Source organism: Aptenodytes patagonicus, chromosome 5 (genome assembly GCF_965638725.1).
Source record: "Aptenodytes patagonicus chromosome 5, bAptPat1.pri.cur, whole genome shotgun sequence".
Lineage (NCBI taxonomy): Eukaryota > Metazoa > Chordata > Aves > Sphenisciformes > Spheniscidae > Aptenodytes > Aptenodytes patagonicus.
Genome location: NC_134953.1, coordinates 21225346 through 21368732, shown reverse-complemented (window position 1 = coordinate 21368732; position 143387 = coordinate 21225346). Strand labels below are relative to the sequence as shown.

At 42.5% G+C, this 143387-nt stretch overlaps 1 protein-coding gene across 6 annotated transcripts; it reads right to left on the bottom strand.

Annotated features, from left to right (window-relative positions):
* Positions 1–24559: 24559 nt before the first annotated feature.
* ADD3 (adducin 3) lies at positions 24560–141510 on the bottom strand. Of its 6 annotated transcripts, XM_076338977.1 has the most exons (17): positions 141446–141510; positions 140972–141048; positions 93846–93890; positions 55816–56039; positions 39291–39429; positions 37638–37789; positions 37434–37514; positions 36209–36358; positions 35151–35294; positions 34964–35062; positions 33749–33931; positions 32674–32931; positions 31446–31565; positions 30045–30134; positions 28679–28802; positions 27648–27743; positions 24560–26936 (listed from the first exon to the last, which is right to left on the bottom strand). In XM_076338977.1, exons 4-17 carry the CDS (start codon positions 56008–56010, stop codon positions 26638–26640), a joined length of 2130 nt encoding a protein of 709 aa, XP_076195092.1. In that variant the 5' UTR covers positions 56011–56039; positions 93846–93890; positions 140972–141048; positions 141446–141510; the 3' UTR covers positions 24560–26637. The 6 variants fall into 6 exon arrangements, with proteins under 6 accessions (XP_076195092.1, XP_076195093.1, XP_076195091.1 ...); XM_076338978.1 differs by lacking the exons at positions 140972–141048; positions 141446–141510 and adding an exon at positions 130042–130182; XM_076338976.1 differs by lacking the exons at positions 140972–141048; positions 141446–141510 and adding an exon at positions 129657–129743.
* Positions 141511–143387: the final 1877 nt, after the last annotated feature.

Here is a 143387-nt window from a genome sequence, read left to right as displayed (position 1 = left end):
CGTCCCCGGGGATGGCGGCACCGCGCCGCCGGGGACAGTGGCACGGCGCTGGTGGTGCCAGTGTGGCGGTGGGGGCCCCGCTGCACCCAGGACGCAGAGGGACAGCCAGGCCCGCGGTGCCCCTTGTCACCCCGTGTCACCTCCCGTTGCTGCCCGAGGATCTTTTCCTGCTCGGGACCCAGGGTGACAGGCGGGCTGGGGGACCTCTGTTAGGCCCAGCCCTGGGGGCGATGGGGGCCAGCACTGCAGGCACAGCCCCTAACTCCAACGGACCCCCTCGGCACGAAGCACCAGCGGTTTAATATCAAATTACCCCTCCTATTTTGAGCAGTCCCCCCCAGAAAGCCCTCTCCGGGTTCAGACTCCAAAAGCAATTAATAAATGATTTTTTTCTAAAGCAAATCAAAGCTGGAGAGCAGGCAGGGGATGCACCAGCCTCCCCCACCTCCCCGTGTCCGTCCCTGCAACCCGGGGTCAGGGCCGGGCACACCATGGCTGGGGCGTATCCTTATTTTCCTCTTGTTTTGCAGCCAGGCAGGTGGAGAAAGAGTGCCTGTGCCCCGGGGAGGGAGCGCAGGACCTGACCCGGACTGAGGAGGAGGAGGTGGAGGAGGGTGTCTTTGCACTTCCCATCTCGGGTCCATGAGTTTTGAGGGGGCAGCAGGAGAGGACCACGCTGGCACTGGGCTGGCAGCAGGTGCCCTCCAACACCCTCCCGGCTTCGCGTCCACCCACGGTGGCAATGCCTGAGCCGCAGTGCTATGTTGGCAGCGTGAAACCCCACTCCTGCCCGGCCGGTTGGGTTGGTCTGGATTTGCTGAGGAGCCCTGCGGGAGCGGCCAGGCTGAAGCATCACCCCAGAGATGTGCTGGGGTGCGGGGACCTGCAAATGCCCGGCTGCTGTGGGGCTCCGCGGGCCTCGCTGGGCTTACCAGCCTCGCAGGGGCCAGCACCGGCTGGAGGTAAGGAGAGAAGAGAGGTCGCGGTGGCATTTAAAAGATGCCATATTAGTAAGTGTTAATTGGTACCTGGAGCCCGCAGCGTCACAGGGACCTGAATCATCCGAGAGGGGACGATGCCCCAGACAGCAGCACATGCAATGAAGTCCCTCCGGCTCCCAGTTGCTGGGGGCTGGCAGGCTATTTTTGGGAAGCATGGCTGCAGGATTTCACCGGTCACACGCCTTTCCCAGGGCACGTGTCAGAGCCAGGCCAGCTCTCCGGGCGGCTCAGCCCAGCCTTTCCCGTGGCCGCATGGCACCTCTGCGGCGGCAGCACCACGTGGCCAACTCGTTCTTCCCAGGCTGCTGCCGCATCAAAGATGCCACGACTTGTCCCGTCACCACGTTTGGCAGAGTACCCCTACTACCACCCGAAATGGGCTGACGGATGGCACAGGATGGACCAGCAGTGTCCGGAGATGGGAAGTCCCTGGAAAATTAGCAAGCAGGAGGGCACGAAGCATCGGCTGGATTCAGATGTGGCCTGGAGAAGAGTGGGGAAGGCAGAGTTAAGAGCCCAGTGTGCCAGGAGCGGAGCGGGACGGCTGCTGCTGGGCTGGGGTGTGCTCAGCACCCGCAGGTGTCTGGCCATCTGCAAAAGCAGGATTTCAGCTGGAAGAGCAGGGGCTGACCAGAGTGAGGGGTGGAGGTGGGGGCCAGGCTGAGCCGTAAAGTACATCCAGGCAAGCAAAGGACTGAAAATGTACTTGACTTTTATTAACTGCACTAACTAGCTGAGATAAGACACGATTCCCGCTTTACAAGTGTAGACCGGCAAACACTCCCATTAAAATGTCAGGCAGAAAGTCTACGGCTTTCTAATTGCACAGAGACCAAGCCAGGGACGCGACTGCTTTAACCAGAAACCCAGGCACAAGAGGGTGCCCAGCTTAGCATAGCGCTGAGGGCATCTTTCTGCCTGCTTACCAACAGGGAGAAGGCTTTCCATGACTGTAGCTTAAAGTACGAGAAGTCGTTACTGAAAACACACTAAAGGCAGCAGAATCAGACAGATTGCTTAAAAATCACATGATTTAAAAATCTTGGCCCCTCTCCCAGAAGAAGATGAAGATGTGTATGGTCATCTGGAGTTCACACTGTAGATCCTCTGCCTAATGGCAGCATCCTCTGTTACCTACTGCATTTCTTGATCCTCCTCATGCACCTCTGCAACCCTTCTGGGATTTTTTGAATGCTTTGTATGAATCGGCGCTGATTCAGCCATCGGTAGCGGGTACTGCTTTTCCCAGTGTGACATCCCCAGGGTTTGAAGCCAGAATAATCAGGATTTTGATTCCCTTCCCTTCTAGCTTAATTCTGAGATTTTTTTTCTTTAAAGTTACTTCTACAGAAAAAAGTGATCTGAATTATAAGTCTCCCCAAACAGCTTGCCCTGGAAGGGCTCAAGCAGCTCTGCCGTGGCTGGCCAGGCTGCAGGGTGTCCCAGACACCCCCGAGAACCGTGGTGGGTCTGGCCCAGCTTTGAGCCCCAGCTAGCAGCCCCAGAGCTCCTGTCTGGGAGGGGACCGTGCCCCGGACCCTTTGATGCTCTGTTTCTTCTAACATTTTTTCTCTGGGCATCTATCCCTCTCCGCCAGTGGCAGGACACTGAATTGGCCTGGCTGTCCTTGTGCTTTGCTGTAGCAGCCCCAAATCACAGATCCCATCTGAATCCTGGCAGCCCGTGCACGGCTGGGTCCTTGGTGGAGAAGTGTTGGAGGCTGTGTCTGGACACCTCCCATGGGGAAGGTCCTTGTCCCATGAGGTTTGTACTCAGAGACAGCTCAGGGCAAGACACAGCTCAGGCTCTGGCCCGCCAGTGATACCAGGAGGTGCAAGAACACTTGCCTGTCCTGTCTGCTTGTGGACAGCAGAGGGTTACGGCGTTTGTTAAGGAATGGGGTAGGGAGATACCAGCATTTCCAAGGGAATGCTCCAAGGGCAGGATTTCCAAGGGAACTGGCTCAGGACAAATGGGGTTTCTAGGGGATATGGGCTGGGGGGTACATCGCAAAAAAAGGGGTGGGCAGGGGAAAGCACATGGACAGGTCGGGGAAGCAACAGTGATAAGGGAGGAGGTTTTGCAGTATCACCAGCTCCACAGATCCAGCAGCCGTGGTCCAGCACCCTCATCCACGACAGCCTTCTAAATACAGCCAGTTAAGGGCCTGCTCTCTTTATTTGCCTTCTTTTTTACTTTGTTTAACCTTTGAGCTCACCCTGAAGTCTTATTGTCGATTTTTTCTCTGCAAGGCGATGGTGGAGCTGCTTCTCAGACAAAAGTGGAGGGACCGAGTGCAGCCCCATGGGCCCATGGGAACAGGAGATGGGGTGAACCAGGGCAAGCCGCCGGCACAGCCCTGCTGCCCACGCCGTCAGCACGGCTGCCACTGCCCGGGCATGTCGCCAAAGCATTGCTCACCATGTGGGAGATCCCCGGACCTTTTATCAGCAGCCTGTGGCCGCATGCTGCCCTTGGTACAGCATGGCACGGCGAGGGGAGCGTGGCCCGGGCGTGCACAGGTCAGGTGCCTGTGGTGCTGCTGCCAAATTCACACTCGTGGAAGAGGGAAAAATATCCACCCCATCCTTTTGGGATTGGGCCAGCTAAGAGGTAAGATTGCCAGAGTGCTTTTGTTTTACAGTGCTCCATAACATAGCAAGGTGTGGGTTTAGGTGCAAAGCTGCCCAGTGGTGTGAGTTGCCACGAGAAACCCCTGGGTTAGAGAGTGAGCATCCCACTCCGCTCTGCGGCGGGTATCTCGTGTGTGTGTGTCGTGCCCTTGTTGGGCCGAACAGTGAAAAACACAGCCACCGCTCTGAGCATGAATGGTGAGTCCCCTTTGGTGGGTGTATTTTGACATTGTTCCAGTGGTATCACACACTCACAGCCACTATTTCCCCACATCGCAGGTGTTATCTGTTCAGTTTGTTCCAGTGGCAGCACCAGTGTAAATCACCCCCTGGACAGACCTGGAAGGGTTTGGAGAGGGTTTGAAAGGGTGGGGGCCAGGACAACTCTGGATTTCGGTCTGCAAAGGCTCCTGGAGGCACCTGCTCTCTCTCCTTTCCAGCTAATCCCATTGTAATCCTTTTATAAAATTTCACCTGCCTGTAGAAGTCTGCTGCTGCCCTTTTGGAAGGACGAACCTGTTTTCCAAGCGATAATTGCACTGCCCATCTGCCAAGGGCAGGCATTTCTCACTGCACAAGAGTGATATCAATATATTAAAAAACTGTTTGGAGGGCTATCACATTGCTGCTTTTTTTTTTTTTATGGACACAGTTGTTGTGGTGGTGATGGGCTAGAACTGTTCTGGAGCAGTTGTACCCTGGAGGGGGAGCAGATCTCTGATGGATCCTGGGTGACTCCTAAAGGCTCAACTTTACTGTTGGACCTGGGAAGCTTATGAGCTCAGGCCTGAGCCAAGAAGATGCTGCTGCTGCTGCTGCTGCTACCAGGATGGTTATTCCAGCAGCGCTAGTGGGCACCATTAGCCCTCGCAGCCCCTTTGGGTGCCCATGTGGGTTGCCCAGCAGTGCCCCAGCAACTGCTGTGTGCGGGTCAGGATCTTCCTGCACCACCAGCTTCACTAGGACACGCTGTGGGTTGCAGCAGGGAAGCAGAAAGCCTCCATCCCCACTAAGAAGCATGGCTACGAGGAAGAGCATTTTGTTTTTCAGCATTTCTTTTCCCGCTCTGATACCAGCCTTTTCACTTCCAGGCGCTCATTTTTTCATTTGCAACCTGGTTTGCAAAAAAATCAGCCCCTGGACTTGGCACGCAGTGGTGTGTCAGGCCGTAGGGGCTTGCTTTGCAGATGAGCTCCATCCCAGGAGATGTGTTACTAGCATCGCTATTTGTGGTCAGCCAAGTGGCCCCAGCCTGACGGCGAGCTCAGGTGGTGCCCGGCTCCTCACCCAGGCGCCCAGGGGCGATTTAATCGGGGTACAGAAATCTGCCAGCACAGAGCGATGCACAGAGGTCAGTGAAATCTTGTATTTCATCTTTTTGGTTTCCCATCTTTGTTGGAGACAATTCATGATTCTGCTAAGGCCACCACTGGAAGTCGTCTCCATCAACACAGGTCTAAAGCGTGGTCTCTATAGTGTAGCCAAAACCAGTGTTGGGGTCTGGCTGCCAACAGGTTTGGGCTTTAGGAGGTCAGGGAAGAAGTGGTTACCAGAATCGGGCTTCCCTGCCAGCCTCTGTCCCCTGTGTGCCCAGAACACATCCATACAACAGCTCCTGAGCCCCCGGGTGCAGGTGCAATGGTCCATCAAAGCACCAGCGTTTCTCCAGATGTTGGGGACCCAGCCAGCTCTCAGACACTTCCCAGCGCTCCCTCTTTCCTGATGACACTCATTCTGTCAGTAGGTTATTTCTGGGGAAGACTCCAGCGTTACTGATCAAATATTTCCCTTGTTCAAAGAAAAAAGGGAGAAGGCTCATGGCAAGAAAAAAAACTTGAGGAGAGGTTTAAAGAAGATGTATTTCTTCATGTTCCAATCAGACTATTTTTTTTACTTTTTCAAAGCACAGATAAACCTCCTGGGCCATCAAACACCTATCCTCATTTTGAAGAGGAAGGGCAGAATAGGAGGAATATTTTCCTATTTTCATTTCCTCTATTATATTCTTCTGATTTGTTTCAAACTTTTAGATGAAAGTTTCCAATTCAACCCATGGATTTGGGAAGGAATCAGCCGGGAAGTTTTGTGGGCAACGTTTCAATGGCCTGTGAGTATCTCTGCTCCTAAGCATCCTTCACTAGTCAGTAATTAATAAACCTAACTCTCCCCAGCACTGGCTACAGGTGGTCCCACCAGGCCCTTGGCTGCCACCTGCTATTGCCGCCTGTTGTCCACGGTCCTGAGGCGTGAGACAGGACCAGGATTTGCAGCAGGCCACATGTCCTTCTGTGAGGCAGGTAGATGTTTGCAGCCAAGGGTTGTGTCTCTCCTTAGAGATGCTGTCAGAGCCTGAGCCTCACTTGGCTAGGCCCGGAGTAGGGGGATGCATCCAGCCCCCTGTTATGAAGCCATCGTTACAATGACCTTTCGCTTCCCCAATTGCTCCCTAAATTTAACCAAGAGATCAGAATGACTTAGAGGTGCCCCAGGAGAATGACAGCTGTCAGTGTTTTGGGTGCCTGCTCCAGCAGCCCTTACACATGGGGTTGCTCCTTAGGCTCGTCAGCGGTCCTGATGGCTCTTTGCTGGGGCTCGGGGAAGCGCCGTGGTTTCGCTGGGTGGATCTCATGCTGCCCGATGCTGCAGCAGGCACAGCAGGCAGCAGGGAGGGTGCCTCGCCTTTGCGATCTGTTGTTTGACGCTCTTTTTTTTGTGTGTGGTAGAAATAACTAAGCTAGAAATGGTGTTGATGTTCCCTCTTGCCTGCTCCTGTCTTGCCCAGCTGTTTATCATCTCAGATCTATTTATGCTGCTATTATTTACAGTTTCATCCTTCTAGTACCTCTAAAGCTTCTACTTCATTTCCTTTGAAATCCCTCCTTACAAGCTACCTGTGTGGTGCCTCCCGATCTCCTCCGGCATTCATTAAGCAAACCTGAGCTATGATCTCTCCTTTTACAATAAGCATTTTTTTATCCCCCCCCCCAGCCTCCTAATTGCCCTCCCCGCTCTCCATCTTTGCAATTGTAAGTTTTCTGTCTCGGAGGCTGTGAGCTGGCACAAGCTCTTCTTGGCTCTTACTAGTTCTTTGCCGTTCGTGCTTGGCCTTTCACAGTAGTTGCTACGCAGTACTGATATAAAAATAACAAACAATTTTTTCTTGCCCACTCTTAAGGGAAAGCACACATATGGTCTAAAACTGCGTTGTGCCAGCAGAAAAAAGCACATCTCTTGGTGGGTGGATTCACTGCTGAATATTCCCAGCGGGTCTGGGTGGCTCCATAAGGGGTGGATGGGATCTGCCAAGGCAGGTGGGAGGATGGACGTGGCAAAAGGCCCAAGAGCGTGTCCCTGGTGAAACGGGCCAAGTGGAGGATCTAGTTCTCCAGCTGCTGAACTGAAAACTTTACACCACTCCTAGGAATATGCCGACTGATCCTCGAGTCTAGGCTGATGGACAAAGAGAAGGTTGTTTGACATTGCTCTGGGCAGGAAGAACTTGTAATATTTGCAATGTGCAATTTTGCATGCTCTGGCTTTGGGTTTTTATGTTAAACTCGATACCTGTGACATCCAACACATCGCTGAGATTTCTCCTTTCTGGTCTGGGGCCGAGGGGCCGTTAAGACAAGCCCTGCAGGATGCCCTGGGGGAAGAGCATGGAAAGAGGGACCCACACCTCCCAATGGATGGTAGTTTGAGCCGCTTATTGCTTTCGAATACCTTGTGTCCCTCCCCCCAGCTGGCCTTTTAACTGATTTCATAGCAAATAATCTCCTGATCCCCCTGTGTTTTGATGCGTTAGCTCAGGATTGGCTTCCCGAGGCGCTGACAGCTATGAAACCGTGCATCCCTGGGACAGTGCACAAATTTTAGCTGCTCAGGTGCCTCCTTTTTCCCTTTCACCCCTCTGGGTCTCATGTCTCGGTGAGCTGGCTGCAGAAAATAAAGCCTAGAAGAAGAGAAAGGCAGCGGCTTTATGAGGAGAAATGTCCTGAGAGGTTTCCAGCTGTTCTCCCACAAGACAATGGAGCGCGTGGAAATGATGCACAGGGGTTCGGAGGGATGGGGGCTTGGTTTTGCTCTCGCCAGGGCTGTCCCTTCAGCAATACCTTATTTCTGCTTTGCCAAAGCTTTCAGAGCTTGGACTCATCACACAGTCTGTACAAAGAGGAGATCCAAGCATATGCACAGACAAGTTAGTTCCCTCGGATTTCATTGGGCTTTGCAATAGCTGGGGCTGGCATTAAGGTGGGGAAATCCATCAGGGCACAGCCGACACTTGACTGCAGTAACGGTAGCAACAAAATAATAGTGAAAAACTATCTGCTGCCCTTCAAAGGGGCTGCCCCGTTATTCTGAATAAAAGGATGGTTAAAGGTTTAATTTTAAAAATTAATTAAATTTTAGAAAAAATGTCATGCTAAAGGGGTCATGCTGAGACCTGGTGTTATTGCTCGCCTGCAGCCAGGAGAAGGGGTCAGTGCACAGGGAAAGACTGCAGGAGCCTGATGGGCACAGGCTGCTGGGGTGGTTTTGGGGGCTGGGGGGACACAAGGACGCTGCTCTTAGCCCTACTGCCAGGCCACAGTGGGCAGGGGAAAGCACCCGGCCATGGTGCCAGCAATGACGGAGACCGGCTGGGGAAGGGAGCACGTGGCTCAGAGGTGACAGTGCTTTTGGGAGGAGCTCCACCAGCCACTGGCTCTGCCGGGTTAGTGTGGGAGCGATGCATCGAGAGACAACTCACAAGTCTCGCACTGTAATTACGGTTGCCTAATGATTTCCTTCATTTCTCACCAGCATCTCACTCCAACACCTCTGTGGCCTGTGGCATGGCTTGCTGTGCCTCTGTGGAGCACTGGCAGGCAGGGTTTGACCCCAGGAGCTGATGCAGGAGGGTTTCCTGGCACATCCCAAGAACAGAAAAAGCACAGCAGCATTTGGATGCAGTTTTGCTCATCTTCACTTGCTTGACATGATAATATTCAAATACAAATAGACTGGCCCTGCTGCTACTCAGAGCACCTGGTGTCGTAAAGGGAGGGCGAAACCGGAGGGGATCTGCTGGGTCATTTAGTCCAACTCCTCCTATTCTGAGCAGCCACGTCATATAATCCCCGCCACAAATTTCCCAGCCTCCTGGCAGCCCCCACCAGTTAATACCCATTTGTTTGTGTGCCAACGTTATCTGCGGTTTAAAAGCTATTCTCTCTCCCCAGTATTTCCCTGGGGCTTCCCCCTCTCACTGTAACTAAGGAGAAGAATTGTTCATCCTCCCAGGTTAATCCCGCCTGGCATCCCCGCCTTCGCCCCAGGTATGGCTGACCATTGCACCGGCACTGCTGGCAAGTCACGGCATCTCGGCTCCCGGTTTGCTGCGCACAGCCATGCCACGTGGATGGCTTCTGATTTCTTTACAATCAACTGAGATCCCTGTGTCTTACACCCACCATATCACAGCAAAACCCACAGCTGCTGGTCCCGACTCCCCTTTTGTGCGGGTCCCGGCTCCACCGAGCAGGGGGTGACGTCCCCAGCCCTTCCGCTCCCCTTGGCCAGCACGTTACCCACTTTGCAGCTCATTTACTAATCCTCACCTGCTCCGGTTCCACTAACAACTTCTCCCATGGCGCTGTCAGATATGTGTCTGAAGAAGAGATTTGATCTGTTGCATCGCTTGGCCTAGAAAAATCACTGGTTGTAAAGGAAAAAAGTCAGTGTGACCTGCTCATTGCACTTTTAACCCTTTCCCCGTCCTCCCCAGGTTTCTGACTGTTTCCCCCAGAAACCCAGATGCTGTAGGATCCCCCAAAGAGAGAACTGCTTGCAGAGTAAAACCAAATAAAATGCCTTGCAATGCTCCAGCTGCCCCCAACCTGACGTGCAGGACAGGAGTGAGTGATTGTGGGTCCCTGGCAGGGCCGGCCAGGCAGCACCTTCAGCAGGAACATGTTTGCTCCATATTATTGACTCACTGCCCTGCCTTGGGTATTTCCCTTCCCGGGCACTCCTACGGCCACCCTTCATTCAGGGCTCACAAAACACTCTACAAACCTGTGGGTGTTGACCCTCAGAAGGCTGGCGGCAGAGAGTAATACAAATCATCTGCTCTGTTTTTCGGACTGCTGAACTCAGTGGCAGATGACTCGGTCCACACCAGACAGTTTAAATCCATGGCTGCGATGAGACTCCGACATCAATTTTCCCGTCGCCTGCTCCAGCTGCCAGACCGCTTCGCCACGAGCATCACTTTGGTGGTGCTTAAAGATGCTGTTTGCAAAGGTACCCCTCTAAATCCACCCAGAAACACTCTCAGCACCTGCAGGAAGGCAACCTCAGAGATCCTCGTTCAAACCTACCTGCATTTATTTGTCTAACACTGAGAAAACATTCCATCCCACAGTGAGGTGGTCCCATCCCTCAGAGCGCTCACAGCCTCTGGGGAATGGAGAAAAGGGATGTATTGGGGTGCCTGGGATTAGCAACAGGATTTGTTGTCTTCAAAACACTTGGGGTGATTCAGTGATTCAGGAGGCTGAGGAAGGGAGACATGAACGTGCTGCGGGTTGTGGCGGGTGAAGCAGGATGGGGACAGCAAATCCTGCCTGGGGACGGCACAGGAGGCTGGCGGTGGGACGGCACCGGCACAAGCCCGGTGCCAGGAGTCGGGGCACACGGGCACTGAAGAAGACGCCATAGAAAACCAGGGCTGATTTGATGGGCAACCGAGCTGAAGCACTAAATCGTATGTGGGAGTACAGGACGCGGCCACCCGGCGCTGCTGCCAGCAGGAACAGCCCGCAGGGCTGCGACGGCTGGAAAGCAGCCGAAGAAAGGCAGAAATGGGGGCTGCAGGGCGAAAGCAAAGAGTCCCGTGGCCACCGGTGAGCTGACCCAGCACTGCACAGGATGGGCATCGCCGGCCATTTAGGCTGAAGCCAAACCAGTGAAAACTCACTGGATCCAGGCTTCATCCCTGCCCGCTCCCTGCCAAACCCTGCCCTGTGCAGGTTTCACCCAGCCGGGCAGCCAGACACGGCAGAGGTTAGAGCAAAGACATAAATAAAAAGGTTAATATTTTCCACCCGTGTCTCTCAGCTGCCATGCAGATTGCAGCCGTTTCTCCCCAGTCACGTTGGCAGCAATACTCGTTGGGTTGGTATTTAATTGCCTCTCCCTAACGACGCATTAGGCAGGGTGTAATTTGCCAGCACTGGTCAAACAATACAGATAAACCCGGTTTGCACACAAAGGCAGCAGAGCGGGGAAACTTTGCTGTCTGATTCTGCTCCCCTTTGGAGCTGGTGGCTCCAGACATGGGCGGGATGCGAAGCGATGGACGTCTTGGCCTTCGGGAGGAGAAAGGAAACTGTCAAATAGCAGGAGACACCCACTCGCGCTGTGACAAGCCAGGGTGAAGCTGTAAGTGCCCCCAGTGTCACCAGGGCTGGGCTGCCGTGTGCCAGCTCAGGGGCTGGCCACATGTTGTTACAGCTCAGCGCATCCCTTTTCTTGGACTGTCTTTTCTTTTTCCTGAATTTCAGGCGTAAAGATATTTTAAGATTTCTTTCTTTGCTTTTTTTTTAACCTTAGTGGTGTGAGCACATGTATGGGAGACGGCAACTTCGCTCTCATTTGGGAATTGCCCAGCTGGAGATTTAAAAGCCCAACAGGTCTTTAACTTAGGAGCCGTAACATTGACGTGGGCCCTTGGTGTTCTTTGGGACCTTGGCTTCAGCAGAAGCGGGTAAAAAAGGAACAAAAAAGGGAAAGCTTCATCCCGCAGCCACAGCTTCTCACCCCGGCTCTGCAGCACCGTGATGCTCGGAGCATTTCTGCCCTCCCCAGCTCCCCTCGCACCCCAGGCTCTGGCCGGGGGAGGGAGATTTCACCCAGATGCTATAAATAAATGAGAAGAAGAGAGTTAAAAATTAGCCTGCCCTCGCAATGCGAGCGCTGAAAAAGCAAAACACGCCCTTCCTTGTACTGGCCCACCTGCATTTATGACCATGTCTAATACAGCCACGTGTTATAAAAAAAGATAGAAATGGGCAAACCCCAATATTGATACAGAGAGAGGGGCAGTTACACAGATCATGGGTGGATTTTAGTGTTCCTTAAATATTTACACAATCTACGCTGTTAGTCAGAGTCGCTTTTAAAGGACTGCAAATTTCTAGCATGCAGTGAGCTTTAAAACACTCAGAAATGAAGTATCATCATTAAAATTAATTGGGGAATCACCTGGTTTTGGACACCCCGAGTATTTTTAGGATGGTGGGTGCATGATCCTGCCTGCGCAGCAGTGACTCCCGTGGGTCACCCACTTCATGTGTGGGTCTGCAGGAGCCCGATTGCTCTGCCTCACTCTGCAGAGGGAAGACTTGTTTGGGATGGCACCGGGCTCCCACATCCCATCCCTGGACTGCTCAGCATCCTCCTCCTGTCGCTAACACGCCACACGCATGCGATGAAACCGGCTGCTTCATCACCAAGTTGTGCATTAACGCCCACACCTACAACGCAGGGTAATTTATGGGAAACTGTCAGATAACCCCGTCCTGGCGCCCGGCATCCTGGCACCTGCTACCCGGCACCCGGGGTGCGCCTGGGCGCAGGGGCCACCACCGACGCCTGTTTGGACACAAGCTGGGAGGAAGCAAACAAACAACAACAAAAAAAAGGGGCCGTTTGTTTGAAGTGCTCTGGAACAGGAGGAAATCAAGGGTGCGTCAAAATGGAAAAACACAAAGCCAGCAGGGAAACAGGGTTTATTTATAAACTTCTAGAGGATGGCCGTGAACAATGGGGTGGGCGTTTTTTATCCCACCCAGAAATGGAAAAGGAGTCCGGGTCCATCTGCTGCCAGCACGGTGGGACAGGCTTGCTGGGGAGCCCCGGCCAAGCACTCAGCCCACGGCATCTGGGGGATCTCCAGGATGCAGCTCCACTGCCTGTCCAGAGCCGTACCCTCGGCAGGTGGGCACGGGACGCTTGCCGGCTTCCTCCAAAGTTCCACTGCACCAAAAGCTCTGTGTTGGTAATGGTAAAGAGCTGCACAGCACCCATGGTGCATGTTTCCTCCCTGGGGTGGAAGGGAGCACCCATCGGCAGGCAGGTTTGGGGGTAGGTCCCCGTTCTCGTGCAGCAGCGGCCCTGAGCACGTTTCAGAGCAGGCGATGCAACAGCAAACGTCGCCCCTGCTCATCTGGTGTCTGGGAGTTTGTAACATGCTGCACGTCCTCATTTCTAATGATTTTTCTCTTGTGTATAGGGAGTGTACAGGTGAGCCATGGCCGGTGGCAAGTCGCACCCTGGTTTTGTTTCCCAAGCACGGGAGCAGAGGCAGGAACGGGCAGAGCTTCAGCAGCGCTGCCGGGGCAGCTCTTGTTCGCTACGCTCCTGGCCAAGAGGCCCTTCGCCTCTGTGCACATCCTCTACACTATTTTAAAACAAGCCCAGGAAACGCAGCCAGCCACCCCAGGTCACAGCATGCTCTCCTGTGCAAAGTTTAAGCCGTGGTGGATGGTAAATTAAAGAGCATCCCATCAAGCCCCAATGAATGAATTTGATGATCATCTCGGTCCTGTCTTACCCTTCCCTCACTAGCCAGAAGGCATACCAGTATCTTTTTCAATCAAAACACTTTCAGAAAAGCACCCTCCCCAACTATTTAAGCTGGGGTTGTCCCTCCCCGTCCTCCTCGCTGCCGCTCAGCCCTCAGACAGGAGCCAAAGCAGGTGCCGAACCTGAGTCCTCTGCCCCGGCCCCCTGGGGACATGGGCTGGCGGCGCCAGGGTTGGACCTGGTCAAGGGTTCAAGTGCTCCCTGAAGGGTGGCAGACCGGGCTTTAAGGACAAGAGGGGCATGGCTGAAACCCGACAAATCAGTTAACCACGTGTTTAAGGCCACATGATAAAGCCCAGTGCACGGGTAAGAGCCCTGCAGAATGAGGCCCAAGCAAAGAAAGTTTGTGACTTCAGCTCCCTGCTGCCCAGGGCAATTTTATATGCATATAAAAATTAAATCTATGTAACAGGGAAAATCTACTACAGATGCTTCTTGCTTTAAAAATGTTCTTTTTTTAAAAAAAATGACATTTGCACAAACATTTTTTTCCCCAGCAGAGATGGCTGAGGAAGACAGCAGTCCCGGAAAAGACAAAATGAAAATGGAAACGACAAAGATGTTTCTGCAGAGAATTTTAGAAGCTCCAATGCATACATACAGGTATCCGCACATACATGTATACACCCACCCACCTTCATAAACCCACGCTCCCATTTTTCCTAGCCACGAGAAATGCTCTCTTTGATGACTGCAGCTGGATGAATTTGTGTAGCACGCAGAGTTAGTGAGATCAGCAAGGTAACTCTCAGAGACAGAAAATAGACATCGTGCCAATGGGAGAGCAATGGGATGAAAGGAGCCATCAGGAACTTGACGTTATCCCTGCTGCCCAGCAAGCGCAGCACCGGGCATCGCCGTACCCCGGCTCTGGACCCCGGCTCTCCAGTGAGGCAGCCGGCCGGCGGGGAGGAGCATCCTTCCCGGTCGCTAGAGCGCAGGAGTGGCCGTCCCAGCCCCTGGCTACAGTCCCAGCAGCGCTTCGGTTAACGTGGGAGCTAAGACGTGCTGTCATTCCTTTAGGACCTGGGGAGTTACAATGTCTAATCCTAAAATCAATTCATAATCACATCTATCAAATTAGAGGCAGCTGTCAAAAATGGCACATACGCATACACACGTGTGTGTGCTTCGAAGAACCCGGCTGGCTTCACACAGCAAAAGCTATTTAATCCATATGCTGGACACAGGCTGACACAGGGCTCTGCACATACCAGACCTTCTTCTTTCTCCTTATGTGAATACGCCCCATTTAATCTAAATTTTCCAGATATTAAGCCATCTGTGGGCTACAGAAACTCAGCCATTAGGGCAGGCAGAGCAGCCTTTGCAGTTTGTCTGGCGGGGGAAAAACTCGTTGCTGACCAACAGATCTGAAGAATTTACCCTTTTAAAACCCATCTAAAAATGGGTTAGTTCTGGCTGCCTCTGCCTGCCCGTGCCCTGGAGAAGCTTGGAGAGGAGGGCAGCACATCCAGTGCTCCTCCTGCAGCGGCTAAGCTTTGGCTTCAGAGTCCATATCAGCCAAGGGACAACGGTGATGGGACCTGGGCACAGCAGCTCCTGCTCTAACGCTTCTCCGTCCTCCCGCTGCAGCCCAGGGTGTCCGGGACAGCACCATGCTCACACAGTGCCCAGGTGGCAATTGCACGGTGTACGAGGCTCAGCCACCCCTGACAGCTCTGTTGCAGGTCTCAGACTTCTGTTCAAAGTTATTTAATTATGGTAAGAACCACTTTTCCTCTCTCAAAGATTGCCGGAGACGGGATCATCACGTAGGGATAATTTGCAGCTTCTCCTTCAAGCACCTACTTGGGCACGGAGAGGCTCCCGGAGAGGAGCATCAGTTCCCTGCCCAGCTGAGCAGGAGGAGGGCTCGGAGCTGCCTCTCACAGCATCCCCTCATTTCATTAGGAACGAAAGTCAAAGCACTAAAGATGCTCAAGATCACAAGTTCGTGTTAAAACATAACGGCATTTCATGATCTTGCCACTGCAAAGAGCCACCTAATTTATTGACCCATGGAGACAAGACTGTGCGAGCCTGTGTCCTCCACAGACTTGGCACGCCTTTGCATTGCATACGTATCATGCATTTCTTTAACACCTTCCGCTTGGTGTCTAGGGCTGTCAGAGGCAGGTGCTGCTTTGCGTGCGGGGCAGACGGCATTTATATGGACGCCGAGGGAGCGCAGCACCATGTTTCCATTCACCCAGACGCCACTTTGGTTCTTTCTTGGAATATTGATTTCTCTGAGTAAATGGTTTTTCTGAGTGTCCAGTAAATCAGTGGTATTGACAGCCTTGATGAGATCTAAATGAGAGCAGGTACCGTATTTTGGGGTCGCCCTGCTTTGGGCAGCAGCATTCCCCTGCTCTGGGGAGGCACCACCCGGGGTGCACTGGGATTAAAGGGCGAATCCTGATCTCGCAGGGGAGTAATGCAATGTGTATGGCTTGCCAAAATCCACCCCAAAAAGGCACTGGTGATGCATGATGAGTCTCAGCGAGCCGTGCAAGGTTGATGCCGTGCCAGCAAGGCTGGAGGTGCCGGCTGGGAGCCCGGCCCCCTCCAGGGGAGGCTTTGACCAGCTTGCATGAAGCCTCTGCGGGTCGAAGGTTCAGACGAGATTATTTTCATGTAGATAAAGGTGCTGATTCCCTGTGTAAAACACACTGATCTCTCTCCAGCCAAATTTGATGCCTTTTACTACCCTGTGCAGCACGTGATGGTGTGCACGTCGTGGAGTTCACACCAGCACCCACGCGGGTTAAATTGGAGGAAGAGGGTGAAAGGAAAAGCGAAGGCTTTTGCATGTGTACCTTGCTTTTAAGCCTAAAATGCCCAACATAAGAAAATCGTCAAGAATATTTCCCCTTGTCCCGCCCTGTTCCCACAAACAAAGCTCATTTTAAACGAGACGATGGGACACTCTTATTTCTTGGAGTGTTAGTAAAAGGCTCAGCAGCCCCCAGCGAGCGGCTGGTACGGCAGGCATCCTCGCCAGACCGGCAGGCACGAGGGTGCTGGCAGGACGGTCCAGCTAACACTGACATAGCGCCTCCATCCTTATCCCGAGAAGGCATTCAGGGCATCTCTAGTACCATAAAACAACTGGAGAGGTAGAAATCAAGCCAAATGGAGTAAGTCAGCCCAAAACATCTGGTTATAAGAAAAATCACTCCCCAGGTATTCTCCCATTACACAGACCATGGCAGAGCAAAGTCTGCCCAATGTGCCTCTCCCAGGTCATTTGTGAAGTTGGTCCCATTAAATAAATCCAGGAAGGACCAGCTGCTCCAGCTGAAGGTGAATGATAGCATTTAGGTGACGTGCCAGCCAGGAGATCAATGCTTAAATGGATGCGATTACTTGTTAGATGTAAACACAGTTGAATAAATCTAAATAAACTCTAATTATTTATACAGTGTATTCCTAATGCTGGTTGAATGTTAACTCTTTCCAACTTTAAAATAGAACTGAAGCCAGGCAGGGGAAATGATTTAATGCCTCTGTAGATGTAATTAGCATGTGTAATATGTATATACAAATATACATAATATATGTAATTATAGGTATTGGTGTTAGAGAGTTGTCTAGCCAGATGGAAAGAGTAAGTACTGACAACACTTTGCTACTACCCACTAGGGAGGGAAGGATGTTTAAAGTCACTGGAATAAGAACTTGGTAGTTGATATTTGGGGAAGGGAGTTACTGCCCCACGTTCCCTGTCTGCTGAGTGGATTTGACAGCCAGCTTCTCCATCTTGTCCATCCATCTAAAGAAGAATTTGGGCTAGAAGTGTCCAACATCCAAGGGCAAAGCACTGTGTGTAAACCGCAGCTGCTGTAGCATACTCACACCGTCTTCTGTAGGTCATTTTTGGCATCCAGTGAAAATGTAACTCAGGAAATGACGAGGCTTTGGTCCTCTGGAGCATCTCCGAGGTCCCAGCACATGTCCGCACACCCCACGCAGGTGATAAGGCAGAGTCCGGGCTGTGTTTATCCTCCCTGCTCTGGCGGGCTCTTGCTTGGCCCACAGATCCCTCTGCACAGGTCACTTGTACTGCAGATCCTGGAGACGCTGTCAGATAACCAAGCCTGAGAAAGGCTTACCTGCCACTACCGCCTTCCCTTCTCCATCCCAAACACCTGGCAGGCAGTGCACAAGGAGTGTCAAGGTAAATGTCCTCCATTTTGTGACCCATCTGCGCTTCAGGCTGGGGTTTTTTAGTGTGGGAAAGGCAAGAATTAATCCTTGCACCCAGTCTTGCTGAGGGGTAGACACCATGCAATTGCTTGTGCAGCTGATGCACGTGTAACTGCACATATTAAATGCATTTATTTTCCAGTTTTCTCAAGGCACTGGCTGCAATTTCTCTTTACCGAAGTTTGATGTTTGGACTTTGGTGTCCAAGGGAGCGGGGTTTCATGCCCAAGGAGCCTGCAGGCAGACAGCACCTCAGCATGGGGAGGGGCACAGTGACGGCCTCCGACACGCAGGCAACGGCTCAGCAGCAAGGCAAGTCCATCCCACTGCCTCAGGTTAGAGCTAGATTTCTTTATAAAAAGTATTTTAAAAGCAAGCTACATTCGCAGGCAGGCACAGCTTGGGACTGAGTTTATGAGAGTTTAATGAAGTTTTGAAAGTTTGCAGAACCTCTGTTATTCAGCTGTTATGACAGAGGGAAAAGGAAGGAGGTGATGTCCTACCAGCTGCTTTATAGCACCGCGTGGCTGTCGGCACGGGGACTCGAAGCGTCCCCAAGCCTTAGCACCATCGCACCAAGCACCAGCTTGTGAGACACGCGGGGGCAGGTGCCTGCACTGCCATTAACACTCAGAGACCCTCAACACGAAGGCACGTCCATTAATGGTCAATTAGCTGCTCTCAACACCCTGGAGACAGAAAACCAGCCATCTGCAGCAACCTCCCCTTCCCCATCCCTGTGGGGGCACGGAGGAGAGGGAAAGGGCTTGGCTGGTGGGACGTTCACTGGGAAACTCGATGCGCACAAGGTCCTCAAGCACGACAGCCAGTCACCACGCTGCTAGGTTTTGGGATCTGCTTTGCCCCCTGCAGCTCAGGGGTTATTTGGCTCTTGATGCATCAAGCCGAGGGCTGAACAAGCAACTTGCTCTTCTGTGGCTCTCCCAGCATCGGCGAGTGTACTCAGCCCTTTCAGAAAAATCGGGCCGTTAATTCAAGCACCTCATTTTAGGCAATGTTTGAACTTTCCGTACCTTTGGGGGGAGAGGGATGAGTGCCGTGCCTGATGAGGAGGTCAGAGAGCAGCCAGCAGCTGACGTGCCGAAGATCAAAACCAGCACCAGCCGGCAGTGCCTGCCGGGGAGCAGAAGGCTCCCGCTCAGAGCTGTGCCCGGGACAACGCTGCTGCCCTAGAGCATTTCAGTTATTCCTTACAGAGTTTAATTACTTGCTGTCCTGATAACCTGGAGCATAAGTTTTGTTTTTGCAAATAACATTGGCAAATTACAAATTTGCAAAAGCTACAGCAGCAGAGACGTGCAGTCATACCAAGCTATCGCTGCAAATGCAAAATGAAAGGCGCCTGGAAATTATGACACTGAAGTAGGCAAGATAGAAAGGTGAAGGATCCTTTGGCACTGGCGGATACTGAATATCTCCCCCTGGAGAGATGGGGAGCCCTGGGAAGGGCTTTCAGCAGCCCCTGACTCCTCTGGCCGGGGGAGGCAAGGGGTCAGGCAGCTCTGGCACAGCTGGGATGAAACCTCTCAAATCAGTCACTCCCCACATCCCTCCGGCATCCCACCTGGGACTGACATGAAACACTCCCTCCAAACGCGGGGAGACAAGGACACAAAGCCGGGAGGAGACGTCCCCTTCCCCGTGTGGCAATGGCAGCTGTGCGCCGGTTACAGCAAGTATTTGCAGGCAAGGCGCTCATCCCTGGCGCACGCAGCTGAAGCCAACACGTCTGCTTTCCCTGGTCCCAAAGCCCTCCAAAACAAAAGCTCCCCCGGGAGTTCAGCAAAACATCTCTCAGCGCAGACCATGGCCATTTCCACAGCAAAATTTAAATGCAAGAGTAGGTTGGAGCCCCTAAAAAATGAGACCGAAGAAAGAGCTTCACGTCCTGGTGAAGCCCGAGCTCAGTCCAGCTCTCAGCTCCGCGGTGCGAACACCCTGGCTCCGGTGGGCTGGCAGAGGATATTCAGGACCCGTCCCTGAGCGCCATCCCTTGACTGCAACGCCGGCATTTGAATCACAAAACCCCCCTCAGAAACTTCGGCAGCATCTTAATGATGAAAAAATGAAGCAGAGTCAGTCTGAAGAGACACTTGCGTGGGAAGTGCCGCGCTGCCGGCCCTGCGCAACTGCGGTGGGAAGCTTTTGTGTACACGCCAGCAGCCAATTCAGCCCCTAATTGATTTTTTCCCCCCTTTGGCATTGTTGATACGCAGCTGTTCTCACACAACTATAAAGGAAAAGGCGTTTTTCGCTTCTTTGGTTGGAGAAGACAGGAAGAAAGAAAAAAAAAAATCAAACAGCAGAGAGCAGCCCTGCAGCATCGGCGTTGGGAGGGCCCTGCAGCCAGCGCATGCCCCGCTGGCCCGGGAAGCAGGATTTGGCCCCTGTTTCTATTGCTCTGAACCGTGGGGATGCCGTCAGAGCTGACACGTGGCTCCTGGAGTCCGGGCAGCCCGGCACAGCTGGCAGAGCAGGATGGGCAGCATGCAGCAGGGTGGGCAGTGAACCTCAGCCCCACGCTTGCTGGCTGCCAAACTTTATTCTCTCCCACTTCACTTAATATGACTAACAAAATAAAACAATAGCTGGGAGCTGCTGGCAGCAAAGGGACACGCATGGCGAGGAGTGGCGGTGGCTTCAGACAGAGCTCAGCAGCGGCTGCCGAGGCCCCTTTGGGCACACGTGGGGCTCAGCTGCCCTCCGGGGTGGCCAAACAGATGCAATGCCAAGAGGGGCCTCCGCTCACCTGAGCTGGACCCCTGGAGCAACGCTCCCCTACGCTGGCCAGAGCTTCGGCAGGAGAGAGAGGAGGATATACGCACGTGGGGGCGAACGGCGCCTTTATCTCTGTGGTGCATGCGCCCGCCAATGCCGGTGAGCGTGCACCCCCTCTGGGTCACCCGTCTTTGCAGGCTGTGACAGTGACCCTGTGCGCTTACCCTGTTGCGTGGTTAGACCCTGTGTGAAATGCGACCTGGGGCTCTGCCAGGATACAACACCATGCATTTTCCCTGTTCGGCCCACAGCACTAGGTCTGTGGCATGGCACAGCTTGATTTAAAGCTTAAAGCTGAGGATCTGCACGATACAGACGCACTAATGTCACACCTAAGCATAAGATCCTAGAGGGGAAAACAGCTGCATCTCTCTCCTGAGCTCAAGCCTTTGATTTTCTCTTAGTTTGATCCACTGCAAACGCTGACCAGGGATAGGAAGGAGAAACTAGAAAAGTCAGGCAAGACAGACTGAAAAGGAAGTTCTGCTAAACACATGCTGCAAATGCTTCCAGCCATCATTCTTCCTTTACGTGCTTCATTTACGGGCAGATCCCAAGAAAGAAACACATGGACAACACCTTCCGCTTTTTCAAAGTCAAACGTGTCTTTTTTTCTCTTGGAGACAATTCAGAGCATCTGTCCCTTTGACCACCATATATGAGATATAGTATATAATATAATAATATATCTATTATGTATCTGTAGTATATATTTAAAAATATATAATAATATATCTCTGTCCTCTCCCCCCTTTCTCTGATTTTGCATGCGCAACAGTTAACAGCACAAACAGCTAAGTCTTTCCCTTCTCAAGTTTGACTAATCCAGAAAAACAACTGTAGCAAATCAGAACGAAGGTCCAGCCTGCCCAATATCCTGTTTCCCACAAAGACAAAGGGAAGACACTTGGAGAAAAGCATAAAAACAGGGTGAGCATGCAGCGATGCTCCCCAAGACCTTGCCCTCAGCCTCCAACAATGTGCAGTTCAGAGACTGAGACCGAGACCAAGATGCCAAGCGTGCCTTTGGCAGAATTTATCTGCTGAAGAGCAAGCAGACAGAAACGGGTTGGCAGTGGCAAAGCACACCGTTCCTTTTCAGAGTTACGAAAATTTAGTACAGCCCTCCAAACTGGCACAGTTGAACTTCCGAAGCAGCAGGTTTTTCTAATACTTTTAAGTATCTTTCTTCACTGTAGACCTTCCTAGAGACACAGCTGCCATGACTTCTGGCTCTCCATTCACACACCTGCAGCTCACCCAAGGGGGAGATCAGCAAGGCTCTGCCCTGACCCCGACATGTGAAGCTCTGTGGCTTCTCAGCCCTGGCCCCCCTGCACGCCTTCCACCGGGGACTCCTGTCACTTCTGCCCCAACCATCCAGAAATGCTGAGAGCCCTCTGGCCTGGGGGTAAGGTTGCTAGAGAGAAAATATTGAACATAAGGATATCCTTCTGCTCAGTGGAGTGAGTTTACAAGTGGGAAAAAAAAATATTCTTAGCTAGTTGTGAAAGCGTGAGAGGATTGAGGGGAGCAGAGGAGCCTTGCCTCCTGGACAAAAACCGCCCCATTGCTGGATTTTGAAATGAATCAATAAAGAAAATGAGTCCGACAGCCAGATGTCTGCTTTCATCTTGCTGCGCTGGAACTGGAATAAAGCCCACAAAAGCTCCACCAAAATACTTTCTTTGAAAGCTCTTTGTTAATGGCTTTCCGACTGCAGGGAACGATGGCAGCAAACGTGAAAGTCTGATGCCATCTAAAGGCCACTTTAATTTTCACCTTTCAAAGGCTGTGTTTGACTTTGGGACTCTCAAACACAATTTCAGAGTGTGAACTCTTGTTTGCCCTCCAGTTCTCATCATCAGGCTTTGTTTTGTTTGCTTACAAATTGATCAAACTTGACCGAAACTTTCCATGCTGAATGCTGGCCCAAGTGAAAACTGCTTGGGTGTGTTTGCATGTACTGCCAGCATGCGTAAAATGCAAAGCTAATGTAATCAAACACTTCCAAAGAACAAGGCTGTAGAAAAATACAAGTTTCTCCATGTTACATTCTGGCAATCTTTTCTCTTAGAAATCTAAATTGCTGCTGGCTTTGCAACTGAGATTAGAAATTGTGGCAAAGGGCTAAGCAAGCTCTATATTAGGGATGGGCTTTCTACTGTTCCTCTAAAAGTCTGTGCAAGTTTGGCCAACCTGCAAGTCTCTAAAAACGAGTTTATACAGGCTCTGTGACAGCTAAAATGTCAGAAGCGCCCATCTCTGCCGAACGCCCTCCCGGCCTTCCCCGCTGGGCTGCTCACGCCATTTCAGCCACGCACGTGGTAATGCCCACAGGCAGGCTGACTGCGCTCCAGCTGCCCGCACGCACGTTGCCAAGCAGTTTCTAATTAGTGCATTTCGATGAGTCCTCCACCTCATTTAACATACTGGATCTCTGAAAGAACAAACACCAACCCACGCAGCAACCCCGTGGGCGAGGGGATGCATTTCCCCACCAGTTTGTAGGAAGGGAGAGGAGGAACATCAGTGCTCACGTCAGAAGTTTCCATCAGACTCGCGCGCGCAGCCTGGGACACAGTGGCCCTTTCTCCCTGTCCTTGGCTACTTAGCAGTATTTGAGAAGTTTCCACAGGCTGAAACAGTGAAAATTCAACAGTTTTGCAAACTGGACATCCAGAAAACAGAAAATCCTCAACTACTGAGCATCAGAGAAAACAGCAATTTATGCTACGTGCTCAACAGCGTACAATAACTCAACTGGGAAGGCAGGAAAATACTGGTCAAAATGGCCTATTACAGCCTTCACCATGACATTGTTCTGTCTCCTCGCAGTATCTAAAGCCTGATCTAAAGTATACATCGTTCTGCAATTTTTGCAAATCAAGCAAAATCTGTGAGAGTCTGTAAAAGAAGTCGGTGGGTGATCACCCAGATCACAATACAAATTTCAGTATTGCCATATAGACAAAAGTGGGGTAGAAAGATGCACAACTTCAAAAATCCTTTGTTTTCCTTTATAAGGTTCTTAGGTGGTAGCTTGCACGTAATTCCTCACAGCATACACTGCTGCTTCTCTGTATTGCTCTTTCTTGGGTTAAGCATTATTACCATTCCTAATGGTAATAATTATTTCCTATCGTGTCAGTGATCCGTTTTGGAGCTTGTTTTTCCAAGGGCTCCTACCTCCCAAGATTTAAGCCTTAATGTATGTTACGCCTGTTATGAACATCTACTTTATTTCCACGCTTTGGCTCGCAGAATCTCAGATCCTTCTTGTAACACCGTGAAAGAGCAAGATCTAAGTGAAAATGAAGGGTCTGCTGTGGTTCGTAGACTCTCGGGAATAAAGAGAGTTCAAAGACGACAATTATAGATGCACTTAGCCTTACAGTGTAAGCTCCTCCGTGTTGACATGGTGTCTACTTTCATGTTAGTGCAGCACTAAGCAGACTGTAGATGCTCCTGGAGACAAACGACAGTAAGAAAATTACTTGAATCTTGCTTAAGATTTACTTAAAATGCTGAACCAAAATTATCCTCCCACATGGGGACTGAGTTCACGAAACTGTCACCGGACTTGGAGGGCTGGATTTTGACTTTCTTGTAAACAGAAACAAAAGGCTGATTTGTGGAAGGGTAACGAAAATAAACATTTGTTGAAGTCCTTAAAGACATCTCACAGAGTTGATATAGCTATAAAAACATAACACTGCAACTTCTGCAGGCTCACAGACTCCGAGGTATACCATATGCCGGCAGGGCATGACACAGATGTCTTCAAATAACTTTGCATTAAAAGCCTTCCCTAGCAAAACCCTTTGTTTTCATTAATAAAATGAAAAAAAAGGTAATTTCCACAAGCTATTTCCCTGCTCTGTACTTACACAGCACTTAAACCACCCGAGTCCTATGTCTCAGGCCGTCATATGTAAACCCATGCTGCAGAGCAGAAGAGGCAGACCAAGAAGGTGGGGAAGCATGCCCCGGGAGAGGAAAGCCTGCAGCACAAACCCAACCGAGGTTCAAAACAACTGCCTGACAACGCCGCGTATTTTACCACGGGCCTGTCCTCTTTCATCTCCAGGATCTGTGACAGAGAAAACAGCTGTCCTCTAATAAGATCAGACTATTTTCTTGCATAGCTTTCAGAAGAAGCACAAGCAAGAAGCCATCTTCAGAATAAATTCTTGAGAAGTTACGTGCGTAATCAAAACACCTTTTCTACAAGCGAGAGATGTAAGAGCACTGTGTAAACAAAAGGCTGCTATACAAAATCCATCTATTTAAAATACTGTTTATTTGTGATTTAACATTAATTAGCATTACATCTATGAGCAATTTCAGATAACATTTATATATTTTCCACAGGACACAAGAGTTGGCTGGCTCATTCTTTATGCCAAAGCAAGTAAATAGAGGCATTAGCAAAAGGTGCAAATAGTTCACGGTTGCATTTTAAAAAATATTTATGCACATTGCATTCATTTAGATATATTTTTAAAAAAGTTATGAAAAGCGTAGTTCACAGGTTACTGTTTCTACATATGTTGTAATACAACACAAATAATGTAGAACATAAAAAACAAAGTAAGCAACTGAAAGTTTCCACTATGATTAAAAACACTGATTCCAGTATTTAGTGATAGCTAGGAAATTGTTTCCAGGATCCATTCCAACATTGCATTATCACACTTACACGGTCAAAGCTAACCAGCCCCCAATCATGCTATAATCAACATTTTTGCATGCCAAACCACTCTCCAGCCATATTTAACAATTATATATTGTATAATATTTCAACCAGCAATTTGGGAATCACATGGATCTTTAAAATGTACTTCCTATTGCGATGACTGATTTACAGACAATTTGACACAGCGAAGAAAACCCTATGTTAATTTCTATGTTTAGTTTGTATTTACAATACAGTAAAAGTACTAAAATGACAATATCAGTAAAAATGAGTAAGTGGCAGTACCACCCTTACCCATGGCACTAGGCTCTGATTTGCTCTGGGTTCATCCAAAGGACAACACAGATTCATGAGACCCTTTTACAATTCAAATGAAAGTGAAGAAAAAACCCAAAGTGTTGCACTCTGTATGAATCCATACAAATTATTTAAAATGTCTAATATGGAAATGTCACTTTGCTGATTTAATAAAAATATCCCACAATCCATATCATATATTTAAAAAAAATAATCGCCAGACTTTTACTTTCTTTGTCTCCTCCTATTTTCTTACTATTTCACTTTCCCTTTTAACAGTTTTGTTTCCTTCATTTGGTTATGTTAAGAGATTATTTTTCTTCATTCACTAGCAATACCATGAGAGAAAAAAACCCCCACAAGTAATTTTTAAACATGAATCCAGTTCAATTTTATATGCTTTTATCTTTTGATTTCCAAGTCCCCGGATTCCTGAATTATATTTAAGTATACTTTAAACCAAGCATTCTTAAATACACTCTACTATTAAATGCTTGGTTCACATGCTTATAATACCTTTATACTGAATGGTATACAAACATTTGAACATATAAAATCTTCTTTTTGTTTTGCCAGTTAAACTAAATTATCAATGTTAAGTGTATAAAATCCCCCTTTTTGAAAAATAAGGGTTCCCCCCCCAACTGATAGAATAAAAAAAGAAGTCTTCAAAAATTATATTTCACTAAAATGAAATATTTGGCAAAAAAGTTATTGAAGAATGGAATTCTTTAGACATTTTGTATAATTCCAAATAAACTTTCTCTTACACAGTTTTTCCCCTAATATTATGTGCCAGTGTATAATATTTCTATATGATCTAATCTTAAAAAAAGATTTAAGGTGTGCTGTTAATATGCACCCGCTCAAACAGGGGTACAGAAACATAAAATATATGGTCAAAATCACAATACAAAAATGTATGATCTGGTTACCAAATAAGACAGCAGTTTTAGAAGTCGTATGCTCACTCAACAGCAACTTTAATAAAGACTTAAACTGTACTGAAAAGTTTAAGGTCTGCAAAATACTCCAAGCAGGACTTGCTGCTGCATACTGTGATGGTATTCGATCTTGCTACGACGGTAATTGAGCACCTGCCAGCATAGTTCTACATGAAACTAATGAATGTTTCCAACCCTCACAGCAATTTTGGACACAGTTTAAGTGAGAGATGAAATAATTTTCAATTAACATGAAAGGCTTTTTTTGTTTTTTGTTTGTTTGGTTTTTTTAAAGCAAAACCTCTTCCAGTTCCTTTTTGTTTAGGCTAAAAGTCCAGTTACTGCACACCCCTAACACTACGCTGTTAATGGTCAACTTAAACGTTTAAAATGTGCAATGTCTCCTCACAATAGAACTGCACTTACGCTTCCACCTTCTCCTTCTTTTTACTCTTTTTCAGAAAAGATGGGGTGCGGAATTTCTTCTTCTTCTTCGATGGGGATTTGGAAGGTGACCCTTCAGGGGACAGGGTCTCTTCTATCTTTTCAGAGCTTTTAATTGTAATCTCTACGCTCTCCACAGTACTAGTGGTTAACTGACTGACCCTCTTGGTGAGATCTTCTTCCACGTCATGTGCATCTTCCTTGCCGTTCACCACCACAACTGGCATCTCCACAGATATTAGGTTAGCATTCTGGGTATAGAGATCTTCATGATTTTCTGAAAGAACAGACAATTTTGCAATTATTTATGTATACTATCATGCAAAAAAACAGTACTGAAACAAAGTCTGCAAGCCTGGACTGTGATCCAAAGAATGAAATCCGAAGTGCTTAGATGTGGTTTTTCCCCCCTTTATCTACACTCTTCCTTGTTGTAAGCAGACAATACCATGAAAATGTCATTAAAGGAAAATGGGCTGAAAAAGCTAACCTTATCTCTGCCAGGTATATATACAGCTCAAGCTGTATACAGTATATACAACTACCGTCTACGCAGCATATACGTATACAGTCTCAAGCGCACTCAGAATTACGCTTTACTGCGGGACTCATTTATGAAAATGCAGCCATTCCATACAGAAGTCTTTGGAGAACAAGGCTTTCAAAATGCCTTCTTAGACTCTGCTGGAAAAGTCTTAAGCAAAAAAACCTAATCTTAACACTTTCAGTAAAATAAAAATACAATATCTACTTCCTCCACCTTATTAATATCTGAGTTTCAGTATGCCCTGCGTTGTTTTCTGTTTGTGAGAATTACGTATTAGAAAAAATTGGGATAAACAGTTTCTGGACAGAGTCCCACCCAGACTTGGTAGAAGAGGGCTCTTTTTGGCTCAGTCGACTTCATGCAAGTGTAAGAATGCAGCTGAAGAGTGGATGACTTCGGTTATCAGAGCCATTGGCATTGTACAGAAATTGCATGGAATACCTTCTAATTTTTCTGGGACATTTTGCGGGGATTGAGTTTGTGACTGAATTTGTGACACAGATGAACCGTCATCTGAGAATAATTCCTGTTCAGCATCTGCAGGACAAGATTTGAATTAGTAGCCATGCAAAAGTAAAAATCAAGCAAGAATGTCAGTGCTAGTACTACAAGATTACAGCTCTGCTAGCATTGTGTTGCTCATGCTGACAACATCAAGAAGTTGCAATACACAGTTTAAACTCTATAGAATTATGGATTTACATGTTTTATCTGCTAACAATCATTATATATTAGTTCTTTAATACAAAGCATTAAAAAGGGTGGCAGGGTTGCATTCCAAGTAGCACGCCCCATGGTTTTATCTAGCCGTAAGTCACACAATTTGCTGTTATAGTAAGCTATTATGCTATGTTCCGAATGTGATATACAGCAAAATTGCCTTATTACACAATATTAGTGAAGAAGAACGCATAGTAAGTGTTATTGTTAAAAAAAAAAAAATCAACCCTGCATTAGTAATTCCCTATGGAATAGTAGTACTGGAAGAAGATGTAAAAAGTGGAAGTAGATGAGTCTTGCACATTGGGAGAATAGAAGAAAAATTAAAGAAGCCAAGACCAAACATCTCAGTAAACTTTTGCTCAGCTGGGCACAGACCTGAGCAACTTGATCTAACTTTGATATCAACTTTGAGGAGGAGGTTGGACTAAGATGAGCTTCACAGGCTCTTCCAACCTAAGTTATTCTATGATTCTGACAAAAAAAGTCATTATGTTAAAGGTATTTTTGTCAACCCCATTTCTGTGCAAACCTTTAATTGCTTTAATTTTAGCACTCACCAAAGTAAAAAAGCAAAACAAAACATTTAACAAAAAATTCTACTGTCTCAAGGAATAATTAGTTCTAAAGTAGTTGCCAACAGTATATGCTAATAATTAACATGTATACACTTTTTACAGTAGGTATTTTCAAACTAAAAATGAACTCATTATTAAAATGTAAACCCCAACATTTAAAAACGCACCACTGACCTTCCAACCCTTGCTGCTTGCGCTCAATTGTTTTCTTGTACTCTTCCAGTTCCTTTTCTGTGAGATGGCTGAACGGGTTGGGTGGTGCCGGTGGTGCATGCTCATCATCTTCAAATTGCATTGGCTGGAAAAGAGAAAACCACAAAATTTAACAGTTAAAAAAAGAAGCAAGCAAGCAAGCAAGCAAGCAAGATGTACTGGTACATGGTTACTGTCTCTTTTTTGCCCAAAGTTTGGTGACACCAGATTGGCAGGGAATACAGAAGAAAAACACAGATACATCCAGATGAAAATCACCCCATTTAATAGGAATTCACATAGTAATGAACACTGACTACTGAGCTGTAAATCACCATCCTTTTGCAGCAGCACAATCATTATTTGAGGGGTTTTTTTGTATCAAGGGGGATAGCTTCAGAGTAGAGACCTGCCTCAACAGCTTACACTTCAGGGACTAATACACTCTTCAGAGAAGTGAAAGTCCTTTAACAACAGGGATTCAAAAATAAGGTTTCCCATATTTTCTGCAAACGCTGCAAGTTCTAGGAATTTTTTTGTGGGAAAGTAACTGTGCTCATGCTGCAGTTTAGGAATCTAACTGGAAGAGCTCTTCTAAGATGAATCTTACAATAACAAAATTAAAATTATTCTCACATTGAAAGAAAACTCATTTGGAAAATATACTTTTTGCCTGAAAATAAATAAGCAAACTCAGTGTTATCTCAAAACAATACTGAAAACCAAAATGAAGAAATAGATGTACTAACCCAAGGATGGTTGGAAACTCTTAGAACTATAGAATTCCAATTACAATTCATCACAGTTTGTTATATAACCGAATTAGGGATATCTATACTGTTTCGAAGTAAGTATATTCTATTCAAGAAAAGATTAGTGTGCACAGGTAAGAAACTGGAAACCCTCCCTCCTTCCCTCCCTCCCAATAAGAAGCCTGTTTCTAACGAAAGCTGTCTTCTACATGGTCCCATCTCACCTTTTAGACTCAGTTATTTCTGGGCCTCAATCATTTCCTTTAGCAGCGGTTTCACAGACTGATGAAAAGATTATTTTTGGCACTATGCATTGCAAAGTTCATCACTCTTTACCTTAAATGGTCTTAGACAGGGGTCCTACTTCATTAATTTTAATAGCAGGCAAACTTACCATTCATATCTCTATTTGAAACTAACATTTTAAACCTCTGAAATGAAACATGAATAAAATGTATCACACATCCAAAATTTGGCATTAAAATAATCAGTTCTAACAAAGCATTTAGAAAGAAAATGGCCCAAACTGATGTTTGAAAGACAGGCAGCCAAATAACCCAAAACATTTGTAAATCAATTAATTATGTCCTACTTACTGGACTCGGCTTTTTATCCACAACAATCCCAGCAAGCAGCTGAGACTGTGGTCCTGCTGTCTTTAGGTCATATCGGTTTTGCTCCCTTATCTATACAGAGAAAAAAAACTGCGTTAGAAACAGATATTTCTCTTTAACAAATCCTACGCCCACCAACTTTGCAAAGCCAGTAACACAGGCAGCAGTGAATGGCTGGTGGATGAAGCTGTATGCTGCTGGACCTAAAAATTAAGATCTCTCCTTCCACCTTTGAATGCACTGCATATGTTGTTTAACCCTTCAAGTACTTCGAATATCCACCCTAGTCCCAGCTCCTGCACTTCATGTGAGCCAGTATTTAGAAATAAGCTCCAAGGAATAGCCTGTCTCTGAACCTGTCCTCTCCACCCCATAAATGACCTATGTTAAGCTACTGGAGAGATCTTTGTGGTCACAAATGTTGGTAAAGTTTTTCCTTCTGTGAATAACTCACTATTTTCCCCAAAACAACAGCCCTAGCTTCACACTGTCAGTGCTTAAGAGATTGACAGATCAGATATAAATACAAATACAGATCATATTAAAAAAATTCTACAGCAGATAAATAGGAATAAACTATCTAATGAGACAGTGGCATGCATGAATTTAAAAATCATTATCTGGGACTTGTTATTATTAATCTCTAGATGATTAGAGGGTGCCTTTCTAGTTCTAAGGAAGGGAGTTGCTCCTTCTGACTCCAGTTCAGTCCCCACGGATACTGATATAGTGCCTTCCAAGAAAGAAAAAAATAGGTAATCAAACAAAAAGTGTCCCGAATGTCAGTTATGCCTAGGGTGGAGTATTTGGTCAGTCTGACAGTCAGCGTCTTATGTGCTGGAAGGGAAAAGCAGTGAGATATTTGTGTTTACAGAGAGGTCCAACAATAATCTCTCATTTTCTTTTTTTCCTGCCATTAGGAAGCGGACTGGACCATAGAAACTCCAGCTTAATAAGTGCTAGGAGAATTAAGACAGAACAGAGTAAGATTACAGTCTGAGATTGAATCATGCTGTAGATGACTCACAGCAATTCAGTTCATGTTGACACCTAATTATCCACTAAATATAATGCTAAATAGCAGGGACTACCATTTCCAATCTATCATTTCCAAAGTTAATACTCATCCTTCATTAAACTATTGCATTCAAAATTTTTTTTTTATATATATATATATATATAGCATATATATCTATAGACTTCATGTATATCATACATTTAAATACATGCTTTTTAGTGCCAAAAATCACATACACTGTAAGAAACTTCTTAGTAAAATCAGAACATTTGAAAATGTTATTTTACTGCTGTGTTGAATCATTACTTGACCATATAATTTTATTTGGAAATGTTACAATTTTCATTTCATTACACTTCTTTTACCTTATTTCTCTTTTCCAACACTTCACTTGGGTTTGTGTTTAGAGGAACAAATTGGTTTGGATCTTCAATTTTGATTGGCGTGCCTCCACTAGTCTTGGAGGTGTCATCAGCTTTCATCCACTTAAAGGGGAGGAAAAAAAAAAAAGCTAAAAACCCCAGCATGATGGGGAGGAACATTTCTCAGTGTTGTCTTACTGTTAAAGAAGAGAGATAACGAAAGGACTTTCTGACTTCATTCTCAATTCTACATGACACCCACAAAATAATCCCAGCTCCTTACAAGTCTGTGTGTTTGCCCTAGAGGATTTAAGTTGCCTTGAACATGTATCATCAACATTACTTTTTGTAAACACTGAAATACATTCCTGAAAAATGCAGTACTAACTGTGTACTAATGAAGTCATATTTAGAAAGGATCACGCTTCCTAGTAACTGGCACATAGATCCACCAGCTCCAGAGCCCTTGTTCATGCAATCAACTTCCACCTCTGCTAACCACACATTTTGACTGTAGTTTTTTTCCTTTGTAAGCAGCGTTTTGGATCAGTTGCTGAGGGTGTTTCTCCCAAACTTAAGTTTAGAAACTCGCTAGCCTGCCAGCAGGAGGAGCTGATGCTTTTACAGTTGCACCGTGCAACTGGGAGTAGCCTGATAACAAATAACATGCTTTGTAGTCCCACGAGAGCCACCTCTTTCCAGGCTGGAAACACAGTGGAAGCATCTTGGTGAGCCCAGAGGAGAAGGAAAAATCTTGATCATCATTAAAAGTAGTAGCATGAACAGACTTTTTGAAGTCTGTTTTCAGTAGGCTCACAAACAGGAAAGGTGCAGGTAGAGATGAGTTAGAGCTTGTGACTCCCTTGTGTAGAGAAGAGAACAAACCGTGGGTGATTTAAAACCTTACTATGTTTGGTGGATAATTAATAGCACAAAAAAATATGGTAGAAAAACTGTTTTCTACTTCAGGAATCAGAACAGCTAGTAACAAAAGGGAAATCATTGTTAAATTTTATCATAAGCTGTTACTCCTCCAAACAGTTAAGCCCTGCTTCCCCAAACAGAGCGGGCCCTTAGTACTAATGTCATTAAGTCTCCCCAAAGCCTATTTTTATTTGTTTGATAAACTTATTTGCTAATCCTGTTAAAGATTTCCTCATATAAACTGTGTGTAATTTACTGTCTCTCAAGTTGTGCAAAAACCAAGCAACTGCCTAAAATATCTACCTACCGTGATCTTAGTCCTGGGACTGGTTTCCCCGTTCCAGGACTCCTCAGGCACATTAACTTTCAAGTATGTGTTTGGAGAGTTCAGCCATCTTGTCTTTTCTCTCTGTTGCCTCTGCGCCAGGAATTTCAGGGGGGAAAGCGGGACTGTATCATCTTCAAAGGAAAAGGCGGTCACAGTGGCTGGGATCTCAACATCACTCTTATGTCTGGGTTTTTCTCTGACTAATGGTTGCCTATAGGCATAGCCAGTTCTGTATCCCTATGGAGGAGGGGAAAAAAATTGTTTTAAAAAAATAAAAATAATAAAAATAAAAAAATCAGAAAAAGGTATCCAAAGAAGTCATGGAAGTTTTGTGCTGCCCTATATGCATTAAATAGGTCCACTGAGCATTTCAGAGAACGGGCTAGTGGTGTCGTCCATCATTCATACTATTAACATTCAAGAGACCCATTTAAAATACAGTACAGTAGCAGTTGGACAGGACCCCAGTCACACTTCACCTTCCTCCCACCTTCATGAATGTGTGACCACCAAATGACCCCCTGCTCAGGTTATGACCTAGGCAGCTTTCATGAGGACGTTTATTTGTCTTGCACAACGGCACATCCTAGTTCATGACACTCCCCCATTCCTCACTATTTGTATTAAAGGCTGTTCCAGAATTCATACTGCAATGAAACAGACATTTCAAACAAATAATAAATTATCATCTTATTTCCTAATATTAGAGTTAATAATATAGAGGGAATCTGCTATGTCTATTTACTAGGTGGTAATTAAAATATATTTATACTACTAAGCTACTACAAAGAGCAAATATGTTTGTTAGATGGGTTGGACAAAATTTCAGTTCAAAACGTTATAAATTCTTACCAAGACAGAATACTACTGTCAGATTCAGTGACATAATAAAAACTAAACCAAGCAGAAGAGATTTTATATACAATAAAAGTTACTCCGTCTTCATTTTTAAACTCACAAAGAAACCAGGAAAAATCATTTGCTTTACAGAAGCTAATCCTACACTCAAAAGCTTACAGAGACTATATGGACAACGCCATCAACGTGCTCTCACCAGGTTGTCCAGCATACGCATGAGCGCTTCAAACTCTTGCTCCCCAACTTTCCATTTTTGTTGCGAAGCCATATTAACTCCACCTCCTCCAGTTGCTGCCACAGCGTGTGTGGAAGGCTTGAACTTCTGCAGATCCAGTAGTAGGAGATTGTCTATCCCACCTGCTCCAGCTAATGCATGAACCTAGAGACATCAATGAGTGTATTTCATTTGTGGAAAAGCTTTTGGATTCTCTGCTTTTCTGAATTCACAGGAGAAACATACTTAAACACATGCTGCAGTTATTTCTCAGGCTAGTTTTCTACTGTGCAAAAATGCAAGTGATTCTTACGGAAAGGATGATAATATCTGCTAATAATTGCACTTTAAAAGGAGCAGACTCAAACACTAGCTTTCAGAATACCTTAAAAAGGTCTTTCTAAGTACAAGAATAAAAATTTTTCATTTTTATCTCTGTTTCAAAAGGAATGAGTGATCGAACTCAAATGAATGGCAGGACAAGGGAGGAAAGGAAGGGAGTGGGAGACTGCTATTTGCACCTCCAAACGCCTACTTGGGAGGACAGGATGACTGGAGAACAAGTAAGGGCAAAGTGAGGAAGTTTCTGGGGATGGGCTTAAGAGTTATGGAAGGTGAGGACACTTTCAGTGGTCTCTCTCCACAGGTTATAGATAATAACTACCTAGTTAGGTATCTAGGTAAAGTTAGACAAACAGGAAACAACTGATTTTGGGACTCAAGTTATTTTTAAATATGCTACCCTCTACCATTGCTCCAAAGACCTTTTGTTTATTTGGTTTTATAAATCTTTGTGATCACAGGGAGAAGCTTCTTTCCTTGTCACAACGTTCAGCTTTGATAAATGAGCTGGATGTCGAGAGATCTTCAGTCACACTTCGACATGCAGAGAGTACCACAGAATCTATTATCTGATAGATTCCCTGCATGAAGCTCACTCCCACAGCGTGGAACAAAACCTGCACCCTTCAGAGCGTAACACCACCAATACTCATTCTAGGAAAAGTGATACGGTATTTGTGCTGTTCCTTCTATGTTTTCCTGATTATTCCAATTTCTCTGACTTTGACCTGGCATATGATTACTGGATTCCACAACCCCAAATATTTTGTAATATTAGAGATCTTCCCATCTGGGATGTAATCTATAACTCAGCAGCATAAGTGTTTGAAATTAAATACGGATAAATTCTCTCACCTGTGTTTCACAGGCCAGTTGCACATTGAAAATATAGTGGAATGCTTCTTCCAGTGTCTCTCCTAGTGCTACCACACCATGGTTTCTCAAGACTAATACCTAGTAAATGAAGACACTAATGTTAAATGGTAGAAACTGGCGCAATACATGAAAATTGTTTATGAAGAGCGTGAATGAGGTTGAATACCTTGCAACTGGGTCCAAGAACTTTCTGAAGCTGAATTCTCTCTTCTTGTTCATCAAGAGATCCCTGGTAGTTGTAATAAGCAACATCTCCCAGAATCAGAGCCTCTTGTGATATGGGAAGGATGCCACACTTCATAGATGAAACCTGTTTCAAGAAAATGAAGTACTGCTAATTAGGAAAAAATGAAACTCTTAAAGCCCACATCTCAACCACCCAAGTCTCAGCAGGACGTACTTTGTATCTTTGCTAGAAGAGAGACAAACTATCCATAGTGAGAGCTTAGAAACAATACCTTTTTTTTTTTCCCCTAGTCTAATTTGCAATAGGGTGACAGAGCTGCTGCTACCCAACCTAGGGACAGATTCATTATAGGAAGAGAAAAATTATCCCAACTAAGTTAATTTTTGTGAATTTTATCCATGTTTAATTCTTGGCACAATCCTATTTAATGGTTTTTCCTTCTTTCCCGCATTTATAACTTCAAAAAGCTAGTATAAAAGAAGTTACCCATTCCTTTTTTTGTCTGTAGTCAAGGAATGCATATATATGCATTTATAAATAAAATAATACGAATTTATCTATTTATCTCAAACCAATTCTTTCAAGACTCCTTACATTTTTATCATTGTTATACAGACCATTTTTAACTTATATGTTAACTATGACGTTTTAATAGTGAGGTAAATCCAAACTGAACATAACTGTTAATTAAGCCACTTAAAAAATGGAGTTGCGTAATGCAAATGATGATTTATACAGCACGTTATATGGTCTTAGATGCTATAAATGAAGCCTGTGTAAACTATATACTTTACAGCCGCCTCAACCTGAGTACAATCGTATCTGAGCATCAGTTTTTTCCTACCCATTTCACTGCAGTGGCCCAGCTCTCTTTCTCTGCTTATTTGATAACCTCACACCTTTCTTTACCAGTGTAGAGTCAATGTCAGAAACAAAAATAAAACTGCCACAAGCAGTGATTCAGATTCAGAAGTGTGCTCTAAGTTCATACGGTAAACCTGCTTTCTTTTACTCTTTATGCTAGAAGGAAGACTTACAGCTGCTGTTGCAGGAGTATGTATGTGTATTACACATCTGACATCAGGGCGTGTGGAGTAGATGGCCACATGTGGACTGAATCCTGCACTGTCAATACTTAGAGTCGTACTTCCCTGGTCAACTACATCTCCTAGGATGTTTACTTTAACCTGGAAAAGTCAAACAAAGGAACAATATTTAAAAAGTTTGCGACAACTGCCATTATCTACAAACTACCCTCCCTTTCTTACTTGGTACCAAATTTCCCCCCACATATTTAGGGCTCAGAGCACAAAAAAAAGTAGGAGAGTAGCCATGAATCTGTGCCAATAAACCATCCTGCTGTCCAAGCCCTTGACAGTCGTTGGAAGTCCAGCCATGGAAGAAGTAAAGATAAGACCCTGATACAACATATATTCCTCTTTGATCTGGCTGACCTTTCCTTGTTTCTGATTTTCAAAAATGAATTTCAGTAACATTTCCTACATTTTAAATAGGAAGAAAATTCAGCCTCTGAGAAATCTCCAATGAGAAAATTAAATGCATAGGGGATTTTCAATTTCATGAGAACATTAAAATAATAATTCCAGGATCAACAAAAAACAACAGCAGGGTCATATCAGGTCTTGTTCTCACGTTTGCATTTTGGTTCTGTGTTTGCTGGTGCAATGCTATCAATCTCAATCTGCTACCCCTTCCAACTGAAGGTAGTTTCTTTACAGATACATACTGACATGAAGAACATATGGCAGGTTCTGCACCAAAAGATGCGTGATTTAGAAGCTACCATTGCCTAAATGCCAATCTGTAACTTCACCCAGCTCCTTTGCTGGGCCTGGGGAAGGTTATTCAACTTTATTTCCCCACTTATAAAGATAAGAGCTGATTCTACTAACACTACTCCTACAGAGTCATTTCATATGTATTACCATATTGTCAGGTTATAAAAGGTTGCTGTTACACTGAGACTATTCGATGAGCTTCATTAGACAGGAAAACAAAACTTTGCTGCTCCACACTGAAGCTGAAGACAAAGCAACAGAAAGCAAAGCTAAACCCAAAAAGAAATGCTGAGGACAAAGGATGCTAGTATCTAAATAGTTAATCAGCTTTTCATCTGGTGGGTAAACATTAAAAAACAAACAACAGCATGATTATAGTTCAGAAGTCCATTTTAGCAGCCACAAAATTCTTTTAGAAAACAGGTTGAGCCTTGCTGGTTATTACAGCAGGTGAATGACGTACCAAATTAGAAGCTGAAGCTTCAGAAAAGGACAGACCTCTTGGAATGATTAGAATATGGTCATGTTCTTTGCTTACTCTTACCTGCAAAGGAGGAAGAAAATGGATTACTGATCTATTTTTGAATTTATGTTATTCAGGGGGAAAATTAATTTGAATGAATAGGTAAGATTCCAAATAAAAATTTTTATTCTCTAAAATACTTACTGTGATATAGGCATTTGGCAAATGTGCCCACCCAAACAAGTCAGCCAATCTATATAAACTTGCTAACTTGCAACGAGTAAGTTTTTCTCCCTTAACAAACGAGGAGGTATCTATCCCAGGTAGATCATTGATGGGTGTAATCATTCCATGGCCTGAAAAAACAGATAAAAAAAAAGATGATGACCAGTCAGACAATTAAATAACTTCTAGCTATGCCACTGATCTTCCAGAAGCAGTGTATTTAAATTGTGAGCATAGCAGTACCAGCAATTATTAGACTGGAACTGCACTGCTGGATTTCTAAGGTCTTTACTGAAACCTCTGTTACTTTAAGACAGTAGGAACCATACCCAGAATTTAAGTCTTCATCTCTTTTCAAACACAAGAGAGGTGAAATACCGGTTTCCTTTGAAGTACCACTCGGATTTTGATCTCTCTCCTGATTCAAGTTCCTATACGGGACTTGAACTGCGCTTTAAGACATTTGCCACTAATGAAGTATTTTTACACGTTACTTTGAAAATTACAGGACAACACATTCCTGCTGGATTTCTGACACCAATATAACTAATCTGAAGAGATGGCTCAGTCTGAGCACTTTAATTTAGTCCTAATGAAGAAATTAGGATTAGTGCAAGAGTTCTCAAACAGCTAGACAGAAGAGATCACCTCTTAACAGAGAAAGCACACAGATCAATTTCTCTCTTTGACTTGTGACTACACAAACATACACTTCTCCCCTTCATGAATGCGTGATATCCCTTTGAGAGCTACAGGCTTTGCTTACAGGGAAAGTTAAAACCGGAAGAGGTAAAAGCCATTTTGGTTTTCAACAAAAAGAGTATGCACTTTGAGATTAGTTGCCCTGAGTCCCTGAGCAAACACAGCAGAGACACCAGTTGGACCTGCAGTCTCACTAACCAGCCAGAGATGCGGAGATAAGATTATTTGGGCACTCTGTTGTTCTCTTCCACCTGTTTTGTTAAATGAACTCTGAAGAGCCATTTTGGGACCAATTCTCAAAAGATGCTGAATGCTGACAGCTGCCACTGTACTTCAGGCTTGTAAGCTCCCATATGATAATCCACCCACAGAACTTAAATCGACTTTAATGTTTCAGTGCTTCATGACTTGGAAAGAAGAACTTGGGTGTTATCTGAAAGATCCTAGTGACATCTTTATAACTAGAGTGCATACTACAAGCTGTTTTTAACTGTGGGAGCTGTTTGTGTAACAATTCAGTTTGCCAGGCTATTCCCTCCACCTCCCCTTTTTTTTTTTTACTAATAATTTATACGCAAGACTAGAAAAGTAAACAATCTAAACTGTTATGTATTTCACAACTCATGTTAAACTGCTAATAGTAATGGGGTGCAGCATTTTGTTCCCTATCTCAGTTAAACTTTTATTAGCAAATTCTAGAATAACTGAGTGTGAGGACTCCCAACATTTTGGATATCATTATACGATCAAAGAATTTGAGAGAAAGAAGCCTAAAAAGGAAAGTTAAGGCCACCATCTGTACTACTTCACAGCTGAAGCAAGCTCTGACAGAACTTTTATTCAAAGAAAGAGGAGATCCCAGCATTGCTAAGCCCTGGTGATAATAAAAAAGGAAGAGAAAAAGTGCAATTATATGCATAATTCACTTACTGAGCGAAGATGAGGAAAAACCTGCAAAAGAGCTTGCTGTAATGTATTCAGCAATCTGCTGTAATGCAAGCAGTCCAGTGGGGTTATTGCCCTTCTTCATCTGTTCTTGAATAAGGCATTCCAGATCTTCTCTAAAAGCCTGTAGAAACATTTGAGAATCATCAAGGAAACCTGGCTTTGATAGAAATAAGATTATTATAGGTGGGGCTGGTAGCTTTGCCTGTTATTAATGTTACATGACACTTCCCCTTAGACATTGTTTTTAGTTGCTTCTAACTTTGCCAAAATTCAACCATCTCACATAAACTTTGTATGCTAAGTATTGGCAATTTGCAGGGTGGGAGGAAGGAATTTGGTCACAGAGGGTTAACTATTTCCCAGAACAAGACAAGATAAAATGTATTTTTGTAAATGATAACAAAAAACATTTTTATCAATAATTAAAGAGTTCTCCATAGTTTGGAAGGGGTACTTGAAATTCGATCAGGATGTGTTGCTTTTAGTGTTGGATATTTTTTAATTCTGTAATCCCTCTGAAAATCCATCCAAATTTGATAAAGTTATAAACAACTGGAAAACTGGAGCTCATCCATGCTCAAGTAGTATCACAGACATGCAAAAACTAGAAGGAACACTAGGATGTCATTTCCTCTCTATTTCTTTCCTTCTCCCAAAGCAAAAAACCTTTCCTTCCCTCTTCTCCTGTATAAAATATCTGCAACCCCAAGAGATAAACTCATGAAAAAGGTTTTCACAGTATCAAATTTTATATACTATGCACCGTGGACAAAGCCTGTTCCTTCTAGATGACAGACAGATTAACCACTATCCACAACAAATGCCTGTCCTAGGACTACTTCAGTCTTGACATTTCTAGACTAAGTAAATTCTGTTCCTTCAAACTTTCCTTAGAGGTTATATTTTCTAACCCTTTCATTATTTCTTGGCAGCATCTTCCAGCTTTTGTCTGAACGAACAGTACGCAAAGCTGCATACAACACGAGCTGAGGTGTATTGCGAACGCTCTTGCTGGTTCATTCCAGAAAGACATTTGGTGTCTTTACCATGCAGCTGACTCCTATTATAACTCCAGGCTATTCCCAGTATGTAATTGCTCCTTTCAGTTTGCCTTCCTTAGCAGAGTACTTGCTCTCAATTAAAAAAGGAAATAGTTCTGTATGGCAAATGTAATTTCTTCACTGAATTTTAATTCAGTCCTCCAAAACACCCACTTTGTTGGGTAAAATCCACCAATCTCATGACATAGTCTGTTCATCCAACAATTTTGACTCTAAAAGAGAAGAGTGCTACCAGACCCCCAAAAAACATCCTCAAGGCTCTACTTGATATGGCCTCTCAGCTGGACAGCTGAGCATCCATAAGTACACTTTGATTTTCAACTTTTGAGACACCTTTGCTCCTCCTTAGATTAATTTTGTCAGGACCGCGTGTGGTATACTTGTAAGACTAGCCAGATTTCCACAAGTAAAGCCTCTAAAAATTCACGTGGACTGACTGCAGTGATCTGTTACATGGATGTCTCTGTGCAGACCAGACTACGCATGCAGCATCTCCCAAACAGCTGAACAACCTCTTGCTAGCCTGAAGATACACGGGCAAAGTCAGATTTTTCTCTTTAGTGGCTGCTGTAGGTAAGATCTATGCAGCAGCAGAAGGGAGCAGATGGGGAAAAGGAAAGAAGAAACAGGGAATCGAGTGAGGAAGGGAACCTAACTGGGACTGGGAGAAAAGAAGTGGAGGTATGGGAGGTGGATCAGCACTGGGAGCCTGTAAGGGAAACTGATGGGAGGTAATTATGGGGAGGTAATTGCCAGAAAGGCAAACAAGGATTTGTGGAAAACAGCAAGTGGTTGGAGAAAACATCCTGACCTTCATCCTTCATCTATCAGCAGATGACTGTGAAACCCACTCCCTTCAATCTGATTCAGCTCCGAGGATGGCCGTCATCATCATGACTCCATGTGTTCCAGTGGCAATGTGGGTACCACCCTTACTGACAAAATTACGAGCACTGTCCCCAGCCTGGAACCTGAACGTGGCTGCAAGCCCAGACTGCTGGAAGTCAGATATGCAGAGGGTGTTTCTTTGCCCCTCTTGAACACAGATAATAATCTTTAAGCCTACCCCAGTCATCTCGTCCCCATGCCTCATTTGGCACACAGTGGCTAGTTCTCACTAGAAAACAAATTCAGTATTTTTTCCTCTTCTCATGGCTTAACACGTGGCCCTGTCCCTTTTTTGCATGCTACTCATACTCTGTTGAGATGACAATTGTTATTTATCTGACAAGATTTTCTCTGGGCAGATAATTACTGTAAATCCAAGTGCTTCACAAGCATTAACTTACTAATCCCCAAAAAATGCCTTTAAGGTGCAGCAGGGCCCTGTCATCATTTCCACAGAACAGCAGCGAGGAGGTCGAGGTCAGATGCTTCCACCAATTTGGGACATTCATTTTGAGAGGCCCAGAGCCCCATTTGCAGAGCACTGGGCAGTAAGTAGTTTCTTACATACTCAAAGCACAACTCTCAGTGAAAATTCAAGTGCAGCACTGTTTTAGCACGCACTGCCGTACCTCAGGGTAACAAGGTGGATACACAGAAAATCACAATCTGAAAAACCAGGAAACACATGATTCAACATCACTCATGACAGCCCAGTTTAAATTCTTGAGGCTGGTTACTACCTGAATCTGAACATCTCTCACTACAACCAAAGTAGTTTTGAATGAAATTCAGATGCATGTGATTTATACAATCCCCTGTAGAAGACACAAGGATTTTTCACAGAACTAGAAGAAAGCAAGCATTTTGGTGGTCGAACAGCTCACGGTGCATAGAAAAAGGAGCCAAGGTCCAAACTTTATGTTCTACCAACCTGCTTGAAAGCGTATAAAGTGTAAAATAAAAACAGAGTTACTTCCTTGGCCCTTTACACATCATATCCCTCACATTACAGAAGGCTTCCCTCCCCCAAATCCCCAAACCACATAAAACAGACTTTCAAGCACCAGCCATCCCAGCGCCAGCTCGCTTTTCTGCTAATAGTTCACCATGTGGCTACAGTTTTATGGCACTTTCTCCTTCTGTTACTGTGATCTATTAAGACTGCAGAGACAACGACTGGCCAATATATTTCATCAACAAGCTATACTAACGCTTATTTTCAAATTCTGTCATTCCAAAATATTAAATTACTTCTCAAATATTCCTGGAAGAGGCCTCCTGCAAGAAAGCTCTGCCATTTCACACTCTGCAAGGCTGAAATGCTCTTTCAGTCTTGTTTACAATCTGTATATAAGGAAACTGCACATTTGTAGTCTCCTGGGGGCCATGCGGAAGACAGAATTCACGAAATTTATGGAAGTATTTGCTTGGGAGGAGATGGAGAGAAACAGTTATCTGTATTATATTAAATCACTCTCACTTCAATTCAACAAGGACTATAAAAAGGATCTGCAAAAACATTCACAGTAAACTCTTATTAGTCATATTCAGACTTTTTTTTTTTTTTTTAACCTGTACAAGTAATGTTACTTCTATAGCCAAAAAAAGGTAATGTATTTCGGGCAACTTTTGACAAAGATTTTTTGGTTTATTTCTTATTGTATTTTTAATTCTTCTGCTTTCTGATCATGTTATTTTCCTTGTTCTGAGCTTAGTTTTGCTCTCTGATGCTAACAGCAGTATATTATACACTTGCTGAGGCTACTACAAATGAGGATTTAGTGTTATATCAACAATCTTGTTAAACCAAACAAGCAGCTTTCCTTAAAAATAATTTCAGAAATAACAGAAGATAGGTAAAAGCCAGGGCAAGTAGCAAACATGGAGGTTTGGGACGAGCTGTAAAACAGAGGTGAGGATATGGATGAAGTGCATAAAATAAAGTATGCAATTTATCCACATGCCAATGCGCAACAATGTTTTCTAGCAGACTGCAGCCTTCAGCGTGTCACGCACATGACTCACACACATTCCTCCATGCATATTTATGAATATTTCAATACCTTTCGTTCATTGCTACAGACCTTTAAAACTCAGATCTGTATGTCCTTAGATAGACATCCCACATGTACTAACACATCCTTCCTCTGTTTCTGATAATTCCCGATGGGCTCATATGAAGGGCATCACCTTCTTCTGGACAACAATTTACCTTAAATATTAGCCATTAAATGAATGATATTTATTGGAGCTTTCACTGTACAGCACTTATTTCTGTAAAACCATTAGCGCACAGGGCTCCGATTTTGCGATCTGCTTCTGAAAAGCTGACTTTAGCCTGGAGTCCAAGTGGTTTGGTTTTGCTTTCATTCACAAGACCGTAACATATATATGGCATTACACTGCAACTGCCCACAAGTGACCAAGTAAAAGTCATGCTTGAGAGAGATGTTTTCAACAAGATGACAAACACACTGCTCTGCCACAAAGCAGATATTTTTCAAATGGAAAGGTCACTAGTAATTTCAGATGTAGTATTTGACAAGAAAATGCTGAGAAAGGAAAAACTGTACTGTCAGATGAATGAAAAATTATGTTATTCAGCTGTATGCTCAGCATTGCTCAATAAAGAGAAAGTTTCAGCTTTGGGATTTAAATAGCTCTTTGGGTACATGTGGGGTTTTTTTTGTTTGTTTGTTTGAAAACACTAAAATTTTAGACATAAGATGATATAATAAGAGCAGTAATTTTTTTTTTTTTTTTTTTTTTTTTACAGTGGGGTACTGAGTCCCAAAGTAAGAAGCACAGCACCTCGTGGCTGCCCACGCTGCCTGTCAACACAGCTGCACCACTTCTGGACTCAGCCAACCTGCCCGTGCCTGTACCAGTGCTACAGCAAGGCTGCCGCATGGATAACGCACCCCACCGTAGCTGAGAACTGTTTCCTGTTTGCACAAGCATCCTTCTGTCTTCAGTGAGCTCACCTGCCCAGCCAAGCACCAGTGTCCCTCCTTGTTTGTGCTGGAACAGCACTTCAAGCATCCCGCTGAAAGTTTGCATAGAAAACAACCCGTGGTATGAAAACTGGGCCCATGACAGCTATTGGAAAGAAGGCCAAGCAACATTTCAGACAAGATGCACAACTAGGTTGATGCCGAGTAGAGCTTTTATTCACCTGGCAGCAGCCAGCCACCTAAGCAAACAGCCTGACCTCCGTACGCAGCAGGCTGCAAACTCCCCTTCCACTACTGCCAGCTGAGGCTATTCTCTTCAGAACTGCAGTGGGCTGAACTACACTACGTTACACCAGAGGAAAACATAGTTTTGCACTTACACCATGAACCCAAGCATCCCCTGCATAGCCAAGCCTGCCAGCTGCTGACCTGACTGCCTTGGGCTGGCAGTGCCTAGCTGCTCTGCTCCCATCTCACCCACCTTCTGAATGCCACTCCACTACCTTGCACTAAGACATGAATTTCCCCAAAACTCACCAGTAAAAATATACAGGGCAGCTCAGCCTGTTCCTAAAACCGTTTCTAGAATTCCATTGTTTCTAAACTTTCTAACTCTTTCTAAAACTCCAGCCAGCTCTTTTACACCAGCTTAGACAGCCTTACACGGTACTGCAGCCTGCAGAACAGATACAGCTTTTATTGATAGAGTCATTAGTTGCATGATTAGGTCAACATCTTTCTAACATCGTAAAATTACTTCTCCAGAAATATTTGTTATCATAATGCAAATACACATCATAAACTCAAGCAGCTTCGATGCAAAAGTCTTTCAACTTAGACCTGCAAGGGCTCTCTGAAACTCAAGAGTGAAGTTACAAGCTTCAGTTCTGACTCATTTACTTCCATTTGCTTTCAGAAGGACAGTCTAAGTGTGAGCTGACAGTTTAAATTGGGGCTTTTAAGAGTCAAAACAACATTCGCACGTACCAGTTGACAACTGGTATTTTTCAGTCAACATAAGCAGAAAAACTAGAATAACCAACTTGCTAGAAGAACCTATTTTACATGTATACACGTCTATATATAGCACAGAACAATGAAGTTGCTAGAAAATTTTAGTATTAATCTCTTCATCTTGGTAGGCAGCCCTCTGAGGATGTTAAGAAGTATGGAGACTCATAAGTATTTTGACTATCTTTCTATGCTGTTTCTTGATTGTTGACCATTGATTTCTCCATGTAGTCCTTATCCACTCAAAAGAAGCAAAAATAAAATAATAAGAAAAAAATTTTCCCTGTAAATAGAGAAAACAATGGCATACAGGTCATCTGCAAATACTCCACACCATCGCAAACCTTTAAGAGAAGAAAGCATGTGCTCACATTAGGACTAATTACACTAAGGTCCAAACAGTTTGACAAGTCAGTCTACAGGAAAGTAGCTAGACAAGATATGTGAGGTCCCTACATTTAATAGCAGCACTGCTCTTAGCCTAAAAGCTGCAGAATAATACAAGAACCCCCTTCACCTATTTTCATTTTTGCCCATTTTTGATCAGAGTTTATGTATCTTAAATCCATTTTTAAAAAGGGTCTAATTCAACTTATCTATGTATAAATGCACCCACAAAGAGTCTCTAAGCCAAATCACCACCATTGAAGAAAATTTTCAAAACTTAACTGGTATTTTGTTCTTGAGAGCGAAGGGACGTTAATTTTAACTCCTGTGCTGTAAACGCAGCTGCCCGTGGAGAGGAAGACCTTCACCGAAACAGCCGATACGGCTTTGTAACAGGCTGTTTCAGGACTGGAGTTTAGATACAAACAACCGGTGCCCTAAGTGGAAAAGGGTGGAGTTGGCCACAAAAAAACCGCCAGTGAGTTAAGGCTGGCGGGGAGAAGATAAGAGTCACAAAAAGTGTTTGTTAACACCATGGGAAAAAAAAAAAAATGGGGCTTCTGTGTTAAGACAGAAAGAAATAGGCTCAGTATTAAATATGGGGAATTAGGTAAAGTTATAATAAACTCTTCACTTGCAGTGAAGTGTGTGGATATCTGGGCTAGATTCAGTGACTTGACTGAGAGCAAGCTGGTCCCATACAGAGCTCAGCCTGCACCGGTTTTTCCAGCTCCTCTAACCTGGTACACACCAGCTTCTCTCCATGAGCCAAAGCAGCATGTTTACTCCCGCGATAAGCAGCCTAGAGATACCCTATGATTAAAAGCAAAACTTGAAGCACTGAATTCCTTTGGAAAGCCCATCTTCAGCACACCCAGCTCCCAAAGTCCCAGTGGCAGCAGTCACCACACTCACACAACTGCTGCTGTGAATGGGGGGTCTGGGTCCCTCCCTCGTGTTTGCTCATGGAGTAAAGCCACGCTATGCATCTTGCTAGATAGAATATAAGGCTACGACCTTATTGGCATCACAGAGACATGGTGGGATGGCTCCTATGATTGGAGTGTTGGGATGGAGGGATACAGGCTCTTTAGGAAGGACAGGCAGGGGAGACGAGGAGGGGGTGTCACCCTCTATGTCAGTGACCGGCTGGAGTGCATGGAGCTCTGCCTGGGGATGGATGAGGAGCCGACCGAGAACTTCTGGGTCAGGATAAAAGGGAAGGCAGGGACAGGTGACATTACAGTGGGGGTCTGCTACAGGCCACCTGACCAGGAAGACCGAGCGGATGAGGCCCTCTATAGACAGAGAGGAGCAGCCTCACATTCACAAGCCCTGGTCCTCGTGGGGGACTTCAACCACCCTGACATCTGTTGGAGGGACAACACGGCAGGGCATAAGCAATCTGGGAGGTTCTTGGAATGCGTCGATGATAACTTTCTTCTCCAAGTGGTAGAGGAGCCAACGAGGAGACGTGCTATGCCGGACCTTGTTCTCACCAACAAGGAGGGGCTGGTGGGGAACGTGAACCTCAAGGGCAGCCTGGGCTGCAGTGACCACGAAATGGTGGAGTTCGAGATCCTTAGGGGACCAAGCAGGGCGCACAGCAAGCTCACTACCCTGCACTTCAGGAGAGCAGACTTTGGCCTCTTCAGGGATCTGCTCGGTAGAGTACCATGGGATAAGCCCTGGAGGGAAGAGGGCCCCAAGAAAGCAGGTTAATATTCAAGGATCACCTCCTCCAAGCTCAGGAGCGATGCACCCCAACAAAGAGGAAGCCAGGCAAAAACGCCAGGAGGCCTGCCTGGGTGAACAAGGAGCTCCTGGACAAACTCCAACACAAAAAGGAAGCCTACAGAGGGTGGAAGCAAGGACAGGTAGCCTGGGAAGAATACAGAGAAATTGTCCGAGCAGCCAGGGACCAGGTTAGGAAAGCTAAAGCCCTGATAGAATTAAATCTGGCCAGGGACATCAAGGGCAACAAGAAAAGATTCTATAGGTACGTGAGGAATAAAAGGAAGACGAGGGAGAATGTGGACCCTCTCTGGAACGAAACAGGAGACCTGGTTACCCAGGATATGGAGAAGGCTGAGGGTATTCAATGACTTTTTTGCCTCGGTCTTCACCAGCAAGTGCTCGAGCCTCATCGCCCAACCCGCAGAAGGCAAAGGCAGGGACTGGGAGAATGAAGAGCCACCCACTGTGGGAGAAGATCAGGTTCGAGACCGTCTAAGGCACCCGAAGGTGCACAAGTCCATGGGACCCAATGAGATCCATCCACAGGTCCTGAAGGAACTGGCAGATGAAGTTGCTAAGCCACTATCCATCGTATTTGAGAAGTCATGGCAGTCCAGTGAAGTTCCCACTGGCTGGAAAAGGGGAAAGAGAACCCCCATTTTTAAAAAGGGAATAAAGGAAGACCTGGGGAACTACAGGCCAGTCAGTCTCACCTCTGTGCCTGGGAAGGTCATGGAACAGCTCCTCCTGGAAGCTATGGTAAGGCACATGGAGGACAGGGAGGTGATTCGAGACAGCCAGCATGGCGCCACCAAGGACAAGTCTTGCCTGACCAACCTAGTGGCCTTCTGTGATGGAGGGACTACATCAGTGGACACAGGAAGGGCTACGGATGTCAATCTATCTGGACCTCTGTAAGGCCTTTGACACAGTCCCCCACAACATCTTTCTCTCTAAAATGGAGAGGTATGGATTTGATAGGTGGACCATTCGGCGGATGAGGAATTGGTTGGATGATCACATCCACAGGGTAGTGGTCAACAGCTCAGTGTCCAGATGGAGATCGGTGACAAGTGGTGTCCTGCAGGGGTCAGTGTTGGGACCAGTACTGTTTAATATCTTCATCAGTGACATAGACAGTGGGATCGAGTGCACCCTCAGCAAGTTTGCAGATGACACCAAGCTGAGTGGTGTGGTCGACACGCCAGAGGGACAGGGTGCCATCCAGAGGGACCTGGACAAGCTGGAGAAGTGGGCCTGTGTGAACCTCATGAGGTTTAACAAGGCCAAGTGCAAGGTCCTGCACCTGGGTCAGGGCAACCCCCAGTATCAATACAGGCTGGGGGATGAAGGGATTGAGAGCAGCCCTGCCGAGAAGGACTTGGGGGTACTGGTGGATGAAAAGCTGGACATGAGCCAGCAAGGTGTGCTCACAGCCCAGGTGGCCAACTGTATCCTGGGCTGCATCAAAAGAAGCGTGGCCAGCAGGTCGAGGGAGGTGGTTCTGCCCCTCTACTCTGCTCTGGTGAGGCCCCACCTGGAGTACTGCATCCAGCTCTGGAGCCCTCAGCATAAGACAGACACGGACCTGTTGGAGCAGGTCCAGAGAGGGCCACAAAAATGATCAGGGGGATGGAACACCTCTCCTGTGAAGAAAGGCTGAGAGAGTTGGGGTTGTTCAGCCTAGAGAAGAGAAGGCTTTGGGGAGACCTTCTTGCAGCCTATCAGTACTTAAAGGGGGCTTATAAAAAAGATGGCGGCAAACTTTTTAGCAGGGCCTGTTGCGACAGGACAAGGGGGAAGGGCTTTCAACTAAAGGGGGGTAGATTTAGACTAGATATAAAGGAAGGAATTTTTTACAGAGGGTGGTGAAACACTGTAATGGGTTGCCCAGAGAGGTGGTGGATGCCCCATCCCTGGAAACATTCAAGGTCAGGTTGGCCGGGGCTCTGAGCAACCTGATCTAGTTGAAGATGTCCCTGCCCATGGCAGGGGGGGTTGGACTAGATGACCTTTAGAGGTCCCTTCCAACCCAAACTATTCTATGATTCTGTAACTGCTGAAATTTAAAATGCTAGAAGAAATCAAATTTCAGTTTATCAGGGGTCTTACACATTTCCGAGCATGATTAACTGTTTTTTTCAGTAAGCACAGGAGTAGGGAGAGTGGGAGAACACGTGGTGGCAATGCATCAGGACAGACGACGGGCAGAGCTCTCACAGGGCATTCTGGATGCAGCCAGAAGGAAAGTCATCAGTCACAACCTTCCAGGTTTTTCCAGGCACTGTAAGAGCATGTAATAAACCAAAAGTTTATTTAACAGCCCAAAAAGAAAAAAAAAAAAAAAAAAAAGGACTTAGAAATTAATACAGCTTTTAATTGTTATTAATTTCTTGTACGGCAACGGAAACCCCTCTTCCTGCTCTCACCAGACCAACTTGATGCCTTTATTGGGCAGAATTTACAAAACTAGTGAATGAAACAAAAATGGTGGATTTTGTTAAAATGCATTTTATTTTATATCTCCTTATCACTTATCTAGGGAATTAATTCAGATCAGAGTGTTATTTATAATTAATAACTTCAAATACATATAGGACTATAGTAAAGCCGTTAGGCAAAGGAGGATGGATCCGATTGTTTAATGATTTGAATCATCTTAAGAACATAGTGCCAAAAGTACAACAGGATCTGCAGACACCCCCCAAGATGACAAAAACCCAAACCCAAGCAGTTAACAGCCAGCAGGAAGATTAGAAATATGTATGGAAAAAAAACCTCAATTTGGAAACTGTTGGCATACATATCTAATGAAAACCACAGTTCAAACCAAATGGAAAGCAGCAGTATGGAAATAAGAGAGGAGTGAAAAGGTAACTCATTTTTGATGCAAGGAAACAGGGAGAAACTCAGAATTGCATTTGTGGTGCAGGACATGGGTATGAATTGACCCTGTACCATCGCAGCTACAGAAATGGAAGTTAGGCAATGGGATTTCTTGGTTTCTCATAGAGATCTAGTGGATGGCTTTGATTTAAGACAGCATTACCCTGAGCACAGATTCTCCCCCACTTAAAATGCTGAACTTGCCCGGCCCCCTGTTCTGCCCTGGGCTCAGCGGGATATTGTCACAGCTCAGAGGGGATCTTTAAGGGACGTTTTGTGGCCTTCCTTAAATGACGTGCCAAGTTGAGCTCATCTCCCCCAGTGAATGAAATGCTGTGCAGGTTGTATGACGAAAGCATGCGATTAAATAAGCTATTGCAATGAGCAGAGGATCACGACTCCCCAGCAGGAAGTCAGGAAGATGTCAGAAGATCGAAGCCAGAGGAGGGAGCTGCAATGCGAGAGGCCTGCCCAGCGAGGAGGTTCCCAGGGGATGTATAAAGTTGTGAGCCCTTCCCGGCCAAAGGGTGATGCTCCTGAAGGATCTGAAAGGCTTTTGAACTTGTGGGGAAAGAGCAGTGGAAGCTGAAACATGTGAGGAACTGAAAGGACTTTGATATTTTAAGAAAATAAACTGTCCCAAATAGGAGCAGTGTTGCGAAAATATTGGATGTTTACTCAATACAAAATAAAAGTAAGCTAGACAAGTGCAAAAGCTGGGGAAAAAAAATAAATCAAACCATCCTTCATCTCTGTCCTGATGGTTTGAAAATAACATAGCCAGAAAAAAAAAAAAAAAAACCAAGTGTAGGTGGGTTTGCTTGTTTTTGCAGAAAAAAATCTGCCTGCATGCTAAGACAGACCTCTGAATAGAGGAGTTGCTAAGCAGGACTGTTATCTCCCCACTTCTTTGGGCAAGACCAGCCGGCATGGGAGGCAGGGGTGCATGTGCATGCACAAGGCAGGAAGGAAGAGAGGCACGGGAGAGAAGTACATTTTTAACCTCAGCATAAAAAAAAAAGAAAAAAGAAAAAGAAAAAAAAAAAGGATTTTTGCAATCCAGATGGCTAGACCTGAACCAGTGCCCTCATGTAATGGCAGCACTGAGCCAGAATCTCCCCGAACACCCTGCACAGCTGTAATGGATTGGTAGGCACTCTCTTTATCCAACACGAAATTAAAGCAAAGCATGACGAGATCCTGCCAGCAAACTGCTCAGCTTAAAAAGAAACAAGCTCCAAATAACTGTGTGTTTCGTATGTAAAAATGGCAAGTGCACATTGAATGGGTCTCAACAAGCCATGAGAAACTTTTGCTGGTAAATTCAAAACATAAATTGGGCATTTAAATTCCAATAACCAGGCATTTTTATGTTTACATATTTCAGCTGTTCAACTCATCACTTTATACACAAATTTGACTACTCCAACTTTTTCTTACATCAATAAAATAAGGAACTATATCTCATATAACAGTATACCTTATGTATAAATTAAGTGAATGTATCCTCTTCCATTTCCACTCTGACCTGTAGCTTTTCTTCAAATACAGTGATAGAAAGTGGATGTAAGCTATCCTTCAATGCAGTTTAAGCTGTGATCCTAATTTCCCATCAGGTTACACACACAGTCCTGTTAGCTAAAGCCTGTAGTTAGCTTTCCTGCTGGTTAGATAATTCTTTCACACGGTCTCACTTCACTGGAAGCAGCGTGGTACTGCTGCCTGCTCGCAGAAACAGCTGACACCTTCCCTGGCCGCTCTGGGAGGGCTGCAGAGAGTTTCTCCCTGCTGTATGTTCATGCAGCTCCTTGATGCTGAACTGACTGTTCAGTCTTCACATGCGGTAACTGTGCAACCATTGCTTTTTTGAAGCTTCTCGTTGTCATGGTGAGGGCACCAGAGAAATGCCAGAAGGAAATGAAGGCCAGGAAGACTTGCATACCATAACTGAAATAAGGGTTTTGATGATACAGCAAATAAATGTTTGCTCTTTGAAAGAGGTAGTTACTCTGTGTAACAAGCAATATATGATTGCTTAGCATATAAAAAGACAAAACTGTTTTTAAGTCAGAGTTAAGTTGGAAAATCTAAAAAACCACAACCCATGTTTTCAAGTTTTGGATATATTACAGGTCAAGTATCTCAGACCCAATGTAAAGCAATAAAATTAGTCCACTGCATAAATGTAGTGCCTTTCCTTTAAAGATAACGACACAGTACCTGAGCCTTCTGAAATTGCAGACATTACTGAAATAAACTTAAATGGCTTTATCTTAAAGATTGGCCAGCAGTACCTCTGGATGCTATCAGGCTGCTCAGACCCAGCTGATCTTAAATTTCTTTCCACCTTTCTAACAGACACAGAACAACAAACATGTGGGTCATATCAGATCCTCCAGGCCATCAGATGCTCACAGGTTACATGCAGTATTGAGCAAACATGTCTGAGAACTCACTTATAATGTCAGGACATTCTTCGTGGGCAGTGGTCATAAAACTATAATTTGTTTAAGACTTATTATGAACAGACTCTAAGACATTAGCAAACATCAGAGGCAAGGGGAATAGCTTTTCAGCAGCTTTTAAATTATTTAATTTAGGAAAGGGAAATTGCACATCAGAAAGGAGTAGTCAGATTGCACATCAATACGTGCATCAAACGGCACATCAGAGAGATGCAGCAGTTTGATGTCTGAAGGTGTCTGGCCAGGACTGTAGCCCTTACAATAACATGCACTGCACAAAATATACCGTGGTTCCTGAAATATATTCTCTAATTTATTTTCTTGCTAAAGAATTTAGATTTTCCTACTTGAAAGAAAGGAAAGAGCTTGTTAATAAAACAGATTAAATCAGTACCTAAGCTTCCTAGTATATGACAGCGATTAACCCTTTAGTTTTACACCATAATTCTTTGCTCGGAGAAAGTGCATGTTCAAACAAGCTCACCTCAAGTCCATACATACTTATGTATTTTTAAGAAAGGTATTATCCTTGCTACATACACTTCATATTTACTAATACTTGCCAGATGACTCAATGACTATTTCTCTGATCTGAATGCGTATATCAAGACTGGGTGAAGATATGAATGCATATATCTAAGACTCGGTGAAGATTTACCAGCGAGCAGGCTCTTCTTTAAAATGTGTCTGATAACCTCTCTTCCTCTTCTTCCAAAACACCTTCAAACTATTTCCTCCTTGTTGACTGGAATAAACCAGAGAAGCAACAAAGCTCTATGCAAACTTCTGACACAATGCAATTCTGCAGCTATAGAACAAAAACATTATGCACAATACTCGTTAATTCAATCCTGAACCTGTGTTACACAGACCAGTAACAGGAAAAATGCTTTCTGGCCCTTTTGCAGCAAATATTATATTCAGGAGGAGACAAGGTAATCATTTTCAGTCCTGACTCTCAAGAACAGAAGAAATTTTTTTACACTGAGGGTGGTGAAACACTGGAACAGGTTGCCCAGGGAGGTGGTGGATGCCCCATCCCTAGAAACATTCAAGGTCAGGTTGGCCGGGGCTCTGAGCAACCTGATTTAGTTGAAGATGTTCCTGCCCACGGCAGGGGGGTTGGACTAGATGACCTTTAGAGGTCCCTTCCAACCCAAACTATTCTATGATTCTAACACCATGGCACATCGCAGCTGGAACCTGGAAGAAATAATACAGTTTCTATTCCCAAAACAGTTATAAAATTTGCTTGATGGACATTCAGTCACAGATACTGTATCAAAAATGCTTTTATTTCCTCACATGAGAAATCATAGCAGGGTTCCTCTAAATTTTCTGTTTCAAGAAAAGAGACAATAAAAGGAGATACTTAAGTGAGGGGAACTAGTAGCTCAGACACCTCCTCTTCGTGCCTGATCACACACTCAGCTCCCACGTTCCCGATCCTCCCTGGCAGATACCAAGAGCCAAGCAGGCAGCAGGCCCCTGGCTTATTTGGACAACTGTTCCCTTACACAACAAAAACTTGCAACTTATTGGCAGCTCCAAACAGTCACTTTCCAAAAAGTGCTGGGCTCAGCTTCTCTTGCAGCACAACACTAACAGCAGCCCAGCGGCTCTTTGTCCTCCAGCCTTCTGTTAAAACAGTTACCTAGACTCAGGGGTTGCCCCTCTCCATCCCCCTTCCTAAAATCTGCACGCTGACACTGCATCTATTAAAAAAACCACAGTGGCTGCGGCAAAGGGACATTTATTATGTTTGGCAGACTTGGCAAAAGGTCCTCCAAAATGTTAAGGAAATAGTTATGCTCATCAGATTCAATACTGCCATTGAAAGAACCAAAGAATAACACACATACAAACCCAAACAAGATCTCTGTAACTTACTTTTATCTGTTAGGCTAAAGAGCTAGGCTTTGCTGTGAGTACTGGCTATTCATAATGTGAATATTTTAATGGGAAGGAGCAGACTCCGATCACATTTTACGATTGAGTGTTTAACATAAAATTATCATGATTAAAGCATTATGCAGTACCTCCTTAGAGTATTTTCTTTTATAAAAGAGGTTGGCTGCAAAACCAAGCTTGCACAAATTGACTTGAAAGCAATAAATTCCTTAGTCAACAGGTTCACATTATACTTGGAGCAACACGCAGATCCAAGAGGCACTCCACGACAACACTTTAGCAAACAATCCTGTTATTCATGGATGACTATAATAGGGTGATTACTAACAGCTGTTTGCAATCTCATTACATATGGAAAAGCTTCAAAAAATTACAGAAGCAGCACCCCAACTTACAGAGGAACTGAAGAGAGAAGGATCTGTAAAGCTGCTTAACCCCTTCCCAGTCCCATTATCCTCATTACTCACATTACACCCCAACACCCCCAAAGGCTCACCCTCACACAGTCCTTACTCACTCCCTATGGCTTCAAAATACTCAAGGCAACAGTATTACTTTCCAATGCATTCATCAGCTTAAACCCAAAGAATGCATGTATTAAAATATAAATTAAAACTAATATGAGAGTAGTTCAATAGATTTAATAGTTTTATATGTAGCCTACACAAGTACTGAACTTACACAACCAGTATATGAGTGCTAATATGGCCAAGTATGGGTATGATCACCCTCAAGGACATGAAAAGAGCACATAGTCTAGCTTTTCAACAAATGTAACCCAATTAAAAATGTTAATTAAAGCATTCCTGATGCAAATGATAGGTTAATATTCAAACCCAGAAACCAGAACACCATGTAATGCCCTAATTTGTTCCTATTTAACCGGTGACTCCTTCACTCTCTTCCCTGCCCCTAAGTTTTAATTAAGTACCCTGCAGCCAGCCAGACCTTTTTGTAATACTGCAATGAAGCATGAGAATATAAAAGCATCATAAAAAAACCAGGACAATAAAGGCTGCTTGTTCACAGACAAAAAACTATGCAAACAAAATGCTAGATAATCTGTTTAGTGACTCTTCTTAGAGGATGGTCCAGAGTTATCCTAGCTAGCTGTGACATAGATTTCTTTTTTTAAGTCTCAAAAAGTTAATCAGGAATCTCAGAAAATAACACACTCTTGTTCTCATCCCCCCTTAATCCCACTCACAGGGCTCTGCAGTATCTGAGTGACCCTCTTCCTTTGCTCCATCATATTGAAGTCCTGTCTCAGGTCAGGAGACATGTTTCTCTCTCGGATATACTCTGGGTCATTCTCATTGATGCGATCGAAGTACCGCTCTTTGTGAGGCATCGTGGCCGGGGGAGGAGTAGTGATCACCACCTGACTGGCATCAGTACTCATGCTTCAACACTGCAGATGGTAGGCTTCACCTGAAACAAATAAAAAAAGAGGTAAGAATGATTAACAATTAAAAGGAGGGCATTGAATATAACTTCCAAGTCTGGACACAAATAATGTTCTTTTTAATCTCTGCAGACATCTAAAATGAAAAGATAACAAGTGAATAATTATCATAATCGGAAAACTAAGGAAAAATTCTCAAAAAGTGTTTAAAAAACCATTAATGAGTTCTCTGATACTGCATAACCATCTCTATTCAAGTTAAAATAAAAACCCAACAGCACACAATCAAGAATTATGACATTCAAAATGCCCATAATATATTGTATGACAAACTTTCCTGTATCATTTTACATTGCGCTCATCACCCCCCCCCCCCATGGTTTTTATATAGCTCTCCTTCCTGACATGTTCAACCAAACACACCCAGAAGACGGGACCTCTGTTTAATATCCACTCAGAGCTCATCTCCCAGCTCGAACGAAGACATTCCTCAATTACAGCATTTCCGAAGCTTCTCGTAACCCCAGCTTGAAGATGAGGCACCAGGCTGCTCAAAGACTGTCAGGGGACCTCCACAGAATACCAGCTGGTGTCTGTGCTTTCAGGAGGAACTTGGAGACGCCAAGGGAACTGCAGAAAAGGTCGTATGTTGGGTTGCACAGGATTGCGGCTGCCTCCACGGCAAATAGCTGAATTTTAGCTTTTCTCCTCTTGTGTGCAATTGTATGCAAAGATTCTTAGTGAAGCTCATTACTTTAGAAAAAAATGAAGCTCATTACATAGGGGGGAAAAAAAGACAAGAAAAAACTTTCATGTCTTGGTAGAAAGCTACACTTAAAACTTCATTTAAAAAAACTGATAAGCATTTGTAAACACAAACAGAACTGGATCAAAAGCAGAAAAGCAGACACCTGAATTTTCATACAAAGAATCAGGCTCAGAAGCACACTCAGGAACACCGTTCCTCAAATGGGTACTGAAGAGGGACATTTTCTCAGGTTTGAAGAACAAAGAGAAGCAAGTTTTGTAGGGTGAGATAGTGTATTATGAAAATACATTTTAACATGCAAATATCTATATTCAATAATATATTTAATATAAAAATATTTGCATGCAAATGTATTTGGTATGTAAATAATTCACCTCTTCAGAGGAAAAAAAAGCCAAACATGAAGGAATGAGAGTTGCCAAGTAGTATTAAACAGCATGGTTTGACATTATGGCATCAGTGGTTTAAAGTGTCCTTGCTCCGTGGCACATTTCACCCATCCCTCGTTTGGGTCAGTGCAACTACTGTTTGGGATATTCTGTGAACAGTGAACTGATGTGGAGCATCTGAACTCTTCCAACTACAACATCACGTATTTTCCAGATGAAACATTCGGGGAGATCCCTGTTAAAACAAGCTTCAGCAACCAAGCCCCCCTCCTACCTGCGACAAGCCCTTTCGGTCCTTGTGCTGCACCCTCTGCTGCGCAGCCATGCCACAAACCAGCCTGGCAGGAGGATGCAAATTGGTTTTCAGCCAGTTTCCCACACTGACACCCAAACAGCTTTGCTGGCACACTGCAAGGGACGGCGCAAGGATGAAATCCTGGGGCACTGCAACTCTGCTACCAAATATGAAACCCCAGACAGAAAACAAGACAGATACCACCTACAGAGCAGGGAAAGCATTAGCAGATAAGGTACAAGAAAAACACGTCTATGAGTTTCTCGTATATTACAGATTATGATAAAATTTGGGACTGAGATGAAATACAACTAACACCCTTCTAAAAAACAATCACTACAGGTTGTAATTGGTTTTGTTCTTTACATCCTCTTTTTTTTTTTTTGAGGGAGAAAACAAGTTCTGGGATGCCACATTATCCAGCTGCACACACAGAGCTTCGAGGAGGTACCTGGCACACTGGATGAACGTACCATGTTCTAGGACATATAATTCACATCCTTGGAGGCAAGCTCCATGAACTCTGATGGCTTCGTTATGCAGGTTGTGGAGTTCTGCATTTGCTGCATGGGTGCAGTCTGAGTTTATTCGGCATTTGCTGACTGACCACTGAGAAAGCCTGCTGTGTGTGATTAGTTTGGGGATGCTAGGGAGAAGACAAGGGGCTTGCTTCAAGGAAATGGGGGTTTGGCAAAAATCTAGTAGAAGTATAAAAGGAGCTTAAGGTTTTCTAAAGAATTAACTATTGTCTTTTCAAGCTGGGAGCAGTGAAGCAGGAGGATAAACCTCCCGGGGCAGCATCTGGGGATACAGCTCAGCTTCCCTCTGTTCAGGTTAGAAGAGAGACCTTCATTAAGTGTAACCACGCACTATGTCTCCCCTTCCCTCTCCGAAAAATGGTGGGGTTTAAGAAGCACAAGAAAAAGCATCATGAGAAAACACAAGACCATGAGCTCACTCTCCAAATGCCAAAAGGTATGAAGAGCTTAAGACCAGACCTCTCAACCTACACTGTTTTCCATCTGCATTGGGGTAAATATCTCCATCTGAGTCAGAACAGACACCTTCCAGCACCTGCTGGTAACTGAAGAAATGCGTATGGCAAGAACCTTGCTTGAATAGGTGACCAGCTGCAACTCCAGCTCTTCAGTTACTTCTTCCCAGGAGTTGCCTTATCCAACTGTTTTTCCTAAAATGCTCCTGAATCCCGCTAACCCCAAGCGGCAAACTGGCTCAACTCCTGATCCACTCAGTTGGTTGGACCAACTACATGCATGTCTGAACTTCAAAAAACTTCTATTGTTATTATTATAGGTTTACAGGACATAATTAGTTCAAGTCTGTTACTTTAAAATTTAGTCTTACAGTGACAGAAAAGCCCAGTCATCTGTAAAGAGACACAAATGTGGCTGGCAATACCTAAAAATCCACAAAAGATATTTTTCTAATTGCTTTGGACTTCATTTTTTCCTATTTCCTTTCAGACTGGTTTGTTACCTCTAGCCATTAAGATTACAACATTAAAGTCCTTGTACTACAAAAAACCCCTCCGTTACTGAACATAATACGAGTATTGGGTCCAGTTGTTCTTATTAGGTCTGGGTCAATGCCCGCTCTGTTGGGCCCAGGCTGACTCTCATATAACCCCTACTGTTCGGCTGGAAAATTTTCAAACAAATCAGCCATTCTTTTATTATTTATTTGCATCTTGCACTGATTTTTTTTAAAAAGAGGGACACTTGTTAAAAATGTGCTCAGCTTCTGGGGATCTGAAAAGCTGTACCTCCTTCTCAGCACAGGACTGGCAACGACATAGAACTAAGTATTTACAGAAAATCCAGATCTCCAAAGCTATGAATTGTGATAGAGGATTCTCTCCCCCTCCCCACTTTTCGGTGAGATTCTTTTGCCCAACAGAAAAATCAGCTTTGCTGCAAGGCTACTTTTGGCTTCCACCCCTTTCAATGATGTTCATGAACTACAGAAAGTGAGCAATCATCTTCCTGAGCAGTACTAGCTAATGTTTCTCACACATGCTATACTGCGCAAGTGGTTCCAAAGATTGAGGCACAGGTGGAAACGAAAGACCATATGCCCCTATAGCAACAAGACACTCTCTCTAGACTGGTCAGAAAGGACAAACATACACAGAGAAATCAAACCTAAACTAGGATATGATTTTGTCCTGGTGAGAGCCATCACTCTTGCTCAGCTGACACACACATTTTAGCCCAACATGCATATGCTGTCATGCCAAAAAGAGATTAAAAGTATAGAGAAGAGCAGTTTTCCCAACTATAGTTCAACTACTCCAATGGGGTGCAAAAGAAATGAAGAAGAGCAAGTCAGCATGTGTAAGATTTTTTTATACAGAATTCCCATCTCTGCTGAAAATACTTTTAGGGACCCGTGAAACAAGCTCAAAAGCTCTTGCTATAGGGTAACTTGTTAATCTAACTCTGTTTCCCCCTGTCTAGTTATGCTCTCCTGCTGAACTGAACTCGGACACTACTACAAAAGAAAACAGGTCATGTCCTCCTGTGCTTTGATGCCTTATATAGCTCATGCATTTGGCCTCCGTATCTGTTCCGTATTTTATACGTGTAACTGGGCCACAGGGAGAAAGTAGAACATTCCATCTTTGTCAGGAGGATATGCATCTCTCCACTTAGAAGTAAGTTTTATTTAACAAAAGCTTCCAATTTATTCCAGGAACTGGAACTGTTGATTTTAGGCTGCAATATTAAGTCCTGAGCATCCCCATCTGACACTTTGTAAAGTCTAAGTAACATGCTGGGCTGCTTTTGTTGGAATAACTGTTTTCAATGTCAAATCACAAAAGCAGCTCAAAAATAATGAGGTCAGAGAAACAAGGAGTACTGAAGGAAAAAAAAAAAAGAGCAAGAGACCAAATGCAAGAAAAATGTATCTTGCCAAAGAACACCCCAGAAAGCACTGACTTGATATATCTTTCATAATGTACAGAATGTATATGAAAATAAATACCACCATAAGAGAAAGACAGAGCAACAGAAAAGGAATCAAATCATTAGATCGCCTAGCAACGAATCATTAACCTACCTTTTATGCTGATTTTTTATGGCTGGTTTCAGACATTCCCATTTTCTCTATGCAGTGCAATCCATCTGTTTGAGAGTTTCCATCACTGCAAACCAGCAGCATGCACACTGCATCATTAACCGGTACGACTGATTTCAGGTCTGAGCATTCGAGCTAGACTATACCCCATCTGAGCATTTCTTTTTTAAGGAGCACGTTGTGTTATTCTGCTCTTGCTATTTCTTGCCTGCTTGTTTTTAAGGAACAGTCGGCTCTTTCTTCCCCCCCTCCAGTATCTTGTCTGCCAGGAGACTTGTTGGAAGCAAACTGGGCGTCTCTTGATCTCAGTTCCAGCCTCCCTATGAAACAGGCAGGTTCCAGTCTGAATCAAAGCCTTGGCTTTAGCCAAAACTGTCAGCTACATAAGTAAGCTGGCAGAAAGAAACACGCTTAAGGAATATGAAGGAATGGTTAAGTGGGGCAGGAAAATATGTAGGAGAATATGGACTGAGAGGAGGGTCACCATTGCTATCCAATGGCATTAGAAAGTCAACCGTCCATCCTCCCTCCTATAAATTTTAGTAACGACATATAATTAAGTAATCGCATCTGTTCTAGGGCGAAAAAAAAAATTTGGATAAACACCTCAAAATTAAATTCATTTTTTTATTCTCCTGATCAGGACATCAAATACCATAAATATCTGACAATGCGCTGGCAGATTTTTTTTTTTTTTTTTTTTTTAACGTTACAACGGGTTTAGGTTTCTTTTATCAGTCTCACCTTACACACTGGTAAGATGAGTAAGATATGTTCAGACGTTAGCATTTTCTAAATGCAATTTGTGGAACTGAAAATACTTCTGCTACACTAGATAGGTAGCATTTGTTCAAAATCATATTGACTGATTTTACTAACATACAGTGATTCTGTACACTAGCACTCAAGTCAAACTGTCAAACTACGCCCTTAAATTGACACAAGGTAGTATTTGCATTAAAAAAAAATAAAGCAGTCGCACCTTCTCCCAACCTTCCCAGCCATTCAATCTTTTTCCCTGTATCACCTCTTCAGATTCATGCCAGCAGATGTCTGTAAGGTCAGATGGCAGAATGGGTAGGAGAAAGTACTCTTTGGCTGAGTTTAAGTTTTCTTTTAACTATTGGGTTTTTAAAATGGATTTATTTTCAGCTGTGTCAGTTCCCCCAGCCAGTTAACTGCATATCTACACAAATGTTTGTTATGAAACAAAGACAGTGATGATACAGGGGTGTCTAATACTGCTTCTTCCAGTAGCAATGCAGGCATAAACAATTTGTCATATTACAGCCCAAACTGGTTACAAAGCAAATATTCTAATCCAGCGCTGCGTATTTAATTTAAGTCCTTCTGCTTTAAACTGACTAAGCTAATGAAATAATTGTCTCCTTTCAGACACCACATTAAAGAGACTATGTGGCAGCAGTATGTATTTTTCCTAAGGAATAAGAACTTGAGTGTATTTGAACCTTGTTTTTGTGTTTCTGTGTTAAATCTAAAGCATTATTTTTGCCCAATTCTATAGTGCAATATTAAAGGCAACATAAATATTCAAGCTGTGCAACTCACACTTTACTCAGTGTAAACTGGAACTGAGCCAGCTACTCTTTACTGTCAAGAAGTGAGACAACATAGTGGGTTGCTGACAGCCACCCAAAATATGAGGGCTATACCTTTACCTTTAACTGAAGATGTGACATTTTTCCTCTGTTAAGGAAGGCTCCTTATAAGCACACAGCCTGTAGCAGGTGCAGTCTGCACCTCCACATTTGCAGGCCAGCCTGCCAACATTTTGCAGTGCAAGCAGTGGGGGGAAAAAAACCCCAAGCCTAGAACGATGATGTATCCAATATGCTCTACCACATGGCCATAAATGCTATTTGCATGCGTTAAGTCTCATAAATGAACTTGTATGCTTAACCCTGTAGACCCAAACTACTTTAATCATTCACATTTTGGTATTCCTTCACTGCTGTGTGACAGTTTTTAATGATGGGGACAACTCTTGATGAGCGAATTATCCAGTTACTATCATCCAGTGACAGGATGACAGAAGACAAAAACAGTCTCAGAAGGACAACCTCCAGTTCAGATCCAAGGTCTATCTTGCCCAGTATCAAACCGCCTGTGCTGAGGAAAGGCTGTACGTAACTGGGCTGTTTCCATCGCTGTACTGAGTGACCCTTAAGCAGTCAGCAGCGTAGGGGCTTCCTTGCTTCACCCCGTAAAACAATGTTTTCTTGTTTTACTAGCAATTTGTTAAGGTTGTGCAGACAATAAGAACATTTTGAGATTATACTGTTCTTTACACAAAACATTCAAGTCAGAACAAACCCAGTCACACAAGCAAACTGGTTACAGAGAAGCAACAGAGGAGGCATTCGGAGTTTGTTGGTGAAATGATGCACACAGGTACTCCTGCATCGCACCAGGGAGGGGGCGGCTGCACCGCAGAAACATCAGAAAGTACTGAAATGTCAGAGTGGTAAATGGGAGACTGATGTCACATGTTGATTATTCACTATAAATCCTCTCTTACTGCTGAACACAGTTTGCCACACAGTTATCTATAACAGTGTGATAGAAGCGAATATGAACTATTAATTTGTAACTTTAAAGAGACACGATAGATTGTGTCACTAAAACCTTTCTTTAAGAGAAGGAGGTCGGTCACCCACAGATATCACATTGGTTTGTTTTTTTTCCCTTTCCCTAAATTTGTTCCTTTAAAAGAAAATTTTCGTTTCAGTAGTTATATTTCCTCCTTTTATTTATTTATTATTTTTAACAAGTACCTGATTCACTGCAATTTACCAGGAACAGTTTTAAAACCCAGTTATATTTTGCTCATATATAAGTTTTATTTATATATGTAAGTGTATGCATATATTTTGAAACAACACTAAGCTGCACTTTGGAGTGCTGATAGTTGTCACCTCTGCTTGGGTACACAGGGTGAGTGGTCCTATGAAATGGTATGGAGTCTGTGGACAGAGACTATTTCTAAGGCAATTTAAAAAAAATTACCTCCTTAAATCAAGTAAAAACACCAGAACAGCTAATAAATTAAATTATTTGTTAAACTGTAAATAGTTTCTGTACTTACTAGACTTGAGAAGCATGTCAGTCCTACCTCACGCTCACTTTTCCTCTGTTTTTCTTTCATCTTCTGTGTTATACTGAAGTTCATGAAAAAGCATAGTAAAAATGAACTCTATGATGAGAATGTAAGTTTCTCTTGGTTTAAGCTGTTTTTCTATAGCAGCATTAAATTAAAATTTCATGCACAGGATATGAGATCACTCAAAAATATCTGAACACTGAGCTTAAATAACCTGCTTCTATCCAAAGGCAAGACTGCTGTCTGGTAAGAGTGTCCTCACTGTAGAAGAAAGCTAAGGAGACTTACAGGAGCTGTCAGGGAAAAGAAAACCTTTCCCTATAGCATATGCAAAAAGCTGCTCTCACACAAGGCACAGATGCACTGAAAAACAATGACAGAAATGAAGTTATTTCCCCCCCTTTAACATTTTTCTGCTCATTCCCACTTTCCTCCAGGATAAAATTTGCCTGCCGCTCACAGAAAACCTCCTCCCAACCTCCACTGCTCCAGAGGATTTAGGAAGGACCACAGCAGCATGAATTGCTGCAGATTTTCAAGTTGCACGCTTTCTGAAGCTGTATTCCTGTATAGCGTTTAGGACTTCTACAAAGGAGAAGGATCTGAATGCAGAAGACCTCTGGCAGAGGAGCCAGCCAGCACAGCGATGGCAGCAGCACCACTGCTTTGGGTGCAGCATTTGCTCATGACCACCCTCGGCCAGCTCACAGGCAGCAGGAGTGCTCGACCTGCAAGAATTCAATCAAGTCTCCTCTGGAAGTGGTTTATTTTGGCAAATCCAAATGAAGATAAAAGTACTGGCTCTTTCCCAATGCTACCTCAAAGCTTAGACATTATAGAAAATAAACCATGCATCCAAATTTCATCACTTTAAAAAGTATATTAAGAACATACCTATTAAAATAATCTCTAAACAGTAGTTCTAGATGATAAAAGCACATGAACACATGTGTAACTCCAGCGTGCCAGCAGGCCATAGGACCACAGGAAGGTCCAGGCACTTTGGAACAGCTCCCAGCAGCACAGCCCGCTTTGCAGAGCCAGCTCGTGGGTCAGCACAGCCCTAATTTGCTCCCTCTGAGTGGCAGTGCATTTCGGCTCTTGTTGACCCTGTTTTGTTACCCCTCTTTTACAGACAACAGTGTTTACCCACCCATGTCAAACCCATTTGGATGCTTGGAACAAAAGTCATAAATATTATTAGCAAATATTTACATATTTCAAAGAATCCATCAGTGATCTCGGCACTTACTGGGTATTAATGTCCTGTCTTTACCCACTCCTGACATTAACTGATACCCTGCAGAGTTAGTATCAATATGGGATACAAGTAAACTACACTTGCAGAGCAAAAATCAGATTATTTGTGTTTGACCTTACTTAAGTCAGGGAACTCCTCAAAATAAATGTCAGGGAGCTATAACCCCAAATGCATATTTCAGTTTTATTTTAAAAGCAGAAATGAAGACATAAATAATCAGTTTTCAATAGGAATAACTGCTTGTCTTTTTTGGTTTTAAGGATTCTGATGAAATGCAAATGCTGCAGCACCAAAGCAGCTTCAACTTTTGGTTCTCATGTCCCAGCTCTTATTCATGCTACAAAGAGACAGACTAGAACACGGAGGGCAGGGAGGGAAGGGGAAAGGACAGTATTTCGAATTCATCTAGTTTTAGAGATATCTGGGATGTTGGTAATGAAAAAGGTAGTATTTTCCAAAATATTGCAACTTCAAGACAAGAAAAACATTTTTTTTTAAAAAAAGACTTATCTCTGCTTATCTACATAATCACTTGTGGCTAAGTTACCTAAAAATATTTCACGACTCAGTAGACAACAGAGAGCGAAATTAAAAGATTACATTCTGTTAGTACTTATCCGTAGTAAGCTGTGAAAGTATGCAAACACAAAACCCCCACACATACACAAGCAATGGCTGAAAAAATCTCCCTAAACCCTTTGAAAAAGATGAAACCTGGATTTCTCTACAACATAAACTAAGAACTTATCTGTGAGAAAAAACATGTAACTGGAAAGCTGATTGCAGTCAAAACCTTTTACATTTTGCAACACTCTTCCTCTCCCTCTCTTGCAATGTGAAGCCTCCAACTTCCTCTGGTGACTTTTTTCTTGGGCTTCCTCTGAACTGCACAGATGCAGGGGGAAAACAATTTCACTCTTTATGCAGACCTACACAGAGTTATGGAGTAGAAGAACCAAGTTTTTTCTGTAAATAATTTTTTAAAAATCCCACTGATTTACATCAATCTGGAAAGCACCATTTGGAGTAACGAGAGCTACTCCTGGCAATCTGCAAGAGCCCTCCTCAGTCACTGGTACAATATGTGACATTAGATAGCAGGGAAAACTCTTATTGATCCCAGGGCACATCAAAAGCCTTCTTAATTTATGGCAGTTTGATTATCCTGAGAAATGTCATGGCCAAAGCAGCTGCCTCCTGGGTTCTGCTGGAGGGTCAGAGGCTGCGGTGGTGGGCAACTCATATGATTGACATGAGGCAACTGCTTGATTTTACAAATGCTTACACGAACAACCGATCTCATGTATGGCAGCACGCAGCCAAACCTTTTAATAGCCCAAACCCCTGGAGTTCCTCCTCTTCATATCAAATCCTGACCTTTACCACCACCGACAGCCCAGTGCAGACCCCATTTAAGACCACCGCCACGCATTGACCATACAGAATTGCAGCTCAACACCCTCCATAACTCGTAAGCGAGGAATGGGAAGCCCGGCCAACAGCTAATCTCTGTGGGGACATTTGTAACTGGAGACTTGAAGAAAAGATGAAATTGTGCCAGGCCTTTGATCATAAAATCTTCAGGACAAATTGTATCTTCATTTATATTATGCACCACACCCTGCACAATCCCCCCCAGTTCATCTTGGGATCTCTGAATCACTCTACTATAAATTTTAAATAAGGAGCAATAACACAAGTCACATTAATACACCAGTATCAGCTTGATCATGTCAAAATAAATTGGCTAGCTTCTCAAAAAAGGAATTTTAACATTTTACTGACCTGTACATACATTCTCACATTAAACAGAGAACAACAGCATTTCAAAAAAGCTGATTTATGATAGTTATAGTCAAAAACTAAGAGTGTTTTAGATAAAACAACACAATTGTATATACTGATTTCATATATGAAGAACAGGCATAGTGGGAACATTATGGTTGCCTTAAGGTTTTTATATGCAATTTAAAAATAGTAATTTTAGGGATCAATAAAAGTGTGAGACAAATGATGCCAGCCAAGCCCAGGCCTGACTGTGCAGCAGGCACATTGCCACTGATTGGCCATAAGAAGCATGGAAAAAAACCTAGGCATCTCAAGAAAAAAGCTACACATTTACTCTAGTAAATTCTCCAAAAAAGCAAGCTACAAATGGAGGCATAGAGGGAAGGCTCTGTTGGTAAGACTTTAACAGCTTATATCATCCATGGGATGGCACAGGGGACAAAATCCTGTAAATCACTATTCCCAAATTATGCTGACAGTGTCTTTCCTCACCTCATTCAGTCTCCAAAGGATCTTGCTTTTTTCTCCATTACTGGAATTAGTTTTGCTTTAACATATGGGACAATTTTTTCCCCTCCTTGGTCCAGTTGCAAACATAAATGTTAATGTATGTTAAAACAGAACATGAAAAATTTAACAAACATGCAGAATTTGATTGAGGTTATAACCGCGTGCCTAATATGTACAAAATTATCATCTTTAGAGGACTTAAGCTAAGCACACCGTATGCTACAGTTTTTCATGTTTTCCTGACTGGCTTGAGGCAATCCTGCCCCTCCCAACTCACGTGTTTCAGCTCCCCACCTCTCAAAATGCATCCCCTAGCTGTGCCAGCACACCTCTCCATGAAGCTAGGGTCTAAACTGGATACACAAAGAGATCAGGGTTAAAAATAATTTGGGGGACGAGGGCAGAGGAAAACATGGAGCAGAGAAGGGCCACATGGAAGTTCAGGGGGCAGTCAGGCCCTCCTTGAAAGTTTAAAAGGCAGCTACTTAATTAGCTGTGTTCAAAGCATGTTGCTTTAATTATCCTTCCCAGGGAAATCCCTAGGATTTACAGTGGTGCAGCAACACTTTTTCTGTGTTTACCCACATTGCTAATGTTGTCTTCAGCTTGCTTCAAAATAATTAAAAAACCCCAACCAATGACCTAACCAGTAAATAGAAAAAGTTACATTTGCAGTCAAAGTTTAACCTATATAAATATGTACATTAATCTCAATTGACTCGGCCTGCCTTTGACCTGCTTCTTGCCTCTGCCACCTTTTGCTCATGGCACTAGAACAGCAAATTGAATTTAGAGAGCCAAAGGTTTTCTACACCTTCAGGAATGGAAAATTACCCCACTGAATTTCAAGCAAGCCAGTCTGAAGTCAGAGGGTCATTTTGGACTTAACCACAGCACTGAACAGAGAAGCAGATGTGCCTGGAGCAGTAGCCAGCACGTCCCTGAACAAGCACTGAAGATTTACTAACAAAAGCTTTGGTAGGACACACAGTGAGGGGTATGGTGAGTCCGCATTAAACACAGTAGAAAAAGTAGTTTTTTTAGAAGTCAAAAGCAGAATATATAAATATTTCATAATTAGGTTACTGTTATTTTCCAGTGCAAGTAAGCAATTATCTACTTTTATCCCATAATTCTCCTTCTCCATCATCACTTGTAAGCACTGAAAGTCTGGATAAAAAAAGAGACACTCCACAACAAACTACACCAGTATCACAGAGCATCCTGGCATGCTACACAAAATCCTGGGGACTTGCAAACATCTGCGATGGTTGTTTCTAGAATGTAAAACCAGCCTGACATTGAACACTTCTCCTCGAGATTTAAACTGTCCTCTCTTTTTTCCTAAGGAGTTGCATGAAGCGTAACTAAAACTGGCAGATTTTTATGTCTAAAGAGGAGCCGGACCAATGTACCAGGGACAGAATTTCCTAGCAGCCAAGGCAGCACAAAACACACACCATCTACCACAGACAGCTTCAGGAGACACTTACTTTCTACTAAAGTATTGTCGTGCAAGTGAAGAAAAGCTTCTTCACGGTTTCTCTTAGAGGAGAAACAAACCAGGCACTTGAATGAGTTGCAGCACCAGCGACTCAGAAGTCCAGTTGCGAAGACCTTGGTTATAATTTTGAAGGCACATGCAGCCTTTGATCAGTCACGCATGCAGCATGAAAGACTCTCCCTCAAGTCCTTCCCCAAACAATTCTTCCAGTCTTGACTTCTACTGGTTTTTTGTTTGTAATTTCAAGAATATTCTGAAGCCAACAAATATATTAGATGGATCTGTCTCTTAGATAAAACTATTTCAATATAATGTATTATGACAAAATTCATAAAATAACATAAAAGTTGTTTTGTTTTAATTTCTAAAGCTCGTTTGTAAACCTGGCCTGAAAATGGTATTTGCCTGTTTGCAATTAAACCCGCTCATGTTTATATTGAAAGCACGTATCAGACATGTTACCCATGGGCTGGAGTTCAGAGTTTGAGTGCAGAGAGATGTGGGGGTAAATTTTTCTCTCAAGTATATCGTTATGAATCAAAAGCAACCAATTTAAAGATCAATTAACAATTGCTGTAAAAATGACATTGTGTTCTGAGCTTTGGTGATGCTTATTTTTGAATATTTGAATAACTCATGTAAATCATCCTAGATAAACATGGTATTTCAGTTTATACCATAAAAAAATTACTGATGATACAAAAAAATGTCTGAGGCTATACAGATTACGTCTGCTTGAGGAGTGAAAGTAAATCATCTTTTCTATGGCTTTCAGTTACCTTGTTCACTTATATATTCAGTGTGTTTTGGTTTTTTGTTTGGTGTTTTTTTTTTTTTTTTAAAACGTTAAAAACCTAAACACTGTTCAAGGAATTAAAGATCTCTGTACTAATGTAAGAACATGTCAAAAAATACCACAAAACTTGATTAATAAAGTGCTGAATAATAGGTGATTAGATGCCTGCCAAAGGCTCATTCACAACAGCTTCCACAGACGTGCTGGAATGCTGCGGAGGACGACACCGACCCAGGGCGGCCAGAGCTCTGCATTAGCCACAGTGGGGATGTGGATGAACCGCACCTTTTTTGGAACTGATTTCCTAATCCAAAAAGGAAAAAAGGAATCTGCAGGATGAACCTGGTCTCAGGAGTCTGGTCTCAAAGGTTGCTGGAGGAGTAGCAATGGATGCTGCTTTTAGAGTTGGGCAGTATTTAGAGGTTTTTTTTTTTTTTTTTTAACATGCATTGTTTTAACTTGCTAATTTATTGCATTATTTTGGGCAGGGAGATAGCTGGATTTCTATTTTTTTATCTTAATTATTGAGTGATGCTTCCAGTATGCATTGGAACAAGAGTTTAAGATGCCATTCGTGGGTTGCTGTGGGTTTTTTGTTTTGTCCTTTTTAATTGTCTGGCAAATTGCTATGGGATTTTGATTTCTGCCTGCCTCATCAGTATTATGTTCTCCCTCTGTGTTAAATTATCAAAACTGATCAGAGTTTGTACTGCAAAGCAGTCAGGAAGAAGTGATGAAAAGCATGCAAAGTTTTGTGCTATCTGAACAGACTTTTTCCTGAGACTTCTGGCTTCAAATTCAGAAAGCTGGAATTCATAATGAAAAACACTTCTACCTGGTGCACAACCCCTGTCTCTCACAGAATGCAATTACACAATTGTGCTATATGAAACTTGAAGATAGGTTTTCGTTATGTCTAGCCTGTGTTCATTTTCATGTTATACTCAAAGTGTTGTTTGTAATCAGGTGATATTGGACTAGAAGACTAGTGGTTTCTAGAAGACTAAAATGATGGAGCTATCCAACTGGTTCATTTTTCTGAAGTTATTTTTAACTGTCACATTAATGAGGCACTGAATACTAAAGTTTTTAATAATTATACATCCAATATCTAAATAACAAAATATGAGAGAGAGAAGGATAAATAAGTAAACAAACAAATCCGTCCCTTCCTGGCCCCTTCCAGCATGGTGCAGCAGGTTACGGGCATGCCTCGCTGCCCAAAAGTAAGTCAACAGCTATCCTGAGCTAACGATGCGTTTCACCTTTTCATTCTGTATTGGAGTACTTACTGTTGTGAGCAATAGTTTCTAAGTCAGCTGTTTCATCCTTGTATGGGACATACACAAAAAGTAATTATTAAGTGCTGCTTCGTGTGTTGTGACAGCACAACTGCAAATGCTTTCAAAACTACGCTGGTTGGAAACGCAATTAATGCCTCTAGGTTACTTGTCTATATTAGATGGGAACATCTTAGACACCTAAGAGGTTTTTGTACTTTTTGCAGCGAAGTATAAAACACTTTAAAATTGAGAATTTAAATTATCTCTTGGTTCTGCAAACTTGATCACAAGTTCAATTAATTATGTACACTTATACTGGACTTTTTTTTAGTCATTGCCCTATGATCAGATGGAATAAGCAACTTGTACCTCTTTTCAACCTCAGCATCAAAATCCTGCATCTTTCTCTTCTAACCAGATATCAACTTTTGTAATGTGCAAGAGAATTATTTTTCACCTTTGTACCAACTTTGGCTTAAAGTAACCAATAGGTTCAAAAGTTAAGTGGCAGGAGTAAATACGTGCATAGTGTGATCAGGTAAGATCTCGTTCACCTGCTGCTCTATGAAAACAACAAGCAGGTACCTGGACCTCTCGCTGACATGCAGCATGAGCCCAGACACGAGTGCAGAACTGAGTTCAGTGATTTAAAAAACCTCCCATGATAATTAAACTGAACCTATGAACAAGCACAGGTTTGCAAACATGGACAGTCATAACGGGAACTCAGATAATCATACAGAAGAGCCAATACTTCTCTTTCTTTTGATAGTAAGTAGCGTTTGTGCCCATGGTGGTAGTACTTCCTGAAACATGAACAAAGCAATAGATATGTTTGGAAATTTAAGTTTGTAGTATAAATTTAAAACCAGCATGAACTCTCAAAGCATACTAAAGGCTAGCCAGTGTTAAAACTGGTATCTATAAATAGCATAGGTTCATACTTCTGAGAGGAGACGAGCATTCAGAATTCCCCAAGTGCCAGTGAACAATGACCTGAAAGAGTTAGTTCTACCTGAGCAATTAAAGCACTCAACAGATTTGGGAATTGTACTAGTAGGGGAGGAATAGCTTGATTTTTTTTTTCTTTTGTGCCTTGTTCTTCCATTTCCAATTGCATCATTATCACTAACAAAAAGATAAATCAATTCAAATCATGATGTTCAAGTGATTCTATGTAAAAAAAATAAAAATGAAAAACACATTTAATTGTTATTCTTGCAGCTCATCTGACCTCCTCAGTACAACCATGACAAATGCTTGGTAAAAAAAAAAGCACCAAACCAAAAATCTGAACAACTTGTTGCATAGGCTCAGAGTATCAGTTAAGAAATATAGCTGCTCTGAAACATTTAAAGAGAATACAAAAGGGCCTCTACAATAGTATAACCTTTGCCTCTGTCTGCTAGCATCACAGTTTACACGGTTTCCATGGAAACCCTCTGCAAACATATGAATGTGCTTGTTGCATTAGATGTCGAACAGAAAATCCTTTGTGGCAACTCTGGAGGGCCATGGCCAGTGCCAACCTCCCAGCGGAATAATGCCCTTCACTATGCCTTGCCCAGCAGGCTCATGACACACTCGCTCACATGGCACAGCTGCTGCCATCGCTTGTTTTTCCTCAACTGATAAAAAAAAAGAAAAAGAGGTGCACATCGTAACTATTAAATATTTCTTCCCGCATGGAGAAACTGTTTTGCCCCCATCCAACTGATGCCAAAGTCTCCGGTACTGGACCCTCGGATGCAACCCAAGAGCTGCAGAGTGAGGGCACTGACCGGGAGGCTTCCAGTCAGGGTGTTGGGGAATACATTTACATAACAAATAGACAACTACTGAGAAAGGGAATGCCATAATTCTTCATTATTACGTATTTTGAGAAAAACATATTTTGAGAAAAACACATTAAAAAAATATACATAAAATTCTCAGCATGACAGGTACACCAGTCCAGAAGAGAAAACTAGTTTCATCTCCTTGTTGTTTCTCATCATGGAAAGATCAATTGATCTACAAATAACTCACATTATGGGCTCCTCCTCCAGCCATGGAGGCAGGAAAATTCTACCCAAGACAGTCTGAAGTGTCATCAGGAGGGCTGGTTTCTTTTTTTGTTGTTAAGGGTATGTGTGCACGTGAAAGCTGAGGGACTAAGAAACTTGTTTCTGTTTTACAAAGGAGGAGCTACTGGCAAACATCTGAATGTTGTGTCCCATCTGACTTTCCTCAAAATGCATGTCCACTCTGCAGCTCTACATTATTTTACCAGCATTAAAATGAGAGTGCTTCTAACGAAAGTGCACCTTTAAGACTAATGGCACACATAGCTGGTGCATACCTTGTTTATAGATTAAAGCATTCCCCTATATCCTTATTCCTCCGAAACAACAAATTCCTAGTACAGCAAGTTTGACTCTAATTTCTGAGATATCAATGGCATAATTTATGTAATTGCTTACAGATGTGCAGAGTCTTGGGAAGGCTCCAAAGGCTGCATTCAAGATAAAATCAGGTTGGCAGACTCTGCATGGGAGGTGAAAGCCTGCCTGTCCCGTTCCATGTAGAACTGGGGAGGCCGGCACCTTTTTGCTTGTGACTGCACAATTCACCTGCGATTCAGCCATTTCCAGCCACTCTTACAGTCACAGTGACAAAAACCAACGATGTAATAGTTTTGTCTTACAAGCTGAAGAATGAAGGAAGACAGATTTTGTACCAGGAAGAAAAAAACCAACCAAACCAAACACTTTTACTTTGCCAACACACTGTTTCTATGTTTATTTCTCTTTCCCTTTCGCAGGGGGCAGCCCCGAGGGGAAGCCCTCCATGCTCCCTCATGGCCACCCTCACCTCACACCCACCACCAGCCCAGGCCCCCACACACCGGCCGCCAAATTAGCTCTGAGGGCGGCCAACCTCTCCTTTTAGCCTCGCCTGCACAAGGAAGTAATGAGGGGGTCAGTCACAGCCCGTGTTGTTCTAATGCTCTAATAGCCTATTGTTCTCTTGGGTTGCCTCGGCGAGATAAAACACCGAAAGCTGGCTTTTCCTGAAGGGAAGAGAACTCCCACTGTGCATTGCAGGACAGTTGGCCAAGGGCTCACTTCACAGGGGGCCAGCCTGCCTCACGACTCGGTGGGGCGATGGCGGGTTTGTTTTTGTTAGCAGGCAGTTTGCAGGAACATCTGCTCAGCAAAGCAGTGGTAGGGCTCTTGGTCATCACCGCCCCTGGGCCCTTCCCCGCGGATTTGTGCAAAACCATGTTTACTCCCTCCGCATGCAGCTATCACTATAAAGATACTACATTGACAGTCCCACAGCTAAAATTTGGTTCCTACCTGATCAATGTTTATGATCTGTTCCCTGCCTTAAACTGTAGAAGGATTGAAAAAATAATGGTTGCTACTAAGCTATAGTAAGCTTCCAGGGAGAGGGGAGCCACGGCGTGGGCTCAGGGCAGAGCGGCCCGACAGCGGGGCTGGAGCACCCCCAGTGTCACAGTGCCACATCCACCAGGTTACAGGAAATAATGTTTAAGTACTGGGATGGCAGAAAGGACACAGCAGACAGAAGTTAATCCAACAATACAGGAAATGATAAGATTGAGAAGTCACTCATTTTATATTTTCACCACATCCTCTTGTCCAATAAAGAAGTGCACTGAACATCATTAATGTCCCGCTAATGAGACACCCAACAGCCCAGAACACAGCAATAATGAACGTGAGCTCTGTTTCCACCAAACCTACCAGAAAGATTTGCCAGGGTCTGCTTTCCCACTGACACAAACACATGACTCCCATTAGCCTTAATAAAGGACAAGTGCATTCAGTGGGAGAGAAATTTCCCAAGGTTGCATAACTGAACTGTGGCATGCTGAAGACACAGTATAGACTGCTAAGAGAAGTTAGCCATCCCAAAACCACAGTGACAGGCCAAATTCTTTCATAATTTTCCCATTAATTTGTTCAACTTTTATTGTAATTAGAAATTGCTCGCTTTAGGCCAGCAAAAATATTCAGAACTTTTCTTACGGCAAAATTACGGAAAAGCAAATCAGATAGTGGGACGTTTAGCTCCTGTTTTTAGGCTGAAAAACATAGCGCATATCTGGTTATGTTTTTTATCTTAATGCATTGTCCCTGCATACTATTCTTGACTCCATGGTATATAAATTCTTACTTCTGTAACAATGCAAATTTGTTGACAGGATGATAGGTTAAAGTTTATCTTTCAGGCTGCTTCCCTTGCACCAGTCAGAAAAATCTAGTTCTGTCAATTTATGTCCCTTTCAGTGCTCAGTGAGGCGAGGAAATGGAGTGGAGTGCCAGAATGTGGAAACAATGCAAAGAAAACCTAATGCCAGAACTGAGTATCTGACTCCTAAGCTAAGTTCTGCGTGCCCTCACAAAACTTTGAGATTAATACTGCATATCTCAAAACTGCATTTAAGAAAAACCTTAATTCCAGATGGTGAAAGCATGATTAACGTACTGAAAGTTAGAAGCTTTTTCTTCATCTTTTCTTCCCCGTTCATGTTTATGTATTTTAAAAATGCTTGGGTGCTTTGCCTTTTTTTTTTTTTTGGACACCAGAAAATTCAATTTCATTGGCATTTAAAAATAGATTTCTTATGATAAACACTTGACCAACTATCTGATGTAATCTAAGACATTCAATGCTATCATAGTACACATTAATGAAGGCTGCTTCATTTATTCTTCTGTAGCTTTAAATGAGAACAGACTACTCTATTATCTCCTGCTGCAATGACTGATACAGGAGAATATCTAGCTTGCTACTACTTATACACATAATAAAAGTCCATTAGCACGTATACTCACAGAAGTTTAACTACTTTGATACAATAAACTAAGATCAGGAACTACAGTGCAACAATTGCTGTAACTGTGACCGGTGCTGTGCTGCATTTTAAAGCAGCAAATTAATTAGGCAAATTAAGTCAAAATTACCTACCTATTTCTGCTCAGCTGTAAAAAAACTACCCACAAAACAAAGCCAGACATATTTGATTTATTTCATGGAGTTAAAATTAAAACCTCAAAGGCCAGTACAGCAACTCATGGTACTGCACCATGGCAGAATCAGCCCTGTGGCCGATGTGGTTGCGGTCACTTTAGCTGCCAGCATATACTCGAAACCCAGAGCCCAGTCCTGTTGAGGCTGGTGTTCTCCTTGACTTAAGTGGAAGCAAAATCAGATCACATACTCCTCAAAAAAATGTAATATGCAGAACTGAGGCAAACAGGGAGTAACTGATTTACGGATGACGCAGATACTAACTACACTGGAAAACCCCATTCAAACACAGAAATTGTAACTCACCAGTCATGTCACAACATTGAAGATAAAAATCATGCAAGTCTGAAATAGAAGACAATCAAAATACAAGACAACTTTCTGCAGCATCCATCCCCAACCATTCTGTCAAATACACAAACGGCAATAGCACAAAGCATCTTTATGACAGGAATAAAAGGCTCTTTAAATGCTCCTTTTATTTTTTATTGAATGAACCCACTCTTACACAAAGTTCATGCAACGATGTCTCGAGCTTTAGTACTGCCAAATCGTGTATTTGATTGGTCAACTAAGGCTTGTAAGTCACACGCAGAACAATTTGAAATATTTATTAATTACACATAATTACTTCATGTAGCAAGTCAGGTGGTTGATTAAGACACTGAACTTATTAGTATGTTGAGGTATGTAGTTGTTGGGAAGATTAAAATCTTTTCAATGTTTCACCATAACTGACTGAACGCGTCTCTGCTTCAAGTCACTGTCTGGCAAAACCCAAGGGAGTTAAGAACCAAAGCTACAGACTCCTCCCAGCTACAGTATTAGCATTTTGTGTGGTTGACTCTTCTCACAAAATTAGTAATCTTTACTAACAGGGTTCCTCCCTCCAAGGAAGCACATTGCACCACACCTCCCAATTGTTTTAGAAGTACATACATACAAAGACCATAGTTGAAAAAGATATCATCAGATGTGGCTAGTCCAGAGAAATCTTGTCCCAAATATTTTTCAAGTTTATTCATGAGAAAAGGGTGGAGAAAGAAACCACAGCTACAAGATTCACAAACACAAACTCATTTACAGGTTTGCAAAGCAAATCATGCCACCAGCCTGTCACGTAACCCATAGGAAAATGCAGCTGCAGACTCTCTGGGGATCAAGATACTCACTGTTGGATGAAATTAAATCGCCCAGGTACTACATCAGTTCTTAAAAACTGGTTGGGGTTTTTCCCACTTTTAATCTCTCATTCAGACAGGCACTAGATTAAAGTGAATTAGGAAATAACATGAAGCCAGAGCAGAAAGCAACCAGTTTCTAAACTTTAACAACTTCTTGCACTAACGGGGCAGTTAAGAGCACTGTTCTCATACATTGTTAGTGCCTTGAAATGGACACGGTTGATTACTGGCCATAAAACTAACTGCAGCTCTATCATTTCTTAAATATTTACTAATAAGAGACACCGGGGTACAAAAGCCAGAACTGTGTTCCTGATATTCAGACCTTTCTGTCAAAACACAAATTGACAAAAAGACCTTCTGGTAAAAAACAGTCCAGAAAGCTTTTACACTTTGGTTTTAAAGTACAGATCTGCCTTTTTTCCCCCCTCCTCCAAACACCACCCACTCTTCCAAACAAATAAGTAATCCAGCGTTGCACAGGAATTTTAACTGTTTCCATAACTTCTGTTACCTGCCAAAAAAGTACTTAGCATTACATATACAGGACAGGGTGCCTATGCTACATGCATATTTAAAATATCAACATACATATATATGCACACATATATACAACATATGACTTATGTAATAGTTAACTTTTGTATAGCTATAAAAACTAGAAGCCTTTAAAAGAGGCAGCCTTTATTCTTTGAAGTAACAGCCATGGTTTGAGCATACTTGACTCTCTGGCTCAGATTTACAATCGAGTTACTACAGCTGAACTTCCTGCGTGCCATGTGAGCCAGGCTTGGTTTGGTGTCTCCTTGCGCGCTATTAGCCATGACAGATGCAAGTTCGCAGCGGAAATCCCTTGCATGAAAGGCTAAACTAGGATGCACTCCTTTGCATTTGCTGCAAGTACAGTCGCACAGATCTCTGCAGCAGTCTCTGCAAGAGTTTGGCTGATGCGGGTGCTGTGACTGAAAGCCTGGCTCCTTTCAAGAGTTGTGTAACTTTTTATTTTATTTTTAATTTTAAGCTCTTAGTCTGTCAACCCTTCCTCACTCTGCACAGTATTTCTTACCACAAATAATGGCCCTGGTTTCAGTGGGACCTTTGAAATACTCATCTCGCGGTAGAAGTAATTGCACAATACAAGCTGGTGGGGACATTTTCAGCATATTTGTACAACTTCATTTATTTAGTTATTAGGACCAGGTCTTAAAACAACAAAAACTTTCTCTAGCATTTGTTTAAATAAACAATCTATTCTACATATCAGACTATTTATAAATATATGATATGCAATTACTGTGTATCAGTAAAATCCCTAGGATAGTTGTAGTTATTTTGGCAAAAGAACTTATACATGTTCCCCTGAGTAAATTGCATGGCAGCATAAGCCTGCTAGTAGGGGAGGCGTAACAATTCCATAAAACAAAAGTGCATTTAGAACAGTTTAACAAACAAGGGGAAAAATATCTGTGGGACTTACAGGGTGGAAGCTAACAAAAATATTATCTTCAACAATAGATACTACACATTTTTCCACTGATTTTACAACTAAACCCAGCACGCTGCAGCTTCTGACACCTTTAATGCTCAGAAACTACTTTTGACAGCATTTTTTGATTTGTGATGGGTGGTTCGTTTTTGCATTGTTATGGGCTGAGTGAAGCCTCGAGGCAGACATGCAGCCCTGTTGATAACATGCGTATTTTCCAACCCCGTGATAAATTTCCCATAACTGCTGGCCTGGAACATGACTTTCAGCAACTTGACTGTTTCACATTTGGCTAAAGCAGCATCAGTCCATCTGACATAATAGCTCCATGACTATAGACGGAAGACAACCGTTTTCAGAACTGATTAGTTTCAATGCTCAACTTCAGACTCCTATTTTCAGAAAATACTGACTTGCTTTCAGAAAGCCAAATCTCCCCTAACAGATTTTTTCAAGCTGAAAACCAAAGTCAGAAATTACTTTTGCAAGGTGCAGCTGGAATTTGAATACTGATGTCAACAGTGCTGTTTGTTACAGCTTAGGAGAGGTTTTATTTTGTATGTAAATCCTAGTAAGCGTACATATTTCAGTACTTTTTCATCACTACCACTGAGGTCTGTGCTGTTTTCAAAGCCTAAAAAAACTTGCCTTTCGCAGCGGCAAAGGAAATGACATGAGAAGAAAAAACACAGCCAGTGTATATCAGCAATTAATTCCATCCACAACTGTCCAGCTGTTTGCACACAGAGGAACCGGCCTGTTTCCTCTCTGAGCTTTTGCCGCTGAAAGCTGATACCGCCGCGCTTTCAGAGACGTGGGCTGTTGGTAACACATTAGGAATGCGCGCGAGATCGCACGGAGCTGAAGAAGAAGAAATGAAATCCAGACCAGCGCGCCGCGTATCTGTGTTATGAGGATAAAGTTATCTGGGGGAGAGGGCAGCGGGAGGGGGGGATGGGGAGCTGCCGGCAAAGCCAGGCTCAGCGCACAGGATGGACACGACTGTCACTTACTGGCAGAGACAAGGTGGGACAGTCTCGGAAACCCATGTGTCTATATCAGCTCTGCCAAGATGTTTTCACATTGGCTGATGCCAAACAGGTAGATCTGGGGGCACTTCACAAAAGCCATTACTTTTACTTGGGATCAGCGCTTTTACAATGAAGTTGCTGGATGCTTGGCTCCATCCATACTAGAGTAAGACTTATTGGTAAGTAATTACTACTTTTTTGTAATTATTACTTATTGGTAAGTAATCTTCCCAACACCTGCAGCCCTGAAGCTCCAGAACTTAAGGCAGAATTCAGCCCTTTAGAGTCTTTCTTATGAATATAATCCCCTCATGCCACCCTTGGGATTTCAGGAAAGGCACAGAGTACGTAAAAGGAGGATGCTATGGGTAACATCTACAAACCCCACCCCGCCAAGTGCCTGGAAATTTCATCTCACTCTGGAATAAACTCACCAGGCTACACGCACAGCTCATCTTTTTCCTCTAACATATTTAAAAAACAACATGTATTTTTTTCCTCCCTTAACCCAAGCCAGCCCCCATTTAAAAATTCCAAATTATCCATATGGATTCTTTTTTGCTGGGTAAAGCCACACACAGCAACTCTTCTAATATATATTACGGGCATTTTTTCTTCAGCTCCAATACCACCAGTGAAAAAGAGCTCCTTTGACCTTTATTAACACCTTTTGATTTGCTGGACAACTCAACCAGGGGCAACCTCTCAAACTGCACAGGTATGCAGAAGAATAACACTAATAAGAAAATACTTGCACCTGACAATTTTCAAGACCAGTACCTAAGGTAAGAAGTAACTATCGAAGGGCTATCCCCCTTACAAAAAGGCACGCCGAGGTACCATCTTGCGTATTTTGCTGAATAAATTGGGTTTGCTAAAACTACAGGCTTGTGTACCAGTGTGTGGAAAGAAAAGCATTCTACAGAAATAAGACTGTGATATCGTGTTCATACAGTAATGAAACAAACATGAGAACAATATTCTTTTACCAAACAAGATTGATGAAATGTTTAAACATTACCTTTTTAAATATGGATCTCTCAAGTTTACACCTATGCTTCAGGAAGATTGGTATCATCTCTGAAACACCTACACAAGCACGCAGCGTTATCACTAGGAAAATACAAAAGTAGAGGACTGGACTTTCAGTAATTTACAGTTTCCCAAGGAAAGTAAATCCAAATCCTATGGTTGACTGGAAAGTATGAATTTGTACGAATGGCTTAAAATACCTTCTCTTTTTACTCCCTTGGAACCAATGACTCAGTAACAGGTAAACAGAAGCAGCACAATTTTTTTTTAAATCAGAAGTATAGCACAGTTTAGCCTGCAAGTAATCTCACTATATTGTCACAGGAATAGTTCCACTGCTGCTTGAAAGCAAGAACAGCACTCATCATTCTTCCCGTAATTTCACTTTTAGCTACTCAACATCGGGCAAATCCATTGGGGGATGATTTCTTTCATAGCTTACTGTCTGCCACAGCAAAACCTGACTTTCTCATATATTAGAAACATACACAGAAAGTTTCTGTATGTGATCAATCCAGTTTTACACTGGGTAAGACGGCATGGGGGAGGAGGGAGGTGGAAGCAAGGGCACACAGCAGCAGTTGCACTGAGCAGCCCCATTACCTCCAAGGCACATAGGCCAGCTCTCCAAGACTGTTCTTTTCACACGAAGTGCTGCAATACAAATAACAACATTATTATTATTTATTACTTATACATTACTTAATACATCATTTATCCTAAATATTGGGCAATACAAGGCAACACTATATTTAAAGAGCAAAACAATGTGAAGTTTTTAATCTAAAAATCCCAGAGAGATTAAAGGCTTTATTAGACCTACCTCAAAATCTAAGATATTTCAGCAAACTAAGGAATGGTGACAGTGCTGTAGCTGCCCCTCAAGAAATTGTGTAGCTTAGAAATGACTCTCACTCCACCCACAGTTATTAGAACGGGTATTAAATCAATAGCTATCAATTTCAAAATTGTTTCTCAGGCTCAGTTTTCAGTAATACTTTGATAGAAGGCTGCAAAAATATTGATAGGTGTTAAAAGTGACATCAGTAAGATTTCACTGCATCAGTAAAACTCGGCTGAACACTACAAATAGAAACCATTCAAGTGAATCTTGCAGGTGCATGTATGCCAACTGGCTAACCAAACACAACTGTTTGCAGGTTAGTCTCTTCTCTTTCTACTTTTTCCTCTCCAAAGCAAAATTCTTTCTTGTGCAGCAAACCTATCCAGATCTGTGCATCGCTTAAAAACATGGAAGATGTGTCCCAGAAATAAATACCACAATTCTTCTGCTCTTAAGGATTTAGCATTTAAATTCAGGCACGATGCTTCAAGGCTGGAGATAAATTTAAGTGACTAAGGCTAAAATTCAGATGCAGAGAGGGCTCCAAGCCTGCATACCACTTACATCCCAAAATAGACTTATGGGTGAGTAGCAGTGAGGTTTTAAGTGGTGCATAGCTCTCAGATTTGCTACACAGCAAAGAATTTCACACTAAAAGAATGCAAAAGGGGTTTCGAAAATCCCTAGTTTTCACATTCAGCTGTAGCAGAACGAAGTTGCATTTACTCATGCTGAGAAAGTGCCCACATGAATGAACAGGCAATACGTATCACATACGTTGGAATAATTACTGAAATATGGAAGGTGCTTGATAGTGCCTAGAAATACTTACATTACATAATGGTTAAGGATAAATAGCACCCATATGAACCTACAAGATGAGTTCAGTGCGTGAATTACCACATTTCATACTTTATCGTTAAATAATTTGAGTCACTTAGGATGATTTAAATTTTTCTCTCTCCGGAATTTGAATCAGGAACAAAGTCACCCAGTATCTAAAAGTTCCCAGTCTGAAAGGAAAATTCCTAAGTCCTAAAGTAATAGTTTTCATTTATCATTCATATTACGTATGAACTACTAAAACTTAACACCTTCAACATTTGTGTTCATTAATCCATTAGGTCCTAGAGTGTTATTCTTTTTGCCTAACTTTAGATATTTACATAACATTTTAATTCATTGCCTAATTAAAGTCTCTCTCTCGGATGAAGTGAGTCATTTTTTAGACTTCATTGGCTGCACTGTAAACTTACACTTAATGTGCAACAGGGGCACATAAGTCACAAGCAGACATCCATATTGCAGACATCTCAAGTTATGCAAGACACACGCTACTCTAAAATACTAGCAAGCTACATGCAAGACCGAGGAAACACATAAGAAGAAATCACTTAGCTATTTTAAATACCAAGGGGAAAAAAAATGGCAAATGGTGGATTTAAAAACAAGAGCCTACTCATTCAATTTTTGCGATCCACACAGCACGATGGGTAGTACATTTTGACGTGTTTTTTCCATGCATCTCACTAGCTTCAGAGGCAAAGGGGTCTTTTACATTGCTCCAGTCAACAAGCCATATTACATACTAACTTTCTGCACTACAATACAACACAGTATGAAATGAGTACCTAGCAGTACCAAGCAAATACCAAGACCTGGCAACAGTAGTGTGAATGTAGACTAAAATATGCTGTGAGAAAATGTCACAAAAATGGCACAAAAAAGATTTCAGAATACAAAGTGCAGGAGCTGCTAACATAACAAACGTTAAGTGAAAATACATGTCTGATTCCTTAAAAAAATATAAATAAAAAAATGTCAACATGCAGGGAAGAGAGGAGGAGGAAAAGTGAGGGGAGGAGGAACAGGGGAAATGTAGATTTAAATTTTATTGGGTTTGTGATCAAAATACAAATTTGCTTAATTAGGAAAACGTCTGTCCATGGAGACTACTATAAAGCAAACTAGTTTAAGAGGAAACGGTGTTTAATGAGTTCCATAAAAGATTTTTAAAGCAACGATAATGCTTTCCCTCCTGCTCCCAGTAAATGCTTGAAGCTAATGTACATCTCAAAGACTGTCTTCTGTATTTTATTATTGCTGTCAAGAAAGAAAAAATGAGCCAGAGTTAGCAAATGCATTACACAACTCACACTTCTGGACCTCAATGTGGTACTACAGTCTTTACATTTCAATGTTAGCATGACATGTAAATAAGCAAAGTACTCCTTTATACTAGAAAATCTTTAACAGTCCATGTTGAAAGCTGAATCAAAGCAACAACAAATCCCTGACATCCATCAGCCCACTACAAGCATCTTGCTATACTCACTGCAATACATAGGTTACAGCTGATCTGAAATCTATTTGGTAAAAGCTAATTTAAACTCACCTCCGTATACCACAGCTAGATCTTCTGGGGCATGATTCATGGCAAACATGCGACATTGTAAGTTATGGTGAAGATGAAAAGATTTCTGAATACTTTTCTAAATCATGCAAGCTTATCAGTACCCACCTACAAACATATGCTTTCTTCCACATGACATAATGTGTGCAAAATAATAACGGTGCAAACTTGATGTTTTATGCTTCAAAGAAAAAAGCATAAATTTATCTCCCCAAAGCCTGGAGGACAAATCAGGTAAAAAAAAAAAAAATTCAGTGGAAGTAACCTGACTTCTTTGGTAACCTTTCCTCATTTTGAGATTCCTTAGTACAAAACCGGTATATAGCTGACAGATGCAGGAGAAGGCCTTTCGGCTTGGTCTAGTGTAAATCTGTTTCACTTCAAAGCTATTTGACCATCATTAAGGTATTAAAATTTTTTACACAAATCAGCGTTGAGGTTTTTCTCCCCCGTTTCTTTTCAAACACCCACAGGTCATCAGCAACTTTATATACAATTGGTGAAATGCAACTTCTTCTGGCTTAGGATAAGTAGCTGAAAAAAACTCCTCACAGCACACAGCCTTACGGCTTTGTGCAACTGTTTACTCCTTCAAGGGAGACATCATTGCAACAAGCGTATCAAATACTTTTTTCTCTTAATCAGGTCTTTTTCTCTTTTGCAGAAAATGAAGTTTGTAAAATGCTCATTTCCTCCTTCAGTTCATAAATTCATACACTTATGATGAACTTTGAGGAAAACACTGATGTTTAATTCCAATGCAAACTTTTTACACCAAAGAAACTTAAAATGTATTCAATCCATACACAAAGTTAGACACCTTAAAGAGGCTGTACCCATGGAATAACTCGCACGAAGCCACTATTAGTCCAAAGAATCTTTTTTCCTGAACCTTTGTATCTGATGCCAGGAAGACACTACACCTTATTCACTTTGTATGCTCTTATCAAGAGGTGTGCGTCATCAGCAATGTAAAAAAAGCCACATGCATTGACATGCATCAGACTGAATCAGTTACGAAGACAGGAGAAAATTCAGGCTTGGCAGATTTCATAGGAGTCTACTTACCAACCATACCACATTCACCACAAAGCAAGCTTTACCTACATCTTGTGGTCAGAACCTGACCAAAACTGAACATTCACATCTAAATTAATGTACGTTGGCAGTCACAGATTTTGACTACATACGGGTCATTTAGTGCGCTTGATGCAATACAGTTAATTTCAGTCCACTATTTCTTATGATCTAATTGTTTATTGACATCTATCTAATTTAACAAAAAGTTACGTTGCAGTATAGTATACTGTTTCTGGTTATTAACTATATTCTTCACAAAGTTACATAATTACAGAACAAACAATTGCTTTTTTGCATTTTACATTTCAATTCCATTTCAATTCTGCAAGCTGCAGGGAAGGAAAAAGAAGAGACCCAATTAACTGCACGTCCACCATAACGCTAAAGACCATCTATTTGAAATGTACATGTGCACTTTTCTCAAAACATGAGATAAACAATATATGCACATGTTTACCAATTCTGTGGTTTTTATTTGTTTCTAATCACACATACCAACTTGTCTGTACAGACCTGCTGGTCTGTGGTACCCTGACTATTTCTGGAATGCTTTTAATGTATCAAAATTGTGTTTGCCTATTTTCCTGCCTTTGATCCTGAGTAACAGATCACAGTTGCCAGATCAGTATTGTCACATGCAGCTACCTTAAGATCTCTTGGGCAAACGTTACCTACTCCTGGCAATTTGCTACCTCTAAAAAAATCTCTTCTACCAACATTTCAATTTGAGACCAATTCTCAAAATACCACCTGTGGAGCAAAGTTCCTGCACGAGAATCTCTCAGGAAAGTCCACTTGCATACAAATGACTTAGCTTTCATTCTGCGCCTTATCTTCTCTGAACACTTCTTTTACACTTCAGTCATCTGTCAGCTCTCCAGTCTGTCTGGCAGGACGTCCATTTCTGATGTACTTGAAATGATTCAATTTAAATGATTTATTGCAGGCTCTCATATCTTTAGCAAATTCTTTCTCAGAATATCTTTTGGCCAGACTTATTATATTTTAATTTGCAAGAGGGTTTTTTTTTTTCCCTTTCTATTTTCTTTGGACATAACTTCAACTTTTGAAAGATGTCTCCTTGTTTCTAAGAGATTCCTTAACTCTGCTATAAACCCCTCCTTGCCTCTTAAAAATAAAAAGTAGCAACCAAAAAAAAAAGAGGAAGTCTTTGATAGGTGGTATATACTTTATCCAACTTTTAATTCAGACTTTGAAGAGTCGCTTTGCTACCTGTGAACTTCAATTTCCTTATAACAAGCATTCTCGCTTTTATGACTAGCAAAGGCAAAATGCTGGCATGGGAACTGTAGTGTTCAGTTCCCTGGCTCAGATGTTACCAGTGAACTTGCAGTTCAACCATACAAACATAACAATAGCTCAAGCTTCTACTTACTGGGAGCCAGGTAAGAACCCAGCTTTGCTATCCCAGACCCCATATGCCAACGTACTGAAAGTGACACTGATGCCTTCTGAACACAGTGCCTTCTACAGGCTTGAGACCAGTATCAACAGGATTCCTCCTTTGAAAACATTCCTGAAGTTACCTCCTTCCGTACCTTCACAGTAGCAGGTTAGGACTCCAAACATCAAGGTAATTTGTTCAATGTATTATAACCATGATCAGAACGCTCGTGAGTTACAATGTGTTTCATAATACCATGTGTTTCATAATTTTTTTTAATTATTACTTTTTTTTTTAGGGAACACATATTCAGAGACTGCAAACTATGCAAAGGGGTTTGTTTTGTTGTTGTTAAACTGTAATATTTGGGGGCTTGACTGCTTTAGCTTATTAGAAGAATTAACTCAGTCTTAAGTTACAGCCTATGTCAAGAATAATGGTCTATCACCATCCTTACAATTAAAGATGGTTAGCTGAGAATAAACAGATTTGATTCAGCAATCATCAGTCACTGATTTGAGTAGTTGCACTACTGTTAATCCAGAAACATGGATAAATGGAACTTAAAATTAAGAGAACTAATTATAGGTTACTCCAATTACATATATAGACAAAACTTCAAACTGAACCGTTTGACATGAAACCCTACATCTCTCTCTACGTTGAGGTGTAGACACTGGGCAATAGCAGCAACTGTTCACCACTGAAAACAGTTCCCCCCTTGACCAAGACTCTCCCCAGCCTAAAGATGACACAACACAAAACACGTTTCCTAGCACTCCACGCTGATAACCAGCGGAGACTGTACTGTTGGAAAGTCTCAATTAACAGCATAAGTCCTTCAGAAGGAACAGAATTAAGAGAGCATCAGCTGCAAATAACTCTACTGACATTGTTTTAACCTGACATGCCAAGGTATACAACTAAGCCAAATCTTAAAAACTAGTTCCACATTTAACAGATTCTTTTCTATGAAGAGTCACTGGTCATTAGCAGACAGAAAACCCTCATGTTATTACAACTGAACTGTTAAGAAGTAAATCCAGCTTGAGCAGAGGGGAAACAAAAAGCTGTATGTTTATTAAACTGACTTTCTAAATATCAACATTTGCTAAGGAGGTCATCATTACTGAACACAGTTCTATCAGTGAGGGGAAAAAAAAATCCTAAAAACACAGGCTGTTGTTGAAATTATCAAATCAGTATTGAGTGGAGGAGTTTTAAGGCTTATAACTACTTTGGAAAAAGTTCAATTTTTAAACACTTATTCTTCATTTACTCCACTCAGCTTATGAATAAAGCCAAACAAGACTAGGTTGGATAAAAACCCAACAATCTCCACCGTAAAGTCACAGTGATGAGCTGATACACATCTAGCTACATTTTTTTATGCTAACAAAGATTCAGCATTTTTAAGCCATCAAGCACAGACTTACCCCTAAGCTGAGGAGCAATTAAAAAAATTAAGTACAATGTGGTAGAGATAGGGTGACACATTTAAACCCATTTTGTTAACAGTTATAACACTAGCAAAATAGAATGATTTTGCATTTGGAAACAATATTTAAAGATAGATCTGTTCTCTTATTGTTATAAGCTTATTGATTTAAAATATGCCAGTCTGCAATTTGAATGAGCAGTTTCAGCTTTAATTCCAGCATCACATAGAAAGAGCTGAAAATCTGATCACCATGTCACAAGCTACTAAATAATTGTATCAACTCTTTTTTCCAGAGTTGTTGTTCATTAATTCATAATTAACAGGATTTGATAACACAATCTGTACTACTAACTTGTAACAGCCTGCTCATGTCAACTGAAAAAGGACAAGTTTTTTTGTTCGGTGAACTCCAGAGCTCCAGCGCTTCTCTCCCATGCTCGGCAGCACCCACCCCCTACAATTCCTTCTGGAGATGCCCGCCAAGCTCCTCCGACCCCTGCTGCAATCAGAGACTTTACATGAATGCTGTCCTCTTCCTCCTCCTGCCTCGCATGAAACTGCTTTATCACATGGACCGAGGAATTTGACAGGCAATGAGATATAGAAACTTATCTGCTGCCAGCAAACTGCTTCCATGATAGAGGCATCGGAAAGGGAAAGGGAAAACAGTGAAGAGCAATCCAACGCTCATCAACACGTTCCCCGCACTCTTGGCGGGGGGGGAGGAGGGCGGGCAGCACCGAAAATTCAGGATTTTAGCATAATGAAAATAATGCCTTCAAAAGATACACTGGCTGGGAAAGCCAGAATGTCTTTTTCCTAAATGCACAACAGAAGTAATATCTACAGAAATTCTACAGAAATTCTGCACAAACCCAAGGATCAGCAGCATGCCTGAGGAAGCAAGATCTTCACTTCAAGTGCCCTATTCACATTTTAAAAGGCTGCATGAATTTGGATAAGCCTTCCTTACTACTATGAACCTCTGATCATGCCAGAGAAACTCTGGTTTTGGCTCTTTTGAGACAAGACAATCATCAGCTTGGTGCTGAGGTGTCCTGGTTTCGGCAGGAAACATGAGGATACAGAGAACAGCTTCTATTTTGTAATGGCAATCTATGTTGAAAATTACACTGTTTTTAAAATAATAATTAAAACCAAAACACAATCAACAACACGCAACCCTTTCACACGTGTAATAAAGCAACAGAAGCTACACACAAAGCAAGTGCTTTTTCAGGAGAAAGGCAACAACTGTAGAAACGTTGAACTGGATCTCCTTTTGTCATTGTTTTATATTCTCTGATTACTTTAGCTTGCACAATATATATCCCACACTGTATTTCATTTGTTTATGAGTATCTGGGCAGAGCTCCAGCACTTTGATGCAACTGGTCACAGTGAACAGCTCAGTTCAGCATGGGCACTATCACCAGCAGGGAAAGCTGGAGAGGTGGAGGAGATACAGCACCGTTGTCACGTCCAGTACAGGACAGGGTTGAGACCAGCCAAGCAAACAGGAACTGAGTTCCAGAAAGTTTCTTCACCTCAACAGGAAAGAAGAAGTCCAACAAATGAAGGACTCCAGAAAAATACAGTTGTCTTCACGATGAATGTAGTTATCTTTTTCCAATCTGAATGAGAAAAACACAGAGTGCAGATACAGTATAAACAAATATTACCGTCTGCAGCTACAAATATTTAGTGAGAAGATTAAGTCAAAGACTCAGACTTTTCTGCACTGAAACTTCTCATGCTAGGAACAAAAAAAGCTTCAAACTGATTTGCTGTAGAGAACAAGGTATCAGATTACATGGTTTTACGAAACGTGCATAAGTCCAACCGTGTGTTTAATTTTGTTTTTGTTAACAGACTGCAAGACCAACTTCTTTTTACGAATATTTACTGGAAACAGGCATTTAAGGCAGAAATACACTTGTATCACATATTCTGCTTCACCATTCACGCAGACAGGATTATCTAGAGCCACTGACATTTGAAGAGCCCCACCTGGACGACTTAAATGGCCCCAATTAAAAAACTGACCAAAATAAGAAAGTTCACCCTGACCACGGGGCTCAGAGGGGACAATAAAGGCACATTTAACAGGAGGATCCCAGGCCTCTAGGATGCTGAAGTATGGTTCTGTCAGGGCTGGTAACTGACGGAAGACAGAGAATATAAGCTTTCCATGTTTGCATGAAATGCCATATATCGAGGAGTAAACGTTATTAAACAGTTTCCCTTGCTCAAGCCTAAGAAGGGGTGTGCCTAAACAAATTTCGAGCCAATGCTCATCCCAATTCCTCCTTGCTGGACTGGAAGGGTGAGGGCCGGTAGGAAAACGGAGATATACACTTGGTGATGGTAAAATAGACAGATGTGTTGAAAGATGCATTGGGGGCGGGGGGGCAGGAAGCATCAAGAGCATGCTTAAAATAGTCCCACAAACAATATCTAGCCTCTCTCTAAGCTTAGAAAGCCCAGGGGCTCAAAAGCACCAAAACTACAGCAGCCTGGTTAGAAACATGACCTTCACCAGCGCTGCTACAGTCATCCTGCAAAACAGCTATGACCCTGTACTATGTCTGTGTATGTGCGCACAGGGGGGAATGGGACACTAAGGACTGACACTTTAGGTAGGGTAGAGACAAAAAATTTTGGTCAACTCTACATTGGTAATACACAAAAACCACTTTGGTAACTGTCCTACTCTGCCCTACCTTGCCCTCTTCCTCAGTACTATGTGTAAGGGGATTTTAAAAGTCTGATTTCTAGCAAAATAAGTAATGCTAACTGGGGCATAGAAACGTGCATCACATCAGAGAAAGGCATTACCCACTGCTCTTAAAAAGCATTAAAAAACCAACGTTACAAACTTGCTATATCTTAAGAGTTTTGTGAGATGGTTTCAGAAAGTGGCCCAATCAGGCCCCTTGAATGTTTTAACAATTCAAGGTCTGAGCCCTCCTCATATGAGCCACATGGGACAACAGAAGCTGAAGGGAGTGCAGTTTGCCCAACAGCTAAGAGCGAACACTGAATTTTATCTAACCAGGTTAAATGGTTGGGGGCAATGCTGCCAGCCTCTCTGTATTTCAGGGAGAGCTTGGGGTTTTTATTATTATTTCTTAAGAAAAATCAATTCAGGTGATAAATTTGAACACAGATTTAGATTAATCTTCCATCTTACTCTATTTTTGTACCATTTGCTTTTAGACTGTTCCTTAGACAGAGCAGGAAATAAAAAGGCAGTCATTTTACTGTGTTCTCCCATCGTTATACTGCGATGCACCAGATTGGAGTTATTGAATAAGCTCATAAACCCCCAGGTTACATTCTTCTTCATCTGCAGCCTTGCCTTTCAAGTGAGCTCTACTCTTACTAAAAGGATCAGAAACTGTCCTCGGGCATACCCTGTTTTTGAAGATGAAGCCCCAGCTACATTTTATGGAAAAGACCTCTCAGTTTGTACCTTCTCCAAACTGTGTAGCAGGTTTAAACAATTATGCAAGACAGTGGATTTTGATTCCAGGCTCCTCTTACTCAGTCTCAAGTTTTAAAAAAAATGTTTTTCTTTCTGCTAGGGCACTCCTGAAATAAATATTCCAGTGATGATCCAAAAGCATTAAAGAAAAAAGTTACAGCTTAAACAGTGTGACACAGATTACGAATAAAGAAACACTTCCCATATGGAAAAGTTTTAAAAATTTGACATTTCTTTTCAATATGCATTAATCAGAAAGACAGTAGGGAGTTCTGACTGCTTCAGACAGAAGAGAATCAAAACTTTTGGGATATATTACACAAAAGAGCAATTGCAAAGAAGGAAGAACAATCCTATAGTTTTTTAAAACTTAACGATTAACAGTGTTTTCTCAAATGGCTGGGAAAGTCTGCAGTTTGGAGCCAGCCACATGTTACTTATCAATGCTTCAAATACAGGGTGAGTAAGAAAGGCCACGTCTGGTTCCTTTTGCAACAGGGAAAAATCTCTTTTGAAGTCTTTCTGAGGGACTGACGGGGGAGAAAGTGTCAGGAAAAGGATCTGACAGGTTTTGCACAGTGAGGGGCAAAAAGACTTCTGGAGTAAAATCTCTTGTCTAAATTGGGCAAAGAGATAGAAACCTCTCCTTCAGCACTGGAGACGCCAGATAAAAAGTCTGAGACTCCCTTGTATCTTTTTTCCAGCCACACATGAATTCCTTTTTATGCTTTTTGCCAGCTTCTCATCTTACCAGGAGCCTGCAGGAGAGGCCACTCCAGCACCGAAGGGAACGTAGCCATGCTGGGGCTCCATGTACAGCAGACAGTCTCCCAGGTTTCCAAGAAAACAACTTGCATTTTAAACACCCCACGCATCACAGAAGACCTCAATTTAAAGGTGGAAGTGATCACCTGAACAATCTTAAAGCAAAGTCAAAAGACTAAGAAATTACTCTGTTTCTTGAAATGAAAGGCTTTGTTGATGAATGTGTCACTGCCAATATCACTGTTTCGCTCTGGGACAGGATTTCTCTCCTGGGTTTTCAATTCTGTGCAAATAACTAACCTGAGAAGTTCTGCATCGCCTGTAATATAACTGTAATTATCCACCAGCAGGTGAAGAACTAGACACGTTTCATTTTTACCAGCACTGCAAGTTGCTCTGCCCTTTCTTTTAAATTTCTACACTTTTGAAGACACCAATCAAAAAGTAAACATCCATTTTTTTTCTCAATCACAAAGATAAAAAAAAATGCTTGACACAACCAGTCTCTAAAAGCTGTATTAACAGAAGAAATTTGAGAGATTACTTCTATATAAACTGTACTTTTATCTACAGCAAACTGCTTTTGCATGTGTTGCATGAGCAATCTGCACAGCTAAAAATACGCAAACTTAGCATTAACTTCTCAACAGGGCGGAAAGCTCCAGAGTTCACTACATCATCCCTCACAAGCAACAGTTTCATGCACTCTTAGTGGAAGAAGGCAGCTCAGCACTATTCAGTTTGAAGTGCACAGAAGTATGCAGTAAGCTTTTATTAATAAAAGCCACTGTCTTTACATTTTGATAAAGTGATAATGTTTTGACTCCTTTCTTGCTTCTGCCTCATAGCGTTGCAATTGCAAGGTATGTGTAGCATTTCGCAGGTAATATTTCACAGCAAATAAAGGAGAAAAACTTTCTCCAACTCAAAAAAATGCCCCAAAAGGAATCCTAGCCAGGTGTTAGCAACAGGATTATTTTAATATAGTCCTCTTAATTACATAACAGGCATGAAAACATAAGTTGTAACACTCTGTCTTATTTTAATCAAGGACTAGGGAGCTGTAGAAAACACTGGTAGAAAAAAAAATACTTCAGATAAGAGATTAGGCACTAAAATCCCTAAAAGATTGTACTGCAAGAATGTTTGCTGCCTATTATTATAAAAATGAAGACCACAATATATGCTAGCTATACCACAGTAACACTTGTAAGACATAATAGTCAGAAGTGTCTGAAAAAGGTATGAAAAAAACCAGTTCCTCACTTGTAAAATATAGGCTACTGCTCAAGTTTTGCTGTCTTCATACTTCTTCTTTTGCATCTTTAGGAACTGTACACATAATGGTTAAATAACATGCTGAAGTCTGCTAATTACTGTGATGAATGTCAAAGCTGCAAGCAACACATTCACTCATCTTTGGTAATACTTATCATCAGCTGGTCAGCGTACTCAGTTGTACAAATAGGTAACATCCACCTCGCTGTGTCTGGAACTTGCAGGACACCTCGATACCCTTACACATAAGAAGTTCCATTACATATTTAGAGCAAATATTATGCAGTATTGTTCAGACTCTTGCACGCACACCAAAGCTAAGGTACAATTTCATCTCACAAAAGTACTTTGCACAACATTAATGAGATTAATGTTATTGTGTTGGGGTTTTTTGTCTGTGCTTTTAAATAAAACCAATTTAAAGTGGCAGTTTGCTGATTCAGTTCCCCTCTTCCCCCTTAAAATCATTACACTAAATGACGAGCAAGAACACAGCCAAGAATTCAGACAGTAAAATGTTTTAGGTACCTTGATTTTTTCCACAGCTCTCCTCACTCTAGTAATGTAGTTGACCTGTAAAACAGAAGAAAGATTACTGACTCCTGATAGGCCTTTCAATATTACTGGAATATATTGTACACTTAAAACTTAAGACAGCATTAACACAACATTTAGTTTCTTGAACTCTTTTTCAGAATATTTCATTGAATTACATTTTGTTATCATACAATGCATTTTTCATATTAAAAAAAAAAAATAATCTCAAAGGGAAGTCTCATTTGAGAGCACCTAGTTGGGAATCTTGCCATTTTGCCTCATGCACACCAGGTTACAAATCAGAAAGTAAAATCCAGTCTACCTGCTGCATTTTTAAAATAGAGCATAACAGCCACCATCCACAATTCCTCTTCTAGCCCAGCAGAAGTTGAACTCTAGAGCAGCCGCTACACTGCCAAGCAGGCAGGCTCCGGTGGGGTGGGGAGCCGGGGAAAAGGAACACAATACCGCTCTTTGAAGGCTGACAACTGCTGGAGTGCAAAGTTCCTAAGGAAACAACTGCCTTGCTCTGACCCTTTCCCACCACTGAGCAGCTATGGGTTTTCATCTTGCCTTCATCTTCTAACATGAAAGTAATATGAGTAAATTAAATGGCAATTGTTTGCTTCTGTCATCTTTTGTCTTCTCAGTCTCTGAGCACAAGTTATCTTCAATCAAACCTGACAAATCTATTTCCATCATCTTCCCTTTTCCCTCAACCACTCCTCCAAGGAAAAGCAGCTATTTCCTGGGGGACGGGCCAGACTCCTTGATTTCATACATGCATAAAAAACATATACTACATTTTCTTTTTTAAGATCTATACATTGCAAACTAGACATTTTATGCATTGTGAAAACACTGAGCTCAGCCTACCATCAGGCACAGGTGGTACTTCTCACCAACCTGTTAACCCATTTTTATTCATCAGATAACAACAGCCTTTTTCAACCATCACCAGCTTTTCCTTGTAACTCTTCCATGACTTCAGTACAATACCCTCAAGCATTACTGTTTAGGTCTTCTTAGTATATTGTACTACAAATACTTCGCCAGTTTCAACATTTCAGCAGGCTGGCTATGCCATACTCCATCATCACTAAAGGCTGGATTATTCAATGTTCTCTATGAATTCCAGCTGTAAAGAATTGACTTCCAAAAACAACAAGTCAAAAAGGAGGCAAGTAGAATTATACAAAATTAATGTAAGACATTATTGTCACAAGATACTCTGAAGCAAAACCCAAAAATTCCAAGGGAACCATGGTTAAAATAAGATGTTATTGCATGTGTGCTCACATTGTCTATTTTCCCTGAATTACTTTATTACAGAAAGTCAGTTCCTTGCTCATTTGAAAAATAAATGTTGCCATAAATATGGCATTATTTTCAGCAAGTTCGTATTTAGGAATGAACAATGTACTTATACTCAGTATTAATACAGGTAAACAGCCACAAAACTATTTCATCTACTTTTAGACCTGACAGGAATACAGATTTAGGGAACAGAATTGGCTCTGGCCAGGTGCTCTGCGTGGGGCTTGGGCATATTTGCTTATTTTGCTGTCCTGCCAACTGCTCCCTGGCAGAGCACGCAAAGCGATGGCAGTGACTGGGGAAAGAGGAGGAAGTGTATTGGCATCAAAGTGTCATGTTAGAGCAGGAACCCTCCACAACGTCAGGAATTTAAACACTTTAACGTGACTGTTTATTCTTGGCATGAGTACAGTTTATTTTTCACCTACTTCACACTGCTAGAGATAAGGGAATGCTATTTCTATGCAAGTTCCTGATACGTTATTTTAAGCGCAGCCATCACCCACAAGAGACCCCGTCTTGCAGGCTAGCAGCTACTCTTTCTAGAGGGCATTCGTAGATCACTCTGACATGAAAATTTAATATTCTCCCCAATTTTGTCAGCTCCGGGTCCAATAGTGCACTGGTTGGCAGAACATAGAGATGCCCATTTACGATGGTGTTTAATACTACTTTAGCCCCCTCCAGAGTTGCACAGTACCCCTCACTCCCGTGGGGGCCAGCATAGCCCCAGGTAAGCAATGGCCAGCGTGCTCAGCTGTGTCCCCACCTCTGGGCACTGCAGAAGTTGGAGATCTTACAGCTCTCAGCAAAAGGAGGCAGCAGGGGAAACAGCCGAAGCCAGGAACCATGACACTCCAAACATCATATGATTTTGAGCAGATTTTTTTCTGCCCTTTGTCACAAGCTCTTTGCTACAATCCCTGTCTTCTTCACGTCCCTTCTCCCCAGTATCACTCAATGCACTTTCACATGCTCTTCCTCCTTCCCCAATTTAAAATTCTCATTATTAAAAAAAAATAACAAAAACACAACAAAAATCCCTCGACAATTGTGAAACTACTATGACATTTAGTGCCATGACCTAATTCACTCTGCTTAATCCATCAGGGTCTTTTTATCCCACTCTACCCACCACTTGAATATGGGCAAGAAACTCTGACGTAGGCACTGGCCAGCAGTTGTCTTCACTGTGCTTAGCATTGTTTAGGCCATATTCTCAGCTCTTATTCACTAATTAAATACCTCTATGGCCAAAATAAAATTATACATCCAGTAACAATGGATGCAGATTGTATCAAGAATGGGAAAAAGAAAATCTGAAAAAGGAGTAACAGTCACACAGTAAAGAACCAACTCAAAGCCAGCTCTCAGATCAGGGAAAATAATAACTGAAAGACATTCTTGGATGAATGAATTAGGAAGAGAGATGGATTTTAAGTCAAGATATGACAGCAGTAAGACAAATATTGAATATGAGCAGCTTCAAAAAAATTTGGAATACATCTGAATTAACGCATATGTCAGAAATCAGACATATTACACAAATTCTAACAGGATACTGAAAATACAAGTACAAATTAAATGTTAAACGAGGGCTTCAGCCTGTAGGACAAAAGGATTTGTGTGTCAGAGATACCAAGTGGCACTTTAATTCTCAAGAAGAGAAATGGTTATTTGAGAGCTAGCTCTCCCCCGCTCAGAGAAGCAACATTTTAGAGCTGCATCCAGAAACTATGAGTAATCACAATGACAGATAGTCAAGGAACTGATGGGATATCCCAAAGAAACACCTCCTGGAATGAAAATACAGTCTTCTTCAACTACTCATTATAATGGCTGATCAGCATATATTAGGAAAATACACTTCTGGTTTGAATCCAAACCTTGAGTATAAAAAAGCAAAGCCCTAGTAAATATTTAAGAGAATTTTGAGTTCCAAACTGAAGAGCTAGTAACTAACTTCTTTTTTTAACAAACAAAACCATCAAAAGATTGTGCAACTCTAAGAGCCCTTAAGGAAACAATTGGGAATTTTTCATAACATGGTATTTCCTTATACCACTGACCACAGGAATGCAAACAGTTCCACCAAACAGATTTCTTCATTGGAAACAACTGACAATCTAACCATGTTTCCATCTTTTCCACTCTCGGCGCTCAGCATACAAAATAGATGATATAATAGGATACAGAAATGTCATACCGGGGCCGCAAGATATCTTTACTAAAACTCAGCACCTGAGAGGCTTTACAAGAATATACTTCCTTAGGGTTAGAGAGACAGAACTTACGTTTAATTATTGAGCATCTTTTTCTAATCAAAATTTATTTTTCTACTGCAATTTCTACTTACTTGTTGGATTTTCCCAAAATACCGTTAGCATCCCTATCAACCAGAAACAGACCCCTAGACCCAACCGTAACTCAGTATATCAGTAACGAGACTCAGTCCTGCAGCATTCCCTGACAGTAAGACAGATGACACTAGCCAGGAGCACTGGCACAAAAACATGGGTTGTTACTCAACTTGCCAAGTGGAAGAAAAAGCAGTACTACAGGAAGTATACCCCTTGTACATTATACAATATCCCCCATGTTAGTCTAATGAATAGATTTCCTCCCCAACTTCTCCATTTCGGATTATTTGAGCAATGCCAACTGACGCTATGAATTCCCCCAAAGGAAGCTGGAAATGTTGGCATATCGGTATGGGTAATGGCACTCTTAGTACTCACGGTCTACCAGCCTTCAGACCTTGTATGAGAAGACCAAGTATCAGAGATACCTCAAAGGAAAGCAAGACAGGCCTTACAAAGGGACTTAATTTTCTTGACAGCTAATTAACAAGTCACTATCATGGAGAAAGCAATTTACACCCTGTGCTGAGCTTCATGCTGTGAAGAAAGAAAAAGAAAAGAAACTAACATAAGCAACGGTAAAAACAGGGAGTATCGTCAGAATTCAGGAAGGCACCAGGAATGCTAAAAGGTACTAATCATTGGCACCCTGACAAATTTCTGTCATTGCAAATTTGCAACTCAATTAAGCCAAGATTTTAATCAGGGCTACAACTGTACTTAATTCTCTCCTTTGCAGCTGAAGGAAAGCAAGGGGAACAAGTCATAAAAACAGAACAAAACTGAAGTGTGCTACAAATAGACCAAATTGTTTTCAGAAGGAAAAAACAAAACAAACAAAACCCATGAAAGACAGAGTTTTATGGAATTGGTGTGCCAAACAAGTCCAGAATTTTGGATGGTAGAGAAGACAGACAAATGTCTTAACTTCAGATAGAGACATCAAAAGACTTCGCTTGTGTGGGAGGCTGTTTACCATCTACGGCAGAGGGATTATTACCCTGGTAGTCAAGGAAACCACTCTTACAATTACAAGATTTCAAATTTTGGAATTCCCCTTTTAGGAGGGAACATGGAAAAATCTTCCATGCTCTTCAAAAAGGAGAATGGGATGTGGCTGTGGTGTCCCACGTGCAGACAAACAAGGCCACAAGGCTTTGACAACAAACTCGTCCCAATAGTTTGGGACTCCTCCAAACCAACTCACAGAGGAAGAGGTTACCATCATAAACAAAAATTGTCTATACTGTATTTTAGTCTTCTGAGATGATAAATTATAAAATAGCTATTGCAAGTGTCCCATAATATTTACAGATACAAAACCATTTACCAGGAGTTATTGAACAGGAAACTAAAAATTTCAAGCTGGGCTTTATTTGAACTATAGCATCTCTTGATCTTTTCTTTCAAGAGATGCGCACTGAACTCTCAAAGCACTGACCTTTCGTCACAGCACACTCTTGGTCTTGGAGAATTCAACTTTTCTAAAGTTACAAACACATGAACCCTCCCCTCCTTTTTAGATGATGCTGAAGTTCTAAACATAAATTATACAAAGCAGCAGCTTGGTTTAATTACAAATAGTATGGCAAAAATGATTTTTCCAGTTATTATCTTAACTAGATAACCAAAAAAACCACATCAGCTGATATGCCAAAGTCTGTGCTGAGATTTAGAAGACTACTCCAAAACTATTTTTTATTTTTATTACTGTCAGTGTCCTAGAGAAAAACACGCACCAAAAGCTTTTCAGTTTAATCTTACTGGTGATGCTATAGAGAACTACCCAAACTCTCTAGACTGTAAGGCAAGGCAGTAGTTAGAGCACACCACATATTTCCACAACTAGAACATACTAATATCAAGCTACGCAAGAAATTATTTGCTGGTTTTCATTAAAATGCACAGTCCATTTTTATTTTTTCCTACAGTTGCTGCACCAAGATGCATGTTCAGAATGGCCAGAAACTACTGGGCAGAGCCTATGTAACATTCAAATGCAAACTGAATTGGCACTACAATCAGTGGAAGCTTTGGTGTTGATAAGGAAGCAGAGATTGATTTTAGAAAAATGTTACAAGTCAAAGCTATTGAAGAATATCCAAAAAGCTTTAATTATGACTTCTGGCTGAACTAAATACATATGAAAATGAAGAAGCTAATTCACACTTACCTTTGTCATCTGATAAATCCCACTACTAAAGGCTCAATGCTCAACAATTCAGTGTTGTAAAGAATACAGCTGCTGTCTGGTATCTACTCTAATTACTAACTATTTCTCAGCAAGACTGTAAAATACCCTACTTAAAAATATTTTCAAGTACTGCATTATTAAATTTTCACATAAATACAGTCCAAGCAGTGGGAAATGGCAATTTCAGAAATCATCTGAATGGCCTTAAGGATCCGGATGCTGGGTACAGTTCTGCAACAGGCATCCTAACTGGCCTCACGAAAATAATTTCAGCATTAAATACTTCTGCTCCCCTCACCCTCTTAAAATGAGGTGAAGTCCCTACTGAGATCGACATTAGTCAAGCTGTATTCATTCATATTTATTAATATATTGCCTCTCCTACAGTGACAGTACTTCAAGCCAGACAAAATACAAGTGGTAACTGTGGCTTCAAAAAGCCTGTCAAGGGGAGGTGGACAGTGCTCCTTTAGCCTTCATTATGAAAAATGAAAAAGCATATGTTAAAGCTATACCCAATACATTTAAGCAAAATAATTTTCAAGCTCTGTCCAAGGTTTGGAAAATTGTGAACAAAAAAACACCTAGCATTTTCCAGCTGCTATTTAATGTCCCTGAACTTGCATCCTAATCTTTTTTCCCCTCTACTTCTTTTTGCCGCACTCCACATATATTCTGGTATTCAGACTCTTCAGATTTTAAATCTCTACTGGAAGGAAGGAAAAAAACCAAAAGTATCTCACATTCCTTTTTAAAAGGAAAATGAAACATGGAAGCCAGGCATGACTCCCTTCTCACCTTTTGTTAGCACAGGTTTCCTGCTTTCTTCTTGTCCCAGAGAAGAAATCTTTCTCATTTTCTACCAGTCTTTCAGTGTCAACTCCAACTCATTAGCTTTTGCTACAATCTCATTACTGTCGTCAGATTTCACCTACTAATATGTCACATTCATTCCACATTTAAAAAGTTGCTCTCAGCTTCTCACCAGAAACCATCCACTCCAACCACTCCTACCTAGTGGTTTGCAGGATCCCATCCTCAGCAACACACACTTGTACAAAAACGCCAAGACTGCTAACGGCTGTAAGAAAGCCCACCCTCCACTCATTGCAGCTCCCTCCTTTTGTGCTTTGCTGCTACTTCTGCATTCAGTTTTCAGCACCATCCCCTGCACTTACAACACTTCATCTTTGGCCCGCTCCTCCTCTTCCATTGCCCTGCGTGCTCTTGGTATGAGAACTGCCCATAAGCATTGCTTTGGGTAGTCTCCTATAAGTCATAAATATAGTAGTTCCCACTAGGAAATGGCCCTGCACCTACCTAGCCCTTTTTATTCTCAAACTGACATCCACAAGAGAACATTTTTACATTTTTAATCACCTCAAATTCATAATCAGAAGCAACTTCTTGGTGCTGTACGCAGGCCATCTACCTCCTACTCTGCCCAAGACACCCACTACAGTATCAAAGCTTCAAGAATGGAATGGACACTTCAGGGAGCAAGACTTTTGCTCCCTTGGGCTCCATCACTCATACAAGGAAAGAAGACCAACTTTCCAACTCACTCAGGTATGTACATTTGATATGCCATTCTCATTAGACTTGCATGTAAAAAATATACTTAAACATTTGCAGTTATAGTATTGGTATAGTGATAGTGGTCTGCCTAAGGATAAAAAGCAAGGCAAGTTTCATAGGGAATCTTTTCATGCTTTTTCATATAAAGTAACGATAAGATCTAGCACATTCTCACACTACATTTCATTTCACAGCAAGTTTTTCTGCAAACTGTCTTTGCCTCTTCACTCCTAAAAAATGACCATTCAGGATGTTTTTACTAAGAAGTGATGCTTACTAACTTGATGCTTCAACCACTTGAGCAGCCACTGATTCCTTCCTAATCTCATCTTTTCCTTTAATACCATGTCGGTTTTATTTCTAAGCCATCAAATCTACAGCACCCCTACACCTGCTCTAGCACAGAGTTTTCTCTTTCAGCTATGAAGCTGAAACGTTACTCCCACTCTACTTCAGCAACATTACTTCTGAGCATTTCCAGCAAGGTCACCCGCATTCTGCATCTCTTTCTGAGACTGTCCAAACTTGCCTCGTACCATGCCCGAAAACAAGAAAAGAAGAATGGAAATAAAAAGGAAGCCCTGCAGCTGAAGTTGAGGGGCTGGAGAGCATTTTCCCCACACTCCCAATAGCGATTGAGGCAATCAGCCCAGTTGCATCAAGGCACAGCACAACCTCCCACGAGGAATCTCTGCACCTGACGACAGATGATCAGAAGACATTTCACAACACAGACTTCAAGTGTATGGTACTATTTTCTTCCAGTATTAATTTATGGATAAAGCCATAGCTGGATTCATGACACCACTATTGCTGCAAAACTAATAATGATCAGTGCACATACAGATCTTTAAATATTTTTCCTCAGCTACAAAGTGCCAAAATCCTTATTTATTGAAACAAGGTGTATTTGGAAGATAAGATTATGATTTGTTTACAAACTGGCCAACTCCATTGGTGAAAGAAAAACAGGTTTTTATCAGTATTCTTCCTACTTTATTCTGATACTATAAAGAGAAACTTTGCCTCTTCATATTCTTTAATCACTCTCATGAAAGGCTCAATCCAGCCCCCAAATCTGAGAAAGAATAGAAAGCAACTACACTTTTTTTTTTTTTTTAAAAAAACCTCTCTCTCATTTGTTCACTTTTGACTTCTACAAAGCTTAATTCATCCATCCTCCACCCTAACCCCCGGGAGCATCTTGTACTTTCCAGCCATCTGGACTGTATTTACTTTACTAAGAAGAAAGTTAAATTTGTTCATGAACAAAGAAAATCCCCTTACTATCTTCCCATCTTGTCTGCACAGTTATTTTCTAATTTCTTATTTTCTCAAAAAAATTACTGTGCCCTCTGGGGAGCTCGCACAATCTTCCTTGTGAGCTCTACTGAGGTCATACAACTTCTTCATTTACCATTTTCTATTGTTGCTTTAAAAAAAAAAAAAGAGAGAAAAAAGAGAAATTACTATCTTCCCCCTCAGTTTTCACCTTCTCTTCACAAAAGCCTTTACAAACAGCACAACAGTTCATATATGATGGATTAGGACAGTAGCAATTGTACCAAAGCATTTATTTAGACAGTAAAAGTGACAGTTTTGCAAATAAAATGAACTATTGCCAAACTAAGATCAGAGACAAATTTTAGAAGGAACATACACAAACACTTATTTTTGAAGTCATACCCATTTTGAGGGTATCCCTCCCCCGGTAGCTCAGTGCTAGCGCAGGACTACTGCATCTCAGTTCCTCCATTTTTCGTCAAAATATCCGTGCTGCAACCCCCCTCCCAACACTGTGGATACAAGTGTGCTGAGGAAGACTTGCAGAAAAAGTGCAAACTGCAGAAGACAAGCAACTACCTCAAACTGGTTTTTACTTTCTTCCACACGTTCTTAAAACCTACCTACTTTTATCTGGTTTTATCTGAGCTGCTGTATAATGCCTCCCTCTTAGCGCATTTTATAACCCTATTTTTCAAGGCATACTATCTCTTTCGATCAAAGGTAGCGAACTATAGCTTATCATTAAAAGCTTTTTTGCAGCTTTACTCTGCTCCACTTGACATGCACCAGAAATCTGCATCAAGTTTAAATGAAAGCCAGATTGGCCCCTTTGTTACAAAGAAAATAAATGAAAGCAATGAGCAATGCATGACATGCAGCTAACTTTTTAATTAGGAATTGAAGGTTCCCAATGCTTTGTGATGCTTGACCCAAACATCTGATTAATTTCAAAAATTAATTCAGTTTAAGGAGCTAATTTAATACCTGTGATAAAGGAAAAATGCCAATGTAGAACTATACTGTAACATAAATTAGAAAACACGTACTAGAAGAAAAATACCTTTCTAGAGGGATGATTGCTTAAAGAGAACTACCTGCTGTTGTTTGTTTTCAAGTTGAACCTCTGAATTTAATTTGAAGAAGTGACCCTTCAGAGGCGTAATGATTTTTAATGATCACGTGAAGTATATTCTTGTCTCTTCAGCAGCTCTTCTGGAATACCAAGGAGCAGAAGTTCAATTACAGATGTGCGGGAGGCTGCATACCACCACCACAGTATATTCATTAAGAGCAGGAAATACACAGTATGAAGGTAACAATGAATTAAAAACGTAATTGAACATGCCCATGTGAAAAATAATTACTGAAATAACTCACCCAAATACTACCACGTATAAAATAATGCAAAATAGTTAAAATTTTGCATAAAGCTCTGTGGCCACACAAGTGCTTGGACCAGCATAATTAAGGGGACATAGGTGGGGCAGAAACACTTCCCATGCCAACATTTACCTCTTCCACATCTATGAAATGAGGACTTAATGCAACGTTAACAAAACCAAACACTCTGCTTCCTTGCATTTGTAGTTGCCACTTTCTAGACTGATTCAACATTATCCCTTCCCAGTTTTTTCCTCCTCATCTCCAAAACCCACAAAGGACCATCAGTATGAATTAACACGGTTTGTCATTAAAATGAAGCATAGTGAAGATGCAATACACCTCTGCTTTAGGGAAGCATTGCCAAATTATTTATCAGAAACAAAACCCTAGGAGACCTGTTACCAGTTGAGCAATACCTCCACTAACAAGGACTTTTCCCCCCTTTCATGTGATTTCAAGCAGTCTGATTTTTCCCCAGAATTTGTAATATTTTTTTTCTTCTAGAAGTGAAGACATGGACAATAATCAATTAGGCAACTGAACTTCCTTTTGAGTCACAAGCTGAATGTTTCATGCAAGCTACTAAAAATAAGTTTTACTTCTAGCAGTGACAACTCCTCACAGCTTAATCAAAGGAATAGCAATCACAGCCTAATGGGCTCTGTTCTCTAGAGCATCTGAGCTGGAAAATGATCAGTAAGAGAAGATTCACTGCAGAGAAGAGAGGAATCTGCAAAGAAGTGAGGACCAATATATTTGCACTTAGTGTGCCTCAATTTGATTTTATGTTTGTAACAGAGAATGTGAAGTGACTTGATTCTCAGTCTGCAGCTATGGTATGAAATTAGTTTCTAAGGAAACAGGGCAGAATCTGAGGGAACAAGATTTCTGGGTTTTGAAGGAATTGAGTCTTGAGCATCCTCAACTAGCAATTTAACTAGCAACCTCACTGGCAAGGCACACCCATCTATTTGAGGAGGGAGAGCACAGAGGTGTAAGCAGGATGCACAGCCGTTCACCACCAGTACCAGCCTACTCCTCTCAACAACAGTGTGTGAAGAGACACTAAAAATAACCGATAATACAGTTGGCACTTAATATAGTCTGCTCGTTCATGCATGCCACAGTTCCCCTATGACTTTTTAAAAATCTGACTGCCCACATCTCATGGTTCCTCTCTCAGAGGGAAAAAAATTTTTAACCAGTGAGGCATCAAACACTTCTTTCTTTCCAAGAACTCAAAGGGGGGCAGGTAATAGGTGCTGATTTTCAGGATTTTCCACACCATGAACTCCAAGCGGGTTTCCCTGCTGCAGTCCTGCAGGGGTCCATATTGGGACCAGTACTGTTTAATATTTTCATCAATGACATAGGCAGTGGGATCGAGTGCACCCTCAGCAAGTTTGCAGATGACACCAAGCTGAGTGGTGCGGCTGACACACCAGAGGGACGGGATGCCATCCAGAGGGACCTGGACAAGCTGGAGAAGTGGGCCCATGTGAACCTCATGAGGTTCAACAAGGCCAAGTGCAAGGTCCTGCACCTGGGTCGGGGCAACCCCCAGTATCAATACAGGCTGGGGGATGAAGGGATTGAGAGCAGCCCTGCCGAGAAGGACTTGGGGGTACTGGTGGATGAAAAGCTGGACATGAGCCAGCAATGTGCACTCACAGCCCAGGTGGCCAATCGTATCCTGGGCTGCATCAAAAGAAGCATGGCCAGCAGGTCGAGGGAGGTGGTTCTGCCCCTCTACTCTGCTCTGGTGAGGCCCCACCTGGAGTACTGCGTCCAGCTCTGGAGCCCTCAGCATAAGACAGACACGGACCTGTTGGAGCGGGTCCAGAAGAGGGTCACGAAAATGATCAGGGGGATGGAACACCTCTCCTGTGAAGAAAGGCTGAGAGAGTTGGGGTTGTTCAGCCTAGAGAAGAGAAGGCTTTGGGGAGACCTTCTTGCAGCCTATCAGTACTTAAAGGGGGCTTATAAAAAAGATGGCGGCAAACTTTTTAGCAGGGCCTGTTGCGACAGGACAAGGGGGAAGGGCTTTCAACTAAAGGGGGGTAGATTCAGACTAGATATAAGGAAGAAATTTTTTACGCTGAGGGTGGTGAAGCACTGGAACAGGTTGCCCAGAGAGGTGGTGGATGCCCCATCCCTGGAAACATTCAAGGTCAGGTTGGCCGGGGCTCTGAGCAACTTGATCTAGTTGAAGATGTCCCTGCCCACGGCAGGGGGGTTGGACTAGATGACCTTTAAAGGTCCCTTCCAACCCAAACTATTCTATGATTTTATGATGAGTACTGGACTCCAGAGAGGGTCCCCCGAGCCTCCCCGCCAGTGGAGCTGATGACATGGGACTGCTTCAGATGCTCTTCCCAGCCAGTGCTGTACCCCACGTGCAGGGATCGCACTCAGGACGCAGACAGACCCAAAGGGCAGCTATGCCAGGGAACTCCACAAGATTGGTTCCTCCAGGCCAAAATAATCAGAATTCTTCGGAGAATTTAAAACTTCAGAAGTACATGGTGCACTTCCGAAACTTTGAAATGAAACATTCCTTCTACCAACCAGCCACGTAACCCACTGCTTAGCAATGGAGATTGCACGTGTGTATGTATCTGCAAAAGGCAAAACAAGTCTTGTTATCCATTATTCTCACAACACAGCAAGACAGTTTCTCTCTGGGTATACAAAGGGTTTTAAATAAAAAAGTTATCTTTAATTCACATTTCCAAATAAATCCAGGTCTCCTTTACATTCAATAAAAACTGGATCATGAATTGAAAATAAAATCTTTCTAAAGCAGTTTCAATACAGGTGTTCCAGTAAGGCTAATTTCAGCTCCAGAGAGAATGCTCCTTGGTTTGCATACGTCCTGCGTTGGTTTGGGCAGGGATAATTCTTTTTGCACAGCTGTCCACTTTTCAAAAGGAAAATGCCAATGCACCTAAAACATCAGTTTGAGAACCTGCTTCCAAAAGTGTTTGCCTGAAGGCCAGCAGCCCAGAGATAACAGCCCAGGCCTGAAATCCCAAATATGTTACCACAGGCCAGGATATTACTTCACTACGCTATTCCACTGCAGACTGCACGTCAATACCCATCTCTATCTATAAATCAACGGAACCTATTTTTGACACAAAAGCTTCAAAATAAATCCTTCTGACCAACCTCCCAAATTAATTATGCAAATGCTGTATGAAAGTGCACAGATCATTATTACTTCAAATTTTTAAACCCCTGCACAGATACTCTGAAAGGAAAAGAAAGTAAATGCCTAATTATACACATTGAATAACCCAGATAATGGCCTGTCACATGCATCACTCTGAATGCAAATCAGAATGATGGTTTTAGCTGTAAACACAACGTGGCAATGTCAAATAACTGATCTTGTCTTTGGCAAGAACATGCTTCTTTAAAGATACCATTCTGTATTCAATGGGATATATATATTTAGCTTTTTTTCCTGTAGAGCTTCAAAGCCTTTCCTTACAAAAAGTACCCTACAAAATATTCCAATAGAGATGAATAATTGTATTTCCCCAAACAGAACAACGCTGCCACTTATTGCCTTGCTAAAAACACTAGAAGCAACAATACTGTTTACTGCATTATTGTTGCTCAAGCAAAGCGTGATTGGTTTTGTATTCAAAATGTCCATAAAGGAAGGCTGTACTCAAAAAATTCCTGTGCTAAGGAGCACTTACCGCTTCGGAGAGAGGAAGAATGGCATACCCACCACAAGTAATTAACCTCCTAACACCTGCCGTGGAAATGAGTGCCTAACATGCACTCCAGGCATGTTTAGCAGATGGGATTTTCTTCATTTCAGGCTATGCCTTTCTTACACAGCAAGCAAACCATGCAGAAATCGAGAGACATATGAAAGGAAGGGCTAAAACTGAACAGGTAGAAGTAGGTGAGAATGCCCAGGTTAGACATGCCAGGGAGGCAGCGGGAACCACTGCCATCCTCTTCGTGTCTGGTACTAAAGAAATTCCTTATACCCCTGCCCATGCTTTAAGGCCAAATTTCAGCATGTATTAAAACACATTTCAAAACAATGTTATTAAGGGGAGGTTAGGCTTTTAATGAGACAGTTCCACAACTCAAGAAATTTAGGCTATCAGTTGGAAAAGAACAAATAAAGAATTTCAGTGGCTACATGATGACAGTAGCTATTTCAGATATAAATGCAACAAGAATGTCTATCTGCTGTATGGCACAGCAGTCTTTGCTTCCCCCACCCCCCACCCCCCAGGCTTTGCTTTCTAAGACCTTTTGCCACTTACAGGTAAAACACAAGATACTAAAATTTCATGTTGAGATTATACTAGTTTTAAGGTATGAAGAAATTCTATAAAAATAACAATACAAGAAAATAAATGCACAACTTCTTAAATGATAGATAACTGGAATAGATTTAGGGGTCAGTCCAATGAAAATACTGCTGCTGCACAGTTTTGCCTGGTTGGATCACCACATTGAGACAAAAGACAGATCCTGTCAGATATTGCTGCAATAGCTACTATAACAAAGTTTACTGATGCAATCCTTGTTTATCATTCACCATAGGGATTCCATTTTTCCAAAGGGGAAAAAAAAAACAACAACAAACAACCCAGGACCATTAAAACTATACGTTAAGTGTTACAATCAGTTTACAGAAGATGTACAGAAGAACAATACCCAAATTTACTTACATTCAGAATACAAATCCCTACTTTGACGAATGCCTGGACTGTGCAAAGCTTCAGAAGATTGCTCAGTTTAACTTATCTTGCCACCAAAAGCAAAAGAAAATTCTTACATTTCGACTCTGGAAGAGACTTCATTTCACAATACACAGGTCAAGCTTTCTCAAAAATAGAAGTTATCAGGGTATAAGAACATGACCAGTTAACCTTTCTTTCCCCTTCAGAAATAAGTTTTTTTCTTTTTTCTCAGTTGAGACGGAACATTATTTGCAACTTAGTCAAACTGACTCACTTCCACAGGCTCCTCCAGCACGCTTCTAGCAAAGCCCCTTTGGGAGGGCTGTTTTTCCTCCTTCAAAACTGTAAGTTAAAATGATACTCAAGTGTACAGTTAGAACAGTACAAGTGTAAATTATTGCTATGCAAAAAGGATGCTATTTAGTTTTATATGTTCCTCCCTCAAGAAAGAAAGGATGAAACCTCATTTGGTTTCGATTCCCCCCTCCCAGCTCTTGCAAAGTTAAATCAAACTGTGCTATCCCCCTCCTCACCTCTCAGTAGCCACCTTTCTAACAAGATCCTCAACTTTGGCTAAGGGCATTTATTGTACACACTTTGATCCCTTCAACAAAAATTACTGAAAAAAGGGAAGAAAACATGTGCTGATCAAACAGAGCACTACATAAAGTGGTGATGCAAGACTGCATGAGATGTATGTCGAAGGCCAGCAGAATTAATCCAAGTCCAGGTCTAAAATAAAACAGTACTACAGAAGTGTAAGATTTCCTGAGTATGTGCACCTCCATCAATTTACACAAGCCCTTACTGATCTCTGCAACTCACTTGCTTCTACTGCTAAACTCAAGAAACAAAATAGTCACTTTTATATGCTGCTTCTACAACACTGCCACATTGAGAACTTGTACATCAAATTCAGTTAGAAAAGAGAGCAAAACTAGGATAGAATTAATTGACATCTTCAACTGGAGTCCAACTGTTGAATGTTTTAATGATTCAAGCCTAATCTTAGGTTTTATCTAAGCTTTTCTTTTTACTCTTTTATAGTAATATTTGTCTATTCAGATTGGGTTTGGAAATGTAAACAGGGGCTTGTTACCTAGTTAAACAGAAATCCAATCCAACGTAACATTTTATTAAGTCAAGACGCTACTTAACACACGCCATCCATATTCTCTCCTCACTGTCTTCCCAGCCATCCGCTCCTTCCACATTCGCTGTTCCATTCAACAAGCTCTTGTTGCTTTTTCCATTTCTGTTTGGCAAAATGCACAAGTTTGGGTCTTTGTATGAAAACAACTGTAACTGCTTGACAAACACCTTAGGAATTGCAAGCTGTAATATCATAACATCTCATGAACCTTCTCCTGAGTTTGCATCAACCTATAAGCTTACTAGCTAAGTGCAGTCATGTACTCAAGTTTCCTGTTTTAATATTCCCCCTCCTCCTTTTTTAAGCAAGATTATTCTCATCCTTAGAAACAGGAAGTCATTAAGTTCAAAATGTTTATACTAAATGAAAACATACATATTGCCATGACTGCTATTCAGTGACTATTGGGTGGTCTCAATCTGAATCCACTTTCTGACCAGCAAGTGCTTCCCTTGGAGAAATTATCAAAGCACAGCCTCAGAGACCAAGGATTGGAAAGGTATAAACAATCAGCTATTATAAAAAAAAAAAAAAATAAAAAATCCTGAACTGTAAAGACTTTAACATACCCACAAAAACCTTCCAAACATCTGTTTTCAGTAAGTATTTAAATAAATGTTTTCCACAAATTATATCAGAAATTGGCTAGTGCTGTATGTTTCTTGGGATGAAGACCGTAACATGCATTAGTGAAGTGCCTTTATTGCGGTAATTAGCATGTTTATTTGTGCCAGAGTGTGGTTGAAGAGGGAAATTCACAGCCCACTGTCATCCTCCACTGATAACCTTCAGAACACCATCTGCAACTGCCTGTGATCAGTGTCTCCAACATGCCAACTTCTGGTCATACTATTCCTATTCATAAACTCCTAAACTGTTTCAAGTTTCCTCTTAAATTTGATAAGCGTTAAAAAAAAATTTTCAATTTAGTACTTTGATAATAATACATTAATGGGTGGCCCACAAAGACTTCGCATACACAGAACTCTCCCCAGACTAAGAGAAAAATCTGTCACTCGTAATTCGAGTTTATTGTCATACTAATCTAAGTTTACTATGGCTCGCCTTTTGCGGATATAAGTTAGATTCCAGGAGAAATCAAACTCCAGTCCATCAGCACAAATTTTCAATTGTTTTTTCAACACCATCTGTCCTTACTAGAGGAAAATGTACTTCCTCCCAACCTCAAGATTTTAATTATTATTTAGTATTTGGAAGAAGTGAAGAACTCTTTTCTGAGAAGAGAGCTGCAAAGCAGTTCCTCAGTAATCATGAGCACTTTCAGGAAACTTGAATGCTCCTCCAACACGCCCACTTGCTTCCCGTGAACAAGCAGTGCTCAGAATTATCTGGAGAGGTCTTCCAATGTGCTGAGAACATGATTTCTGTGCATTTTGATGCTCTGTGAATCACCAAGGACAGAACATGAAGCCAAGAAACAGTAAAACATGCACATGTACAAACAACAAATAAGAGCTGCTAAGACTAATATTAGACCTACCAAAATATATCCTGAACATATCAGGAAGAGACCAACAGGAAGTTACACATTATGCCACTTCCACATGAGACTTTGTACTTTTGTTTTGACCCACAGATCAATACGAATGTCAGGAATTAAAGCTAGCAGTACAGATCAGCTCTCGAGAAACCAGCCACATCTGTTCAGCAATGCCAAGCTGCCAGCTGGATAGAGTCCCAAAAGCCTTTAAAGGGTCATCATGCACAGAAAAAGCTTGTACTCAGCTAAAAACCTTTTAGCCTAGCAACTAAAAAGGTAATAGGTATTCTGTTAATTACATTAAGTAATTAAGTCATGTTAATTAGGATGCCTAATTTTAAAAGGTTTAATAGCCACAGTATTTAAATTCCTGTTTTGTTCTGGTATTGCAACAAAAGTCTATTCTAAACCATTGCCATTCTCATGACTGAGTCAAAAAAAAAGTTAGCTTATCTGTTAACAGCATAATCAGTTGAAATGGAAAGAGTCAAAGAAGGTATCACTTGTTGAATACTGCATATTCTAAGCAACTTAACTGATTATTCATACATTAAAAAAAATCCAAAATGAAAGACACCCTGGATCTCAGATGAGACAGTTAACTACACAAGGATATTTTATCTAGGTACAAATCGTCAAAACATCCTTTCCTTCTGCACGTTTGATTGGAGCCTGTTAAGGGAAGATAGAAACCCTACAGTAGATGACATTTGCCTCCCTCCCCAGTATGTCCCTCACTGACACACAAGGTCTTGCAGGGCATAAAAGCTCCCATCAAGTTTTTGACACAAGAAGCTATTTCTGAAATAACTGTCTGCTGGCCTACATGGAAATTGCTCCTTCCAAATATCTCAAAATCAGGAGTACGTGCTCGGTTAAACACTGCTTCATCTACAGCTTTTTCCACAGCTGCAGGTGGCCCAACTTTCATGTGGGAAAGACACGGCTGACACCCTTAAATACCTTAGTAGGCATGTGCTGAAGAGATCTGTTGTTTTGGATTACAACAGCCGAAACCCCACTGCGTAGCTCCCCCTGCTCCGAGGGCATCACAGCCCAATACTCTTTTTATTACAGGAAATCATGCCTCCGATGTTCGCAAGGTATTTCCAGTTGTTACTTTTCAGCTGTTTCCCAAGTTGAACCCAAAGGGTGAATCCAGGCTGGACCTCTTCACAAGCCCCACAGACAGCTCGTTTTGTAAGAAGCCACTTTTAAGAGCGTAATTAAGATCAACCTGCTGAAATTAGTCTGAACAATTCATGCGAACAATTGCTGTGCAGTCTATTTTATTAAAAGCAAATCATTGCTCCCAAATTTTACTCATAGCAGTGAGCAGTACCAGGGGTTTGCTACCAATCCTAAAAGGCACTGTGTCTGTAAAGGTTTGTCACTGCACAGTATTGCTCTTTCTGACCCCATGCAATGCTTCAGGAGCGCTACCAGCATCGCAGGGCCACTACAGGATGTGGGACACTACCCATGAAGGCACCTGGAATTATTAGCCCCCATTCGATTAGCAATTCAGCTACTAATTTTATATCCCTTTTAAGCAGAGCTTATTAACCACGCTACACAGTACCCCGGAGCAGCCATCTGGAAATGCAGATGTCATCTGCTCACCTTTGTAATCTGCTGTAAGGTTTTTCAGATGAAGATGTATTTCATCTTGTGGTGCTATATAAATAAACAAAGTATTATAAACAATCATTTTTATCTGACTGGGGTTATGTCATATGGTTTGCTTTCTTTATGAAAGAAAACACGTACATAAAGTGCAACCAGATGCTGTTGGCAGAGAATCGATTTAATATGGACTCATTTCTAAAAACATGATTACAGATGTGGCCTACATCTTGAACCCAATGTTTAAGGAAAAATTCTCACTATGTATAATAATTTCACTCGTCTTCTACATTTTCTCTAAGTCTCTTAACTCACAAAAAATGTTTCCTAGAACTAAAAAGGTTACATACCCTCCCCAAAAATAATTCAAGCATACTCTTACCAAAGAAAAGCTGAACATGTTACTGAGGAAACACTGCTTTGTAGCAGCTCATTGCTATACCAGCTGTGAGAAGGCAACATTGCAAGTTAGAACTAAGTCTAGACTGAGCTTCTTTACTACAAACAATGCTTACCTAGGACTGCACCTGACTTGTGATTTGATTTTCGAAGTACAAAAATAGTTACTGCAACTCTGCTTGCAGGACTGGAGAAACTTAAGACACTTAATCAATTATTTTTATTTAGTGTTTTGAGCAAAAAAAAAAAAAAAACAACCAAAACCAAAAAAACCCTGATACATACCCAAGTTTTTGATCACTAATAACATCCTTAAAATCTCTTACCAATTTATAGACCTCTCAGTAAGATAACTCAAATATATGATGAAGATTTAATTGGTGTGCTCTAGCATTGCTTGGAACGTAAAAGGTAGTTTGATTCTGATAAAACCCCGATCAATCAACAAAATGAATAGAAATAACAAGTAAGTTTTAAATTCAAAATTAGAAAAGTCTGCATAAGAACTTTGTTCTTTCATGTTTGCTGATTTATAAAATCCTATCAACTTACCTCAAGAAAGCTTGAATAAAACTCAAACTCTTTTCAAAACAGGATAGAAACAGCACAGAAAGACTGACTGCATCATTCCACATCTAAACCCAGAAGATTTTCACCATATTTGATATCCAGGTATTGAAGCATTTAAGAACAGTCCTCTTAACAAGTGCACTCCTGAACTAGATCAGACAAGTTCATATTCATATGAATAGAGTATCCAATATTTAACAAAAATTCTCTTTCAGAGGACATTGCCACTTATGAGCACCTACATTTATTGGTAAAGCTCAGGTATTTGATTAATCTAGAGTATCTTTTCGAAGCAAGGTATTAAAAAGGTCATATGAAATGATGAAAAAAGTTGAAGAATAAAAATCAAAGCAGTGAAAAGTCCTATTTTCACCTAAGAAATACAGTGTCAGATGATGTGAATCGAGCTTCAATTTTAAAATCCTCTCACGACCAGCCAATTTCTAATCAACAGGTATGTAACTGTATTTGCTTTTGGAGGCAGGAAGATCGGACAACTGGATTTTTTCACAACTATTTAAAATGTCCCAAGTGACCTTTAACAAGAACTTTAAACATCCGTTACATCTGAATTGAGCATAATTTTCAACAGGATTAAAAAAAAAAAAAATAGTTGTATAAACACTGTCTTTAGTGGTGGAATCAGATTGATTTAAAGTGTGGTTAGACCTAACGGCTTGTTCAGGGGGGAAACTTTGGTAAGGATGGATAAACAAGGCAATCTGAGCCCAGAGGTGAGCAAAGCACTTGTTTCTGCTCCACGAGGAAAAGGTTATTTCAGCGAGAGAGGCTGCTGGAGCATCCGAGCACCGAGGCTCAGCTACGCTCTCACCCAAGCGTTTCCAGCTACTTCGGTTAGGGTGGGTGATGCAGGTGAGCAGCTCTGCCCACATGCAGTCTAACTACATGGTGCCTAAAAATTACTTCCAAACTTCAACTGCTATAGCCTCACTTAAAAAGAAGAGCCCTGCTGGGTAGGTGCACTTACCTACTATTTAGGTAAGAAGCCTTGCTAGCAAAGCTTTTTCTTCAAACATAAAAAACCACCAATTTGAGAATATTTTGATTTAACTGATTCTGAAGCCTACCTAGGGATGGGGGGTAGCAGAAACAAATGAGGATGTGTGTGTATTTGTTTATTTTCTTAATAAGGAAGAAAAACAATTGAACTGCTTGAGAACCCAAAACATACAGGTGGTTTCTGGACACATTAATAAATCAATGGCAAAACCTTCATTCACTTACTAGGTGCCAACTATTTCACATGAAGGGTTTCATTGTCCCCAGAAAGGGTGAACATCAGTAGCTGTCACACCAGTATGGGATAAAATATCTTAAAAGGAGAAAGATAACATACTGCAGCATTTACACAGCTTGTATTAAAAAGTTTTAAGAAAAAAAAAATCTCACAGCCCAAGTCTTTCCAGAGGTTAAGCCAATATGCAGATGGGATACTTAAATATGACAGCAATCTGAATAATGAGCTGAGAACTAAACAGAGAATTGTTATCTGGGTGTTATCTGCACGGAGCCAAGAGGACCCACGGATCCAGGCCCCACCATACAAAGAATTTGTATGCAGGCATAATAACCTAAGTGTGCTATTCACTACTCTACTGGGGCACCTTAATTAGCCAGCCAAGCTTGAGTTGGGTTTGCCTTGTTTTAAGGCTTCCGGCATCCATAGACAGTTCTCCAAAAAGCAATTCAAAGCAGGAATGTGATTAAGGGGAAAGCCTCAGCTGGCCAAGCTGAGTGGTGTGAATACCTCCTGCCTTTCCGCTCCCTTACGGACCGAGCCAAAGAAAGATGCCGTGGCTCAAGAGAAAGTCTCAGTAGCTGTGGATCTGAGTCCAGTGCAAACTCCCCCCCATGAGATGCTACAAGGAAATCACTGCATCTCATAACCAAGACAGTTCTACTTTTCTGCTTTTATACCCCTCCCCCCCCGCCCCGATCTATCAAGTACGCTAAAGAGTGTTCTAATTAATTAGAAAACTGTACAATTGCACACTTTTGGTCAAGTCTGTGCTAGTTCAGTTTACCGCGAAGAACAAACAACTAGAAGATCAGATCCTCTTACACTAAATACTGTCACTCAGACCTCTCAGGAAACTTAATTTCACCCAACTGTAAGATAAATAAATAGTTCGAAGATATCAGCTGTAACCTTTTACGTTTTTCACGCTGAGTTACACAACCTTGCAACCCTCAAAATCCACAGGCTCCTGCAGATGACTACGATTTTACAACGCATCCATACTTGTCTTGCCTCTGGTCAGAAGTGGACATCACAATAAGTTTCTAGACAGACAAATCTTACTTTTACAAATGCTTTAATAATTTAGGCACTTCAGGGCAAACTCTTTTTTCTTTCTTACGTCATACCCATTGCTGTAATCCACAGAAATATTTTCAAAAGTTTATCCTTGGGGCAATATGTAGTTTTACCCCTTCTGTCAGCTTTCTTTTTTCATCAAGCAGAATCCTATTGTACCACATGCATATTATGGTACAAAGAAAGACTAAAAACGCTGTGTTGATTAAATTTGACCATAATGCACAGTGCTAATGCACTGCAAGTACTAATCTCAAATCACATACAGTTTTTTTCCTCCATGAGGAATCCAGTTTTCATCTTTCAAAGTGCTACACAATTAGCCACTGTAAGGGCTTTCATTTTTACCAGAGAGTGGCTTCTAACATGGGTAGGAAAGACGTAAGAATAGAAAAGGAGTTAAGTTATGCAGTTGAACCTGAATAAGAGAAAGAGTATTAGGGAAGTTTCTCCTAGATTTCTATGAACAAAGAAGTGGTTAAGGTATGTTGAAGAGCATATGCAGAAATAGATGGGGAGAGGAAACAGTTTTGTGTACTGGGTATGATTCAATTGTTACATCCAATTTCACAAATGCGCAAAGACACAGAAGTTATTGAGAATAACAAGGGGGGGAAAATACCCCCAAAACATTCTAAAAGAATTAAAAGGACATTAAAACGATGGCTACAGTTTTGACTTCAGCAGCTTTACTGTGGTATCTGTTAGTTTGTAAATTTCAAAGCTAATACTATGTTTTTTCCTCCTCCTCTCTCCTTGAGAAGTATCTGCAGAAAATTGCAGTACTGCACATTGTCTACCCTGGAAGACAGTGCCAATGTTCTGGCATAGCAGAGGCAGTGAGAAATGGATTCAGCATCATTCCTCTTCCGGCAGTGCTCAACATCAGAAAGAGAGAAAACCACCAGCATACTCTGCCTTCTTGCTTCACACTGTATTTCTGGCTGAGAGGCACAGTCATTTATTTATAGAATCTCTCAGCAAATTTGCTTGCATTCTGAAGTATTTTGATGATTCTATTCCTATTTTAGCATATTACAAGTAATAATATTTTATAACTGTAGTAGAAGGTGAGACATACCATTAACAGCTAGCAGACAGTTGCAGCAAGTCAGAGGCAACAGCAACAGAGGTCAGGTACTCACTGTGCCAGAAAGCAGCATTGCTTCTCACCAAGCACGAGCTGAATGCTTGGAACAAGGTTTCAGGAACTTCAGGCACAGCCAGGTCTATTATACTGGCTTCAGTTATAATCTTTTCAGTGAATCTGGATGTCTCCTGTTGAATTTACTGCTCTAATGGCATTTGAATCAAAGAGTTCTGAGTAAGCCAGAATTCAGGATAAATGCATGAAGATAGGATACAGCGATTAAAAGTATTGCCCAAATCATCTGCTATTGGTCTTTCGGTTACTTCAGGCACTCAAGCTGCCTCAGTTTTAAACTCTGCTTAAAGCAAAATGAACAAACGCCAATAAAAAAAATTGATGGAAAATCTAACATCAGCCAAATCAGACATTGTTTGTTTCAGTTATATAGAATCATTATGTCCGGTCCTCGGATCCTCTTTATTACACCCTCATTTCCCCTGACTGAAGAAATCTCTGTAACAGAAAACCCTCAGGAACCATAATTTAACAAAGACAGCATCCAAACTTGATACAACGACAGTATGAATGAAGCTAGTAATCTGGGTATGGTCAGTTAAAAAAAAAAATTCCAATGGACAAAATGAAAAACTACATTTGATAATAAATCTTTTTATGAGTAAGCTTAATACCCTTCCTCTTGGTACAAGAATGTAATACTGTCTTCCTTGCCAAGAAACAGAAAAGGACAGAAAACCCACACAGAACAAGAACCGTAAGAAATGGAATAAACATCAGATACACATAGTATTTTCAAAAAGTTTTACCTTTTTTTTTTTTTGCATATGGCCTATCTCTCATTAACCAAGACTTTTTAAGAATACCAGTGCTTGAAATGAGTCTTCAGAAAGGCAGCAGAAGTCAGAGCCAAACCAGGGCTGGGGTGAGATGAGACAATTGCATGGGAATTACTAACGAGCTCCACCACATGCTTTACTATCATGAGAAAGCAACAACCTACATGTGTGCAAGCATGGCAGTCACACAGACAGACTCTGGGCTGGTAGAGTACACACACCACCTTTTTCCTACAGAAATCAAGTGGCTGAGAACCCAAAACTACTGAGCTTAGATAAGGACGGTGTTTGCACGCAACCCCAGACACCACTGTTTTGACAATCTGAACAAGAGCAGAAGTGTTGCTACTCCTGTTCGTGCATTTAAAAGGCGCCCAGTACAAAAAGCTCTCTCTGAAGCCATTTGGCTAATCACATTTAAAATTTAGGGGCTCTGTTTTGGTTCATCTAACACCGAAATGCTACCAACAGAAAACAGGTGCACACTGGGAGAGATACGTACAACAGGCAAAGTAATTTTCAGAAGCTCTTTCTGCTGAAGTCAGTATCAGGTCGTCCAATGCGCTGACACAGCCAGAGCTGCTATTTTTAAACACAACCATAGTCTATTTAACTAAAGCATCTTTACTCTGACTGATCCAGTATTACTTTGATAAGACTCCTTAAGTGTCTACACTGAAGCCTGCATATCACATCAAACAAACTTTTGAAGATGATGCTTCATTGCAGCTAGGAAAAGAGAAAAAAGGAAAGAGAGAGGGGTCCAGGAAAAAGCTAGGAGGACCCAGCACTGAAGATCATAAAGTGCTATCTGCAGGACAGCTATTCACACCATGAATTTGTATCATTCACCACCTGCACAGAGACTAACTGGAATGATTTCAGTCAACTTAAACAGCAAACAGCTTTCTGCTGTTGGAAACTCAGCATTACATTTCTAAAACAATTCTGCCAAATTTGTTGGTAGCAACACTAGGTTTTCTTACACATCATTTAACTGATGAGAACCTGGATGGAAGGAGAAGAGAGGCAATACCATTTTCAAAGGCATGTAAGAGACTGCAAGTTATAGTTACACAACATTTTGAGAGGCAGGCTGAGCTATGCTAAACAACTTATTTGTATACATTTTCCTCAATGTAATTCTTACTTCTTTATATATAAAGTTGTCTTGTAAACATATGCATAACTTCAGTACTAGAACCAAATGCAACCCCATCCTTTCCTCTCACCAAAGAAATAATTTGTTCTATATGTTCCTGAACATATAGATACTGTGGTCTACCCGACACAATGAAGTTTTCCTACGGCAATATTTAACCTCCATTTCTTATACGTAACTATGAAATAGAACAAAAAAAATAAGAGCAGCAATGGTACACATTGTTCAACAGTGAAAACCTTTTTATTTTACAATAGAAAAGTTAGTTGTGCATCTTGTGCTGTGCATGTACACTGCAGGCTCTGGAGACAAGGGAAGGCTGTTACAGAAAGCAACCCCAAGCACCTGACACCTCGACACCGCCCAAGACTGTCACTCACTGGCAGCCTCACAGAGCTGTGATATGAGTGCGTGATGTGTGAGCCAAAGAGCAGCTCAGCCCAGCATGCTGAGATTATTTTAATTAAAATAATTTCAAAGTCTATGTAGTTTCTCCAAAACATTGCATTTATCCCAAAGAGCCTCCCTTTAAACATGACTCCCTCAAGATTCTGAGGGTACTGGGAGGATAAGGGGAACCTCGTAACCTAGTGGCTGCCACATCCTATCTCAAAGCCTAGAGAAACGGCTTTTTCATTCTTACTTTTCTACAAACAAGTCCCCTTGCAGAAAGCTCAACTCACAAACACCTTCCACTTACATTTTCGCATTGCCTCCCAGTACTGCAGGCAGGACCCTGCAGAGCTGTCACCTCGGAAGGATTAAGGGGATGGAGTCAACCTGAAGCTCGGCACTTACAGTCTCCCATCTCCCTATTCCCCCCCTTTTCCTGCAGGTTCTCACCACTGCCTTCAACAGCTCGCACCCACTTTAGAGCTCACTCAACCCTCTCTTGAACTAATTCAACTTATTAAAGAAAGTTAATGCAGACAGGGGGGAGAGGAAGTATTCTGCAATTCACGGTGAATTGCAGAAGTTCAGCGAGCAGCAGGGCTTACACAAGAGAGGATGGGGCAGGACCACATGGCTAAGAGGGAAGAGCAGGATGTCCCCTTCAGCTCGGTTGTAACGTACAACCCAAATATTTTTAATCAGATAGAAATCAGAGTCCTAGAGAGGAGCGACTGTATTAAAGAGGTGATTATATTTATTGGAACGGTGACATGCAGACTCCTTATTTGACTGGGTTCTTAAATAGGATTATAGGGCTTTAATTTGTTTCTTTAAATTGGTTTTGGAGAGAGAAAGTAACCCAAAAAAAGTTTAGAGAGAGGGTGGAATAACCTTGGAGGAAGTACACTACATTATGCCATGTCAGCCATAATAGTTTCCCCAGCATAAATATATGCTAGTACGCATTCTTCAAGTTAACTAATAAACAGAAGAGTCATAAAAAAGAATTATTTGCACATTGTAACCGGTAATTCTGTAGCTTTAATTTCATCTTTGAACTATCAGTTATATTGACAAGTAACAGTGGCAGCAGTGTTATTACAAAAGGAGTAAACAAATGACCTTTATCTAACTTTAATAAAGTAAAAAAAAAAAAAAAGTCTGCCCTTTATAACTTTCTTCAAAGAGAGTTTTATAGCTAACTACCAGCAGGGTGTGGACTGAAGCTAAAAACTTTGAAATAGGTCCCTGTGAAATCCGAAACCAAAATACAACAAAGGTCACCCCTCTGTGAAGAACCGTCTTGTCTGTATGTATACTGTAAGCGAAACTCTGTTAGCTCAGCCTCAGTAATAATGTAATTCAACTTACCTCCTGGGAATAGCAACAACATCAGGTTTCTACTACAAAGATAAATTTACTGCACACAATACCTGTTACTATACATTTGCAGCATGTTTGATAGTAGCCAGACACTAGTGTTACATGGTATACCTCAAGCTATTTTTTCTTGTTAAAGGCTAACCCAGGTTATAAATGACATTGTTATTCTTACTCCCACCATTAGCTAATTCTTTTTAGCCAACATTGCACATACAGTAGAGTCTTATGCAACATACTAGCCAATATTAACAGGAAAGGAAGCAATACATCTGATTTTTTAAAATTTTTACTATTTTTTTCCCCCTAAAGGAGAAGATTTCAACCCTTTTCAACAAGGAAACAGAATTTTTCCAGTGGAGAGACAGGATCTCCTAACACAAGTATTGGGACAATAAGACTACCTTGTTCTGTCTTGTGGGCTCCTGTGAAACAGTTCACATACCCAAGCTTAGAGACAAGTGCCATAGAGTAACTGAGCTTCTTGAAAGGGGTTGTCCATATGCACATTGCTCTGCAGATACATATGGGCTAGGCAGTCTATTTTTCCAGCTATAGAAAAAGCCCAGGCAGCCAAAGCTGCCGGCACTGGAACCACTGAGTGGGCTTGGGCTCCTGCTCACCTTGCCTACGGAGCAGAGTGCTCCTACCTCCTGCATCTCCATTCAGAGCTCTCCTTCCCTTTCACTCCAAGTTATGTCGTATGTGTTTACCAACTGAGGAGAGATTTGGCTATCTTCACATCTAAGCAAAGGTTTCACAAAGCGTAGGACTGAAATGTTGACTGCCCTTGCTGGACAACACTTCTCTGGCATAGAAGACATCCCACCACACTTAGTCTCCATTGGCCACTTTGGGTCCAGCACTGAGGAGACGGTGTCTTGATCCTGGCAATTGGAGACTTTCAGACTTAAGATATTTTGAAGGACAAGGATCCCACCTGGCAATACATTAAAAGTCACTCGATTTGATTAGAAGCACTGACATGCAATAAAACACTCATGTTAAGAATGGCAAAAAAAAGAACATTTTCTGCTGACCAGAGAGCAAAAATTTCCATTTTGAATGGCACGGTGCTTGAGAAGAACTAAGCAGTCTTTGAAATCTAGCCCTTAACCAGGAGTTGTCTTAGGGCATGTAAAATTAGGGACACTGCTCTTTAAAAACATCTAAGCTTAAGCGAACACACACCAAGAGTGTAACGTGTATACAACAACCATTTAAAGAGGAAGCAGTATTTCAGTTTTCCCCCCAAGTGCTTGGCTCACAGGAAAACATCTGATGTAAAAAGGGAACCCACACTGCCCCCCTACCACCTGAGGGCAAATTATCCAGGCACCTATAAAAAAACCTCCTGATGTTTTACAGCTTAAACGTTTTATATAGTTAAACTGAGTTGTCTTGAGTTCACGTATTTTATGTTATTTGATATGTTTTAACCAGGAAGCTACCTGGATTCATTTCAAGATTTTTTTTTTTTTTAACTAACCTGGTTTTGAGTACAGACTCACTCATGCTAGCACAACACAGATGTATTCAATCTCTTTGCATGCTGCAAAACTATTTAAACAAAGTTCAAAACAGAGTAAAAAGAAGGAGGGGGAAACCTGACTGCCAGACCACTGTGTTTGGTTTCTGGTTTTGGGGTTTATTTATTTTAAAAACCCACAAATTTCAATGTATTTGCAAGTTCCTCTGCGCATTTCTTATTTTTTGCTCAAAACCAGACCCATGGTTTTGATCAGGTCGATAAGGAACACGCCAAAGATATAAAGAGGGGTTTGCTGGTTACAGACATACTTTGCTTTACAAAAAATTGTACTAGCCATTATTGAAGCATGTATCACAACCTCATTTTTCTTCTTCAGCTGCTCAGGATTAAATCTTTGCAATAAAAATATTTATGAAAATTTGACTGAGCAATCTACTTTGGACATTTTGTCTTAGAAGATGGAGTTTTTTGTTCCAAATCATGCACACGCTGAGGTATCTGCCAAGCTCTCCAACTGTGTCACTCTAGTCCTTAAGCCATTTAACACAGAACACGCACGTGTCCTTTGAATGCCAAGTCAGCTACGCGTCAAAGACAAATAGCTCTGGATAGTAAATCCATAACAATCAGCACATCAGTAAGAAATCTAATTTGTATGCAGTATTATGTCCATCGATGGGAATGGAAAAATTAAAAAAAGAAAAAAAAAATCAACACATACCCACAGATTCGTTCACAACCTCAATAATTTTAGGAATAAGAAAATTACACAACCTTTGGTGTGAAAATACACAGTTTGCCTTAAGAGACAGCAGCTTCCATTTAGTAAATGAATTAAAGACCATGAACACCTTCTGCTTTCTACCCTGACAGCTGAGTCAAAAAAAAAAAAAATTAGTCACCAGAACAGTTTTGCCTTTGCACATACTTTTAGACAAATAGGCATTTAAAAGACAGCTGCCATTGAAAGCCAGAAATTATACAGATTAACTGTGAACGTTAAAGACAACTACTCCTTAACTGGGTATTTAGTACAATGCTTCATACGCAATCAAGATCTGAAATAGGATGATGGGCTTGTTGTGGGCAGTATCACAATTTAATCATGATAACAGAAATATCTATTTGACTAGTTATTCATTTATTATGGCAGTAATACTACATCAGAAGGGCTAATGTTGTATTCAGTTAACATGGGAGTGCCAGGTATTAATTTCATACACAGCTTCTTGCACCCTAAATTTCAGCACCATCATAGAAATTGCAGATAATACTGCTGAAAACAACCATAAGAGAATACTTGATCTTACCCTCCACAGGCTACTATATCATGCAAACTCCAATAAAGTTTGTATGTTCTAAGAATTAAGTTTTTTGGTTTGGTTTTGGTGGTTTAGGATGCACAGCAAATATGGTAGGTTGTCTGGTGTGTAGCAATAATTGGTATATTAAAAGAGAGACGGCTTAAATTGCGTTTTACTCCTATTTTAGCATTGACCAGGAGCCTGGAGAAATTGTTATGCAATTCATTAGCACTCCTAAAAATGGTTGTGTATCTGAGTCAGGAAAACACAAAGGTACTTGCGAGGTCACTACTTTTGTGTCATTGTATTCAGTTCTAGACTGAGCTGGATGCACTGCCTAGTATTGTCCGCTGTTTCCGCCCCAAAATCCTATTTTCAATTTCACCTAATTTTTCATACGTTAGGCTGAAGGTTGCCTCTGCTAAGCGTCTGCTAGATCTGAAGCATCTGAGCCAAAACACTTCTACTCTTCCTGACACGAGGGCTCATAAGTATACTTTCCAACGCTATAGTTGAATTTTCATTTTTAAATCCAGGATATTTTCTTTGGAAAGCACTACCCAGCTTTCAAATACTTGACTTTGTGACCTTACTGATGCTCTTAATAAATACAGAGTTTTTTGTATATAAATCCATAAAGACTAAAATGTCATATGGGTTGCTAAGGAAGTACTGGGATACTGGATTATATGACACAACTTACATTAATATCAGCAATCTCTCTGAACCCAGCCAACTTACAATTTTCATTGATCTTGAAATGATTTATTTGAATCACACAGACAACTTCAGTACCAAATCGCTTCCGTGGCATTCTGTCAAGACTTCTAGAGCTGTCAAAAAAGCATTTCTTCAACAAAAGCCAGTCCACATTTGGAGGGGGGAAAAAAAATTTTTTATATCTATATTTTTTTTTTCAAATTATATTTTTCCTTTCTTGTTTTTATTGTATTAGAACAAGTAAAGCAAGCTTTATCCAATAAGTAAGCTTTTCTGTTTTGCACTCTATCATCCAGAAGGACACGCGCAGGAATGCTTGGCTGGGTGGTAGGCACCCTGCTTCCAGAACTGACATTTACTGTGTATCTGCAAACACAAGATGCAGATCCAACTGGCCTCTAAACTATGTTGTATTTAGTGTAATAGCTATGGATGATATGCATAGGAATGCTTGTTTTCTACAAAAAAATCATGTAATAATTAAATACATGCAAAAATAAAAAAAAATCTTGAGACCAATTATTACAGGTATAGATGAAGATAACAAGCACAGATTTTTAAGAGGATTCTGTTGAATTACTTTGCTTTGGCCAACACAGCAGACAGTTCAGCTCTTGGCTGAAGTGCCAGCTACGATTAACACCAACACTGTGCTAGGTACTCGTTCAGGGCAGCACAGTGACAATAAGAGCAGCAGTAAGCTGCCGTCAACTCTACGGTATTCAAGATTGCCACGTACTTCAGCTGGAGAAGTAACTTCAGGATGTACTGACTGCACAAGGGAAAAGGGATTTACCAGCTGTTAGCTGCTGCGGGTCAAGAAAACACAATGTGAAAATCTACAAAGCAAGCTGGAGCTCTCACACCAGTTTGCCATTTCCTGATCTTCACCTCAACCTGCTAACTCCCATGAAAACTACCTGCTGCTTTGATGTCACTAGGATTTTAACACATTAAACAATACAAGGCAAGAAAGAGTTTCTTCCTAGCCAAGACCAGAACAGTTTAAGAGACTGGAACAATGAATGAGGCTATTATAATTTTTTCCCTAATTAGCACTTTGTAACAGCTGATTGCATCCTCGTCAAGCCGAAACAACATTGCTACCATAAGACACATACTACGTTTAATATGCTCCCAGAGTCCTAACTAAATAGATACCTACATCACATTTACCAAATTGTGAAGATCCTGGGGGGGGGGGGGGGGGGGCGGGGGGGAGAGGAAACAATCACGAACCATCACCCTCACACTGAGGTTCGAAGCTCCCAAGCCTTCTTTCACTATCTAATTTTTCAATGAATCCAAAGAAAATCTCAACTTTTTAGTAGTAAACATTTTCCAGTTTACTGATGATTTTGAAGTGACACACCCCGCTCCCTGTAGCCTAGATTAAGAGCATGCCATAACTAAAGACACTTTCTCATCTAACCAAATTTATTAAAATTGGTTTGTCTTAACTAATAATCCAGAGCACAAATTATCCACAAAAGAGCCATGTACTCGCTAGGATATCTTTAAAAGAGAGACCTCAAAATCTCATTTGCAATGATGTACGATGACTTTTGTTATCTTGAATACGGAAAAGAAACAGAAGTGTTTCCCCATATGCCAGGTGACTCAAAGCTAGTATAGGAAGCAGAGTAGACTCTGTAGCAAACATATCTAACATTAACACACGAGTAAGTTACTACTTGTTCCCTAAGGGTCAAGTAGCTTTTATTCATCTTCATTTGCCAAAAATTGCTACACAAAAGACAACTACCCCCCAAGAACCCTATCAGAAGCCACACCACCACCTACCACCGTCTCTCATATGGCAACCAGCATTTCAAAACATAGCTTGAAGAAAAGCCTGTGATGTAACGGGAAGCAATGTTATTAAATAATATAGATTGCATTCTTCTAAGTCAATACCAGAACAATGACGGACTCAGTTTTTGAAACAGCAGCACTAGGAAAATGCAAAATTGATTTACAAGGGAAATAACAGCCAAAGGTTGCTATGGCTGCTAAAGTTACAGAACATTTTTTAAAGAAACAAAAAATTTTATCCAGTTTAAAAAAAAGCTACCAAAGGCAATTTTATGCACCAGCTCAAAGTCACACAAGTTATTCTCCTAAATTAAAATTGGTTTTTTAAAGCATTATCATTCCAACACCATCCACAGTGTGGCAAGGATGTTTGCTGCAGTTTTAACTAGCAACAATGATTTTAACAAGGGAAAAACTAGCAGCCTTCTGCCTTCTTTCATTTCAGTTTTTGATCTGTAAAACATTCCACTTACAAAAGGAAACAAACTAACATTGGCCTGTCTTAAAATATTTTTCATTTTTTGTCTCTTACGTGTTAATTTCTGATTATTTTCATGGCAAATAGCGTCTTATGCCAGGTTCATTTGGCCTGTAACAAGTTGCGCTGAACAAAAGCAGGCAGCCCCGCATACAATGTCACCTCCAGCATCACATGCAACAGGGACAGTTCCAGCACAGTTACACTGAACCCAGCTCAGTTCATCTAGCCCTGTCGAACAACCAATGCTCATTTCATAACCAGCAAAGGGTCAACGGAAGAGCTGCAGTACACCTCGCTGACTGATGGTGAAACATCCCCATCTACCCAGATCGCTCAAGTCTACCCTCACTACAAGCAATGCAAAGTCTTTGACATGGGAGGCGTCACCTGGATCCTCTTTGGGTTAGATGATCACGGTGTACACGACAGCCTAACTGCACCACCCTAAAATCATCATTTCCTTAAATAAAAGTGTCAGCTGCCTCAATCCTCAGGCAAGAGTCAAGGATAATGACTCATTTAACCAAGAGACCATTAAATCCCCAGATATCCTAAAGCGTAGCAGCACTCCATCTATTGGTCAAGAATTAAGGACGTGCTTAATCATCATCATCGTGCACTAACCTCAATCATTAAACGCTCAGCCCCTAAATAGCCCACCCCTTCCTCCCTGCTTCGGGCTTCACGTTCTCCCAGCGAAAACTAAACGCAAGTAATAATGTCTTCTGAAAAATAATGTATCACTAAAAAGTGTTAACGTGAAAATTTCTAAAGTTAAAACTGGTATATGCTGTCAATCACACAATTATCATTTTGTTTCATTGAGGGGGACATGCATTCCTTACTCCAAGTAAGCATTGAGGAGCTCGTCCAATAACAACCAAAGAGTCCACAGCATTCCCAGAGTTCACACCTTCTTCCCCTGTAAGTACTGGATGCCACCAAGGAGGCTCGAACGAGGAGTTCACACACTGTTTCCAGCCAGGCCACCTACGTGACAGGGTGTGCAGACCAGTGATCTCCCTGGTACAAGAGACATGCCGGCAAACCCTGGCAGGGAGGCAAAAGGGAACCTTTCACAGCAGATCTGCTGCCAAAGCAGCCACGTGCAGAACTGTCCCGGTTCGCACCACTCCCTGACAAAGACACCACCATCCCTTCCCAGCAGATCACACAGAGCCATACGTCTGCTACACCTGTGCTTTATTCCAGTCACCAGCAACTGGACCAGGAGGCAGGTGAGACAGCCTGAAGCTTTAAAAAAGCCCTTTTTTAAAGGCTGAGGTCACATTTATCAACTTCATTCCTCTGGTACCAAAGCTGATTTAAGCAACAGCTTCTCCCACACAATTAGTAATTCAGCAATTTCATACATTCATGCTTTTATAACCCTTGGCCAATTATTTTTTGCCCAGATATTCATTGCCATTAAATTTTATCTATTTGTTTTAAAACTTAACTCATCCACATAGTGGCACCACACAGATGAGGCATAATCCTACACATTTTTCCCCTGCTTGGTATCACATCACTACCCTCCAGACACAAGTCCAGGACCTGTGGATGAAAACCAGCACATTCAGCCTCAACCTGCCTATAACATAACAATGCTGAGAAGACAGAAACAGAAGCAACCCACCTCCATGACCGGCTGCGGCGATTGTTGCTTTTGAGGCATACTCTACCCCCCTTACAGAGCCAGTCCAAGACTTCCCAGCTAAAATCACATCGTTCGGCCATGCAGACCCTACTTGCCTGCCCTGAAGTCCGGGATGAACACCGATTGATAAATCCGCTCTGAATTCCTAAATAATCTTTTTAGTGAGATGAAAATTGCCTTAGGGTAAGACCAAAACTGAGGAACAAACTCCCAAAAGGCCCATTGTAATCCTCATTTCTGGAGCCTAAAGTTCAAGGCAGCAATCCTGAATTTTGTCCTCGCTAATAATAAACACACAATGAAAATAATTCCAAACTGTTACCAAAACACCACGCTGCGTGACCACAGTGAATCCCCCAGAAGCGAGCGGCGCACGGCAGATGCTTGTCACGCCGGTAGGTACGCATTGCCGTGACCAGAATACGTGTGCCTGCACTTGGAAATCGCATTTCTGGACTCCCCGCACCATTATCGACGGCAAAGGTGGAGCCCTGCGTGATTAAACATATAAAAAGGCTAGAGAAAATTAATTTTAGGAAGTTTTCTGAGAGTCATAGGGACTTCGGAGCCTTGCAATGCACCAAGGACAGTCCATAATTATAATAATGACTTTCAAGGTTTTATTTGACTAGCAGAGTTTCCGAGCAGAGGCGCATTATTTAAAGCCCTGTCCTTTTCAGCTCAGCGCTGAGGGAGAAAGACAGCACTGCAGCATCTCCCCCGGCCGGAGAGCTAGCGTATACCCACGGAGAAGTTCCCCCTCAGCCCCACGGCGGCCGCAGTCCGTCCGTCCCACCCCAACACGGCCGCCTCAGCCCGCTGGCAGCCGCGGCCCCGCGCTACCCTCGCAGCCGTGAGGCGGCTGAGGGAACGGGGGGAGCGCGCCAGGCCTCCAGCCGCCCCCCCGCCTTCCCCAGCAGCGGCAACGGTTCGGCCACAGCCCCGCAACGGCCGTTACCGCCCGCGTTCGGCGGGAAAGGAGAGGACCCACCCCCCCTCTCCTCTCCCCACACCGCGGGAGCGTTACCTCAGCGGGCCCGCGCCTTTGTGCTTCAGTCCATCCCTCCTCGCCGGCGGCGGGAGCCCCAGCACCACCGCGGCGGACGAGCGGGCGGGGAAAGGGGCGGCGCACTATGTGGCAGGAAGGGACACCTGGGCTCCTCCTCCCGCGCCCGCCCGCCCGCCACGGCTCACTATCTGGCAGCGAGGGGGGACTCGCCCGCCGCCCCTCCCCCGCCGCCCCTCGGCCAAGTTTGAAGCCGGGGGAGGGTGAGGGGGGGCGGCCGCCCCCCCTCACCCTCCCCCGGCTTCAAACTTGGCCGAGGGGCGGCGGCACGGCCAGTGTCTTCCACCCCGGCCGCCCTCCATTGTTGTCCCCGGCCCAACTCCCCGCGCCTCGGCCGCGGCTCTACCTGCAGTGCGGGGCGGGCAACGCCGCCCGGCCCTGGCGAGGCATCCCCCGGGGAGCGGCTATCTCTGAAGGGCCATGGCGAGCGGGGTCTGACGCGAGGAGATGGGCTCTGCAACACCCGATGCACAGCTGAGGTGGTGGTGGGGAATAAAATGAGGTGTATGTGGGAACAATGAATTAAAAAAAAACCCAAAACCAAAAAAAGACTTGTTTTGAAATGAAATTTTGAGAGATTTAAACAGTCGTTGGGGCTGAAAGGCAGCAGAAGGCTTCTCCAGATGGCTCGTGCTGCTGAAGAGAAGGCTCTCGCGCCATCCACGGGGAGAAAGTGGCCCTGGCTAAAAAAAGCTGCACAAAATGCAAATCTCATTTTGGCAAGAACTGTCCTTTTTTTTTTTTTTTTTTTTTTGGCTTTCTGTAATTGTCCTGCTTTGCAGCTGAAATCATCTCTGTCTTGGTTCCCCACCCAAAGTTACTGGTTTCTTGGTTTCGGGGCTGGTTTGCTTACATCTGAGCGGTTCTGACCAGCCATTTGAAGTTGTCCTTTATATGCAAAAAAGTCTGTATTTTAATTATATTTTTAATTATTTCAAAAACTCAGAAGTTGTCTAAAATATGCTTGAAAGGCTTAAAAGTTCCTTTTGAAATCAGCAATATTGCTTACAGGTGTAAAATTACTCACACAACTAACTTCAGGTAGGTTCAGGGACAAAACCTTTTAATTCTGCATACTGCTCTCTTTTAAAGAGCTTTTTGGGGACTGTGATCACAGGAAAATGAGCAGGGCTGGAGCAAGGGCAGGGTGAAGACACCGCCTGCCTGGGGCCCTCTTCTGATGGAACCACCAAAGAGGCTCCAGCCCTGCTGGCTGCTGCCACCACATCAGTATAGGAGCTGCATATCCATCACAGAAAGGTGAGCAAGGCCCCGCAGGAGCTAGAGAGGTCTTAGGAGAAAAAAGTGCTTGAGGAACCAAACTATCCAGCCACGGGGTATTTCATTTGGATAGGGAGAGGATGCAGAACATGTTTTAACTTTGCAAATTTATACCCAGCCCTGAGATGGCTCCACCTGACTGGACCAGCGCTATGGGAACCTGTAGGCACCGGCCGGTTATAATGGGATGAGGTGGTACAGCATCTGTTATTTAACACAAGACCTCTAACTATCTGGTGGTTGTAGGAAATTAAAACTTACCTTCGGCACAGGAAGAATATGGGTGAATGTGCTTACAGGCACCTACCTACATGCAGAATGCACTATGAAGGTTGAAGCAATTGGCTTTCTCCAATTTGTGTATTTATTCAGTGTAACACTCATGGAATTAGTAGGACTGTTCCTTGCATGTTCATCCCCTCTTTTTTATTTCCTTTTATAAAAAAAAATACAGCTGTGTCATGTTTTAATAAACTTTCAACCTCAAAAGGCCAAGAAATGCTAAACTGAAGGTGTGGTTTTGAAAGCGAGGGTGATACTGCAATGAAATTGGTGGATCAGGACTTGCCTCAACTTCTGCACTCTGGCCCAGGCGACTGCTTAGCTAGAGACAGTGCTAGCACAAGAGCAGCTGGGTATGAACTGGCCACACACAAATTTCAGCTGGAAATTAGAGGAGGGTTGTTAACCATTAGAGCAATCAAATTCCACCTTTTCCAGGGGGGGTATTGGGAATGGAAAAATCTCACTGCTTTTGAGATGAAGTTTATTAAAGTCATCATACGATGCATTGTCTGCAACAGCAGGGGACAGACTTCATGTCTCAGGAGGTTGCTTTGAGTGCTAAGGTGCTGCGTGACATTGATCACACACCTTGAGATTTGAATTTCAGAGGCAGCAGTTGCTTAACGCAGCAGAATGCTTTCAGGCATGTAAAGATGCCCTTTGTGTTTATTGTAGGGTGAGTTTTCTTCTCCTGGGCATGTGGATGAGTTTTACTTTAGTCCTGGAGAGATTATGCAGATGACAAGTCCTCACGATTCAGGCCATACATGGATTACAAGCAGGATCAAGAAGAAACTTTCCTGCATGAGAGAGGCTTCTCCCACTAGTTCTGGAGGTTTTGTTCCCTCCTTCGAAACAACTGTCAGGTGCTGCTGGAGAGTCACTGGCCTCGGCCAGTTCTAGTTAGGCAGGTCTCCGTGCTGCAGATGATGCAGCAAATGGAGATCTCTGCCTGTGCTGTCTGCCTGTGGGTTCCTGCGGTGCCTGGGGGCTGCTGTGTAGACACCCTTCTGTGGAGTAGGAGAGGTAACATCTAGAGCGGGGAGGACAGGTAATAGCCAGGACTGTTCTTTTGGGGTCAGGCTGTAGCTTAGAATTTAAAAAAAACCCACTTAACAAGTGAAACCAAACCCGTAGTAAGCTAACACAGCATTGCATTTTTGGAGAGTGGGTCCTCAGGCATACATCTGGCTCTGTTACACTCTCTGGACCTCACAGCATTGCTCCCTATCTGCTGTGTCAATGAAACACTCTCTCTGTATATTTCCTGCTAAATACATTGCAAAAAATCCACACAACAGGTAAAGCGTTTCCATTTTGGGGACCCAATCTAGCAGAAATACTTTGCCGATTTACACGGTACTGCAGCCTTTTCACCCTCCGTAAAGCCATGTGTCTAATCAGTGGACCTAGCTGAGCTACTCATTAGAAACTTGGCCAAACCACAAACATTTGTTTCCTTGCTTTATGCCAAACTCTGAGAAAGGAGGAGGGAGTGGCATGGAGCTCATGTTAATGAGTTCTTCATTCCCCACAGAGAGATAATCAGAGCACTGCTCAGAGATTCATCAACATTTTTTATTAGCACTTTAATGACCTACATGTTGGGGTTTTTTTTAAGGAGTTACTTCAGCTAAGAGCTAGATAATTCCTCATGCAGCTGTGGTTTAGGAAGCAGCTCAGGGGATATGCATGCCAAATTACTTTAGCTCTAGTTAAAAAAAGTATATATACCACAAGGTTTCCTGGGTGCCTCCTTTTTCAATCAAGGGCATTATGTCCTCAGTCCGTCTCTTCTGGGTTATGGGGGGTGGGGGGGTGGTTTCTTTTGCAATCTTTGAAGCTTCAAGAGCCATACAGCAAAACACCAAACACTGGTGGTACTGCATGTTCCCCGCAGACAAAGGACCGTAACAGCTCCCTGACCCCGGTCACTCTGGGAGGCAGGCTCCCTTGTGAGCGATGAAAGGCATTTCCAGGGACCAGCACTGATCCTACAGACCACCTCAGCTTCAGCTGGCTGTATGAGGAACAAAGTTTCTACATGCTGAGGGCTGGAGCCTTTTCCACGCTGCTGCAGGGTGAACCTCTAGCCAAGAGATTCCTCAGTGCCTGCTGAGGAGTCTGCAGCCCTGCGCATGTGGTGGGAGGCCTTGCCGCAGCCATCTATACATTACGGCGAGAGCCAATGGTGAGAGAGCGCTCTCATGGGCTTGGCCAAGGCTGCTCAGAAATTACCCAAAGTCCAGTATTTGCAGCTCTCCTCCCACAAGGAACCACCATGGTGGCAGTCAATAATGGTAGCTGCTCTGGAGTCCCTTCGGTTTAAAAGGGAGAGAGCCACTGGACTTTTGCTGTCACTTAGGAGGGCCGTCGGCTGGAAATTGCTTCACAATCTCTTCCCATGCCTTCCCTGCTCCCCAGTGGCCAGATTTCCTTCTGGTCTTCTGGAGAGAGCTGTGAGAATATGTACATTAAAGTCAGGGATGTAGTCAAATACTGCAGGATAACCGGGGTTATGAAAGTATTATAAAGGAATACTATTTACTTTTTCCTGAATCGAACCCCAAGTGTTTCCTGTCAGACCTCAGTACAATGGGACACAAATGTACAGTCCATTACGTTCACATTTCCTCCAAACAGCCGTCTCTTTCCTTCAAATGCAGAGGACAGGAAAGGATGCTTTCTGCCCCCACTCGTGTCTCTCAACTGACTTTATCTCATTCAAAAAGGGACCTGAGACATTCAGCATTCACTGTCTTCAGTAGGTTGCTTCCTTTCTAATGCCTCAGGATGGGAGAGGTTGTAAATATGGAGGAATTCCTTTGAAATCAGAGAGAGCTTCACTGGGGTAACAACAGCATGAATGGAAGCAAAATGAGGTCCATGGGGAATGAAATGCTAAGGCTGGGGGGAAAAAAAAAGACGATTCACAGCACTAGTCCAGAAGAATAGTAGCTCATATCATATAAAAACCCCATAGTTCTCATTTCCTCCTTATCCCTTCAGGACAGGAAAGAACATCCTGCTCTTCTAATATGAGCAAAATACAAGTTATTTTTGGAAGCAAAAACTCATGTTCAGAGCACATTTTTAAAAAGACATCTCTAATCTGTGATTCTGATGATGCACTTGGAGCACAGCACACCCTTTTGCATCAAGAAACCCACATTTGTTGGCTCAGCACCATCTACTCTTGGGCAAAAGGTTTATGTTGGTTGAACAACAAGTTGGGAATTCTTTGTCAGCACATTAACTGTGACTTGAAGCTGAACTGCCACCTCTGACAGGGGTGTGCTGTCACCAGACCCACACCTGGTGGGAAGCCCAGTACAACTGCCTGGGGCAGAGGATCATGGAAGTACGGGAGCGTAAGGTCATGGGCTGGGGGATGTGAGTGTTGATTCAGTAGCTCTGAAGAAGGCTTTCTGTACCAATCCTGGACTCCATGGTAAGCGTCCACTTTCTTCTTCGTTATCCCAAGACAAATTGGACATAGGACAAAGCTAGAGTCACCCCCCGCCCTCAGTGGTGATGTATCTTTGCACACTGTTCTTCTTGTTCTAACTTTGGACCCACAGCGGAGCATGTGGCGTAATTTCCTGGACAAAAGTTTTGAAGTTTAGAGCATCAGGTCAAATTCAAGGCCTTTTGGGCAAACTGTTGCTTTTCATATTTGATGGATCACTTGAAAGGACAGCACAGAGATGAACTCAGCCTCAAACTTGTTAATATACATAAACAATATTAATTCACAAATAATGTTTGATTTTGGATTCTGCATAGGTAACTTTTAGTCCCAAAGCCTCTTCTGAAGCAAATAAGATGGAAGAACATGTGTTAGTGCAATCTCTAACAATAAGAGTAAACAAATTGTAGAGAAGTTAATCATTTACCAATTCAAGATTAACAAACTGCTAATGTACTATAAAAAGAGTTCCACTTTCCCTTTAAAAACCATTCATAGAGTATAAGATTTTAGCTCCTCTCAGTGTCAAGGGCCCCAAATACCTTAGCAGACTCTTGGGGATGACCTCATCTGTAGTTTCTGAGTGTATTCTCAGGGATGCGTAATGCTAGGAACGGACGGATCGAAAGCTGGGGGGCAGGAGCTCGCTGCCCCAGCACAGCAGGGCTCCCCAAAGAGCTGCACCGGTCAGCAGTGCTTATGCGGAGCTCCCTGGCACTCGCCTGCAGCGTGCAAGCGTGTGCTCACCGCAGCGTCCTTCTGTCGCTGCAGCCATCAAGAGCACGCTTAAAAAAATCCATCCGGAGATATTCCTATGAAGTCAGTGGATTACTCACATACTTAAAGGACTGATTTCCCTGGCGGGACAAACTGTGTTCAGTGGTTTTCATACTAAGGGACGTGAGATTGCTTCTGCTGACTGTCTCAGTTTGTTCTCAGACAGGAAGCGGAGAAGGGCAGTGGGACCGATGATCAGGTCCGTGCAAACAGACACTGGAAACTCAAAACAAATGAGTCGCAGAGGTATGTGGATACGGTGCGAGAGAAAAACCTTTGCTCGTCTTTGCCTGGCAAATCCTGGTAATTCTTCAGAGTGTGTTTTAACCAGCTCCAAGTCTGTCTTTTTCCCTGCTGATGACTTACCCTAAATTGCAAAGTCAGTGGTTTTAACCAGGGTATCTGAACTCTCTGGGACTCCGCAGGGGAAAGATAAATGAATCTACACAGCAGACTTCAGTGCCACAGCCGTTTTGCTAAGGGAGATAAGGAAACTGTGGAGGAGTAAAAGCACAAATTCCCTTTAACAACAGTAATGTGTAATTCTACGTACCATCACTTAAATAACACAGATCCACTAAGTAGAGTTCTGAATGTGTGTTACACAGCAGAAGCAGCAGCTCAAACTACTGTGCAGGGAACAGACCTTGAATTGTCTGAAGATAGATGGTGAAAAGATGTCAAACATCAACAGAGTTCCCTAGGCTTCACCAAAGTGGGAGATACATTAGTACAAATTGAGTCCCTGGCCCCCTGTAGCTCTGCAAATCATCAAAAAAGACATTAATGTCATTAGCAAACCCAACAAACGTGCCTATACTTATTACTTGTTTGTAATAAGATTTGGCTAGCTTATAATTAGCAGGCTGCAGAAGTCTTTTACGACGTCTGAGAACAGTCCTCTGCCATGCTGAGGTTCACTGGAAAATTCCCATTCTTTCCATGTAGCTACAACTTTCCCATCACTTTCTACCCCCTCAGATGGACTGACATTAGCATATGCAACATGTCATATAAATCCATGTGAACTATCTATATATACACATACACACGCATTAGTTTGGTTTGATTATTTATTCTACAAGGATAGTCTTTGATCAGGAATGCTTGTTTTCCAAGAGGCAATAACACTCTTCTGCCAAGCAGGACAGCGAGTTATGTTGTGGATTTGTGGTACGTACACACAGGATTACCCATTAGCTGGCTTGAACACATCTCGTTGTGTATGGTTAGTTGAGCCGGTTCTCTGTCCTTCTGCTGGGATACTTTTTCTCAAGGCTTTTCTCAAGCCTGGCTGTAGTGAGTTATTTAAACATGTGCCTAACTAAGGATATGCACAGCCCAAGGGAGGCTGGAATGGGACACGTCCTTGTGTAGCTGCTGAACTGGGGTCCTGATTTGGATCCCAGTGTCAAAAATATGAATTGGGTCACAAAAAAGGGCACTGTACAAGATTGCAATTTGTGCTACCACTCCTCAGAAAGTTTTGTGGACTTTAGTCTTTGGTATAGGCTTGGATGGTGCCGGATGGGAAAATGGCACACAAATGTTCAGTCGACATTAAAGCAGATGAGAACGGTGGTGTTGGAGTTGGCCCTCTGTCAAGCTAAACTGCAGCTATGGATCCGGCATCCTGCCTGGTTTTCGGGTAGGAAACCAGCTCCAGACCTCACAGCTCTGCTCCGTTTTTCTACAGTCGGGGGGCTTTTCAAAGCTGTTGAACGTATACATGAGAACCGGCTGTTTCACTTCCTTTTCCAACACCAGAGGTGTAAAGAGGCCAGCACGCAGACAAGAAATGGGGCTGTGAGTCAGCTGGGGGTTTCTGAGCATCTGACTGATACCCTTACTCAGATCGAGTGCTCCAGCCGCCGGGGCCAGGGCCAGCTGCTGCTGCTGGGGGCCAGCTCTCAGGTTCCTTTACAGCATCCTCTGTGCTATGCTCTGAAGCTCAGCTCAGTGATACGAGTGCTTTGGGAAGCTGGCATGGAGGAACCTGTTTTGTGATCCACCCTCTGTCACTTGCACTGGTGCTGTGCCCCCCCCTGCTTTGAGAAAGCTGCCCCTGGTTTACAAAACGTGTAACTCAGACCTTGCCTCTCTGCCTTGCGAGTGGGTGCTTGGGACAGCGATGTGCTGGGGCTGTGGGAGTGGTTCCTCCCCATATCATGGACAAACAATACAGTCCCTTCACTTGTGATGTTGTTATCAATGATTCAAAATGAGATAGCAAAAATACTTTCCATGCTGTGTAACTAGCTTCCTAGCAGAGAGATCCAGCTGCAGATATGATACTCACGCTCTGGTGCTTTCAAGGATTATCAGTGTAATTTTGGACGCTAATGGAAAGATAACACTGAGTGTTAAAAAAACCCAAAACAACAGCTGTAATAAAATGGGACTGTAGTTCTGTCACTGCTATGAATTTTGTCTATGAACATGGGCAGGTCTTCGGGAGAAAACATCAAATTTGCATCCTCACATATGAGGGTCCAAGTTTTCAGATGTCCTGACGGATGGTCTCTCAAATCCCAGTGCAGCAGGTGTTGCCATAATTCATAACCTCCGTTCCACCTGGGTGTTCATTTTCCCAACCCTTGCCTGAAGTGTCCTGAGCCACTGATTTCTCTAATTGGAGCTGACACTTAGTGCTTCTGTTTTGAAGCCTGCTAGCAGGCAGGCAAGAGCAGCCAGCTTTACTTGCAGAGTTCTTCTGGTTTGTGGGGAGCTTTCATTTCTTTCAAACAAAGTCAAACTGGTGATTCAAGACTAATGAACTGCTTTAAATACTCTGCTTTATCAGAGGAAATAGTTGGAGGCTGAAGTCTTGGTCCCTAACAAGTCTTTGCGAGGATATTAACATGTCTTGCCAAGACCTAGTAATTCCCTTGCAGCCAACGCAACATTCCTCAGGGGCCATAAGGCAAGACTGGAAAAGGGGATCATGTGGCTCAGTCCAAGCTGAATTAGCTACTCCAGAGAAACACCCTGAGCATATGACTTCTTTGCAGACACAGAACTAAGGTAACAAAACCCACCAGATTTTGGTGAATCCATTCAAGACATCAATTGTCAAGATGTCTCATGTAAGAAAGACAGGAATAGATTTTCAAAAAGGAAATTAAAACCTGCCCATACAACGTGATATTCTTAGGAAAATAAGTAGCCTTGATGACTGGGTTTAGAAAAAGGAATTGGGGAAGAGGATATTGCACAGCTATGACTAGATTTTGTTTGCCTGCTCTCCTGTGAAAAAAGTGTCAGGAGAAGAAAAACAGAAAAATGCTAAACATATTCCCTGCAATGTAACTGTTTATGCAAAATACTGTCCTTCTGGGAGCTGACTACAGTAGGTTAAACCTGACTTTCAGAAGATGAACAGCGGGTTTTCAATTATGGCATTTGGGACCTCTGGAGTGGGGATTATGAGAAGATAGTATAAATCAGATGGCCCTTTTAAGACATGCTTTTTATTCAGCAACAGGACGAGCCCTCAGACTGGTACTCTTGCAAGCACTCAAGGTATGTACTGTAAAGGGCAGTACAAAGATCCCCCGAACAGGCTCCAGGAGCAGTGGGGCATGGTTTGGGCTGGGAGGGGAGCAGTGCCTTGGATCCCGGGGTGTTACCATTGCTGTGCCCCTGCTAAAATGCCGTGCGGCTAATTAGTTGTGGGAGTAGCCTTGGTGCCTGCTAGTCGGGTTACCTCTGTGCCACACACTATTGCTGGGCTATTTCTCCAGCCTGAAGGGCAACAGGAATTTTACCAGCAGCTTCAGTGAAAACAGGCCAGCAGGCAGTGCTTTGCATCTCCTACACTAAGGATCTTTACTTGGTTCACCACTCATTGTTCTGACAGTTGTCTCATTTATTCACTTTTTACATCAAAATCCATTCCTCTAAAGCTTATGTTCAGCCTTAAGCTTCAGCATGTGCTAATAGTATTAATCATTCTGGAAATAGCTCTGTCTACTCTGCCATCAGGAGCTATCTTGATGACACACTGTCTTGGCTCCACATTGCTTCCCTGCTCTCTGGGGGTGGCTCTCGAGCAACTAAATAGGTGCACAGCAGGAGAGAGGGGTAGGAGGCAGAAGAAGGCAGAGGGGGATGCCCTTGGGTTGTGCCTCCATGTTTGGGAGCGTGTGCCAAGGTGCACTTAGCCGCAGTGCGATTCAGCGGTGGTTTGCTCTGGAGGGGTCTGAGCTTCCCCTATGCATCCCATCTGTCCTGGAGGAGACATCACACAACATACTCGGGGTGGTAAAGATGGTCTAGAAACCTTCCAGGAAAGGTCCTACTGTCACAGGCATCAAGGGCAGATGGGACCTGCAGATAGGAGAGCCAGGTCTTGGAAGTGCTCTGGGATCCTGCAGGTCAAGTAAGTGTCGATGTTGCTGCGTGACCTGCCCATATGGTTTTGCCTTTTTACTAGCCAGACTTCTGTGCATGCATCTCTTCAGAAAAAGGAAGGATATTCTGGAGGGCTTTGAAACCTTCTCCTGGATATATTAAGAAGTAACACCATGTGTGGAATCACCAGCAGAGAAATTCAACTAAGAGTAAAAATAGAGTTTCCTTTTGCTTTCTTATTAAAAAAAATGCCAATGCCCAGTTCTAGGATTCTCACATTTCTTTATCTAATGGACAGTCTTAAAATAGAAGCATCCTCTGGGGCAATGTCATGTTCCCTTCACAATTGCCTGAACCAGGTTTTCTCTTCTTTCTGATCATATAATAACTCACAGCTAGCTATGGAGACTGTGGAAAAATGCCAGTAACAGTAGTAAGGTTGCAAGTAACACATCGCTAGCTTCTTTGAATATAGCTGCTGAAAAACAAATGATGATTACAAGCATATGACCAGTCACCTGCCTGCTTCCTGGCCCCATGGATTAAGAACTTCAAATTAGTACAAAAATATTTCACAGTTAATTAAAAGCCTTACTTTTATGAAGGTCAATAGAGATGGCTCTGCCCATGATTGCACACAAAAAATTTCCAGTACAATTGGCAAATCACTTCCCATGTCTTAGTTTCCCATTTTTAAAGAGTACGAAGTACTCACAGACCTGACTTCCACAATCCACAGCAGGTGCCAGGAGAACAAACTCCCCCATGGGGCATTTGGCGGTCTCAGGTATACTACTATACCCTGCTGCTGTACTGCAAGATGCACATGATGAAATTGTCCTTGATTAGGAAAATGTGAGGTCATTTTTAGCTATTGACAGTCCATGAAAATGTAAAATGCATGGGACGTAAGTAGGAGTGGATCAGAATAATGCTATGGTAATTGTTTAAGAAATATTACGCTTTTACTCACAAATCAATAAAGTCAACAAGTTCATCTGAGATCGTTGTGTATCTATTTGAGGCACTTCAGTAGTACTTGCATTTTAGTACCCTAGTATCCCATAGCACATCAAAATATTGTACTGGTAGTTGAAATGAACTTAATTACCTGACTTCTTTGGCATTGATCATCTATTTTGACTCTCTGGTCCTTGGGGTAGCACTCTTCCTTCAACTCAGAGCATACTGTCAACATTAACAGTGAATCATAGTCAGGAGAGAATAATCAACTTGCCGCCTCATCTCTTTTCCAGCTAACATTTTGCCATGAAGCATGTTTAAAAAGGCTGGAAATGAACATAAAATTGAAAATTAACTGAGCTACTTCATGGCTTTTACTACAGCAGCAACAATACCTGCATCACTGAACAAATTTACTGAGAAAACGATTTTTGCTGTCAACACCATTGGGGAAAAGCCAAAGTTCCCATTCAAGTTACAGCAGTACTGCCCAAGTTAAACAAATGTAAAAAATGAGAATTTTGTGATTTTTTTTTACTCCCTCCAAAAACGTGGCACATTTCTCGCAGTACAGGCTAAGACATCCTATTCAGCCACATTGCTTTTTAATCAAACACTTTACCTGTTGCTTGACATTAACCCACTGATCCTCCTCTGGATCCGCTCCTCCATTTCTGTGCTCCCCTTTCCCTTCTGCTGCTGCTGCGCTGTTTAAGTTAACATTACTTTCGAAAGTTCCCTTTTAATCAGACCGAGCCTGCTGGCACGAGCTGTCAGCAGTATTCATTTCTCCAGGCTCTTGCCTTATGTTGCATTGCCTTGGCAACAAGATTTAGCAGCAAGGCGACAGCCTTGAACTTGTCAGAGTCTGTTGCAACTCGCTGAGCATGTATTACTCTCTGGCACCTTGGGTTGCTATAACAACTACTAACAATAAAACTCATCTCCCGGCTTTAAATACAGGAACTTTTACAGTCTGTTTCCTGGCAGGGCTGCAGCAATATTATGCGAATCCTGGCTGTGCTTGTTTTGCCGCCTTCTTCCTTTTTGCACATGATAGCAGCCTCCAGGAGCAAGGTGCCGAGGTGCGGGAAGGAGCTCGGCAATGGGCAGCGCAGCCCATGGCAGTGAGCATGGGCGCTGCCGGTGCCGAGAGCGGGGCTGGGCGAACAAAAGGCTGGGTGACCACAGGGACAATGTGGGGCACAGAGCCCCAGCAGCAAACCCCAAACGCTTCAGACTGCAGGCTGTGCCCGGTGATGCTCAGCGCCTGCCTGCACCAGGCCTTCGGCTGCGGCATTTTGATTTTTCCTCTGCTCCAGCAAAATACACCCTGCATGGCATCCTGGGGAGGAGACTGCAGCCATCAGAGAGGCACTTTTGGTCTCTATCAGCACAAGTGTTTTCTCCCACTCTTGCAAATACTCAGCTGGCATTACTGACAAGAATAAAGGAGCAGCGCTAGTGTGGAGAGACGTGCAAGGGACTGATGATTGTCGTTGTGTTATCCAGCCCTGCTCAGCACAGGTTGTCACAACAAAAATGTCACAAATTAGGTCTGAATCACTGGTGTTAGGCATTAAAAAACAACCTCTTAGCAGAGACAAGGCTTTCAGTGCCAGAGGAGACCTTTATGAGGAACATTTTCAGTCAATGGAAATGCAGGGTGAGGATGTAAATTGAGCCAGAGCAGCATCAGGAATCGTGGAAATTTCCCAGCAGCTCACCCGCTGCCCTGTCACACCTCCTTCCTGTGGCTTCATTCATGAGGACAGTGCAAAGCACTCATCCTTTTCCTGTATGTCACAGCCATGAGTATCTCGTGCAGACTTAACATCATTCTCACTTTTCCATAGCACAGGTCATATTTCTTCAAAGGGACAGAATTCATAACCCGCGACTCAAACAATGGGAATGCTTGTTTAAGAATAGCTCAGGATACAGCACATTTCAAGCGTGGTGAGGGATGCAAACAGGAACAGGAAAGAAGCAGCAGATCTTTCTTCCTTTATGAGTGAAGCTCAGCTCCTGCAGCCAGGAAGCACTGGCGGTGATATGGCGCTTGGTGAGATGCGAGAGAAGCCAGAGCTCTGTCTCTGTTTGTTTAGACAGAGTTTAAAATGTAAAAATGGTGCTTTTCATTTTCCACAATTGCTGCCAGCTGAAGGGCAGTGGCTGCAGGTAGCAGGAGTGGCTGGAGGTCTGGTCTCACGCTGCTTTCCAGTGACTGCCACCCTGCGGGGCCAGAGGCTGTGATCCCTCAGGGACCCCAAACACAGAGCACTGCCTGGACCCACAGGTCTTTTAGAAATGACCCCAAACAGGACCCACGTGGGCAATGATTTCCTGCTGACGATAACAGAATTAGTACATGGCAGAAAAGTTGCAGGCGAGGAGCATCCCTGGATATGCACTGTCTTTCTACAGGGACCCTTTTCATTGCTTCATTTGCTTTTTCAGGCTCATGCTTTCTCCTGCACAGAGTTTTGAGTAAATATTCCCCGTACTGAGTTGCTAAGAGCCAAGCAGCTGACCTGATAGGGATGCCCCAGCCCCCAGACTTC

Coding starts and splice junctions, on each gene's coding strand:
- ADD3 (XM_076338977.1), bottom strand. CDS start 56,010: ATGAGTACTGATGCCAGTCAGGTGGTGATCACTACTCCTCCCCCGGCC. Junction 31,566..32,673: donor GTCCCAGGACTAAGATCACG/GTAGGTAGATAT, acceptor CTCCCCTTTAAG/TGGATGAAAGCTGATGACAC. Junction 28,803..30,044: donor TGGATAAAAAGCCGAGTCCA/GTAAGTAGGACA, acceptor TCTCTTTTCCAG/CCAATGCAATTTGAAGATGA.